Source organism: Tasmannia lanceolata, unplaced genomic scaffold (genome assembly GCF_043159265.1).
Source record: "Tasmannia lanceolata isolate RefF3 unplaced genomic scaffold, GAP_Taslan_0.1 ptg000007l, whole genome shotgun sequence".
In the NCBI taxonomy this organism is placed as follows: domain Eukaryota; kingdom Viridiplantae; phylum Streptophyta; class Magnoliopsida; order Canellales; family Winteraceae; genus Tasmannia; species Tasmannia lanceolata.
In genome coordinates this window covers 17,348,325-17,492,503 of record NW_027518684.1, presented here as the reverse complement: position 1 = coordinate 17,492,503, position 144,179 = coordinate 17,348,325, and the positions used below count along the sequence as shown (strand labels likewise).

Below are 144,179 nucleotides of genomic sequence, written 5' to 3'. Positions count from 1 at the left end.
ACAAAAAATCTCGTTTTCGACAAACATGGTAGTGCCAATAACAGTAACCTATAAAAATCCACAAACATATAGATCAGAGGGCTAAGATCATTTTGATCACACTGAAACCAAAACCAACAGACTAGATCGACAAACCCACCTATCAGTTTAGAATCCGATGAGGAAAAGAGCAAAGATATCTCGTTTCCTACGATCTACTAGAGATGTACGGTTTGGATTAACCGAGGCTGGCCTATCTTTTGAATTCAAAAAGGAGTCGAACGTTACGATTTCTGTGCCAGGTTCGGAATCCGAACCTAAGGTTCGTAACAACCGAAGCAAAATAAATTACTAAAATATTATGTAAGGCCTTTCTTTCCCTGTATTCTCACACCAGTACAACTACTCTCAAAATTTCTCTCTTCCAAATCTGAAAGAAGAAAACCAAGAAAAAAAAAATCACCAAAGAAGAAGAACAAAAGTTCGAATTTCCATGGAAAATCTTTGTTGCAGAATCCCTCTTCATGACTCTCATTTGGCTTCAAGAAAAGCAGAAGAATCAGGTTCTTTTTCTTCTCCTTCTTTCATAGTTTTTTTTTTTTTTTTTTTTTTTTTTTTTCTGGGTTTCTTCAAATTAAAATGATTCTAGGGTTTCAATGATTCTAGGGTTTTTTTTTCATGTTCTTACAAATCCATTTCTTTTTGAAGCTTGGAGGAGATTTCAATCTGTTGCTTGGCTCGAGAGTGTTGTGGGACCGCTTGGCCTTTCGCCTCAGCCATCAGAGCTTGAATTTTTATCTTGCTTGAGAAATGGCCTTGTACTTTGCAATGCCATTAACAAGATCCGACCCGGATCCGTTCCCAAGGTATTTTTTCTGATTTTCCTTCCTTCTTCTCTATGAGTTAGTTAGGATATATGGATCTTATAGGCTAAAACCTGGGTTTGATCAGCTAAACCCTGGATTTTATAAGTTGAAACCAGGATTTTGCAATCTTGGCTCATAAAATCGAGGATTTAGCTTATAAAATCCAAGTTTAGTGTAAAAAATCAAGGTTTTAGATTGTAAAATATTGCAAAATTCTTGATTATAAAATCCATGTATCTAAAAGGTCCATATATGTTTTTAGGATTTTCTTTTATAAAACTGTATCTTCTGAGGATCCGTGGCGGAATCCTCTATCTCATTTCACCATGTAAGAAGATTGGCAAATAGTGAGGCTGATAGGCTAGTTAGGGATGGAGTAGCTAGGGGCATCATTGGAATTTATGGACTTTTATCCCCCTTTGATGGTTGATGGTTGGGCTTGATTTTTCCTTCCTCGTCTTGTTGGTCTGTTGGCTGTACTATTTTTATCATCTCGAACGCACTGTTTTGTTTTTTAAGTCAATTCTTTACCATTGAAACACAAAAGAAAACTATTTCTTCTTGTTTGTCTTCTGATTTCTTGCTTTTGGACTGTTTATTTGGATTATAAGGTTGTGGAGAGCCATTCGCCCTTGCTCACATCGGAATTTCAGCCTTTGCCCGCATTTCAGTACTTTGAGAATGTGCGGAATTTTCTTGTAGCAGTAGAGGAATTGAAGCTACCCAATTTCGAAGCATCAGATCTTGAAAGGGTAATAAAGAAAGAAATATGAAACACGTAGAACCCATTTCTTTCTTTTTCTTTTTATTGATTAGTTTGTTTGGTGTTGATTTATTTGTGTGGTTTTAATTTGTTTGTTTTAGGATACGTTGGAGGCCGGTTCGACAACTAAGATTGTTGACTGTATTCTAGCCCTAAAATCATACCATGAATGGAAGCAATGTGGTGGTGTCGGGAATGGGTCGTGGAAGTATGGGAGATCTCCAATAATTTCGCATTCATCTACAAGGACGCATTCATGTTCGCCACATCCTTGCAGGCGTTTGGACATGTCTGCTGCTGCCACCGAGAAACAACAGCCCATAGAGCTTGGAAATTCTAATGGTTATTTTTTTCATAAACTTCGTTTCGTAAAAATTGTTTTATGTTCATTTTTACAACATAGAACAAATTTTACGTCCATTTTTACGTCGAAAGAAATGGAGCCATAGTTCCATCTTTTATTTAACTAACAATGTCACATATTTATTTAGTCATCTAAGATTTGTTTTCTATTGTATTTTTTTTTCCCAGATTTGGTAGATTCCGTAGCGAAATTGCTTGCAGGCTGTTTGTATGATACAAAGGAGAATATTGATCAGAAATTGTTGGGTTCCTTCAGTCCTGGAAATCTGGTGATTTTTAATTTTGTGATACATCTTTTTTGTGAAACTCCTGTTTTAAAACTGAAAGCTGGTTCTGAGAGTATTCCAATGCAGGACTCGGTAAAGTCGTTAACTAGGATACTAGCAAGCTGCCTCAAGGAAGAACAGCTAAATAAATACCCTGAGGTGAGTTAGTTTAAAGTTAAACTCATGCTTTCTCTTAGTAAACAGATACTCAAATTATGAATTTACATTTGGTGAATATTAGTCTGATGCATTTTGTGAGTATTTTCTGAACACTGACACCCCTCACCCACCTCAAAAAAAAGAAAAAGAAAGAAAAGATGCAAGAACCATATCTTATAGAGCTCCAATTTTGCTGATTACCTTTTTGGATTCTTCTCCCCTAATTATCTACTTCAATTTCGACATTCTTTTTGTTGGAGTAGTGGTCCAATTCGTGGGCACTACAATTATTTTGCTGCTACTTTGAGGGCATAATTATAAATTTTTTTATTTATCAAAACTATATATTTTACGCATTTCACATGTAATTGTCGTGGATCAGAATCTTTGTGGCAGGACTCTTGACATTTCTATCTAAAGTGTCTTTCCTGCTTTTGAACCATCTCTTGCTTCTACCGCCAACTGCTGTTATCATGACTTCTTCAATTGGCAATATCAGTTTTAACTCAACTCATCTATAATATTTTTTCTTTTTTGAATTTTTAAAATGGATACTGTAAGTTTCTAAACCCAGTATTCTACACTCTAAATTTTGTTATAGATCCATCTTTTAAATGATATTTTCTTTATATGAATGCTTCTTTTTTGAATTTTTAAAATGGATACTGTAAGTTTCTAAACCCAGTATTCTACACTCTAAATTTTGTTATAGATCCATCTTTTAAATGATATTTTCTTTATATGAATGCTTCATAGGCCTTCTTGGTTCCTATTCCATTTCTGCTTCCTTGTTCTTGTACCCTAGTCCTCTTTTACTTTGTGCAACTTAGATCCCACTTGAGTATGTCTAGTTTATGGATTTTACCATTCTCTTTGTTTCAGGTTTTGCTAATTTTTTAGTCTATTATTTTCATGAAACCAATAGATGCTAATTAAGTTTTTCATGCAATGTAGTTAAAACCAATTTTTAAAGATCTTTTGGTGGAAGGAAGTAGCTCATTTGCAAGTTCATTGTCTGCACCAATCGAAAATTCATCTACACTTAAAAATTATAAGGTATCTTTCTCCTCGGGTGCTTTTCTTTGGATGCGCACGAAGCTGAATTGATTTCTTATTTTCTCTGACCTTTATGACTACTTAGTTATCCATAAACTGATTTTGATGCAGATGTCCTAAAAATTCTAATGGTTTTGTTGTAAACCAAATGGTTCTATTATTTTATTGCATGCAAATAAACAATGTTTGCCTATATGGTAGCATCTGCCATGATTTCTTTCTGTATGTGAGGTTCTGGTGGCACGCAATGCGTGTGTCATTTATCCATGTACATAATAAACATTGAAATTTGCCCAATAGATAAAATAATTAACCAGTATTGTGCAGTTTAAAAGTTTCTCTAATTTTCGGTTTTTAACATATCTGACATTTACCTTTGAAATCAGGGAGACATATCCATTTCCACGGCAAGGATCAAGCTTGCAACTCTGAAATATATTTTCATTTGAATACATGAAACTATCTAAAATGCATAGTTGGTTCTAGAATTTTGGAACTTTACGCGAAGTATAGGGAACATAGATACAATCAAAGAATCACATGCTACTTACCAAAATAAACGAACAAAAAATAAAGGAACTACATCGAACATAATCATATATTATGGAAATCTCAAATGTGTTTATGGTTAATTCCATAATAATAGTTTATTACAACATAAACCGACACTGTGATGACATGAATGATGTCGTACTAAAAAGCCCCCTTCCTTGGTAGTCTTAAATTTTGTGTGCTTCAAATCCTATCGTAATGGGTTGGATGGGGCACCCATTGTCGTTGGTAGTGGCCAAGAATATGAAGCTGCTCAATGCAAGCCCATGTCCCTTTTGAAAATGGTGCTTGAGATGGTGCCGACCTTTCAGTGTGAGGTGTTTAAAAGTTACAAGTACACCCTCTTTTTGCCCATAGTTGGTTCTTTTTTTTTGGTGGGGAATACCCATGGAATTACCCTTTGTTCCCTAGTATGGATTTGAACAACCAATGTCAACGATTCACTCTCATAATATCAGTTCACTCAGATTGATGTGCTTCTTGCCTGTTGCGTGAATTCATCGTTCTCTTTTTCTTCTTCTCTTCTCCTCGTGCCTCCTTTTCTTCTGTGCTTGCTTCCTTCTTTCTTGTATCCTTGGGCATTCATTTGCATCCGAAAATTATACCTCCATCTTTGCATTTTGAGTTTTCTTTTAAACGGGATGGATTGTCTTTGGAGGACCTCCGGGGTCATATTAATGGAGCAGTCTTTTAGGTTCCCGAAATCTTTGAAATTAGTTCAGTACTGAATGCTGTAATGGATGCCGTTGTGGATTGGCGTTCACGTGTGTACACACATGACACCCCCACCCCTAACCTTTCCCTTAGTTGTAGGACCATTATTTGGTTTCGTTGTGTGCATCGGCCAAATGTTGAACGGAATTCCCAAGAGTTGTGTTGAGCACAGTTTGCTTATTGTTGCCATTCATCTTTGCCTAGATGGCATCCCTTCCTAATTCAAAGATTTTAAGAGCTTAAAAGCTTATGCTCCATTAATATGAACCCGGAGGTCCTCGAAACACAATCCATCCTGTTTAAATGAAAACTCAAAATGCAAAGTTGGTGAGCTTAGTTTTCAGATGCAAATGAGTGTTCATTGATGCAAGCAAGGTGGAAAGTTCATTGTACCTCTGATTCTAAAGAAGATAGAGTGGAGGACACATATGTTATGCTTGTGGTCTTGAAGCTTCCAACTGTACTTTGGCCTTTAGAAAATTGATCATTGACGGATGGTACTGACCGTTCAATTGAGTTCATAGTTAAAAATTGCAAAAAGAAGAATACGGAGAAGAATGTAGAAAAAGGAAGGGAAGGCTTGGCGTCTCTTATATAGAAACTAAGGTCAAAGGACCTTTATTATGAAGAAAAAATGACATTTAAGGAGGAAGGAGAAAGAGATTTGAATGGACGATTTGACTAATTCTAATATCAAATTAGTCTTAAACTACCTATGATTCTAGGTTAAGGGATTCAAAACACCAAGCTAGCTCATATATACCAGAAATGATGAAAATTCAAAATTCCAAAGAGGAGTCCAAGCTCAAGGCCTAAGAAATTAATTTGTCCCAATTGGCCCACCTCCTTGCATTTGGTCCATAGTTTCAAAACTCGTCTGCGTCGTCGTGGACTCCCCCGAGTCGACTCCCTTTATCTTGGTCGCTTTCTTGTCCGAGTCCACATTTTACTATACAAAGTCAATCAAAACTCCTTTGTCTCTCCTGGGTTATGATCGCATCAACCAAGTACTAAGCCACGTCAACCGAGTACTCAACCACATCATGTGAGTCAACTAGGATATGCTTTGGCTGCGTTTCGACCTGCATTTGCGTTTTGAAACACTGGTTCGGCCTAAGCGTCCTACATCATTACATTCCAATCCAAGAATTGACTAATCTGCTCCAAGGGATCATCGTTGCATTTAGCGGTCCAAGATGGCCACTGTTGCATCCATCGGGCCAAGTTTTCCTTCATCATTCCTTTTAATGGACAAGCTAACACCATAACATAGGAGCACATTTTTGTAATTTGGCTCACTTATTCTCAACCTCTTCAAAATTAGTCCTTTCTTTTTGGATTTTCCATTTGGTTACTTTGCAATATATGATTGCTCCGAACCTATAGCAAAGAAAGGGCAATTGCAGACACCCTTCGTGATCACTCCCTTTTATCTTGCAGAATAAAAGATCCCTAATAAGAGAGCTCCATGGCCTCATGCACTTCAGTCCTTGGTGGGCCATGGCTCATGAGACTGTCCTCTTTTAATTTGCAGAATATAAGAACCCTGATGAGTGAGTTCCATGGCCCCATGCACACGGCATGCCAATCCTTGGTGGGCCATCGTTCACGAATGCATTAAGACTTAAGGTAGTGGTTCTGTTTGGTTGTAGAAAATTTAACTAATGAGTATGACCCAAGCATGTAAATGATAAAGAAATATTCTAACACCAGGGCTTAAAATAGTGGTTTTGGTACCATTTGATAGTAAAAAATTTAGCTAATGGGTAAGCTTTCTTTCCACTCTACGTAGACTAAAGGATATAGCAGAATATAAGAACCCTAATGAGTGAGTTCCATGGCCCAATGCACATGACACTCCAATCCTTGGTGGGCCACGAATGCACCATTAGGACTTAAGCTTGTGGTTCTGTTTGGCTGTAGAAAATTTAACTAATGAGCGTGACCAAAGCATGTAAATGATAAATAAAAATTATAATACTAGGGCTTAATATTGTGGTTTTGGTACTAGTTGATAGTAAAAAAATTAGCTAATGGGTAAGCTTTCTTCCACTCTACGTAGACTAAAGGACAAAGGCAAATTGGTAAATTTTAGAAAAGCCATGTAGGAACCTACATTTTCATTAATGTTTTTTAGGCAAGTAAAAGCAATAGATTTAGTCTTTATAATGTATCCACAAGAATTTATTATACTAAAACCTTCAAAATCTCTGTCTATTTGTGGATGAGTAGTTGTTATTTGAAAGATTGTTATCTTTTCATTGATTGGTTTACTATCTGAGTTGCCATCACATTTTATTGATTTAGGTTTCATGTGTAGTCAGCTATTGAGGCCTGCAGTTGATATAAGTAGTAAAATATCCATTTTGTTTGCAGTGTTTCAAATCTTGTTTGGACAAGGGTAAGTGCAACCATCATCGTCTTCTTAAAGCACAAGAAAAAGACCTTATGGTGAGATAGTTTTCTTTGTTACCCATGGCCTTCATACTTCTATGCAGTGATGATTTGAACCATGGACTTGCTACACTATTTGGATGGAAGTAGATTTAGTTGTAGATAATTTACGTAGATACGAAGTTTGACCAAAGTCTTATATTTCGACATGGAATAACAACCTACCTTGTTTGGATATGCGGGAAATAATAAAAGTTACTCAGGTTGAAGTATATTGCTTCTGAAACCCAGTTAGACTATACACATTTGATAACTTCATATCTATAAACATATACGTATATATACATGTATGTATGGATTTTTATATGTTGTCCGTGCGTTGCTGTGCATAATTAAGGTGCCACGATCAAATGACAGCCGAATTTTTACGAGGCTTTTGTTGGGCCAAATATCAAGGCGGGACTTATGTCGAACCTCATTACTCACAGTAACACGTGGACATCATATAATTTCACCGTCTATGTACATATTTTTATAGTAGAAATGGGAGAAATTATATGATCATTGGCCGTATGATATGTCCCGGGGGAGGATATATGCCACCTATTGGGCCTACAATCTGCATCACCGTAAAAACACGTAAACGTGGTACCGTAAAAACATGTAAAGGTGGTATGATAGAAGTACCACCCTTGATATTTGATCCAACAGCATCTTCTCAAAAAGTGAGCTGCTGTTGGATCAAATATCAAGGATGGGATGAGTACGTGTTTATACGGCCATTCATTATATAATTTCTCGTAGAAATGGATATTGTGAATATGGGATTAAATTACTAGTCTAAATATACTATGAAGACTAAACCAATTATGTAGAAGACTTATTTTAAAATATAAGTTTGATGGTCGAGTAACCATTATGTACAATGCCATATAGAAACCTGAAAATTTTAAGCCAATTTTCCTTTTGATCTCTATTATCTTCAAAGTAAATTATAAAGTATCTTTAGTAATGACATTTTTCACTTAGTCAACTTGTAAATAAAGCAGGGAAGTTGCTGAAGCTGTTTACTGTGCAGGAACTCAAGGCTTTGTTGTTAAGGATTAAAGAGGACTTTAAAGCTTTGCAATTTCAACTTCAGAGTGACTTAATGCAACTGGGTATGTTCCTATATGATAATGATGAATCCATAATACATGAAAGATGGACATTTACGTCACAATCTCATTGATAGCACTGACTTAGGTCACAAAACTCATCAATAGCATTGCATCTCAGGTCTCACATGCTGCAAATTCTAAATTAATACTGCACTGGACCAGACTTTTATGGTTAATCTGAATCCTGTCCTATTTACCAAGTCTGGAGTAGAAAGACGAATTTTAGATTCTAGAATAGCCTCTAAAGCATGAACCCTAAAATCATATCATTGAACCATTAGTAGTGGCCCTTCATTAACCTAGACCTTTTTTTGGAAGGCTGTTACTTCATTTGTTTTATGATGCTTGTGTGTGTGTGTGTGTATGGCATTTGCTAGGAACCATCACAAAAGGTATTTTGCGGGCCAGCTGTTGCATGAGAGAGCAGCCACCTCATGAATAAGACAAAATCTGTTGAAAAGTGAGCCTCTGTGGCTACTCTCTCATGCAAAAGCCGGCCCCCGAAATGCCTAACCTTATGCGATGGTCCCTAGCAAATCCCTATATATAGAAATTGAAAGTGAATGGTTGCTTACAGCCATGAAAAATCTCAGTGAATAAGCTTTTATTCACCCAAGTTGCATACTCATTCCTGTTTTTCTCACAATTGATCAGGAAGCCAAGTTCAAGGGCTTTCTATTGCAGCACTTGGTTATCATCGAGTAGTAAAAGAGAACAGAAATCTGTACAACACGCTTATGGATTTGAAAGGTTAGTTTATTTGGTTGTAGAAATCTTGAGAAATGTAATCTTTAAGTACATAACTTCTGATTGTCAAACAACCAATTTACTCCAAAAGCTTAGGCCGTTGGAGATGGCGTTATTTAATCTTCTATACTTTAACACTGATTATACTTTGTCTACAGGAAACATTCGAGTTTACTGTAGAGTTAGGCCCACCTTGGGAGATGGAAGTGTAATAGATTCCATTGGAGATGATGGTTCACTGATAATTGTCGATCCACTTAAGCCCCAGAACGATTCACGTAAACTTTTCCAGTTTAACAGGGTCTTTGGTCCGAATGCTACCCAAGGTAATTTTGCATTGTATTTTACTATGTGTTCTTCTGTAAATACTGGAACATATTTCATGTCTCATCTAAATTTATTAATTTTTTGCAGAGGAGGTATTTAAGGACACCCAGCCCTTAATTAGGTCTGTTATGGACGGTTACAATGTATGCATTTTTGCCTATGGTCAAACAGGTTCTGGCAAAACGCATACCATGGTAAGAATTTTATAGTTTCTCTCATATGTTTAAATTGTAATTTAGAAATACCTATTTGCTTAGGTTTCATTTGGCTTACTTTTTTTCTATTCATTTTCAGTGTGGCCCTCCTAATGCATCTGACAAGGATATGGGAATCAATTATCTGGCTCTGAATGATCTTTTCCAAATATCTTGTAACATGAAGGATGTTGTGAAATATGAGGTTCGGGTTCAAATGGTCGAAATTTATAATGAACAAGTAAGAGACCTGCTTGTAGTGGACGGATCAAACACAAAATATCCTTTCTTTGTTATTTTTTTGTTCTGCCGTGTTTTTTTTTTTTTTTTTTTGGGAAATGTTATCAGCACAACCATATTTTGATATTTGCACAAACCCAGCTGCCTTTTCTTCTTTAATTGGCTCCTGAGAGCTTTTTGGGAAATGTAATAACCTTCTTACAGCTCTTTAAATACTAAAAGACAAGATGGGGTTAGTATAGACACCCCATTTTGTATCGAAAGGGAAATGATATCAGCACAACCATATTTTGATATTTTCACAATCCATCTTGACTTTTAGTATTTAAAGGGCTGTCAGAAGGTTATCACATTTCCCAAAACACTCTCAGGAGCCAATTAAAGAAGAAATGGCAGCTGGTTTTGTGCAAATATCAAAATATGGTTTTGCTAATAACATTTCCCTGGCGAAAATATCAAAATATGGTTGTTCTAATATCATTTCCCTTTTTTTTCATAAAAGTTCAGCATTGCACAAGTTTCGTAATTCTTAACTACTAACAAATTAGAGATCCGAAATTGTATGAGCAATGGGGGTTCGAATCTTCCTGATGCCAACATGCATCTTGTGGGGTCGACCATGGATGTTATTAATCTGATGAACTTAGGCGAGAAAAACCGTGTTGTTTGCTCAACGGCAATCAACAACAGGAGCAGTCGTTCCCACAGGTTGGTATTTAATCATTTAAGCTTAACTGCTTTAGCTTCCATTGGATAGGGCGTTATTTAATCTTTTCGTACTTTAATACTCCCCCTCATGTGTGGCCCCTCTTTTTTAGTGTTGGCCTACATGTGGCCACTCTTTTGGGTCGGCCATTACATGTGGTTTTTTTTTAATATCAAAGAGTTTTGAACCCAGGGCAATTGCTCTGATAACATGTTTAAACTAAGCTTAAGCCGTTGGAGATGGCGTTATTTAATCTTTTATACTTTAATAACTTCTATGCATGTAACGATCATAATCCTAATTTTGTTATTATTATATGCAGCATCTTGACTGTACACGTGCAGGGCAAAGATACATCGGGAAGTATCCTCCGGAGCTGCCTGCATTTGGTAGACCTTGCAGGAAGTGAGAGGGTGGATAAATCAGAAGTTACGGGAGATCGTCTCAAGGAGGCTCAACATATAAATAAGTCTCTTTCATGTTTGGGAGATGTGATTACTGCCTTGGCACAGAAGAACTCGCACATACCCTACCGGAATAGCAAACTTACGCAATTGTTACAAGATTCATTAGGTTGTAATGCGTAAATCTATTGTAGTACTTAAAGTGAATTATATATTAGATTGGATTCAAATCAATTAGCCTATGCTAACTAAACTTTCTTTTTTTCTCTGAAATATTTAATTTCAGGTGGGCATGCGAAAACTTTAATGTTTGCTCATATGAGCCCTGAAGCAGATTCTTATGGGGAAACAATTAGCACTTTGAAATTTGCCCAGAGAGTCTCCACAGTTGAACTTGGCACTGCTCGTTTGAATAAAGAAAGCTCTGAAGTTCGGGAACTCAAAGAACAGGTAAAGTTATATTTATATTTCACTCTCTTTCTTTACAGAATATGCTGGTAATTAGATCACTGACCAAAATTTCCAGCTATAGATGCTGTTAGATTTTGAAAAGTATGGCTATACCTAATTATCCCTATGTTTTGATAGAATACTTGTAGCTATAGTTCTTTTCATTATATGATGAAAGGCCTTACAAACACGTACCACCCTTGATATTTGATCCAACAGCAGCTCCTCAAAAAGTGAGCTGCGGTTGGATCAAATATCAAGGATTGGATGATGGATACGTGTCTATTAGGCCCTTCATCATATATATGTACATAGAGAGATTTGGTTGAGGCCAACATATGTGTTAGCCCAATACATTCTATCAATATGTATGTCACATATGATGGATAATGTCCATGGAACATTAGTGTTAAAGCTGTATCAAATTTCCAGAACTTAACATATGAAAAACAGTTACATATTACTTGGGCATACAGTTAAGAAATTGCAGCATAGAGACTGATGAGCTAAACATCTGCAGATAGAAAGCCTCAAGAAGGCATTGGCCAGAAAAGAAAAGGAAGATAGAGTGCCATCACATAAAGTGACGGGGCCGAGATCTCCCCTTGAGAAAACGAAAATAAAGAGTGAGCGCACTCCCCCACGTCCTCGAAGGCTCAGTATTGAAAGCCCTGGTGTTGTAAAGAGTGAGCGCACTCCCCCACGTTCTCGAAGACTCAGTATTGAAAGCCCTAGTGTTGTAAAGACGGAGCAGATAATGAATCCCAGTGACAGAAAGGAGTCCAGAACCCTTCCTTCAGAATCCAAATTTAAAACGGAATATGCTCGTGCTCCAATTCATCTTCAAAGGTTGGGATTGGATGGCACTGCTTATAGAAAGATAGATCCATTGCAAAACAAAAAGTCCAAAGAGGTAAGTCCTTATCAATTGGTCTTGACTCTTGAACCATGTTCAATTAGGTCCTGTTCGTTTGCGAGTATGGCGGCCTATGGTGATTATTGGACTCAAAATTACATTAATTTTGAGTCCAATAATCACAATCGGATGCCACAATCCCAAACGAACAGGGATTTAGCTGTGGTACATTATGATGGTTATTTCTCTTGTCGCAGTTTAATATGGGTAACATCAACGAAATGACAGTAGAGTCATATGTTTCTCAGGCTGTTTGGGAAGATGGTACTGACTATGATAATTTTCGGAGTCTAGAATCTAATGCTAAGACGCAGGCTTCACCCCACTGTGTCTCTACCCCAAGCAATGCAACTTGTCAGTTCCAAATAGCTCCAATGGAGAGCAGAAAAAGAATTCCTCAAATGGAGAGCAGAACAAGAATTCCTCTGCGACCAAAATCACCCGAGGCACCAATTCTTGCTGGGCATGAGCTTCAGATTATGACGCCTAATGAGCATGGTTTGGACAATAAAACTCAGCTAACCAGCTTGTCTAGTACAAACCGGAAAGGGTCTCAAATAAAGAAATCACTTAAGACCTTTGGGAAACTCATCTCTGGCTCTGAGAGAAGGTTAAATACTCAACTAGTGACACTGGTTTGATCATGGACATTGTTACATCTGAACTAATAGTGTTTTGACTTTATAGGAATCAACCATTTGAAGCCTATTCCCCCATCTATCCCAATAATCATAATAACGGCGAGAAGACACCTATTACAGCCAATGCCAGAGTGCTTAGGAGGCAATCGCTGACCGGCGTTCAGACTTCAGGATCTCGGAGGTCTTCTCTTGGGGGAAAGTTAACTGACTCCTGTGAGTAGATGTGTAAAAAGTAGCGTATCATGTTTTTTTCCCTAGCATATATAGTATGAGAAACTTATATTAGATGTAAGTGCTTTCCAGATTCAAATGGAATTCGAAATTCAAAGACTCCTCCGCCAATTCGTCCGTCATCCAACACAGCAAAAAGATGGTTGTGAAGCTATGCTCACACTGAACAAAATCTGAGATCCTTTGTGCTTCTTCTCGAAGCCTTTCGATCTACCCAGAAGGGTAAGAAGGGATTCCAATTGGAGATACACGGCCGAACATGATAAAAAGTGAAGTGTATGGTGACGGCAAAACATGATCAAAAGTGAAGTGTATGGTGAAGGCCAAAATGGAGAAAGCAATTTTCTAACTGATTGATATTTCCATGTGGTAATTGATTAAAGCGAGGGAGTGTCTCTCATCAGCCACAGCTAACCCAACTGTGTTCTGAATTTTTTGTTTCTCAACCATGTTCCAATTTTTGTTAAGCAATCAGTAGCTTCTGAACACTTGAGAATTATGTTTCATCATCATCTTAGGCATTGAAATGCCTTCAATTATTAACAAATGGCCTGTGATCGCTGCCAATTGATTCCCATTTGCTCAAAATAAAATGGGCTAACAAAGGTGTAATATCATATGCTTGTCTTGTTTGTATATTTCCTGGTATCAGGTTACTGAGTCTATGCTATAGCAGAACAAGCATGAGGGATTCATGCAAGAAAATGTGGAAAAGGAATTTTCCATAGAAAAAACAATTCCAAGGCCTGACAGTAGTTTGAAATTTTCCTAGAAACAGAGAAAAAACTTTTGCTTTTGGAAAAAGAATTATATGGAAAATGAGTTAAAAAAAAATTCTGGAAATTATTTTCCAGAGAAAAATATTCTTAACCTTGTGTCATTTGAATCCATGCAAAAGAAAGCTATGCAAAATTTTAAATTTTGGAAAATAATTCAATGAAAAATGAGCAAAATTAAACACTGAAAAAATCATTTTCATTGGAAAATTTTTCCGATAATTTTTTTCCCTGACCCTTCATAAATGTGTTTTGAAAGAAGACAAAAACCCAACATTTCCAATGGAAATTTAATTTCCCGTAATTTTCTTTTTCCCTAGATCCAAACCCCCTTATTTTTAGAATGTCCCTCCATAAATATTTTCTATCTCAGGTACAATCTTCTAGTGCAAGTACCAATTAAATTTCTCTCACAAGTAGGCAAATACCAATTCGGTAAAACATAAAGCATATCTACATCCAAAATCCATACATATTGAAAAGGAAATTCCTTATTGGCCTTAATTCTTCAATTCTTCCATGAGAACTAATTCACATGATCATCATAGTAAATATCAGCAAGTAAAGGCATCTATCTGTTCAGATAAGGGTTGAAAAGAGAGTGTACTTATTAAAACACCACCACCAACTTCAGCAGCTCTCAGACGACTCATTCATGGCAGCATTGATGAAAGTTGCATTGGGTCATTTCCTGTCTTACAGCAATCCCTTTCCAATGATAGTCAAATGGGTTCACTCACTTAAATGCAACCTTTATTCTTGCCTGCTTTCCATGACTCATTTCATTGTCTCCTTTCAATATCTTTCTTTCTTGGGTTATTTACTGTTACATGCTGGACATTTGAAAAAATGACTGAGAAAATGTTGACTTTTGAAAAAACTCTAAGAAATGCTGTTTTATTTAAAAAAATGACTTTTTTAGGACAAAAATACCCCTAACCTTACTTTATCTTTCTCTTCTTTGTTTTAACACTTTTTTACTTTTACTTTCAAGTTTTACAGTTTCATTTCTAGGTTTTACTCCGACCCTTTTTGTGTGAAACAGCCCATTTTCCGGCGATAGAAGCCTTCTTCTTCGGCGAAACATCTTCATTTCTCCGGCATATGCTCATTTGTCTTGAGAGGTTAGAAGGAGTTCTCTAGAGACGCCCCTTTCTCATTTTCTTTTTCCTCCTCCAAATATCCAAAATCTCATTATCTTTGTAAGTATTTCCCCTTTTCTAGTGGCTGTAGCCAAAATAGGTGGTTGTAGCCAAAATCAGTTGCCCAAAGAGCTTTCACTAGGCAAAAGGGTAGTGGAAGCCAAAATGGTACTCGCACGGGTTATTCATAGCAAAAAAATAGGTTACTTAAAGCTAAAAAAATGTAACTCGAATCCAAAATCGATAGCTCAAACCCACAAAGTGATAGTCGAATCTAAAAAATGATAGTCGAAGCAAAAAAAAATGATAGTCGAAGCTAAAAAAAATTTACTTAAGCCAAAAAACTAGTCGATGCCAAAAAACAAATTACTTGAAGCCAGAAAAAGTTAGTTGAAGCAAAAAAAAAGTTAGTTGAAGCCAAAAAAAGAAGTCGAAGATAAAAAAAAATTTAGTCGGAGCCAAAACGTGTTAGTCAAAGCGAAAAAAGAAGTTTGTTGAAGTCCAAAATGTGATAGTCGAAGCCAACAAATATTTCTCGAAGCTAAAATATATTAGTTAAAGACGAAAAAAGTTCCAAATGTTACTGGAATTCAAAAGTTTTAGTCGCAGCCAAAAACATGTTAGTTGAAGCAAAAAAACCAATTATTCAAAACCTAAAAAAATTTAGTCGAAGCGAAAAACACAGCGGCGAATGTTACAGGAAACACATTTTTCACTTCGACCAAGTAATTTTTGGCTTCAACCAAGTAAATTTTGGCTTTGAATATCCTGTTTTGGCTTCGAGTACCTGTTTTTGCTTTGAGAAGAAGAGGGGGAGATCTTGAAACCCTTTTTGAGAATGATTTGACGAAGCAGAAGGCTGATGGGTCCAATTTTGTGCATTTCAAGCAAAAAAACCTTTGAATACCCTAAAAAATGAGAGAGAGAGAGAGAGAGAGAGAGAGAGAGAGAGAGATGATGTTAGATGGAGTTTTTTTAAAAAAATAGAAATATAGAGAGAGGGGGAGAATGAGATTTCAGGCTTACCTTCTTACGAATTGCCGGAGAAAAGAGTAGGTTTTGCCGGAGATGAAGCACTTCAACTAGGTTAAAAACAGGATAAAAGTAAAACTGTAAAAAGAAGAAAGGAAGCAGAATAAATGTACTGAGGGGCATTTTGGTCCTAAAATTTTGATTTTTTATAAATCAACATTTATTTGTTTTTTCTCAACAAGTGACATTTTTATATGTCAATAATGCAACTCTCTCACACGTAACAGTAAATAACCCTTCTTTGTTTTTATTCAAAGCTGTACAAGCAGTATTAAACTCTGATAGAGAGAGAGAGAGAGAGAGAGAGAGAGAGAGAGAGAGAGAGAGAGAGATTCATTGCCTCTTCTAACATCTTTGTTTCTTTTTCATCTAGCTCTGTTTGGTTGTTGGGTTTTTTTTGTTCCCAGGATTTATGTGGGTAAAGGTTTAGTGGTCACATCAGCTTTTTCTTGCTGACATCAGCAAAATCTTGTCTTGAAAAGGGTGTTCTCTCTTTCTCTCTCTACCCTCTCTCCACTCATCATAATATCTTTCTCTAATTAATGCTTGTCTCCTTTTTTGTCTCCTACCTTTACCCACAGAGTAAGCTGTACAAGGAGTAAGTATTAAACTCTGAGAGAGAGAAAGAGAGATTCATTGCCTCTTGTAACATCTTTATTTCTTTTTCCTCTAAGCTGTACAAGGAGTAAGTATTAAACTCTGAGAGAGAGAGATTCATTGCCTCTTGTAACATCTTTATTTCTTTTTCTTCAAAGCTGTACAAGGAGTATTAAACTGAGAGAGAGTTCCTCTAAGTTGTCCAAGGAGTATACACGCATAAACACACACAGAGAGAGAGAGAGAGAGAGAGAGAGAGAGAGAGAGAGAGAGAGATTCATTGCCTTTTTTAACATCTTTATTTCTTTTTTCTTCAAAGCTGTAAAGGGAGTATTAAACTGAGAGAGAAAGAGAGAGTCATAGCCTATTTCAAAATCTTTATTTGTTCCTCTTCCTCTAAGCTCTGCAAGGAGTATTAAACTGAGAGAGAGAGAGAGAGAGAGAGAGAGAGAGAGAGAGAGAGAGAGAGAGAGAGAGAGAGAGAGAGATGGAGATCGAAGTAAGAGGTGAGACAGTGAGAGAGTCTGGAGCTGCACCATTGGAGTGGAATATTTCGAATTCCGTAGCCTACTTGGTGTGGGAGGATCTGACTGTGATGTTGCCAAATTATGGTAAAGGTCCAACTAGAAGGTTACTTCATGGACTCAACGGATACTGCGAACCCGGTCGGATCCTGGCCATCATGGGTCCTTCTGGTTCTGGGAAGTCCACTCTGTTAGATTCCTTAGCAGGTAAAGATTTTAATCTTATTTCCTCTGTTTATTTATTTAGGTTTGGATGCATTGTCTAATGGGTCTGTTGCAAATTGTTAGAAATTAAGGGCCTCTTTGGATACCTGCAAAAATTATCTGCATCTAATCTTATATGCAAATGCTTTTGAAGTTGGATGTGATTATTTTTCTGGGTATGGATGAATTGGCTAATGGGTGCAAAATTTGAACTAAGGGCTTCTTTGTATACTTGCAAAACTTGTGAGTAACCAAACGCAAAATTTCAAATATTGAACTAGTTGCAGTATCAGTTTTTGTCTGGGCATCCTATTTATAGTAAAAAAGTAGAATAGCCAAGAAAGATCTTGTTTGATGCATTTTCCAATTAGGCCCTGTTTGTATTGAATTTTGGGAACCGATTATGCGTCCAAAACTGATTATTGGACTCAAAATTACATCCAAATCAAACAGGGCCTTAGTCTTTGTTCTTTCTCTAATTAAGCAAGAGTTCATTATATATCTAAACCAAATGCGAATTTAGTGTTTGGGCTACGATGAATCGAATCGATCTTTTTGTGCTATCACTCTGTGATCTATCATTAGTGGCCTAGACCTGCAATCTCTTACGCCCTGTTCATTTAAGATTATGAAACCCAATTGTGACTGCTAAACCGATTATTAAACATAATTTTGAGTCCAACAATCGATTTGGCACTCACAATATGTTGACATAATCTTAAAAGGACAGGGCCTTAAGATTATGAAAACTGATTGTGAGTGCCATATCGATTATTGGACTCAAAATTATGTTTAAATTTGAGTCCAACAATCGGTTTGGCACTCACAATCTGTTGTCAAAATCTTAAACGGACAGGGCCTTATTGAATCATCTTCAGAATTGATGTTAGATGACCGTAGGTCAGAGTGGAAGAATTTCAATCCAGGACAACTACACCTGCCATGAATTGCTAGCTCAATTCATTTCCAGTCATATTCTCTTATTCTTTAATCTTGCAACATTGAGCAGGAAGATTGGCATCGAATGTCGTCTTGACCGGGAAAATTCTCCTTAATGGGAAGAAGAGAAGGCTGGATTACGGAGTTGTGGTAACTGCATTTCTTTTCTTCTTCTGTTTTTGTTTTTTTTTTAAATAATTTTCTCTGCTCTCTTTTCAATTTCGCGAATTTGGTAATTTTTCAGGCTTATGTGACACAAGAGAACACAATGTTGGGGACTCTCACTGTTAAAGAAACCATTACTTACTCTGCTAATCTAAGGCTTCCTAGTTCCATGACTAAAAATGAGATAAATGATGTGGTGGAGAGCACAATTATAGAGATGGGTCTCCAAGATTGCAAAGACAGAACAGTAGGGAATTGGCATCTTAGGGGTATTAGTGGAGGAGAGAAGAAGCGATTGAGTATCGCCCTCGAGCTCCTTACAAAGCCTCGTCTCTTGTTTTTAGACGAACCGACGAGTGGACTTGACAGTGCGTCGGCTTTCTTTGTGATTCAGACACTAAGAACTATAGCCCACGATGGAAGGACTATTATCTCTTCAATCCACCAGCCAAGCAGTGAAGTATTTGCACTTTTTGATGATCTTTTTCTCCTCTCCGGCGGACAAACTGTTTATTTCGGAGAAGCCAAACTAGCTACACAGGTATGAATGAAAATAATGCTACAAAGATTGTTTCTATTTTAGAGTTTTCGAAAAAGTTGGATCATAATCTGATTTTATTTTGGCTATTTGGACAGTTCTTTGCTGAAGTTGGATTCCCATGCCCCAGCCGAAAAAACCCTTCAGATCACTTTCTCCGTTGCGTTAACTCTGATTTTGATCGCGTTACTGCTACAATGAATAGATCTCAAAGAATTCGAGCTTGTTGGGTAGCTTCTCTGTTTCAAATTCAACTTATCAAACCATGATATTCCAAAGAAAGAATTCATATAGTTCATTTGTTGATATGATCTCTTTTGCTTTTCTTTGTGGTTGTTCTGTTTCTTAATTCAAGGTAAGTGAAGCATCCTCAGATCCTCTATTGAAAATGGAGACTAGTGAGATTAAAGCAATGCTTGTGGAGAAATACAAGTCATCTGAGTACGCGGCAAGAGCCAGAAGAAGGATTCAAGAACTCTCCCTCATTGTATGCATATCTGAATCTCAACTCTAAATTCCAAAAAATGAAAAAATAAATCCTCTTCCATCTTTGTTTTTAAGCCAGGGACATACCACCTTACCTCAAAACGCAAAATAAAAAGGAAATTACTTACAATAGATACTAGGCATGCCCAAAGAGTCACATCTTAAAGTCCCCATAGCCCTTCTAGGAAGGTCCTTCCACTGCCAGTATGTAAGATTCTTTTTCCCTTTAGACTTTTCCCTTTAGACTCCATTTCTTTCGACGTAAAATGGGCGTAAAAGCAAAAAAAATTTACGTAAATTTTTTTGGCTTAAATTTTGTTCTTACACCCATTTTACGTCGAAAGAAATGGAGCCAGGCAAAATTAGTCAAAGAGCCAGCAGCCTGGTTAGCTTCTCTGAATTTATGTGACACTGAACTGATTGGAGGCTAGTTTTGCTTCTAAATTGAACTGATTTGATACGAATGCAGGATAGACCTCTTGTTGAATGGAACAAGGGGAGCCACGCTAGCTGGTGGAAGCAGCTCTCCACTTTGTGTAGGAGATCATTTGTGAACATGTCTAGAGACATGGGCTACTACTGGTTAAGGATCATGGTCTATATAACTGTAGCACTGTGTGTGGGGACTATGTATTTCAATATCGGAACTGACTATGCAGCGATATTAGCCCGAGCATCCTGTGGCGGATTTGTTGCCGGATTCATGACCTTTATGTCGATCGGAGGCTTCCCGTCCTTCATCGAAGAAATGAAGGTGCTTAATTAAACTCAATCCAATATAATTGTTTTGTTCTTTGTGAAACAACCAATTGTTCCAAAAGCTTAATCATTTATACTTCAACACTAACACCCCCCCCCCCCCCCCCCCCCCCCCCCCCCACCCACACACACACGTGTGGCCCTCTTTTTTGGGTTGGTACCCACACCTGAATTTTTAATATCAAGGAGTTGTTGGCTTTCGAGCCCATGACCTGATAGGACCTGTCGTGAGGCAATAGCTCTGATACCATGTGAAACAACCAATTATTCTAAAAGCTTAAGCTGTTAGAGCTGGTGTTATTTAATCATTAATACTTCAACACTCCCCCTCGGTGTGGCCCCTCTTTTGGGGGTTGATACCCACACGTGGATTTTTAATATCAAGGAATTGTTGGGTTCTGAACCCTGGACCTATGCCCTAAGGCAACAGCTCTATAGCATGTGAAACAACCAATTACTCCAGAATCTTAGGCTGTTAGAGTTGGTCTTATTTAATCATGTATACTTCAACACTCTTAACTACTGAATTTCCTTAAAATAGAGTAATTTTGCATTTTGAAGGTCTTTTATCACGAAAGGCTCAATGGGCATTACGGTGTCGGCTTGTTCATCTTATCGAACTTCATCTCATCATTTCCTTTCTTGGTTGCGGTCTCGATCTCTTCGGGAACAATAGTGTACTACACGGTGAAATTCCATCCGGGTTTCTCCCACTATGCATACTTCATTCTTAATTTGTTTGGCGCCATTGCTGTTGTAGAAAGTGTGATGATGATCATTGCGTCGTTGGTACCAAACTTCTTGATGGGAATTATAAGTGGAGCTGGAGTTCTGGTAAGTAGTCATAAAAACTTCAAATCAAATTCATTTCTCCAATTTCCTACTATTAATTCTTCCTTTTCTTTCTCATGGTTTCCTTTTCAGGCAATAATGATGATGACCGCGGGCTTCTTCCGATTGCTTCCTGATCTTCCGAAGCCCATTTGGCGCTATCCGATTTCATATATCAGCTATGGAGCATGGTCATTACAGGTACTTTGTTTTCCAAACCTTTTTGTTTTAACTAAGTAGGTGTGTGTGCGCGCGCGCGAGAGAGAGAGAGAGAGAGAGAGAGAGAGAGAGAGAGAGAGAGAGAGAGAGAGAGTTAAGTGTTGGACAATAGTACAAAAGCCACCTGGTATTCGGGCGAGTCTTTGACCCAGTCATTAACTGGGTCACGGGTCCAGACAAGAAAAATCCTTTGGGGTTTTCCTGAGTCAACTTGTTTGGTTCCACAAGCGCTCAACATTCAATGGCACTAATGTCCACTCCACTCATCTTCCATCCAAATTCTACCAAAATGTTAAATTTTTGATAGAAGAATAGTAGAAAAGATCTTATCTTTTCTCTCTTTCTCTATATTCCCTATCTCTCTTCACACTTTTCTTTTTGTTATGACACTCTTTTTCCACTACTCTTCGAGAGGACTGCCGCGCAACCAAGTGCTATTTACCACTATTCCATTATTCTTCTGGACAAATCAAATGCTTGTCTCCTCCTTTTTGACTTCTTATTCTACTACTCTATGAGTCACCCGCAGAACCAAACATAGCGTAATTGTGAGTAGTTACAAATTCAGAGGTTGATTATTCAAGTGTTGGACATGGAAGAAAACATTTTGAAAAAAACAAATTTTGGGGTGTCATTTTTGATATTCCGGAATGAAAATAATCATACGATAAATACGAGTAGGATAAGCTTACTGGTCAACCTTGCTCCAACATATGACTGGAGTACAACAATTTAACATTAATATCCCATAACACAGGAAAAGGACAGGTCGATAGATATCAATATCCCATTAATAACCCATAAGACTGGAAAAAGACAAGTAGATAGGTAAGGGAAGGGACCATACCATTAATGTATGCCTTTATTGAAAATGAAGTCATTTTTAGGAGAGACACATGAAAAGGGGGTGAAAATGCTAAATGACCCATTTGGGTGCATTTGGATTGCTGAAATCAGGTACTAGAATCGGCATCCTATTCTGATTCCACTCAATTCTGGTATTTGGCTCAAAACAAGTAACGGAATCACGGGAAAGAAATGACACGGGACAGAATCAAAGTTGAAAAAATGCTAGAGGTTTTGACTTTTGATTTCCTTCCCGTCGGAATGAAACTTTTATTTGATTTTTTTAATTAAATTTTTTATTTTTACTTTTTTTCATTTCATCTGCAAAAGAATCAGAATCAGAATAGAAGGATCCGCAATCCAAATGAAAACTTTCTGAGTTTTTCTATATAAAATGAAGTCGATTTTAAGAGAAGATTGCTGTTTTAAATATTTACTGATGTATCAATAAATATTAGTATTATATGGGGTTCATATGAATGAGAATTTATATGATGGGTAGCCGTGAAAACACGTGAAGTCTAAAAAAAGTAGGTATGGCCCACTTTTTTTTATGATCCAAACCGTTCATCTGTTTGGACACAACATAAATAGGTTGTGCCCTAACGATCAGTTCCATAGGATGATCCTAACCCTCCGATCTGTAGAAGATTCCATAAATGATTTTTGGAAATCTCCATATTCAGATCAGTTCAGATTGGAGGGTTAGGATCATCCTATGGAACTGATTTTTGGGGCACAACCTATTTATGTTGTGCCCAAACAGATGAACGGTTTGAATCATAAAAAAAAGAAAAGAAAAAAGTGGGTCGTACCTACTTTTTACCCACTTTTTTAGACTTCACGTGTTTTCACGGCCACCAATCGTATAAATTCTCCATATGAAGAATATTCAGGGATATTGTAAATTATTCTCGATATATTGGAGGAAATGATTTCAACACAAACATGTTTTGATACATGACGCTCATGTTTTTTGTCTTTTATATTTAAAGAGCTGTAGAAGGGTTTTTACGGTCCCAAAAAGCACTATCTTGACAATTAAATGCTAAAAAACAAGATATATATATATATATATATATATATATATATATATATATATATATATATATATATATATGAGCGTATGTATCAAAACATAGTTGAGCTGAAATCATTTCTCATTGTATTGGAGGGGGTCCGATTTTGGGACCTTCTAACCTTGGCGAAAACGAGCAAAAGGGTATGGAAATACTGTAAAAAGTGGTGGAAATATCACTCTCATTTCTGCCAATAAAAGGTCAAATCAAGTGGGCCCCACCTTCTAGCACCCTACACATATATCAATCAAACAGTGATAAGGACCCAACAGTAGCAAAGTGCGGAGTTGCACTTGATGGTAGCGGCTGCGTGTTCGCTCAAAAATACTGTAAGGTCGTGTTCGGCAACTATCATAATAATGGATTCCGCCACTTTTTTAAGTATCGAAAATGAAAAGTGCTAAGAATCTCAAAAGGGAAGTATTAAATCCGCCCCATTTGATTACTTGGGACAGCCAGCAGCGGTGTATGTGGCAATCAGCCTCATTGAATCCTTCTGACGTGAAGTCAATCAGCCCCTCTGTAGTCATTGATACATTAAATCCTTCTGACGTGAAGTAAATCAGCCCCTCTGCAGTCATTGATACACTGCTGCTAGGTGTCCCAAGTAATAAAAGGGATGGATATATCACTTCCCATCTCAAAATTCTAATTTCAAAGTTTGTTTACAAGTCTTTTTTGTTTTGAGCGACTGAAAGATGGGATTCTAAGGAGCCACTTGAAATTCTCATCAATCCGACTCTGCCCATTTATTCAGGCCAGAATGAGAAGCCTTCCCGAGAGCGCCCTAAGTTTCCACATGATATTCAGAAATAAAAGAAACGGCAGAATGTGTTTTTGTAGAAGAACACCTCTCGTCTATATCTTTTGTTCTCTACAAAGGAAAAAACACACAAGCACTGCGGAAAAGGTTACAAAATGTAACCAAAATGTTTTGAAGCCATAATCCAAAAAAATGATTATGGGAATATATCAGTTGTGTATCGGGAGTATATACTTAGAGGAAAATGATTGTGCGCTCGAGCGCATATACCATATATGCGCTTGAGGGCACAAAACTCATGTGAGCTCACATTGTTAGATGATTCTATGGAGCTGATTTTTTGTACACACCCTATCTATGTAAGGGCCTTGCAAATGAATGGTTTGGATCACCACAAAAAATGTGAGACCCTTGAGCGCATATTAGCTTATATGCGCTCGAGCGCACAATCATTTCTCTCGTATACTTAATATCGAAAATAAATTAATAATAAAATTTAATATTCTGTACAGTAGTAACATAAAATTTAACTTACATTAGCAAAGTATCATGATAAAATGGCTATAAAATATCTATATAAAGTGATATATAGGTGATAAGACTAACAAAATAAGCCTAAAAGTGGCCTTTTTTAAAAAAAATTATCAAATTGGTCAAGCACGCCTGCACACATATTATGGTTATACATATCGTAACATATTGGCCATATTTTGGCAATTAACATTCTGATCATGATTGAAATTAATGAACAATCAATTAACTTGCAGGGGGCATACAAGAACGACATGATCGGGCTTGAATTCGACCCATTAGTTCCCGGTGATCCAAAACTGAGCGGAGAGTATGTCATCCAGACGATATTCAAGATTAGTCTGGAGCGCTCGAAGTGGTGGGATTTAGCGGCGGTGTACATCTTACTCGTTTCCTATAGATCTCTCTTCTTTCTCATACTCAAGTTCAAAGAGAAGGCTTCGCCATTGTTACGTAGACTTTATGCTAAATCAACTCTTCGAAACCTCAAGAAAAGGGCTTCGGTCAAGAAGAAGCCATCCTTCTCATCAACCACCAGGCGTGTCTCGCTCCGTTCGTTGGCACTTTCATCACAAGAGGGCCTAGCGTCACCACTCCCCTAGGAAAATTAATTGATATCACGACAATTATAATGTAGTTTTTGTATGATGAATCAAGAAATTGTAGCTCTACAATTTCATAACTAATGTCTACGCATGGAAGCACGATGGCGCCATGATGTAAGGAAGCACTTAGTTGAAGGGTACGTAATTGTAAGGAAGCACTCAACCTGACCCAACTCAAGAGGGGCAGCTGCCCCCCTTAAGCTACATGTAGCTCTGCCACTGCGTGAGAGGGAGTGTTGAAGTGTATATGATGCACATCCACATTTTGTGACCCAGGCGTTTAGATATATAGAATCATATATTCGAAAGAAAATAAAAAAATCCTGTCTATGATATTTTAATCTATGTTATGTGGTTCTTATTTGTTTTAGGGGTGCAATTTGAGTCAGGTTGAGTTGAGCTTTTGTGCTAAAAAATGAATTGGAATCAACCCAATTACCCAACCCGATTTTATTGTAAAAGCTCACCCTGAATTCCCAAAAATTCCATCCGATCTAATTGCACACCTACTTTGTTTCAGTCAATGTTTGGGTACTGTCAACTTGCATAAGAACCCGGTTCAGTTCTTTGCAAGTTTGGTTTGTTTTAGCTTACAATGTGCATGGTTGAACCATAAACGAGTATCGATGGATCAATGGTTACGATCATCGAATCAAGGTGGTAGCAGGAGGAATCACTGAAATCTGTCGCATTCACATGAGACACATGAGGCCCAAAACGCAGTTAGTATGAAAACCTATGATCCCCATTTTTTTTTTTCACAAATCTTGAATAGCAATTAATAGAAAGATAAAACTGTAAATAAATTCTCCATATTATTTCTATATCAAATGAAAAATCGATTGGGTATCATTTTGGATCCCTATAAGACATGAAAAAAACACTTTTAAAACGGGATCCCATGTGAAACAACCAATTACTCTAAAAGCTTAAGCCTATGGAGATGGCGTTATTTAATCTTTTATAATGTAACCCTCTCCCTCACGTGTGGCCCCTCTTTTTTAGGGCTGGCCTACACATGGCACATGAGGCCCCTCTTTTGGGTTGGTCATTGCATGTAAATTTTTAACATCAAGGGGTTTTGAACTCAGAACCTTTGCTCTTATACTATGTCAAAGCTAAAATTGGGTTGAATGACCCCTCGCACCGAACCTTGCAATTGCAATCCGTATCCGAGTACCATGGTAGTGATCGATTCAAGTGGGTAATGGCCAAGGTTTGCACATTCGCCATGTTGGCTAGCCCCTCCACTATTCCTTCTTCGGTTCTTCCTCTCGTAATTTTCACCTAGGTAATGTTTTGCATGTTCCTCTTATCACTCGTACTTTGCTTTCCCTACACCATTTTTGTACTGATAATATTTAATCTTTTATACTTTTAACACTCCCTTCACGTGTAGCCCCTCGTTTTAGGGTTGGCCTACACGTGGCACATAATTAAGGCCCCTCTTTTGGGTTGACCTTTGCATGCGGATTTTTAACATCAAGGATTTGCTCTGATACCATGTGAAACAACCAATTACTCCAAAAAATTAAGCCAATGGAGATGGTGTTACTTAATCATTTATACTTTAACATCCCTTATTTTCATTCTTTCTTTTTAATTTTTTCTTTTGCATTTGTGGAGATTTGTGCTGTGACTACTGTTGCCCATAGAAGGTCTCATGCTTTTTTACCAAAAAACGGATTTCCGTTTTACTATCAGCCCTCTTTTTTAATTATCTACAATATAAGATGTACAGTTAAAACTTAAAAGAACAAGAACAAAATCTGTTACTTGTGGATATTCTCTAGTTATAAGTCAGAAAGGCATTTTGCAGCCTACTGTTGCATGTGAGAGCAGCCACAAAGGCTCACTTTTGAGCAGATGTTGTCTTATTCATTCAATTTATCTGAGGTGGCTTCTCTCTCATGCAACAGCCAGCCGCAAAATGCCTTTTTGCGAAAGTCCCTAGCAAATCCCTTATAAGATATTTAATAGCAGTAATGATGAATTCTTTTTTTTATTATGACTATTAATAATTTTTTTGTTTCATTAGAATTCAATTCTTGTATTTTGGTGTCCCCCATTGTGAATTTGACTGTAATTTATATGGTGGAACCCAACCTAAGATGGGCTCTTCTGCAATCCAACTAGTTGACCCACCAGTGAAATACCATAAAAACAATGGAGATTGTAAGGATTTATCAGTTTGAACTTCCCACAAGATGGCCCATCACTGGCCTATTGGCAACGATGATCTAACAAGGGGCTTACACCATATAAAAACTCCTAAAAAGAAGCCACTGAACAATAGGAGACTTTCTCCTGAACTGATAAGAAGCCGAGAACGATCACAATTTCTCCAGTGAGAATACTGATGGTGGGGACAGAAGCTTAATGTGAAACTCACACACTTTTCTCTCACGATTCGTTGAACTATAACATGACAACGACTTGGGGGAATATCCGCAAGCACAAACTTTTTTCTTGATCTGTTAAAAGCAAGCACAAACTTTCTCCCACCTAAAGGTGTAGTGGGTGTGGGTCCCAATATTTAATAGATTAGGACACTTAGCCAAATGGGCCTCACCTTTCATAGCTAATGAGTAATGTTGATTGAATAATTCTATAGAAAAGTATGGAATGCGGACACAAGTTTCGAGGAATTATGGAATGTGGGCAGTAATGAAAAGGGCAGGTGCTTGGACGCAAAGTCTTAACTGTAACACTTTTTATAACTAGGTTTCAAAGGCTCTTACAATTCCCAAGAGGCTATCCATAGCCTATTAGGAAAAAAGTAGTTAATAAAGTGTGGATATATATAGGCTACTAATATTGGCACTACCAATATCCATTAATGTTTCTTTCCTTTCCCTGAGGGCTGAGGTGAAACTTACTATCTAGGCAGACATAATCATGTGAGAAGATTCAAATCCAAGGCTTGCACTTACAAGCAGCGTACTACATGAAGGACCTCCTGAGCATTCTATATCTGACCTAAAGCACCCAAAGTTATGTGAAAAGTGCACTCTATTGAAGTTATATGTGTAAAGTTTCTGCAAGATAGAGGTGGAGTTTAGAGACAAGTTTAGAACTAATACATGACTGCCTATCTTTGGGCTTCATAACTTCTAATAAAAACAACTACCCCTTTTTCTTCTTCTTTTGAATTACTTTGTTCATAGTTTTAAAATATTGCTCGGGATCATTCAAACTTCAGAAGAACTGATCAGGTCCAGCTCGGTTGATTGAGCTATGGCCGATCAGTGTGGTCTCCTACTAGATCAACGGCCCAGATTGTCATAATACAATAACCTAAAGAAGTGTAGCATGATGCCATGATGATTAAGTGCATTATTAAGAGAAGGGAGTGCGAATATCACTTTTGTCCTTGTATTCTAAGTGCCGTCTATTTGTCTTGCACTCTATTAATTGGTCAATTTCAAATTATTGTTGGCTTTTGTAGGTATTGGCCCCCTTTCTTTGTCTTCTTGCGGACGTGTCACGAGAGGGGCTTTTGTCCTTTTTATAGGCGGTGATAAATTCACTCCTCATTTCCAAAATGGACTTTACAGCCTACACATTAGGATGATCCAAACCGTCCATTTGATGGGCCACAATGACAATAGATTGTGCCCCAAAAATCATTTCCATAGGATGATCACAACCGTCCGATCTATAGAAGTTTCCATAATGTGTCTCCCTCTTTAGATCGGAGAGTTAGAATCATCATATAGAAATGATTCTTAAGGTACAACCTATTTTCATTGTCACCCATCAAATGGACGGTTTGGATCATCCTATGGTATGGGCTGTACAGTCCATTTTGAAAAATTCAGGGTGAATTCATCCTATAAAGGGGTGAATCTATCACTACCCTTTTTAACAAAACGGATTCCCGTCTTGATATCAACACTCATTTTATTTTCTCCCGACACGATAAGATAACCCGATAAAATACTCGTTGCACGCTTTCCTTTATTCCATCTGTTTGCGTCTGACAGCAGCCACAGAGGCTTACTTTTCAGCAGATTTTTGTCTTCATTCACGAGGTTTGGCTACTATCAGATGCAACAGACCATCTGAGAAATGTCTTCCGCGATGGACGCTAGCAAATCTCTAATAATAATGTCCAGTTGAATTGAAAGTTGGTGACTGTGGGCCCCATATCCTCTTGTTTTATTCTCTCGCCTCCACCAGAAAATCGTCTTCCAAATTCCTCACCTTCTTCTCCATCTTTCCCCCTTCTCTTCTTCTTCTTCTTCTTCGACGAAGGGAGTGCAAATATCAATTCTGTCTCGAAACAAATATGCTATTTCTTGTTTGTTCAGCCTGAGAAATTTATTTCAGGTTTCTCAGTGTCTTGAAAAAGTAAGGAAAAAATGGGTACTTCACGGAGACAGCTAAAGGCCATGCTCAGGAAAAACTGGCTTCTTAAAATTCGCCATCCATTTACTACTTGTGCTGAGGTCAGTTTTACGATTTTCACCTTCTTTTCCTTAATTTTTTTGTTTTGTTTTGTCTATTGTCTTAATTGCTTATTCTTGATAATTTTCTGGGTATTTTTTTTTTCTAGTTTTAGGCTTTGGAAGATTGATTAGTTTTTAGTGTTTCCATCTTAATTTAGTGGTAAATTGGATGCTGTTGGTGGGTTTTTGTTGTTTTCTTTATTGTATGTCAATCTATTGTCTTTGGTTTTGGATATTCAATCTGGGTTTGTTTTAGGTTTCTTGGTTTATTTGATGGAAAAATGGATATTTGGGAAGGCAAATGATGACCCCTTTTCTTCCCTGGGCCACCCGTTTGTTGTGTGAAAGGTTAGTTATGAATACACTAGAGGGGGCTGGTCCAGGGAGGAAAGGGGGCGAATATATAATTTCCCAATTGGAAATTGGCTTTGTCTAGAATGAAATTTGTTCAAGAGGCAAGCAAAATTTACCAAATTAGGGTACTCATAAATAGACTAGAGGGGGCTGGCCCAGGGAAGAAAAGGGGGCTAATATGTCACTTCCCATTTGGGAATTGGGTCTGTTTAGAATGTAATTTGTTGCAAGATTTACCAATTTGTTCTTATTTATTACAGATTTTGCTTCCCACGATTGTCATGCTGATGCTGATTGGTGTGCGAACGAGAGTTGATACGAAAATTCACCCAACGCAGTCGTATGTCATCTTATATTTTTTTTTTGGATCAAATAACACATTGTTTTTGCTGTTTTTCATTGTTTCCCAATGAGTAATGTGCCGGTTTCGTGTCATTTTTCCAGGTATATTCGAAATGGCTTGTTTGTTGAAGTGGGCAAGAGTGATATTTCTCCTAGTTTTGATAAGATTCTGGAACTGCTGATTTCCAAAGATGAGCACTTGGCATTTGCACCAGATACAGATGAGACGAGGATGATGCTCGACTTTATATCTCTAAAGTTTCCTCTTCTGAAGGTACCCCACGCCGCCCCCCAGTCTCCCACCACGTCATTTTTGTTTTTAAACTTTTTCATTTTCTTTTTATCCCTGGGCAATCCTATGGAAGTACTTCAACTTCTTACTTGATCAATTCATTTGTCCTTTTTAGTATATCAAAATTTGGTTATCCAATTGTTACATTTCTTTTCTTATTCTTTACAGGTGTCCTGTAATGCTTTTTTTTTTTTTTGAATGGTAGCAAATTTCATTCAAACGGAAATGACCAAGATAGTCATTCCCAAAAGTACAAGAAGGGAAGAAACAACCAGCCAAAAACAAAATACAATAAAAAACAAAAGCCAAATTCACAGGGGCAAAAAATCAAACAACATTAAGCCTTGTTTATCTACCTCCTCCCTAGCCAAACGGTCGGCTACGCTATTAGTGTTAAGGGCGAATCTCCAAGAGCGACCAAAGATCCTCTAAGCCACCGAATAGTGTTAAGGGAGTCCTCCTCAACAATAACCCTACTCAAGTTTTCCCTCTCCAAGCTCTTTATCCCTTGATGTACCACTCGAACTTCTGTTTCCGTAGCATCAACAATGGGCCCTGAGAACGCCCACAAGACATCACGCCCCGAATCTCGGAGAACTCCCCCTATACCTGCTGTAATGCTTCTATTTTGTTTCAGTGTTTATTGATAGTTTCCAAATTGTAAAAGAATACCACCCCCAGACTATAAGAACTCGGCTTAGGGACATATTGAGTTACCCATCTACTTCCTCTTTTAATCATGGAAATTTTAATATGTTATTGCATAAAAATCATAAGCAGGGGAATATGTCAATAAGCGACAATGCTTGCAATGAGAAATATCACCTACTTGAATGAAGATACATTTTTTTTTTCTTCATAGATGACGGTTGACGCAACTCATTTTGACATATACTTGCGCAAATTAAAGCTTTGGTGAATGGAGAAATTGTTCGAAATATTGGTATTCCAAACTACAGCCCGAAATATATGTGTTCAGAATTAATCTTTGGGAGTATTCATTACAAAGTTACTACAACTCGCAGTGAGAATTCAGTAGAATATGCAACCCAATAATTTTGACTGCACATAATTTATACACATGAAATAACATCATGAATAGATGATAAATCAGTGTGGATAATATTAAGGTTTCAAGTGAATATATATATTATGGTTCCAAGAGAGATCGTTAAATGTACTCTTAAAAGTCAATGGAATCAGCTTAAAGAGGATTTTCTATAGAATGTGGAGGAACTCTTCCCCCTCACAGGCACACGCGATATTAAGGATATATGCTTGCCGGTTTATAAACTTCGCTTCTTCAAGAACAGTCTCGAGGACGAGAAAAGGGAGCGTTGTCTCAGTTGAGGGGCCAACTAATGGCTTTGCGTCTGGAAGTTAGAGAAACTAATTGCCATCAATTCGGACCTGATGGAAGAAGTACCTGTACCGGAGTTTGCTATCGTGTTCTTTCCTAAAGAAAAGGAGCTGCAAGCCGGGATTGATTATCTTCTGTTTGAGTTAAGGAAGTGCTCTTAGGTTTGGAGGTGTCTTTCTGTTTAGCATAGACACGATTAGCTTCTTTTTGGAAAATACCTAGTCTTGGGAGTTTTAGAAACCTATGAAGTTATGTTACACAGGCGAAACTAAAGATCATCTGAAGGGGATTCTTAGCTTATTGGTGGACGTCTGAGTCTCGTTTCAATTCTGAAGGTTGTCAAGATCTTCGTGGAAGGTCGCATAAAAAGCTAGCTTTAATTTTGAAGGGTTACTCAAGATCTTCATTTGAAGATCGCAAAGATGTTGTGTTGTTTTAATAGTGTACTTGCAAGAATGATCTTCTAGGAAGATTATAGGTTTAAATTATTAGCATCCTTTGGTGTAGATGTACAGAGGTATGTAAAAAGGAGAATCCTGGAATTGTCCATGGTTCTGAAATTATCTCCTAGGACCTTATATGATGGTTCATGGGGGACTCCTGGTCTCTTCATCATGTAATCTTCGTATGATTATCAATACATTTTGTCAACTTTCAAAAAAAAAAAGTGAATATATATTGTGATGGTATGAGAGGAGAAGGGAGAATGATTCAATGCCAACTTGGCTGTCATGTCATGCCTAGTGGTGTGGGTGGATTACCCAAGGTTTTTGAAATGAATGCTTGATGACTTTTTCTAAAACTACCTCATTTATTAGTCCTTTTTTTGAAAACTTACTAGACTTTTCCTAATGAGTTGTATGTCATTAAGTACGTCTAGTAAGTTGAGTTTCATTAACTAGTGTTTAATAAGTTGTATTTTATTAACTAAGTCTAGTAAATTGTGTCTAGTAAGTTGTGTTTCTTTTAGTCTAGTAAGTTGTGGTGTTGAAAATTGTAGTAGTTGATGTTGTGGTGAGATTTCTACGAGAGGGTTCTATAAAATGTGTTGTATGAGATCGAGTTGGAGGATTTTGACAAACTTATATTATAGATAATATATCAATTTGGTTGGGCATTGGTACTGTTTCCTTCTCTTGGTTGTGTTCTTGTGTTCAACTTTCTTCTCTTCCATATTAATCACCTGCAACATCTGGTATCAGAGCCAACATTACTCTCTCGGGCTAGCTTCACTTTGCTTTCTTTTTCATGGCCGCACGAAGAGGTTGAGGAAGAGGTGGTAACCAAATGATGGAAGATTTGAGAGATTAAAGAGATGAATTTCAAGCATTTCGAAGACAAGTTGAGCAACTTACTACGCGATTTAATCGTCAAGAAGCTCGTAGTGAGCATGGTGGATCAAGCCGTAGAAATTCTAGTGACGAGTCGGTTATGGACCCCTTCTTCAATATTTATGAGGAGCTAGGTTGGGCAGGTCTACATCTTAGCCCTGCTAATATATCATTGATTGGCATACATATGGCATCTATCGACTTTTCGACAAGTGGGCCCACTATGTCGGCGCCACTAGCATATAACTTTTCGGCTATTGGACCATCTATGTAGGCTGCACTAGTATATTACTAATTACTCTACATGTAGGTCTCATTATTTTTTGGGCAACGAACTATACATCTTAAGCTTGCTAGTGGATTATTGATCAGCATACATGTAGGGTCCATTGTCTTTTCAGCCATTTGGCCTTCTACGTAGGCTCCACTAGTATACAACTCATTACTTTATAAGTGGGTCCCATAGGTTTTTGGATGTTGGCCATACAACTCATTACATGCAGGGTTTATTACTGTTTTTTGCCGTTAGGCCCTTTGTGTAGGCTCTCCACTAATATCAAACTCATTAGCATATATGTGGGCCCCATTAACCACAGTATATCACTAAATGTAAATGAAGTATTCATTTTTTTAGGTTACAATCATCCAGACACGAGGGCCTATTTTTGTAGGAAAAAGTTCTCATTTTTCATATTTATTGAATCAAACGATCAAAATATTTTAAAGTAATGGAAAGGATAAGGCTTTCCGAGGAAATCCCTTTCTATACGGACATACCTTTCCTTCCGACCAAACAGGCCTGTAAAGTGGGACTTTACTAAATATGCAAACTACCCTTAAGTACATAAAAGCATCTTTAATACCCCTTATTTTAATTTTGCTTTGAGCTGTAGTGCATGGATGCTAGTGGGCCCCTATTGTAGTTTTGCTTCAGACTATGGTGCATGGATGCCATTGGATCCCCCACCCTGTTTTAGTTTGGTTTGGTGACAAATTACTCCTCAAGCTTGAATACATTGGACGTGGTACCATTTTTTCTCAAACTGAAAATGGATTGCAGCTAGTTGATATGGGTGCTTAAGAGGGAAGAAGAAGAAGTAGAACACAAGAACACAACCAAGGGAAGAAGAAGGAAACGGGAGCAAGGCCCAACCAACTTTATATATGATCAATAATCTAAGTTTGTCCAAAATCCCCCACTCCTCATCACCACATTTTATAGAACTCTTACATAGAAATCTCTACACAACATTAATTACACATAGGAATCTCTATACATCATTAACTCTACAATTCTCAACACCGCAACTTATTAGACTTTCTTAAACAAACACAACTTACTCGACACAACTTACTAGACTTAGTTAATGAAATACAACTCACTAGACACTAGTTAACGAAGCACAAGTTACTAAACCAATTAATGAAATACAACTTACTATGACTAATAAATGCGGTAATTGCAGAAAAAGTCTTCCAAAGCATTCGTTATGGAACAACTTTGGATACTCCACCCAGGCCACCTGAGAGTGACATGGCTATCAAGTTGGCACGACATTATCATCTCCGGGTGAGAAAGAACTCGCCCACGAGTTGGCACTACATTATCATCTCTGGGTGAGAAAGAACTCACCCACAAGTTCTCATCAACCTCTCCATGATATGATGTCAAGTATTGAACATTGAAAGTTGGGTGAGTGTTGACATTTGGAGTGAGCTTAATCTTGTACGCATTATCGTTGATCTTCTTGAGAATTAAATATGGACCAATCTTCTTCTCCCAGAGCTTGTTATAGGAACAAGAGGGATATCGTTCTTTCTTCAAATAAACCCACGCAATCACCTTTATTGAAGATTTTGTTCGGCGATGAGTATTGGCTGCTTTCTTGTAGTTCTCGATACTTTCTTCAAGAATCTTCACTACTTGTTCATGAATTCTTGTCATGGTCGGGTAGCAAAATCTTCAGCCATTTTTGACAATGATGGATTAGAATGGGTGCAAGATCAAGATAGTGTTTTGGATCTTTTCCATCGATCACCTCAAACAGGCTCTTTCTGCTGGAATAATTCACCCCATAATTATAAGAGAACTCCGCTTGAGGAAGCACCATGTCCCATTGCTTGGATCTATTTGCCGTCAAACTCCAAAGCAAATTACCCAAGGTTCGATTTATCACCTCGGTTTGTCCATCCGCTTGAGTGTGATAGGCACTACTATAGAGTAAGCTAGTACCAATCCGTTTCCACAAACACCTCCAAAAATGACTAAAGAATTTAGTATCCCTATCAGGAAAATGAACTTAGGAATACTATGATGCTTAACCACATCCTTGAAATAAAGATTAGTAACATAAGAAGCATTTAGTCTTCTTGCAAGGAATAAAATGAGCTATTTCAAAGAAGCGATCAACAACGGCAAAAATAGAATCATTACCTCTTTGTGTTCTTGCAAGCCAACCACAAAATCCATACTAACATCTTCTCATGGAGCATCATGAAATGGTAGTGGACCGTAGGAACCGATGTGGCGATGTTTTGAGTATGTCCCTTGAAAGTTTGGCATATTCGGCACCTCTTTACGTAACGGGTCACATCTTGGTAAACAGTAGGTCAAAAATATTTTTCTTGCGCTAAAACAGTTTTGTCTCTTCTAAAATGCCATCCTAAACCTCCTGAATGTAGCTCTTTAGTAATATATTCTCTAAGTGAACATTTGGAATGCACAAGCAAATCCCCTAAAAGAGAAAATCATTTTGGAGAAGATAATCTTCATGTTGCTATTCTATGGAAAGTTTCCTAATTTTAGCAAAGTCTTCATCATTGGCATACATGTCTCTAATGGCATCAAACCCTTCAAGTTCCACACTCATGGCATTAAGAAGAGCATTGGCCACTTGGTTGCATTTTCCACTCTCATTCGTTAACACAAAAGTGCATTCTTGTAAGAAAGCAACCCACTTTGCATGTCTTCGGTTTTGGCTTTCTTGATTGTTGATGTGCTTGAGAGCTTCATGATCGGAATTCAAAATACTCCCTGGATAAGATAAGACTGCCAGTGCCGAAGCGCTTGAACAATGTAATGAAATTAAAAAAAATAAAAAATGTAATGAAATTCAAATTCCATATCATAGGTAGAATACTTCTTTGAGTCATTGAGTTTCTCTGTAAAGAAAGCAATTTCCATTCATCAGGCTAGTATCCAGACCTGCTACATTCTCTCTTTGTCGAGCTATTATCCAGATCTGCGAGATTCTCCATTAGTCCGGCTGTTATCCATACCTGTGGTGTTCACCATCCCGAAGTTTGTATTTCTTGCACATTTGCGAAGGACAATATTCTTTTAGTTTTGGATGGTGGGGTAATAAAACTGGCTCTTTTCCACCATTTTATTGTTGTTAATTTTTGGTTTGTTATTGCTTAGCCCTTGGTAAATGTAGGGCATTTCACATTTAGCCAACTTTGGTGCTTCTTTTATCGGTGTATTTTTCTAGCATTTTATGCCTTATGTCTAGTTTTTCAGGATTTTTTGGGTCATTTTGATAGTGGGGGCTTGCAATTTGTTTTATATATTGTGTTTTGCCTTTTGGGTTTAATAAAAATTTCTCTATCACTTGTTAAAACAATTGATATCAAGGCTAGTTGTTCCCTCAGGGTGGTGAATGATATGCGTCATGGTTTTCTTATATTTGTTTCCTGGAAAAATGTGGAAATATTGCACAAAATTGGAAAATTAATTTTAATTAGATTAAAGGAAAATTATTTAGAATTAGATTAAAGTGTTAATTGGTTATCTACCTGTAGTTAATTTGCGATTGAGTTATTCCTGATAATTATTAAATAAAATATACATTTATCCCCTAGAAACAGCATAAAATCATTGATGGGGAGGGAGAACGATGAAACAATTAAATGAAAGGGTCTAGTTGAGTTGAGCACATATTGCCTCAGCGTGACTTCCATAGAATGTGAAAAGCACACTTTCTAGGTTGTGGTCTCATGTGTCACTGTACAACTTTGATAGTCCAATGTTAAGTAATACTCTCTTAATGATGAAAAATGATGTCTTTATTCCAGCATGAATTCTTGCAAACTTCCATGCACTGTTCTCCATTTCTGTTTTTGATATGCACTAATGCTGTTTATTTTTTGAATGATTATATTATTATGCAGTAATGGTGTTTATTATTATATTACTTTTAATGGGTGCACTTATTTTTGTACTATTCATAGGTGGTGCGTAGAATTTACAAAGATGAGCTAGAGCTAGAAACTTACATACGCTCAGATCTTTATGGTGTTATTGATCACACCTCGTAAGTGACCGCTTCATTTACATGTAGAGAGATCTATAGAGGTTGTATGTGGAACCGGCATCATATACATTTCTTCTTCTATATTTTTTTTTGTAATTCAACATCTTTTATATACATTTATGGAGATCTGAATGGCACAATTTCCTCTTAAACCAGGAATTGTTCAAACCCCAAAATCAAAGGAGCAATAATATTTCATGAACAAGGTCCTCGGTTATTTGACTACAGCATACGCCTCAATCACTCATGGGCTTTCTCAGGATTTCCTGATGTCAAAACCATCATGGACACGTGTGGCCCTTATCTCAATGACTTGGACTTGGGTGTTACGAGTGTACCAACTCTACAATATGGCATGAGCGGATTTATGACCGTAAGAATTCGATACTTTCTCTCTCTCTCTCTACACTTTAGTACACTCTAGTTTATTGATAAATAAGCATTTTCATTGTATCCCTAAAAAAAAGCATTTTTTTGTTTAATGATGCTTTTAAAGCAATCCTGTTGTCGGTCACTCACATTCTTTATGTTGGTTTTCAACACCTTTTGTGATTCAAAGTTTGTTCATTTGTTATTAAGCTCATGCAAATCAACTTCTCTATGTAATCATTTACAATTTTTGATCTTCTCACAATTTACCTAAATTCAATTCAAGGACGCTGATGGGCTTTGGTATTCTATATGGCTCATGGAAAATGGTATGCTATATGGAAGAATTAAATAAACCATAAACAGTGGTTTTGATTGGCTGGTTAAATTCTTTAGCTGGTTCTTGATCCTTTTCCCATTTTGTACCCACTCCTGCCTGGTTAAAATTCCAAGTTGTTAGCAGAAGTGGAGCAACATGGAGTTTTGCAATAGTTTGTAGTTGAAGTGAGTTCGATTGGCTTTCATTTTTCACATGATATGGTGCTGATAGTTATACGATTGGCTATTTAAATTTTGAATTCTATGATGGCGATAGTTACTTAAAAAATGGGTTTCTTGTCATTTCATTCTTATTGCAGTTGCAGCAGGTGATGGATTCATTCATAATATTTGCCTCTCAACAAAATGAAGCTAAGGTTGCCACTGAAGATAGAAAATTATCTTCATTCGAAACACTCGGAACTCCATCTCTTCTCAAGCTTCCCTGGACACAGTTTAGCCCATCAAACATAAGGATAGCTCCATTTCCAACTCGTGAATACACTGATGATGAGTTTCAGTCCATCATAAAGAAAGTCATGGGAGTACTGTATGTGTCTTTTAAATAACTCATTCCTGTCTTGAACTTCTGCGCCTTTCTGATTTTTCATCTGTCTTTGTGTTTCTAATCGAGAAGCTTGATGTTTCTTTATTTTAACTGTTTGAACATAAACAAATAGTTCCTTATTGTGTAGAGGGTAGATTGTTGATGTGCTGATCAGTGGTTTTACTTACTTATCCATTTGATTTAAGGTTAATCTTCATTCATTTTATTTAACGTTAATTTTCTCCATTAATATCTTCGTTGCTTCCCTTTAAGTATATACTCTAGAAGCTTGATGTTTCTGTAATTCAACTTCAAACATAAACAAGTATATCTTTATCTTGTAGGTTGTAGACATGGTTTTAAATTTCGACCGAAATCAGAAATTTCGGGATTTGGCCGAGACCGAAACCGAAACAGGGAATACCCGAAAGCCGAAACGGTCTTTTATTTCGGTCGAAAATTTGAAATTTCAGAGTAATTTCTGCCGAAATTCTAGACAAGAAAAAATAGCCGCCAATTTGATTTTGGGGGATTTCGGCAGAAATAATGGACCGAAACGCATTCCGAAACCAAAATTTGAAACCATGGTTGTAGATTATTGATATGTCAATCAGTGCTTTACTTGGTTATCCATTTGATTTATGGTCCCTCTTCTCCATTGTCATCCTCTTCTCTGCTTGTATTGGTTATCAATCTTGGTTGGTTTGCCATGGTTGCAAACTTGCAATCATGGTTAGTTACGAAATTTGGCATTTATTTGGAATGAATTAATGAAATTTTCAGAAAAAAAATTTCATTTTCATGAAAACTTCACAAAATATTGAAACCCACTTATTTAAAAAAAATCATGAATTTAACGAATAAAAAATTGTTGTTAATAAAAAACGAATAGAAAATTTAGAACTAACCATGGTAGGAATTAAACCCTTGACCTAGGCTACAATCCGAGCAAAACTACTCAACCATTACATGGTGCAGTCCACTTGTGCTGTGTTATGCACTTATGCATATATCTACATCTACATCTATATGTTGATGGTGATGATGCATAGGAAAACGTGAGAGAAAGAGATGGGGGAAAGTGAGAGTCGATAATCTGACCTCATCCATAATATACATATATATATATATATATATATATATATATATATATATATATATATAGAGAGAGAGAGAGAGAGAGAGAGAGAGAGAGAGAGAGAGAGAGAGAGAGAGAGAACATTTCCTACACACTTGTGTAGGTAAGTTACCTACACACTAGCTTAAAATACAGTGGGGGCCCACATTGTTTGGGTGATCCAAACCATTCATTTGAATGGTCCTCACATAGATAGGGTGTCCACAAAAAATCAGATCCATAGGATCATCCCAACCATTCAAACTATGGAGGCAAAAAATGGACTAATTTGTGAAGGTAGGATCATCCCAACCATTAAAAAAATCAGATCCATATGAGAAAACATTTCCTACACACTTGTGTAGGTAAGTTACCTACACACTAGCTTAAAATACAGTGGGGGCCCACATTGTTTGGGTGATCCAAACCATTCATTTGAATGGTCCTCACATAGATAGGGTGTCCACAAAAAATCAGATCCATAGGATCATCCCAACCCTACGATTTGTGGAGGTAAAATGGACGTGTATAAACCTTCACAAATTAGTCCATTTTTTGCCTCCATAGTTTGAATGGTTGGGATGATCCTATGGATCTGATTTTTTGTGGACACCCTATCTACGTGAGGACCATTCAAATGAATGGTTTGGATCACCCAAACAATGTGGGCCCCCACTGTATTTTAAGCTAGTGTGTAGGTAACTTACCTACACTAGTGTGTAGGAAATGTTTTCTCATATATATATACACACATATTTTTATATCATTAGGGTTACATAAGATTATAAAGACTAAAATACCCTTCGAACCCCTCATGCTGGAGTGTATGTCATACAACTCCAACTTGTTACAAATATCACTCAACTTAGACCTTCCCAATGGTTTGGTGAACACATTAATCACTTGATCGATGAAATGACGATCCACTTCAATATGCTTTGTGATGCAGGACAATACCTAATCTAGGGAAAATCCTACACTCCTAATGGGATAATGGTTTCAGGAAAGGCTTAGGGTTAACTTGAAAGACTCAAAACTTCTAAAGGGAGTAACCTAGGGCTGATTTAATGAAGGTTTGATTAATGGGCAGCAGCAATATCGAGGCTTAGAATGCATTCAATAATTAGAAGAAACATAATTAGCATGAAATAAACCTTATACAAATCAACCAATAGGTAAGGCTCTTTCTGGTGAATTGTTAATGACAAAATTAAGCCTAAACTATGTTTTATGCATGCAACCAATTAAAATAACTAAAAGCTAATGTAAGTACCAATGAAATAGATGTAACACAAGCATGAAAATAATAATATCCAATGAAGAAAAACAAAAAAAAAAGTCCAACAGCAGTAAAAGGCTCAAAACGGTCCAGTTTTAGACTGTAAGGGTATTTTGGTAATTTTGCAGATTTGGGATTTTGGTTTAATACTGCTGTCCAAATCTTAGGTTAAGGTTTAGAAAGTAAAAGAAAAGTTAATCTAGGGTTTAGGCTCTGATTTGATGGTAGGTTTAGGCTATGGATCACTAAAACTAATTTTAGGGCTTGAAAATTGGTGAAAATTGCAATAAAGCTAAAAAGGGGTTTAAAGTTAGGGTTCTTGGGTGTTTAGGCTGAGGTTTAATCATAAAAACAATCCCTCAAAATCTCGTAATAAGATCTTGGAGAACAAGGGAGATCTATGGATTTTGGGTTTTCTAGTTTTAAGGTTCAAGAACAAAGGAAAGAGAAAATCTGATTTATTAACCTTGTTTGTGTTGATTTGATTGAAGAAATAGAAGATAATAGATGCGAGGAGATGAGAGGAGATGAGAGAAGAATGGCTCCAAGCCACCAAGAGGAGAAGAGAAGAAGAAGTCCAAGCCACAATAGCTCTCACAAAAAATTCTCAATTCTATTCAATATTCCAAAGTCTTTTACATTGCTTACATAAGATGTATTTATAAGAAAAGAAACCCTAGAAGATAACCTAAAGTTAAAAACTAATCTCAACCATTCATCTAATCTAAAGCAAAGCTAATTAAAGATAAAAACTTACATAAAACAGTCATCCTGTAATAGACCTATAGCACTTCTAAAGACAGTCATAACTTGCTCAAAAGACATCTAAATCATGTGATCTTAGGCCCGTTAGATAGGTAATTGAAGAACATTTCTAATAATACCAAAAATAAGCCAAACAAATGAGATTTGATGTCTAAAAAGTAGGCTACAAATAAAATGACGAAAATAGAAAGTACATAATAAAAAAAAAGACGACAATGTCTGTGACCCATGCTAGAGTCCCCGCCATCAGTCTCGTCCCCGCCTACGCTTGTAAACCTTGAATCCATGCCCATTGTTGATGTCCCCATCACTTTGTCTTCTCATGAAAGACTAGATTTATTGCGATATGAATAGCTGCTCTATTGTCATAGTACAAGGATACTGGAGATGAGGAAGGAACACCAATCTTAGACAAAAGTGACCTCAACCAGGTCAACTCTCCACATGTGTAAGCCATAGCCCGATACTCCCTTTGCACTAGATCTAGCCACCACTTCTTGTTCCTCACTCCGCCACGATACCAAATTTCCTCCAACAAAGGTACAATACTCTGTGGTCAACCTCCTATCTGCTGGAGATCCCGCTCAATCCACATTAGTGAATCGTTCTAACTTCACATGATTATGTTTTCCGAAGAGCAAGCCTTTCCTAGGCGCTCTCTTCAAGTACTTAACTATTTGAAGAACTACTCCCCAATGGGAGTTGCGTGGAGAGCTCGTAAACTGACTAAACACTCCCATTGTGTAGGAAATATCAAGACTAGTCACAATCAAGTAGATCAATTTCCCAACTAGTCTCTTATACCTACCTAGGCCTTCCAAGTATCAACAACTCTCCTTGATCTAGACAGGGATTCACATTAGGATCCATAAGAACCTCAGCAGGCTTCATTCCTAAGGATCCTATCTCTCCTAATATATCCATCACATACTTCCTCTGAGACAAGGAAAAACCACCCCGAGAATACACTACCTCCACTCCCAGAAAGTACCTGAGACGCCCTAGGTTTTGGTGCAAAATGAGCTTTTGTATGCCCATCCTGTAATTTCCAATAATGATGTCGTCCGCTTACACTATCAAGAAGATATACCCAACATTAGAATGGGAATTGAACACGGAGTGATCAACAACACACTGCTTCATAGCAAAGCACATAGCAGCCTCACTAAATCTCCAAAGCCAACGCTCGAGGAGACTACTTCAGTCCATAAAGGGCCTTATGAAGACGGCACATTGACCCCATCCCCCGGAGCAACATACCCAAGAGGTTGCTCCATATAAATCTCCTCGGTGAGTTCACCATGTAAAAATGGATTTTTCACGTCCAACTGATACAATGACCAGCCCCAGTACCGCCAAAGAGAAATAGTGAAGCCGTTACTTGGGTGGAGGTGGATCTGAGGTAGATGCATCATGATAAAGCTTTATAATCCTGCGAGGGCCTCGAGTAGAAACCTGTAGCTAAGAAGGTGCGACATCTAATGATGAAGAAGGAATGGGAGGAGGCAGTCCATGTCACGAACAAAATCAGTCGTAGAGTTAGAAAAGTACATAATAGTCTCAAAGAAGATAACATCAGCAGCAACCAAAAAATTTGCGCAAAGTGGGACTGTAACACTTATCCCCCCTTTGTGTTCGGGAATAACACTTATCCCCCCACATTTCTCTGAGCGAGCATCTAACTTATCTAATCTGAGAGATAACTTGTGTACAAAACATAGACAACCAAATACTCGTGGGAGCAAAGGAAAGGGATTGCTAGAGGGATGCACTTCGAATGGAGTTTGATTATCCAACATAGAGTGGATATGATTACTAAGGAAACAAGCAGTAGGCACAACATCACCCCAAGCGGGCCATATCAAGAAGATAGCGAAGTTTCCTCTCAGCCATGCCATTTGATGGGAGCATGGTTTCAAATTTTGGTTTCGGTCCTCACCGAAACCGAAATTTCGGCCGAAATCCGACGAAATCAATTTACCGCCTATTTTATCTCACAGAATTTAGACCGAAATTACCGAAATTTCTGTAATTTGGCCCAAAATTTCGGGAAAATATTAAATAATTATCTAGAATCAATTTTTTTGCGTGAAATCCCATTTCGACTGAAATAAATGACTATTTCGGGTATTACTGATTTTGAATGGAGTTTGATTATCCAACATAGAAGAGTGGATACGATTACTAAGGAAACAAGCAGTAGGCACAACATCACCCCAAGCGGGCCATATCAAGAAGATAACGAAGTTTCCTCTCAGCCATGCCATTTGATGAGAGCATGGTTTCAAATTTTGGTTTCGGTCCTCACCAAAACCGAAATTTCGGCTGAAATCCGATGAAATCAATTTATCGCCTATTTTATCTCACAGAATTTAGACCGAAATTACCGAAATTTCTGTAATTTGGCCCAAAATTTTGGGAAAATATTAAATAATTATCTAGAATCAATTTTTTTGGGTGAAATCCCATTTCGACCGAAATAAATGACTATTTCGGGTATTACTGATTTCAACGTCGGTCTCGACTGAAACCCGAAATTTTGGTCCAAAATTTCGGATTTCGATCGAAATTTAAAACCATGGTTGGGAGGTACAGGCACAATGATGGAAGGCAACCTAGAAGTGAAAGTGGTTGTTTTGGTGAGGATAGGATGAGGGTTTAAGAAGGGAAAATAAATGGTGGTTTAAGGAGGTATTGTAAAGGATTTGGGTTTGGTGAGGGCTAGGTACAGAGATGATAGTAGTGAGAAGCGAAGTAGAAAATTTTGGTTTGGAAAAGGGAGAAGGAACTAAAGGCTTGGTTGGAATTTTCAAGAGGGAGAAGATGAAGGACAAGGGTGGGAGTTGCTGCTAACTTGGAGATGGTATTGAGGTGGTGGAATGATGTTGAAGCAGAGAAGTGGCTGCTTCTTGGAGGATACTCTTGCATAGAACAAGATTGAAAAACTGAAGCAGGTGGAGAAGCTACACCATGGAAGCTTTCAGTTCCTTCCTTCAAAGCAAAGAAGATAAAGAGGAGAACACTTCTCCAAACAAGGAATTCTAACTCAAAGTGGGATGCTCTTCAATGAGATTTATGGTCCTTTTAGAGAGGTGGAACCTCTTTACAACAATAAATGAGCCTACAGACAAGCCCACAGACAAAAAAAAAGTTTTCTTACATTCACACACACAAGTCTTACATAATAAATAGCCTACAGACAAAAAGAGATATTTTCCAACTTTCACACATACAAGTCTTACCTAACTTTGGTTATTCACATTGGAACTAATTTCCTTATTTCCATCTTTCACCGTTAAAACACTTCATGTTCACAGTTGAACACCTTGGGTGTTCACACTGGAAATCCCTTGGGTGTTCACACTGGAAACCCCTTGGGTTTTCACACTGGAAACCCGTCATTTGGCCAAGATCGTTGAGGACCGTTGATCTGATAGGCGCTTCAGACGATCTTTGGATTATTAATCTTCTGATAATGTTTGTTAGCAATATCCTCAACCCGATTGTCAATCTCAACCGTCTGATCATTGATCGGGAGGCCTCCGATAGGCCGATCATTGATCTGGGGATTTTAGTCGCCATTATGGAGAATACCATGAGACTCTATAAAGGATTGAAAATGATCACTTTCAAGACCGACTTGGGGAAGCTACTATAATAGCCTATCACGTAAAGAGGTCCGCAAACGGCGTAGCGGATAAACTAGCCCGAGATGGGGTACTCCGGGCAAGCGTGGAGCAATATGATTTTTTACCGCCGTGATTGATCTTTTGTACTTTGTATTATTTCCGCTCTATATCTATTGTTGTGACCTTCTCGGTCTCTTCCTCTTTATATTAATGATATTCACCACTAAAAAATAAATAAAAAATCAGTACGTAAACATCGATTGGAACATTGATATTTACAAATCTCAGAGTAAAAGGTATGAGATGGTTCATTCATTAAAAACAACCGTGTCATTCATGAATAATTATCAACAAAAGTAATGAAGTACTTAAAACCAAGTACAGATGAAGTTTGACAAGGGCCCCATACATCAGAATGAAACGAGAAACATGACTGACTACTTTGGAGTGAAAGGACATCCTCTGGTGTTTTCCCAATTCACAGGACACACTGAAAAGATCTAACTGGACTCGACACTAAGACGGACTTCCGAAGCTTTTCAACTGAATTGTGGCCCAAGCGGCAGTGCCACTGAAAAGAATCAATCGAGCTTCATAAAGCGGAACTCTCCCTCGTTCGATCAAGGTAATAAAGGCCGTCCACCTCACGACCGAATCAATCTTCCTCCCAGTCTTCAGATCTAGAAAACAAAATAAGGGAAGCAAGAAATAGAACAATTTAGATGTTTAGTTAACTGACTAACAGAAAGTAAATTAAAGGGAAATTTAGGAACACAAAGAGTAGAAGATAATGAAAGGCCCGAGTGAGGGAAGGTACACCTCTAAGATATGAGAGGTAGTCCCATCTGCCAAAGTAACACTATGACTCAATAAAGAAGACGATTGAAAACAATTATATCAGATTTGCCTGTCATATGGTTGGATGCTCCCGAATCAATAAGCTAGAACCCAGAAGCAGAAAGAAAATTAGAGAAATTGCTACCTTTTTGGGATTAGGTGGCAATTGATTGCTTCCCTTTATCCTTAGATCTCAAAAACTCATCATACCCAACCTGAGAAATCACTAAGGAATCACCTTGCTTAGCCTGCCCAGATGATGGATGTACGGAGGTCTCAGACGCAGCATATGAAGCATAACTAACATATCTAGGAGGCTGCAACTCTGGATGCAGATCATAGCGAGTGCTCAACTTAGTAGCTAGGGCTGATCGCCCAGCCGAATGCTCAGTCGAACCCTCAATCCGCATAGATCTTTGTATGCGAGAAAACACCTCATCAATGGAGGGAAAGGATCCTAGACCCTCAATCTGCTGACATACAGGGAGAAACTCTGGCCTTAAGGCATCCAAAAACTGCACTACGTGCAAATCCTATTGACGCTTGGCCAGAATAGTGGCGTCAGTAGTGAATGAATGCCAGTTACATGTCAAGCTGCTTGGATAGTTACAAACTGGGAGTAGAGTTCTGAAACTGACCTGTCCCCACGCTTCAGATTCGGGAGCTTTGAGTACACATCATAGATCCTAGTCAAGTTGTTCACTACTGAATACAAGGTTTCAGCCCATTTCGAAATGTCCTTGGATGACTTTAGATACATCATGGGACCAACAACATTGGGTCCCATGCTGTTCCACAGATGGGTCTTGATCACATCATCCTCCTGCCTCCGCTTTCCATATGACTTATCATCACTGTTGGGGGTGCCCTGTTCAACATACTTAACCTTTCCTCTGGCCAGGAGAAAGGTTTCCACTGTCATATGCCATGGAGGATAATTAGATCCATCCAACTTGATGGACGTCATCTGTATGTTCGGAATCTCCATCGTGTAAGAACCAGTGGAGGCAGACATAAAAACACCATCTTCAGATAATTACAAACACTTATCACAACCAAGGATAACCACAAGGAGAGCACCACTCACTTCATAGAACTAATGCGAGAATGGATCCCAAGTCTCCGAATCATGCAAACTCCAACGAACAACACCATTCAAAAGGATCAACACACCAAACCATTCCTATATTCGGACTTATAAGGCTAAATGACGGGCAAACAAGTAACTCAGAGACTTACGGCATCAACATAAGTGACGGTGAAGGATTACATCATCACACCAATGAAGACTAGCAACAGCAGGAACGAAAACCGAGGGTGGAGGATGCTGGGCACGGAGAAGGCGAAGACAAAGACGAAGGCGGGCAACAAAAGCCGTGCGACACAAAAGCGGCGGCTTACATCATCACACCAATGAAGACGAGCAACAGCAGGAACAAAACCGGGGGTGGAGGCTGCAGGGCACGGAGAAGACGAAGGAGGGCAACAAAAGCCGTGCGACACAGCAGCGGCGGCAGCGAGCGTGCCCCATGACGGCGGGTCACGGGGGCCGGCAACGACATTGACGGCCGGCCCTAGGGGCATCCGTCTAGCATCCTAGCGTTTGCTGTATACTTCTCTTTCCTCCTTTTTTTCTTCTTTTTTGTGTGAGAAGATGAAGTGGGGAAGAAAAGGGATGAACAATCCTAAAGCTCTGATATCATGTTGATGGTGATGATGTATAAGAAATTGTGAGACAAAGAGATGGGGAAAAGTGACAGTCGATAATCCGATCTCTCACATAATATGCTTTATATATCTATATATGGTTAGGGTTACATCAGATTACTGCTGTGTAAACTAACCTTCAAAATAAAGCTTATCTGAGCAGCTGCTCACAAACCATTTCCTCTCTCTCTCTCTCTCTCTATATATATATATATATATATATATATATATATATATATATATATATATATATATATATATATATATATATAATATTGATGACATATTATGTGAACGCCTAATCACTTTACATCGGATTATAAAGTGTCCCCACCCCATTTTAGGGCGGGACTAATCCCTGTGGATGCACGCAATCACCCGTAAACCACGTGCATCGGGCGCGCGCACACACACACACACACACACATATATATATATATATATATGTATATATATATATATATAGGGCTCACTGTTCGTGAGCTCGAGCTCATAGAAGCTTATATGAGCTCGAGTTCCCAAACACCTGGGTCCCACATTTTTTGTGGTGATCTGAACCATTCATTTGCAAGGACTTTACATAGATAGGGTGTGTACCAAAAATCAGGTCCATTGGATCATCCCAACCCCTCCAAAAGTGGAGGGCAAAAATGGGCAGATTTGTCGACAAACAGTGTCTGTCCATTTTTCCCTCCACTTTTGAATGGGTTAGGATGATCCTATGGACCTGTTTTTTGGTACGCACTCTATCTATGTAAAGGCCTTCCAAATGAATGCTTTGAATCACCCCAAAAAATATGGGACCCATGTGTTTGTGGCACTCGAGCTCATATAAGCTATATGAGCTCGAGCTCACAAACAGTTATATATATATATATATATATATATATATATATATATATATATATATATATATATATATATATATATATATATATAGGATTTGCTAGGCAATATCGCGGGAAGCCATTTCGTGGCCAACTTTTGTATGAGAACAGCCACAAATTCCATAAGTCAGCTGCGAAGTGGCTTTCCGTAAAATTGCCTAGCAATTTTGTACACGCACGCACACACACACACACACACACACACACACATATATATATATATATATATATATATATATATATATATATATATATATAGTATGAGAAAATAAAAAGGACCTCCATATGGTTTTCATTGATTTGGAGAAAGCGTATGATAGGGTTCCTTGAAAGCAAAAAAGTGCCTACTAAATATGTTGATATGATTAAGGATATGTTCGATGGAGCAGGAACTAGTGTCAGAAGTATGGATGGCACATCTAGTGAGTTTTAATTACAATAGGATTGCACCAAGGATCAGCTCTAAGCCCTCATCTTTTTACTCTAGTTATGGATGAACTTACGGAGGGTATCTAGGACGAGGTGTCGTGGTGTATGTTATTTGCAGAGGAAACCAAAGATTAAACCAAAGCAGTAGTTAATGCTAAGTTAGAGTTATGGAGAACAAGTTTGGAATCCAAAGGTTTTAGACTTAGCAGGACTAAGACAGAGTATATGGAGTGCAACTTTAGTAATGTAAGAAGAGGGATATCTTTCGCTATCTTGGTTCAATCCCACATAAAGGAGAGAATGAAGAGGATGTTAACCACAGAATAAGAGTAGGTTGGTTGAAGTGCAAGCAGCTTTAGGAGTTCTGTGCGATCGTAAAATACCTACCAAGTTGAAGGAAAAGTTTTATAAGACAGCTGTGAGGCCAGCCATGCTGTACGACGCAGAATGTTGGGCCACCAAGAAGCAACATGTGCATAAGATGAGTGTAGCGGAGATGCTAATGCTTATATGGATGTGCGGCCACACAAGGTTAGATTGAATTAAAAATGAAGACATTCGTAAAAAGGTGGGGGTGACACCAATTGAGGAGAAGATGAGAGAGCACCGCTTAAGATGGTTTGGGCATATCCAACATAGGCCTTTGGATGCTCTAGTGAGAAGAAGTGATTCGTGCCAAGTTGATGGAGTAAAAAAAGAGGTAGGGGCAAACCGAAAACAACTTGGGTAGAACAGTGAGGAAAGACTTGAGTGCTAGGAACATAACAGAGAACGTGACCTTGGATAGGAGAGAATGGTAGAAAATGATCCATGTAGACAAACCCAACTAGTGTTAGGATTAGACCTAGTCAATTTGAGCCGGTTAGATCCTTTCACCTTCTTCATGAAAATTTTCTAAAGGATTCATTAGCCGACCCCAACTAGTTTGGGACAAAGGCTTAGTTGAGTTGAGTTGAGTATAACGTATGAATTTTAAATAGAAAAGCACTCGTGTTTATATTTAGTTTGTGTTACTCACTCAAGTTGACTCAACTCCTTTTCAAATTTAATTTTCCCGATTTTCATAAATCTTAAAACATTTACCATGTTAAATTATCCCCAGATGCGGACTTGGCAACTATGTTTGTAATAATTGCACACATAATTGTTCTCTTTGGGTATGTGTCCTATTTTATTGCTGAGGTTCGGTTCCATTGTTCATGAATTTATGGATTGTTTAGCTTTGCCTTTCTACTAAAATAGTCCCACCAGATTCTAGTTTCTGACAAGCTATTCTAATTTAACTGATTTGGGAGGAACAGGTATCTATTGGGATTTCTTTATCCGGTTTCTCGTTTGATCAGCTACTCAGTTTTTGAAAAGGTATGGAAACGTGCATGGCATAACATTTAGGCATTCCTTCTGAGAATTTTCTATCTTATTTAAATCTTTCATAAAAAAACAGCGCAATCTCTCTTGCCAGGCCCCAATTTTTGGACTCAAGTACATTTATTGTTTATTTTGATATTCCAGGAACAAAAAATAAAAGAAGGACTGCACATGATGGGCCTTAGAGATGAGATATTCTATCTTTCTTGGTTCATAACATACACTGCACAGGTAGAGTTATTGCATGTCCTGTCTATCTTTTGTGGTTTTTGCTGCCTGGAGACATTGCCTGTATGTCTATTATTTCACTTTATCAGTTTTTTCTTGGATGACATGAAATCTTGTAAATGTGATATTTGGTACATTGGCAAACTTTTTTATAACATCAAGGTATCTGAGGGGAATTTCTGGATTGTAGACTTACAAGTTGTTTCGAGTTCTACAGCAAGCCTCATGTCCACCATATAAATTTATTGCTCTTTTATTTGAGTTATACATTTCATAAATAAGTGAAACTCCTTTTTTTGTTCTAATGATGTGATGCTCACACACGTTTTGGTTTTTATTTATTGCAGTTTGAAAATATAATTTTAGATTACATGCTGCTGATACCAATTAGTAACATCTTCCGAGTTGTCTGGAAGTTTGTAGCATTTTTTTTTTCAATGGTGGAAGTTCGTAACATGTTATGCATAAAGAATGTCGTATTCAAATGTGTCAGAAGAAACAAGGAACTCTTCAAAGTTTTCTCAACCTTTGATCGTCGACCCATATCATCTGAAGCTAGATCTGATGGTCCGATTTGATCCAATCATGGCTTTGAAGATCTCTTCCTTTGAACGGTTGGGATGCACTTGCATCAAGTTTCCTCCAAATGTTATTTTCTCGCAATACAATCGTTTTATCGTGATGTTCTGGCACAACTCCACCATCATCCCGTGCTGGATCTTTTGATCTAGAGGGAGCTAAAGTAATGGATGATCTTAGAATAGGCCCAAATTCATTGGAAATCTATGATTTGACCGACACTTCGAATTTAATGCCTACTCATGTGTCTAGCCGTGTTCGACATGACATGCGTGTCCGACATGACACGCGTGTCCACATGTGTCGAAAGCTTTGGACACTTTTACTTGTATTGCTGGAAGTGTTAGACTTAATGTGGGTGTATGGACATGTTTTTGTACCGTGTCAAGTGTGAAATTCTGTTTTTTATTGAATATTGTGTTTACCTCATTTACACAACTCGTATCCTTGTTGAAACTGGACACACGAATCCATATCCACAAATCATGATTACTTATACTTTCTATTTAGCCATGTCCCTGTTTCTATAGTTTGGGGGTTTGCCGTGTCCGACACTTCGTGTCCGTATCCGTGTCCACAAATCATAGCTAGAAATTTACTGAGAAAACCATGAGAAATAACAAAAGAAAATAGTACGTCTTCAAATCACTTTGAGGGCAGCAATATAGTTGTCCGTAGTTCTAGATCAGTGTTGTATAAGAAATCGAAAAAGAAATCTCAAAAAGAAAAAGAAAAATCACAAAAAATCGAAATAGGGGTTTTCGATGCATTTCAAACCTCCAATCAGAGGGTTGTAGTACCTGAAATGACCCAAAAATCACAATTTTCTATCCCAAATGATAAGAAATGTGTGAAGTTCTAGAATCATGCCATTTTAGACATCTGAAATGGATTATAGAGTCCATACAACTCAGCTCAACTCAACTCAGCTATCCCAAACTAGTTGGGGTCGGCTAATGAATCCTTTAGAAAATTTTCATGAAGAAGGTGAAAGGATCTACCTGGCTCAAATTGACTAGGTCTAATCCTGACACTAGTTGTGTTCGTCTACATGCATCATTTTCTTCCATTCTATCCTATCCAAGGTCATGTTCTCTGTTATGTTCCTAGCCCTCAAGTCTTTCCTCACTGTTTCTACCCAAGGTGTTTTCCATCTGCCCCTACCTCTTTTTTACTCCATCAACTTGGCACGAGTCACTTCTTCTCACTGGAGCATCTAAAGGCCTGTGTTGGATATGCCCAAACCGTCTTAAGCGGTGTTGTCTCATCTTCTCCTCAATTGGTGCCACCCCCACCTTTTAAGGGATGCCTTCATTTTTAATTCGATCTACCCTTGTGTGGCCGCACATCCATCTAAGCATTCACATCTCTGCTACACTGATCTTATGCACATGCTGCTTCTTGGTGGCCCAACATTATGAGCCGTACAACATGGCTGGCCTCATAGCTGTCTTATACAACTTTCCCTTCAACTTGGTAGGTATTTTACGATCGCACAGAACTCCTGAAGCATGCTTCCACTTCAACCAACCTGCTCATATTTTGTGGTTAGCATCCTCTTCAATCTCTCCTTCCTTATGTAGGATTGAACCAAGATAGCGAAAGATATCCCTCTTAGGTACTTCTTGTCCAGTCATATTTACTACATCCTCGCCTTGCCTCCTTACATTACTAAAGTGCACTTCATATACTCTGTCCTAGTCCTGCACAGTCTAAAACCTTTCTTCATAAACTCCATAACTCTTTTTTAGTATTAACTCCTGCTTTGGTTTCTTCAATTAATACTAATTAATACTATGTCATCTGCAAATAACATATACCATGGCACGTCGTCCTGCATTATAGAGTCCATAATCTTCGGAATTTCGACTATATTGTCTTCTTCAGATTTCTTTTCCGAAACTGTTTCTAGGACGAGAAGTTTCGGAGAGCCTTTCCGGAACAGAATGGAATTAATAACTATGCCCTATGATACGTGGATACTTGTTTAGGTTCTGCATATCTTGTCCGACACGGTACAATACCAATACTCATACTCAAATACTTCATGGATACTTATGTCAGTCATAATAACTATAATCCTGGAAACTTATGTGAATCTCCTTGAAATAACTATCGATCTTCTTGCTTGATTATGTCACACATTCTCAATTATAATTTTGAGTATTTGAGTCCTATGGATGCTATTTTAAATTTTCTGTTATTTCCATCTTCTAAGTTAAGCTAGCTATATTTGACATTATTTTATTTACACATGTCTTGTGCAACTCATGGTATGGAACCACTGTATCAATTTCCTAGAATTTGGAAATGATGATTCGTATGTCCTTATCCGTATCCATATCTTCTTATCGTAGAGTATGCTAAGCTACCATCGAGCTATTGACTTTCATTAGAAACGACAAGTTTTAAGTGTCTCAATAGTCATGCCTAACATTCTTATACGCTATCATTCAAAAAAAATAAAAAAAAATCACACATGCTCTTTTTTTAAAATGTCTACATCCTCATATTCTGAGAGCTTATTTAACCATTTTTCTCTGTGGAACTGGTTTCCTACTTTTTTATTTTTTGATCTTTTCTTAACTACAGAAAGTGTTCTAATGGAATACTCATTTGTCTAATATTTGGTTATTTGTGCAGTTTGCAATTACTTCTGGAATCATTACGGCCTGCACAATGAGCAGCCTTTTCATATATAGCGATAAATCGGTGGTGTTTACGTACTTCTTTTTATTTGGTCTCAGTGCAATCATGCTTTCCTTTTTGATCTCAACATTCTTTTCACGAGCTAAAACAGCTGTTGCCGTGGGCACTCTTTCGTTTATTGGAGCCTTCTTCCCTTATTATACAGTAAACGATCCTGCCGTCCCCATGTTAGTAGTGGTTTTTTTTTTCTTTTTTTTTGAATGGTGTTAAAGTATAAAAGATAAATAACGCCTTTCTCCAAAAGCTTAAGCTCAGCTTTTGGAGAAGTTGGTAAGTTAACATGGTATCAGAGCCAAAGGTCTCGAGTTCAAACCTCCTGGATAGCAAAAATCCACATGCGATGGTCGGCCCAAAGAGGGACCACATGTGTCAAGTGTTTGCCAAGTGGGCCACACGTGCGGGGGAGTGTTAAAGTATAAAAGACAAATAACGCCTTTCTCCAACAGCTTAAGCTTTTGGAGAAGTTGGTAATGATGCTGTTGTGCTTTTCTAAATGAACCCTTCTAGGAGAAAATTTTGTTTCTTAAATCGCAATGCAAACTCAGTTAAATGTGTTTATCATTAGGATATTGAAAGTCTTAGCTTCTTTGCTTTCTCCCACGGCCTTTGCTCTTGGGACAGTAAACTTTGCCGATTATGAGCGCGCTCATGTTGGAGTCCGTTGGAGCAATATATGGCAGGTATGTTCTGTATGTAAAACCTCTAGTATGATTTTACGTTTTATCCTTCGTCTTTTCCATTCAATGAAATTTCAAACCAAATACTTGTAGGCTTCCTCCGGAGTGAACTTTCTGGTGTGCATCCTTATGATGATTCTTGACACAGTGTTGTACTGTGGCATTGGGCTGTACCTGGATAAGGTATTTCTTCTAAATTCCATCCTTTCTTCATAAACTGTTTAAAAAACCAAGCCTCCAAGAGGCAACCGGAGGAGGAAAAAATATCTAATCCGAATATACATAATGCTTATTGGTCACAACTAATGGCTCTTCTGCTGCAAGGAAGCTCAAAGTCCAATAAAATTCATTCAACAGGGAGAGATGCAAGCATGGTTGGCAAGGGAAGCAGCAACCCAATTCCCCTCTCTGTATAAATGAGATATCATGACGTGTGATTCCGATAGGATAACAACTTTGATGATAGCCTGAGGATTATCTGTGCCTTTGATGAGGTTAACCAAAACTTGACTATCAGACTATCCAAATATCATTCAAACCCAGGTTTTTAGAATATCTTAAGCCGTCCAACAGAGCTCTTGTTTTCAGTCATATTGGTTCCTAAACCATAGAAGTGTGATAAAGCAATGATAACTCGAGCTTGGCTATGTCTTATGCCTTCTCCACCTATATTACCTGGATTATCTTTCGAATGCTCATCCTTGTGAACCTACAATGAATTTTTGCCGCTCTCGAAGAGGCTCTGTGATGTGAAACAGCCCCCACTTGAGAGGCCGTTTTTTTTCTTTCGATAATATTAGACATTCTAGATTAGTGGTTTATTTTTAGTTTTAGCTAGGTTTATTTATATTTTCGGACATTTTATTATCCTAGTTGTGGGGACTGTCCACGTTACCTAGGGCTCAAAAATCACCAAAGGGGATCCTGCAAATTTCGTGGGCCTAGAGTCCATATTATACTACGAGTCCTGAGGGGAAAGACAAGTTATGAGTTTGGATCACCTAGGGAATTAAAACTTCAGCTTGCAGTTCACTTGCAGTCCTACTGCAACTGTCACTTGTAGTTCTACTGCAAGTATGCAACTAGGAGTCCTACTGTCCCCAGTAATCCTACTGCAACTGACACTTGCAGTTCTTGGGTAATTGACCCTCTACAGGATGTTACTCATTAGTGCTAAATTCAAAATTTTTAGTATGCCCTTCCCCATATTTTGTGTAATGATCCCTCCATTTTATATTTACTGGGGTTGCCATTATTAGCACAGACATGGAATAGCCCATGGTTATGCCACAAAATTGATATGTGCACCCATCCCTCAACTGGGCACATGTGTGCATGCTATATATGTAGAATCAAGCTTGTTGATCAAGAAGCTTAAGACCCTTTTCTTACATTATGTTTATTCTTGACATGCATTCCTCTCATCTCTCATTCATGAAGTAAACTCATACGGCTGAGAAAGCTTCTTTTATTTCCATAACCTCACTAAAAAGTTTTTGCTACATTGTTCAAGATTTTCATTCAGAGTTGGAACACTTCATATTCATTTGTTTCCTAGTGTGTAATGTGTCTCAATCTATTTTCATAATTCCCTAACCTTCTCTTCACCTTTCAAACACTTGCCCTCATAGTTTATGTGTTATACTATATCTTGACATTTAAATTTGAAAATTTTTGTGTTTCAATTAGGTTCTTCCAGGAGAAAATGGAGTGCATCGTCCATGGAACTTTTTATTCACTAGGTGCTTCTGGGGAAAGAAAAGCACAGTTCATCATCAATCTAGCAATCCAGAAGTTAAAATTAATGATATGCTGGGGGAAAATGAGGCGACCTTTGCTGTTAAAGATACCCGTGAACATGCTATTGAAGCAATAAGCTTGGATATGAAACAACAAGAACTTGATGGCCGGTAGAAGTTCTCAAATATTGTTTTTGTTTTATTATTAATATTACTTTGGAAGTGGTATGGATTCTAAAGTTCACTTCAATGTTACGTCGAAGGTTTGACCTATTTTCTCGTTGATGACTTGTTATTATTTTCAGATGTATCCAGATTAGGAATCTGCATAAGGTTTACAAGACTACAAAGGGGAAGTGTTCTGCTGTGAACTCACTACAACTCACCTTGTATGAAAATCAGATTCTTGCTCTTCTAGGTGTGCTTGTTCATTTCTTTTTATTTTAATTGTACGATTTGTCAAAATATTTATCTTACTTTATATATATATATATATATATTTTTTTTTTTAAATTTGAAATATTTTGTCAAGCTGTTGTCAATTGTTTCTATAATGTATAATTATTATCTGAAAATTTTTTACATAAAAATATTTGAATGATTATAGTTAGTTCTTGGCATTAAAATTAATTTTCTACTACTAGAACATTTTGTAAAAATTGATAAGGATTAGCTTTAGCTCTCAATTTCATACCACAATTGGGATTAGATATGTGATGTAGGATCGGGAAGGGAATTAGAAGAAAGAGGAGAAAGAAGAAGAAGAAGAGAAGATTAGAAGTAGAAGAGAAGAATTCAGCGAGAAGTAGAAGAAGAATAGGGGAAGAGAAGAAGAGAGGGACTAATAGAAGAAGAGAAGTCGAAGAAGAGAGGAAGAAAGAAATCTGTACAGGGGAGAAATATCAATTCAATTCAATAATCCTCAAAGTTATCATTCCTAATAAAATGAGGCCTATACATAGGCAATGCGATGGAAATAAACTTCCATGGAAAATAAAATCCTAGAAACTAATAACATGGAAATAAAAATCCTAGAAACTAAATAATATGGAAATAAATCCTAATATATGCATCAAGATACTCAACTTGGGTTGAAACAATGAGGAAAGACTTGATAGCTAGGAACATAACAGAGAACATGACCTTGGATAGGATAGAATGGAAGAAAATGATCCACCTAGAAGACCCCAACTATAACCAGGATTAGAGCTGGGTAGATTCCTTTTACCTTCATGAATTTTTTCTAAAGGATTCATTTAGCCGACCCCAACTAGTTTGGGACAAAGGCTTTGTTGAGTTGAGTTGAGTTGAGTTGCGTATCTGCATCAATATGCTTTTCTTATTTTCTTCCTTTGTCGAAAAAATAGATCTGCAAAAGTTTGCAAATTTGTGGTTCGGAAGCAACTCCGTTGGATATGCTTATGTAGTCAGGTCAAACTCTGGCGCTTTTTTTAGCTTGGGATCCAAGAACAAAGGGTCTAACCATTTAGTTTAGTCACCACTCCTCTGCGAACTTCTGCACCATGTTAAGATCCCTTTTGATTGACTTTGAGTGGTTTTGGTCCTAGTGACAATTGATGACCTTTTTGACGCTTTCTTAGAATATTTTATGTGAATAAATGGGTGATTTAGTCTTTTCTTTGAAGTTGTACAAATGTATACATATAATGTCCTAGATAGGAGTAAATAGCAGTAACCCATCTGTAGATAAGATTTGCACATCTTACATGCCTAATAGAATTTGCATTCTCTATTCTATATTTGCATAAATACCTAAGACAGAATGTGATCAGTAAATATTCTCCATTATAAACCATGTATTATTATGTGTTCTACATGCTACTGAAGCCTTAGACAGGAGATTTAAACCATAGTTTCCAGTGCAGGATGCAGAAGGGATAAGCGAGGGTTCTCGGTAAGGGAGGAAGTGATAAGCATAAAGGGTTGAGGAAACATCGTAGGAAATGATGGGGAAGCATAAAATAAAGTATCAAGGAAGTGAATAGGAAGCGTAAGAATAAAAGAAATTGTCAAGGAAGTGAATAGGAAGCGTAAGAATTGAAAAATATAGCAAATAAAATAATTATAATGTGACAATTAGAAAAAAAGTTTTAATAATATATTTTTCAATGTTTGTATAGAGAATTAGTAACAATTTGAAACAAGTTTTAGTAATACATTTTTCAATGTTTGTTGAATTTAAAAGCAAATAAATTCAAGTTTCCAAATAAGTTTTAATAATCTATTTTTCAATGTATGTAAATTTTAAAACAAGTAAATTCAAGTTTCCAAGCGACATGCAAATCAAATCTAACTACCATTAATGAATCAAAATTCTAACCAACATAACCAAATTACATACAAATCCAACTCCCAACCGTTAATCAAAATATCAAATATCAAAGTTAATGCAAAATGTTCTCAAGTCTAATAAAATAGAAAGAGATGAAGTCATCTTTCTCTTTTTCTTCGGGTATGATTAATTAAAATGTCAAATATCAAAGTTAACACAACTTTTTTTTTCAAGTGTAATAAAATAGGAAGAGATTGCCATCGTTTTCTTTTCCTTTGTGTCAAAAGAACGTTCTCTTCATCCTCATCCTCTTCCTTTAGTATTCCCTTTAATTCAAATATATAATTAAGAAAAATTAATATTTACATACTAATATCTTCATAAAAATTTAGAACTTCTTGAAGTATATTATCTAAGTGTGAGATTCTACCTCTTGTAATTCTTCCACGGTCAAAGTAACTAGTAGTACGATCTTGAGTGTTTGGTAGTCGTGTGATACTAGGAGATGAGCCAACCTCTTTTCTAGAGACCTTCTATGGAGGAACATCATCAATGGCCTCTTGATCACGAATAGACACTTGAAGCAATGACTGAGATGATGTGTGAAGGGTGTAAAATTGGATCAGATCTATAGAAGGAAGAGAAGAGAAGTGGAAAAAGAAGGGGAGAAGAGAGATGGAGAAATTATGGTAGAAGAGAGAAGCATTGTCAATTTCTCACTTTCCCCCTATTATATTAAGACATGTATATTTACAAGACTACCACTCATAATTGCAAAATATGATTCTAGATTTGTAGTGTATTGGCGAGGATTGTAGTATGGTACTTTTAGGAACCTTACCTCGGGCATGCATATGCTCTCTCAGTTTATTTCATTATGGGAATTGGTCGACCTCCGTCTACAAGGGGTTAACCTTATCGGGTCAAATGGCTAGTCTGCTACTTTGTTCGTCTTGGTAGGTTGTTTTTTTAATCTATAGACTCGGAAGAATTTCTCTGTGAGTTGTAGCAAAGAGTTGTGGTTCGTCTCATTTTAGACCAGTCATCAATTCTTTCAGAAGCTCAGGCGACTTGAGAAAAATGGTACATTTTTGTTATGTATCTATGTGGATGACTCAACTGAACTTCCAATACTGTCTTAACAGAGCGATGGGAGAATTGTTTTGAGGGATTACTGGGCTTAAGCTTATTTCCTAAACTGAAAACCCTTCAAGGGGACATAAGGGAATAAAACCAGGGGACCTAAGGTACTGAATGAAATCAAATCTCTCAACTCTGAAATTGTAAACTATTGGGCATCCCCAAACTTAGGATTGTGACTCCTACAGATAGCATTACAGAGAAGCAAAAACTTGCACACTTTCCAAAGCAGTTGTGGCAGTTAGAAAGTCATAGGGAGTTAACCTAATCTTGACCATCAACTACGAGGCAAAGTCAAGGACTAAATCTAAACCCTCTTAGGCCTTTCTGAATAATCTGTTTATGATTTTCTTTTATCAGAAAACTTATTTGTGTTTTATAGGTAGTACTTCTTTTGATTGATGATACTGATATTTTCTTACTTTGTAGGACACAATGGAGCTGGTAAAAGCACAACCATTTCTATGCTTGTTGGCCTTCTTCCTCCGACTTCTGGTGATGCTTTGGTGTTTGGAAAAAGTATTAGGACAGATATGGTAAGGTTATGTCCTTTGAGCACATGAACTTGTTTCTTTTGTTTGTGATTATTTATTGTCCCATCTGTTTTTCAAGATAAAGTTCTCAAAATTCATGACCATGATTTATATGCATAGATTTGAATTCTATTCTTGTAAACTGGTGGTAAAAAACGCTTCTAGTCTTGCTAACTTCACCAAACGTCAGTAGCTTGTTGGCATGGAGCCGTAGTTTTTAATTTCGACTGAAGTACTGAAATTTCGACCGAAATTTTGACTGAAATTTAAAACCAAAACCGAAACATAAAAATTTTGCCCAAAATTGTAAGATTTTCACCGAAATTTCCACCAAAATTTCGTTTTCGACTGAGGCCGAAACCGAAACCGAAATTTCAATCCTTGCATGGAGCTTGCAAGCCACTAAAAAAGCTAATGACTAATAGGGGGGCTCAATGGATATTAGGGTGAGACTTTTAAACAACACTGATATTAGGGTGAATATGGACTGTGCCCAACAGATACGACCAGTACAATACTGATATTTTAATCCATGTACTCCACATGAAGATAGGACAAATATAATTAGGGCAGTAATGTAGGACACTAACCATTCTTCACAAATGCAATACAATCACGAATTAGGGAAACAAGGTAGCATATTCCACATGGGCAATCTACAGCTGACAAGAATGCAGTCCACACCACACTTCACAACCCAGATGAGAGCAGTCCATACGAAGGTAGGTGGCTGTCCACAAGAAGGTACAACAGCCCCACTCAAAGTTAAAACCATAGTTACCGGAAATTTCCTAGTTGGATGGGAAGCTCTCTTCCCCGTAACTTGCTTCGGAAGTGAAGTTCTTCTCGCTTCCCAAACTTAGGGGAAGCTCCCTTCCCAAACGTTTCCTACGTATTTCCTCTTAATTAAGAGTACATTTCCTATTTAGGTTGCAATATCTTCCTAAAAGATTATTTTCTCATTTTGATAATGCTGAAGGAGCGTATAAAAAAAATACTGCATTTAAAATTGAAAACTAATCTTAAATTTCAAATGAAAATTACGTCGATTTTTTTTCTAATTAGTCGTGAAGTCTTCTTTCTACTTGTAAAGTTGTAATCCTTACCTACATTAACCTACCACAACCCTATTCTTTCTATGTGCTTCTTGTTCAGTTCCAACAAGGCTTATTACATACTTAATGTTTATTTTTGATGACGCTTCCCATACATTTTTCTTTCCTTAAGAGCTTTTCGCTTCCCGCTTTTCTCTTTTCTAAACTCCTCGTTTCCTGTTTTCGCTTCCCGTATCGTTTCTCGCACTCGCCTCCCACTCTGGCAACTATGAATAAAACAGTCCACAAGATGTAAGTGGCCAACTTGGAAGCACAACAGTCCGCTCAAGAAGGCACAATGGCCAGCATGAAGGTAGAATACTGTTGTACACAAGGATGCACAACAGGCCACATGAAGGCCCACCAACCCACTCAAAGGCCCAACAGTCCACAAGGAGGGACACCAGTCTCCACATGAAGCGAGTACAGTCACATGTGGGCACACCATTCCACAAAGTAACAGCAGCTCACACACAAGCACTTCGGTACACACTTAGGGTAGTGCATACTTCACATGATTTATCATCAAAAGAAGAATATATTAACCCTACAGTTTGTTCTCACAAAAGATTCAAGAGAAACAAAGACAGAAGATAAATCTAGGGTTTTAAGAATAAAAAACAGAAATCATAATAGGGCTATGATAGATCATGGATTTGATATAATGCTAAAGTAAAAGAAAATAAGATCTCTTTGATGTGACCGCCCAAGTCATGGGAGATGAAGGCGAGAAAGAGTGGAAGAAAAGAATAAAGAACTAGAGAGGAGATGGAGTTTGTGACAGTTGAATTCCATCCCCACGATATATATATTCTATGTATATAGAATATACATAGAATAAGGTTTGGGCTGTGTGGATATCCATGTTCCTTCTCTTGCTTTATAATCTATATGGTTTGTCAGTAACAAACGGGGCTGTATGATTACATTGATACTTGGTTTAAAATTTTGGCCGAAATATTTTGTTTCAGCCGAAATATTTCGACTTTGGCTTCCTACCGAAACGAAGTCCACTTGGTTTCGGAAAAATACCAGATTTCACCCGGAATTTTGAGATTTCGTTAATGTTTAAGTCGAAATATGCAAAACATGTAACTGGATTCAATTTAGTGCTGTATTCTCCTCTCTCCCCCTCCCTCCAACCCTAATTCACAGATTATCCTTTCCTTTGTAGGTCCTTGTTGAGACTTTAATGCGATGAGGATTAAAGTTTGGGCTGTGTGGAATTGGAAACAAATTAGGATCCCCAAGTGGTGCTGAAAAGTTGTGGGTTGTGGGTTGTGGATGACTCCCTCAACACAATTTGGTGGCTTAGGAGGGATATCACCCCTTCCCCTTCCTTGGAGATTTTGATTATTGTTTAGAGAGATTTTTGATTTGTTGAGTTTTTCTGCTTCCATATTCATCGAGAACAAAACACTTCTGCCAATCGTTTGGCCAATCTTGGTGTGTCATCTTCTAGTTTGAGGATTTGGCATGAGTGATGCCTAGTTTGTATTTTTCTTTCCTTCTATTGCTTTGTTTTGGTTTTTTGTTTTGTTGCGGTCCCCTTTTTTTTTTTTTTGAAAGGTAACAGTAACAATATATTCCAAGAAACTATGATACAGGAAGAGCGACAAGATGTCCCAAAAACAAAAAAGAGTATCAAGTGGTCAACGCCACTACATAGTTAAATACAACAATATTGACCTGAAGGACCACCCCTTCTTTCGCTAAATGATCAGCCAAAGAGTTTGCCGAACGCCTTTTATGTTGTAGGGTCGGCTGTAATAGTTGCACTAGATCCCGAATCTCATCAATCTCCGGAGCAAGACACCAAGGGCCACCACGACGGTTAGATGCCCAGGCAATGACATTTGAAGAGTCCCCTTCCACTATTAAGGATCCCAAATTGTGAGTGCGAAGCCATCCAAGGCCAAATAGTAAAGCTCTAACCTCCGCCTCATTTGCATCACAAGTTCCAACCGGACCAGAGAAAGTCATAATTATCTGCCCCTCTGAATCACGAAGCACCCCTCCGATCCCTGCAGGTCCAGGATTTCCCATGGAACTGCTGCCGGCAAAATTTAATTTGAGAGTCCCCACATTGGGTGGTGCCCATCTCGGATTGATAACGCTTACACTTCTCTTCTCTGACAGAACCGTAATACCTTGACGGGCTGTGTTTGTATTTCTCAGTTTTTTAAAAAGAAAATAATTAGATTAACAAAGTAATGTAAAGACTTCTTAAACTTTCCTAACTCTTAGCACATTCAAACAATCTAAAACTGACTCTTTCAGAAATTTCAAATATAATGGAAGTAATTAATCTGTTTGGCTATTGGAGGAGTCGTAAATAGGATCTAGGATACCATTTCTTTCAAATCAACCAAATAGTAGAAGGAAAAATTTATTTTACAAAGGCCTTTCTCCCTCTTATTACCCATGGGTGACATCAGAAATTCCCAAAGTCCACCAGACAGAAAAAGATAGATATGCCTATAAGGCCATTAAAAAAGCCTAAAAGAAAAACCGGACTTGGAAGACCAAGTATACCATTAGAATTTTTGGAGGGGATTTTCCATAGGATGTTCCCAAAACTTATGCGCTGACATTTTGCAGATTATTTGTTGATTTTAGGAATTTTCAATTAAGAGCTGTCCAGAGAAAAAAGCTATAGCCATAGGAGATGGACCGAAATCCTAGATGGATGGGAATAACAAGGGAAGATTAGAAACCCTTACTTATTTACTTTGCATTGTCGTACATCTCTAATGGACACAAACTTTTCGATCAATGCCTTCAATATTTGGAGCCCATTTTCCCATCTTCGTTGTTTGTATATAGTAGATTGCTTAGTATTTAGAGAAAAGGATGTTAAGAAAATGACACTGTGGGCAGTATTATGTATTTGCCACTATTTACCGACAAAAATCCATCCAACTTTTCTTGACTTGTTAGCATTGCATGAACACACGTATGTATGTGTCGGGTATGAGTGTTAGAATATGACACAGATATCGAGTATGGGATTCGATAAACTTTAAAAATAAAGATTTATGTATTCATTAAAATACTCAAATTTTAATTTTTTTTACATAATAATATGGTTATATCAAGTAATGCATGAAAATTTAAATAGGTTAAGTAAACATAATATTTTATTTTCATATGAAAACTTACTATTAGCATGGATTAAACTCAAAACATGCGGTAGTTGTAGGTAGTATAGTACTAACTCATTTGCTTGGAAAATTTAACCCATGTCATGTAGCATCTATGACTATGGCGTATCTCGGGGAACTGGATGTTTAACTGCGTTGATGGCATATCATGGGGTTTAAATTTATAGCCGTTAGTGTATAGTACTTAAAATTTGAAGTTCTGTGGTTTTTTGTATCATATACTTAGGGCATGTTTGGCAACCATGAAAAATTTATTCCATGGAATATTCATGGGCCCACCCATTGCTCACAATTAGCCCCACAAATATTCCATGGAATATATTTTCACGGTTGCCCTCTCCACTATTTTCCTCTCAAGTTTCTCTCTCTCTCTCTCTCTCTCTCTCTCTCTCTCTCATCTTCGAGAATTGGGCCCATGAATATTCCATGGAATAATTTTTTCATGGTTGCCAAACACGATCTTAATGAACTGCATGCTCCATTGGATTAATATGGTTGTTTTATTTATCTTGTAAAAGGATTTCTTAGAATTTTCTCCTATTATTGTGTTGTCTTGTCATATTCTTTTAGTCAATTAGTGTATCAGGGAACTATAGCGCTTATGATTTTATTAATTTGATGGTCTAATAGTTTTGTTTTATCTCATACTCTCAATGGATACTTTTACCAATATAGCTGTATCCTTCTGTTTTTTCATTTGTATTTATAAACAATTGTCTCTGTTCATTAGGATGAGATACGGAAGGGACTGGGTGTCTGCCCACAAAATGATGTTCTCTTTCCAGAATTAACGGTGAGTGTAATTAGAGACAATTTGTGCTTGTTTATGTAGGTATTAAATTCATTTGTGTTTTGCTATTTTTCCAAAAGTGCTCGATAGTTACTCTTCATATGTTTTTATTTAGAAGGTACTTGTGGGTTGCTCCATTTCCAGTTCGTATTTATATGATTCTCAGGATACTTGCTGTATATTATCTTATTTTTGACGACTGCATTTTTATTTTCAAGTCCTTTTGTTAGTATTGGAATAAATAATAATCATTCTTTGAGTGGCTGGTTCTGAGATTTTGCATTGTTGAATATCCATGTTCCTTTTTCTGAATGGTTGAATATCCATGTTCCTTCTCTTGCTTTATAATCTCTATGGTTTGTCAGTAACAAGCGGGGCTGTATGATTACATTGGTACATGTTTTAAAATTTCGGCCGAAACATTTTGTTTCAGCCGAAACATTTCGACTATGGCTTGCTACCGGAACGAATTCCACTTGGTTTAGGAAAAATACCAGATTTCGCCCGGAATTGTGAGATTTCGTTAATGTTTCGGTCGAAATATGCAAAACATGCAACTTTTCAATTATAAACAAGCAAAATTTCTATTGAAATATCAACATTTCGATAGAAACCCTGACAAAAATCAACTCCGCTCGCAAACAAGATGTTAGCATAAAAAACACAACGTGATTTGTTGCACGGCTGAACTCATGGGAACCGACATCAACGAAGGACGAGGATTCAAGGTTTACAAGTGCAAGCAAGGGCGTGGACGTTTGGACTGATTTGGATTGATGCATGGGACCATGGGACGTCACATACTAGTGGGCCATGGGCCATGTGGCGTTATTTTTAGTTTAGTCGTTGTTTCTATTTTAATTAGTTAGTTTTTTTCTTTTAATTGAGACATTATTTCTTTATTTAGTGTGCTAGGTTTAGTAAGTAGGTCTCTTATATTGTGACAAGGGAAAGGATGCTAAAAATAAGGATGAACAGTGCGCGTGAACAATAACGTGAATAGTAAAAAAAAAAAATTTGAGCAACTTTGGCTTGAACTTCTTCTTCCTCTCTTCTCTTTGTGGTTTGGAATCACTAATCTTATCTCCTCTCATCTATTCTCTTCTATTTCTTCAAAAAAGAATAAGAAAAGAAAGAGTTGGATGGAGAAAAGAGGGAAAAGAATCTACAAGAAGCGATCTTTTTGGGTTTTCTTTCTTCTTCTTTTTTGAAAGAGGGATAGGCCTACAAGTGGTATTTCCAAGAAATGGTGGGGTTTATGAACTCACACGAAGGGAAGGGTTAGAGTCTAGGGTGAGCTAGGGTTAGAGAATAGGGTTTAGGGTTATGGATTTAGGGTTAGGGTTTAGGGATGCACTAAGGAGGATGAACCCAAAAAGGGTTTTGGGAAAATCAAGGACATGGGAGTCTCATCGCGTCTTCAAATGGTCGTGGGGTGGGAGGGGGGTCTCATCTTGTCGCGTCTTCAGGATACCATGTAAGAATGAGCGTAGAGAAGAGAGAGTGAGAAATGTGAATGGGAACTCTTCCTTCCTTACTTTTTAGGATCTTTGCTCTGATACCATGTTAGAATAGATAAGGATAAGGAAAGAAGAAGAAGAAGAGTGAGGGAGAAGATTAGGGATTCTCCACTAAGGAGTCCTCCCATCCCATGTAATTGATGTATATATGCCCAAAGTATGGCAACCTTGTACAAAGACTACAATACCCCTCATACTACAAGTAATGAATAAACTAGCCTCACAAACTCTTTAACAATCATCATAAAAAAGGGGGAGATTGTTAGCCTAAGGGTTCCCATGGGTTCAACTAATCATCTTATTGTTTTGATGCTAACAATCCCAAATTGATTAGTCCCTTATGGATTGAGGAGATGCCTTGAGTGTTGTGCTATAGACATGATATTCACAGATTGATTCACTCTAGCACAATCATTGTACTATGGCCAAAAGCTTGATGATGAACCAAACACATGTCAAAGGAGCTGGAACATACTTGGATCAATCATTCCTTGGAGGTACATTCAAGGTGGAGCTCAATTTCAAGCATCCCAAGCAAGTGAACATTCAAAGAACATCATTGAAGGCCAAATCTTGAGGATCAATATGCACAAAGGTCAAACGAGCTTGAACACATTGGTGGCATTATCCTTGGAAGATGTCAAAGTAAGGAGCTTGAGTGAAAGACCCCACAAGCATTCCATGAACTTAAAAGGAGATCCAATGAAGGCTAGTTAAAGAAGTTCAAGTCATTCAAGAAAAGTGCACAAAATGGTAGAATGTATTTCATTCTCTCTTGAACTTATTTTTTATCAAGGCACACTCAAAGATACCCAAAGTGTTTTCAAAAGATACCCAAAACTAAGTGGATCCAAAGCCCAAGTGCCAAAGTGAACTCAAACATGAAAAAACACCAACTTGGCACTTGCTTATTGACAACTGACCTTAATGCTATAATAATTGGTCAAAATCATTTTCAAATATTTTTAACAAATAGATCTTGTTCTCTTGTCCGTAGAGTACAAGAACTTTGAAATCCGATAAGAAACGAAGGAGATATGAATTTTACAAAAAATCACTTAAAATTGAATTGGATATTCTCTTCTTGCTAATTAGGCCTTTTATTCTTCTAATCAAGTTTGTGAATCAACTAGGTATTCAAAATCACATCATTGCTATTAAGTTTAATTAACTAAACTAACTTGATTAGGAAAGGTTAAAACTAAGTGAAATTGGAAAGGTTTCAAAAAGGTCAAATTTTTTAAGGACAACCAATTCACCCCCCTCTTGGTTGCCAAACCGGGAATTCAAACGATAAGAACAACGAGATTCCTTTAAGATAATTTTAAAGAAAATGATAAAAATAAAAAGAATAACCAGCGGCGAAGAATCTTATCTGGATTTCTGCCGTGATTTTGTATCGAATTGTTTCTATTATTTTACAAGATTTCAGCTGAAATTTCGTACCGAAACTCAATTTTTTCTGTTCCGCTGATGACCTAAACCAAAATTTAAAACCTACCGTGGATGATCTAGGTCATCTATTTGGTGGCCTCTATTGTGGATAATTGTTGGTGCATAAATCTCTATAACCATACAATTCTCGCTGCCGCATCGATGGGTTTTAGATATGTTCAAAGCAAATTTTGAATCGTTGGGTGCGAAAACTAGTTTTTTTTTATGTCTTGGAACTATCAATAATCAAATTGAGAAGACAGTTTGTAATTGAGAATAAGAAAAAAAAATACTTTGACACTATATGTTTTATTCAGAGTGATGGTAAATTGATAAATGTATTGATGCGGAAGAGGATGAAAAGAAATACTAGTGTCACTTAAGGAAGAGAGGGGACTGGGAGGGGGCTAGGGATTGGAATGAACGGTTTGCACAAGCTTAGGTAACTTTTGATGAAAAATAATATAAAAGGGCCTGGTTGTTTGAAATTTCCAAAAAAAAAAAGAGTTGAAATTTCAATCCGTATTTTTGGAGGCAATAGTAAAGTAATTGAAACGAAGGTGGCAACTGTGATATAATTGAAACTAATGTGGTATAAGTGTTGATTTGGTGATTGTGGGTGGCAAAAATGATGTTTTTTATTTTCCTTGTACTTAAATGGCTAAACTTTAACGATTTGCATGCCCATTGTTTTAGTGGATCCATAGGGCCAATATTGGCACTTCAAATCGAAAGCAAATTGAACTGAATCGGATTAGTGCATGAAGGGTTATGTAAAACCATGAACGTTGGCCATTCTGCAAGTAGGATACTACGAACTGAAAACTACGATCCCAAGGCCAAACAATATATTCCTGTGAAGTACTCACGACTGGGTCTTGTATTTTTGCAAATCATGGTGTTGCTGTTTAGGTAAAAGCCAACCTTTGTGGTTGATACCCAGGCTTTATCTTTCTTGATATTTTATCAGTCCATTTAATTTTACTAGTAACTAATTGCGTTTATCTTTCTTGATTTTTTATCACTGCATTTCATTTTTACTAGTAACTAATCATTGTTGTCCATTCAAAAAAAATAAAATCATAGTTGTATTCTTATTAATGTTTTGATGCTTTATTTTTGTAGCATTTGAGGCAATTTTTTACCAAATCGATGCTTCTTTTTTATACTACTTGCAATTTTTTACCATGTCGATGCTTATTTTTTATACAACTTGTTTACATGATGGTTCAAGATATATTTAGTACAACAATTTATTCTATCCAGGTCAAGGAACATTTGGAAATATTTGCAGTTTTGAAAGGCGTTGAGGAAGACTTGCTGGAGACTAAAGTAAATGAAATGGTCGACGAAGTGAGTTTCTAATATTACAAGTAGCTATACCTTTGCATGCAAATGGTGGTGAAGCCAGCCCATGTATATATCTCAGTCTATAACTTTGAAATTCTTGAGTTGGATATCTGACTACTAACCTCTTTAGATTACATATAACATGGATTCGTCTTGTCTTTACTGGATCTATGATTTCTTTTGAGAATTTACTATATCCTATTCTTTTTCTCTTTCGCTCCTTATATTGCATTCAGGTGCTTTTCTATTAGTTCTGAATAGAACAGGAAGTTCATCTGCCAGATATAGATTGTATAATGTTTATACTGACCTATGTCACAAATATCATTCTCGGGAAGTTTTCGGCGGTATAGATATTTTTTAATTTTTTTGGGTTTATATCGAGGAAAAAACGATAAAAATAAAATTATTTAAACAATATATAAATATATAAAATTTAAGAAAAAATATAAATAAAATTATTGTTAAAATATCGGGATAATTTCTTGATATTATCACAATTTTTTCTGATAAAAATGAAAATATCACTATATTTTTAAAATCTGGGGATTATTTTGGGATTTTGTAGTTTTATCAAATTGTCACGATAAAAAAACGATATTTTGAAATAACGGAGATATTTCTGACATAGATACTGAAGAAGTACACACTTGAATTACTAACAAAGTAATTTATGGCCTTTTAAAATGATGATGTTGAATTCAGGTGGGCTTGGCAGATAAAGTCAACACAGTTGTCAGTGCTCTGTCAGGTGGGATGAAGAGGAAGTTGTCCCTTGGGATAGCACTCATAGGAAACAGCAAGGTGCATTGAAGGCCTGACAAAGATATTATTGGTGTTATTTTTTTTTGTCTTCGCGTACCTGAGAAGAATTTCCCATTTTCTCCACACAGGTTATCATTCTTGATGAACCAACGAGTGGAATGGACCCATACTCAATGCGGTCAACATGGCAACTAATCAAAAGGATCAAGAAGAGTAGGATAATATTATTGACCACTCACTCAATGGATGAGGCCGACGAGCTAGGCGATCGCATAGCTATCATGGCAAATGGTTCTTTGAGATGCTGTGGCAGGTTGCTTTGCTATTTGAACTTTAATGAAATCTGATAATCAAGGGCCTGACGCGATGCATGACAAATACCTTTCTATTGTGATCATGGCTTTAAACTTCAGTTTCGGTTTCAATCCCTACCGAAACTGATTTTTTTTCCAATTTTCAGTCATTTCGGCCGAATTTTTTACAATTTAGGTCAAAATGACCCAATTTCGACCAAAATCCGAAAATTTCAGATTTCGGGCCCAACCGAAATCTGAAATTTTGGACCAAAATTTATGATTTCAGCCGAAATTTAAAACAATGACTGTGACATTATGTTTGTGCCAGAAAAATGATTGCAAGACACATTTTATTGTGCATCTAATCTCGCCCTTTATACGCCTTTCGTTTCCGAGGTTAATATATCGGGTTCTGCTGTATGAGTCCAATCACATTAATGATAGAATAAGATTAACCAAAAAGCATCTCTACAAGTATGGAAATTAAAAGTCCTCAAAGTTAGAATTAGGTATATGTATTCATGTTCAAACTGTTGGCTCTTGTTGCTTGCAGACAGGTATTGCTATTGGTTCTTGGATCCATTTTTCTCTTGAATTTGACTTATGCTCTCGCACAATGTTCCAAATTGAGTGGCTGACCGTCTATCTGTGATGACATTACGCACTTCGATTTTCTCATTTAGGAGCTTTGGATAACTCCTTGAAGGCCCCAAATAAAACCCGTCGTTCATAATATGATCAAAACTCCAATTTCTTTTCTTGATCATTATTGTTAGATGGACTCTTAAATGCAACAACTTGTTGACATGAGCTCGTGAATTGATCCCATATAAGTCTCATGGCTGTTATGTTGGGATCACTTGTCCCGACCGTATTTCAAAATAACTTGGTGTTGGACAGAATTTTGAAGAGGTGGGGAATTTCTCACAATAGCTTCACCTCTGATTTACCATAGATTTTTTAACTGGACATTTAAAGGGGGCATCGTTAGGCGAAGCAATAGCTATTAAAGCTTTACTTTTTAGAGGGAAAATTCTAATAATAGCTTCTCCTCTAATATACCATACTCTCTAACTGGGCGTTTAAAGGGGGCATCATTAGGTGAAGCAATAGCTACTAAAGTTTTGCTTCTCAATGAATTTAATTAATTTTCAGTCATTTTAATTAATTTTCTTCCATTACTATGTCTATTAGTTTTTCGGTAGTAATTTGGAACATTGTACGAGTGCATAAGTGAACCGTCTTTGGTCAGACAGATGCATGAAATCATTCATTTTATATTTCTAAAATAATATATTAATGTCCTGTTTCGTGGGATTATTTGACTTCATCATGTATAACTCGTAGCTGATTGTTACTTCAGAACATTGTTTTGAAACGTCGAAATTGGTTCCAGTTTTGGGACATTTATTTATTTTTTCTATTGTATCCACTCATTTTCTAATGGATTCATTTCATAGAAGAGTGGCACAGTTTTTCGGCCAGCTGCCAACCTGACACCAACCCTCCTCCTTTATCCTGGCTTGGGACATGCTGTGGAAAACACAGGCGGAGTTTGGGACAAAGTCTTTGTTCCAAACTCAATTTTGGATAACATGGATAGAAACAGTGAGGAAAGACTTGATAGCTAGGAACTTAATAGTGAACATAACCTTGGATAGGATAGAATGGAAGAAAATGATCCACGTAGAAGAACCCAACTAGAACCAGGATTAGAGACGGGTAGATCCCTTTTACCTTCTTCATGAATTTTTTTTTCTAAAGGATTCATTTAGCCGACCCCAACTAGCTTGGGACAAAGGCTTTGTTGAGTTGAGTTGAGTATTGTATCCACTCATGTTTCTATTGTAACATAACTAAGTTTTTGATTTTTTTGTTGGAGTTGTCAACCTTAGAGAACCCATTTCTGATTTAAAGTGTTTTATGTTGCCACAGTTCTCTTTTCTTAAAACACCGATATGGGGTTGGTTATACTCTTACCTTGGTGAAGGTTTGTTCCCATTGTAAACTATTTTATGAAACATAGCTTCAGCGTCTCAATTAGATAACAAATGTCATTTCTTTTCATGATTTGAAGGTCTCTTATTTTGCTACTGTTTTTTTTTTTTTTTTGACAGACTTTACCTAGTGCCTCTGTAGCCGCTGACATTGTTCGTCGCCATGTTCCATCAGCAACACGCTTAAGTGATGTATTCATCTCTCCTTACATTCTCAATTTTGCATGCAATTATCAATCCAAAATTTGATGTAGTTTTGGGATCCATTCACTTTGCTACTAATACCACATAGTTGTCAACCCGTGGAGTTGTGACTCGATTTTTTATTTGATGACTCTCGGCTCGTGGCTCAAGAGCTTTTGACATGAACAAACATTTAGTTGAAAAAAAATAAAATAAGATGAAGCATGTAAAAAATATAACCTGACAGCACATAGATAAAGTACTAAGCCAAAAATATATATAACTATATGCTTGTAACTTGCATGTACAAAAATAATTAAGTTCTATGTTCCTACTTCCAAGTTTCAACCATCAAAACAAGGAAACCCACGCCCAGCGACTCGAGGAATCTGAAAACTTCTTTAGTGTTGATTCCAGAATTATGTATTAAATTATTTATTGGTAAGGATTGTGAGGCCTTCTCTTGCCCATGCATTTAGTTTGTTGAATATTTATTACATCTTGGTTTATTGCCACTGATCCCTACATAAATGTTGTTAATTTTAAGTCAAATTTCATAATCTGAAAATCATTCGTGGCTTTCCGTTCTGCCTTTTCAGGTTGGTACAGAGGTTTCCTTCAAACTTCCTCTAGCATCATCATCGTCCTTTGAAAGTATGTTCAGGGAAATTGAAAGCTATATCAGAAAACCAGGCAATTCCTTTGAAACAAGCAGTAATGAGGATGTGGATTGTTTTGCTATCGAGAGTTATGGTATCTCTGTCACTACTTTGGAAGAGGTGTTTTTGAGAGTTGCAGGATGTGATTTTGATGAAACTGAACAGGTGGAAATTAATAATAATGCTCACATTGGACCTCACTCGGTGGTTTCTGATGTTTCTCTTCATTCAAAGGCCTCAAATTCAAAAATATATGATGGGAATTATAAGAAAGTTTTTGGATTCATTTGCTCTATTGTGAAGAGAGCTTTTAGTTTGATTTTTTCCATGGTTTTCAGTTTCGTAACCTTCTTAAACACCCAATGCTGTAGCTCTGGAGTCATTATAAGGTCTACATTTTGGCAACATTCGAGAGCACTACTCATAAAGAGGGCAATTTTTGCTCGGCGAGACAGAAGAACTATTGTTTTCCAGCTTCTTATCCCCGCCGTCTTCTTGTTTTTTGGTCTTCTTTTTCTTAAGTTGAAGCCACATCCTGATCAGCTGTCAGTGACCCTCACTACTTCACATTTTAATCCTTTGCTTGTTGGTGGTGGTGGTGGTGGGCCAATTCCATTCAATCTATCTTTGCCTATCTCACATAAGGTTCTTTGATTATTTTAAACTTGTGTTTACAAGATCTCTATAATTTTTTGTTGCATTATGTCTGTGTTGTGGGATTTTCATAGTTTTTTAGGCTTACATGCAAAAAAAAAAAAACACTTTTTCATCGTCATTTAAAAAAAACCAGCCTAACCAGTTACCTACTCCGCAGGTTGCACGGTATATTAAAGGTGGTTGGGTTCAGAGATTGGAACCAAGGACATATAAGTTTCCTTATTCAGAGAAGGCACTTGCGGAAGCTATTGATGTAGCAGGCCCAACATTGGGACCGACTCTTATTTCTATGAGTGAATTTCTTATTACTAGCTTGAATGAATCGTATGAATCAAGGTGTGTTGATTTGAACATTGCTGCACTAATTCCTTTCAGTGAAGTATTTACATTAATGCTAAAAATATTTTAGTTGAATCATGCCGAAAATTGTAAGGGTGATTCAGCTTTGTCAAAGACAGCATGAAATGTTCATTTATAAATGTTTTATCTAAGATTTGTGGACACGGACACGAGTGTTGCATGTCGACACGGACACCAAGTGTCGGACACGGCAAACCCCCAAAATTTAGAAACGGAGACACGGCTAAAATAGAAAGTATATATAATTATGATTTGTGGATACGGATTCGTGTGTCCAGTTTCGACATGGATATGACTAACATGGCAACATCTAAATATCTAAAAATGATGACACGTGCATGCATATAAAATTACTGATTAATATCATAATTTGTAACAATATAAATATGGTATTCAATTAACAAACTAATAAGTCTTAGAATTAATCTACTATAATGTAAAACAAACATGAGACGTATTTGTAAAACTACCTATTATTCCAAAAGCTTAAGCTGCTGGAGAAGATGTTCTTTAATCTTTTATACTTTAACACTCCCCCTCACGTGTGGCCCCTCTTTTTAGGGTTTGCCTACACATGGCACATGTGGCCCCTCTTTTGGGTTGGCTATTAAATGTGGATTTTTAATATCAAGGAGTTTTAAACCCGGGCAATTTGCTCTGATACCATGTGAAACTACCAATTACTCCAAACTAGTAAAAATGCACGTGCAAATGCACATGTGATCCGTTTACATAAGAAAAACAACTATGTATTATTCGGATTTTCATATCTACAAAGAGGATCAGCTGATCCTAAACGATGACAATCCGAGCTATATTTGGACTTAATCAAATGGAATGCCAGTAAAAATCATACATAAAAAACCTAATTTAGAGAGAACCATATTTGAAATCATACTTTAGTTTGATTACAATCAAGTGTTGGGAAACTGGTTAAAGACATGAGGATTCAGTACCCCAATATGACCATCTTGAGAAAGGCCAAACTCTAAGCCAGAAAGCTGCAGGTTATGTATGCTTTTTTGCTGAAAAACAAAGCGTGTTATCGGATTTTTAAGTCCAATATGATGCCATTGTTGGATTTATCAATCGATCAACTCTTAGAATCCAACACAAAGATGATTACATCATTAAGAACAATAAAGAGAGGAGCAAAGCATATTAGTGTTTGTTGATTGTGCAATGAAAACATATAAAGTCAGTCTTAACAACCTAAAGAAACTTTGGATCATAACTAAACATCAAATGAGGACTGATTTTTAACCCATTGAAGAAGGAAAAAAAGCTCCAACAGATTTCTAAAATGAATAACTACCTCATCCTCATACCAAGCAACCAAATGAAATCTATAACTTGTATGTTCTCTTATGAAAGTTCCCAACATCTGGCCAAATACAGTCACACAAGTCTAATGCTGCCACTTGCTAAAACTAACTCTAGAAGAATCATTCATATTCCTCAGAATTCTCCTAAATTAAAAAGAACCCAGATTGGAACTCATTACAATTTCCCGAAGGTGATTGAGTCCCATTGATGATGTCATGATATGATCTTCCAGCTTTCTTTTCATTTTTTTATGGAAAGGAAAAATTGTCATGAGAATTTGTTTTTATGAAAAATGTTTTCCTAACATCTAAACAGAGCCATATTGAAAATCCAATTTTATTGCAACAAAAATTTAACCAATCCTATTCAATTTTTATATAGAGGGACTTTCAGTTTATGATGATTACTCTAAATTAATCATTTTTTTTTTTTGATTGGTTTCCTTTAAATTAACCATAATCATATTATTTCTCTCTAACTTGAGGAAAGAAAAATTGTCACGAGAAATTTTTTTTCGTGAGAATTGTTTTTCCTGAAATCTAAACATATAGAGAAAATCCAATTTTATCCGAACAAGAATTTAACCAACCCTATTCAATTTTAATATAGAGGGGACTTTCAATTTATGATGAAAAGCCTTTAAATTAATCAGTCCTATTATTTCTCTGTAAATTGAGGAAAGAAATTTTTTTTCCTTCAATCCAAACAATCCAAACAGTAACATAGAGAAAATCCAATTCATCCCAACAAAAATAGTTGAAAAAAGGACAAGTCAAAGTCCACCTTTTGCAAAGCATTGTCCTCCTCCTTTTGTTAAAATTCCCTATGCGTCCTATGTATCTTTTCACAAATCTACCAGCTATGTGTGTCTATACTTCAGTTTTTTTCGTCATTTCCATTCCTCTACCCTGTTTAGATTTCAGGAAAATTGTGATGAATATGAATGATTCTTCTAGAGTTAGTTTTAGAAATTGGCATCATTAGAGACTTGTGTGGACTGTACTTGGCTAGTTATTAGAAACTTTCTTAAGAGAACATATAAGTTATAGATGTCATTTGATTGCTTGATATGAGGATGAGGTAGTTTTTCATTATAGAAATCTTTTGGAGCTGTTTTTTCCTTCTTCAATGGGTTAACAGTCAGTCCTCCTGATGTTTAGTTATGATCCAAAGTTTCTTAGGTTTGTAAGGCTGAATATATGTTTTCACTGTACAATCAACAAACATTAATATACTTTTCTGTTCTCTTTATTGTTCTTAATGATGTAATCACTTTTGTGTTAGATTCTAAGAGTTGATCGGTCGATAAATCCAACAATGGCATCATATTGGAGTTAAAGATCCGATAACACACTTTGTTTTTCAGAAAAAAAAAAGCATGCATAACCTGCAGCTTTCTGGCTTAGAGTTTGGCCTTTCTCAAGATGGTCATATTGGGGTATTGAATCCTCATGTCTTTAACCAGTTTCCCAACACTTGATTGTAATCAAACTGAAGTATGATTCCAAATATGGTTCTCTCTAAATTAGGTTTGCATATGCATGATTTTCACTGGCATTCTATTTAATTATGTCCAAATATAGCTATGGTTGTCATCATTTAGGATCAGCTGCAGTTGATCCCCTTTGTAGATATGAAAATCCGAACAATACATAGCTGTTTTTCTTATGTAAACGGATCACACGTGCATTTTTACGAGTTACTCTAGAAGCTTAAGCTGTTGGAGAAGGCGTTATTTAATCTTTTATACTTTAACAATATTCATCAATTTAATCGGGTTCTCTCACGTCTCCAATATACAACGAGAAGGGAAACCAATATGATACAATGGATATAGTATTGGGACAAGAATTTGTACCATTCAAAGAAAAAAAATTGGGATAAGGGTTTGTGTAGGGCAGGGGATATAACCGCAAATACTAGTTAAAGAAGAGTTAAAAGAAGTGTATAAAAAAAGAATTAATAATAAAAGAGGTAAACACAATATTCAATAATAAAATAGAATGTCACACTTGACATGTCCACACGCCCACATTGAGTCTAACACTTCTAGCAGTACTTTTAAAAGTGTCCAAAGGAGTGTCGACACACTTGTCGTGACAGACACAATAGGATATGTTTTTTTTTTTTTTTTGATAGGTAAGCTGGGGTTACGCAGATCTCTACCAGATAATTAGATAAAAGAGAAGAATACATGAAGCTCAAAGCAACCCCTCAAACATGAAGGGGGAACAACAACAAGAAAAGAAAACAGCTGCAAAACTGAAAAAGAAAAGGCGATCAAACGCCAGCCAAACAAACCGCAGGAGCGAAAATAAAGAACTTCCAAATCCAAAAAATACCCACCATTCCTACCTCCAATGATATCCAATTTTCAGCGGCCGCTTGGATAAGAAAGGAAGAATGCAGGAGGGGGAAGGACGGAGGAGAAGGGGAAGAGATTTCCCTTTCTTGTCTTTCTTGTTTTGGACCGTTTGCCATTGATCTTCCTCATTTAGATTGCCCAAATTATCCAAAGCCGCAACATTATCTCAACAGGATACGTTTGTCAGCAATAAATTCAAAGTGTCGACTAAATCATAAGTGTTTTATGAAAACGTCATTGACCTTTTTTTTAAAAATGGAAAAACGTCATTGACCTTCTCGGAAGAAATGACAAAATTTCTTTAAAATTTTGTGCTCCCACTTTTATCTTTAATGGAAGATTCTTCAAAGTATCCCATTCCCTAATTGGCGATTCACAGATTGCTATTATAAAAAAAAGAGCTCAGTTTTTTATGGTTTTGTTTGATTTGCATTGCTCTAGTGGGAATACCTGCCACAATTCTGGGATAAGTATTTGACTAATGCCCTGGCAAGCCATTTTGGTTAGCCTGCTGTTTTTTTTTCTTGGTTAGAATACTGATTACCTCAGCTAACCAGGCACTGGTGCTTTAAGATATCGTATCAAAGTCGTACGCGGTCCAAATTGAATATTCCTTTTCTTTTCACTTCCTACTCAATTTCATTGCTTGCATTCACAAACCTTTGGGTTATACACCTTCCAGGAATCTCTGATTCATTGAAGTCTCATAATGTCCAGCAAAATTAAGTGATAAAATTACATTTACGATGATGATAGCTTTTGTTTGGATTAGGTGTGTAAAACCTTTGTAAATCTGTGTCTCTGGAGATCGGTTCCTATAGTAATCTTAGACTGATTTATTGTGTAAAGCCTTTCCCACTTGTGCTTCAAATTAGGTATCTTTCAACAAGTGAGCATGATGCTTACTTTTCACGATGGCTTAAGGGAAGCTTCCAATAGACAAATAGATGTCAGAACAATTAAGCCTATGAGTGCAACCTGGGTCTTTCTATTTACCTCATGGACCTACATCTTTTGTGCAATATTTAGTGTGAAGTACTTTCTAGCATATCAAACAACAACTCATAAATAAATGCATCTACTTTTGAGCTTTTATAGTTGACATGTGTAGTTTGTACATGAATGGTCATGACAGTTTTTGTAGCACTTATTGTAGTTTATCCATAGTTTTCAATTTCCACCAAAACTAACACATAGTTGCCAACCCATGACTCAATTTCTTAATTTTATGACTCGTGACGACCCGACTCAACTTGTGACTCGTAAGAGTTTTTGACAAGAACAGAAATTTAGTTGAAAAAAATATAATTATATATCAAAAGATGAGGCATGTAAAAAATATAACCCAACAGCACATCGATAAAGCACTAGGCCAAAAATATAAGTTACTATATGGTTGTAACTTGCATGCACAAAAACAAATAAGTTCTAAGTTCCAACTTCCAAGTTTTTAACCATCAAAACAAGAAAGCCCAGGCCCAACTACTCAATTCGACTTGTAAGAGTCTTATTTTTTGAGTCGACTCCCAGTGACTCATTCGTGTCACTAGACTACTCGGAAGTCTTCATCAGAGGCGAGTCACCCATGCGACTTGCCTTGAAAGCCCAGCGACCCGACTCAAGAGTTGACACTTACAATTCATAAGAGTTTCGCAACTATTCTAACACAAAACGACCAAAATTTTTCTGTTTCCATCCCCACCAAAACTTCTACTGAAATCGAAACGCAGAGTGAAACCAATTAATGCAGGTATTCGATGTTTCTTTTCACTAGGTGTTCAATGATATTAAACCAATATGGGTTTTTTTTTTGCCTATATGATTGTTTTTTGCTACTGATATTTGCACTTCCATGTTTTTATAATGAAACAAACTCTCCTTATCTTTTACTTTTCAATTAGTTGTCGAGAGCTTTTTGGGAATTGTAAGCTTTTGATTGCTGGTTAAATAATAAAAGACAGTGAATTTTTCTCATTATCAAAACATAGTTGTGGGAATATTAGTAGCCTTGTTTTTTAGTGATTATTTGTGCTTATTTTAGCACTTCATGAATTTCATCTTAAATGTCCATCATTTGCATATGTTATCATACGTTTCCATAATTTTACAGGATTTTCACCAAAAATTACACTGAAAAGCGACCTCTTTCCATTTCAATCATGACCAAAATGCATACTGAAACTCAAACCTGAAACCTTGAGTCTATCTTTTGAGTCTTTCCTATTCTATGTTAACCTGTCAGACATTTTTTTGGCTAGTGACATTGTATGATGAACATCCATAATGCTTAACCCTCTATTATTCTAATATATTCCACTCCTTTTGCATTCCCAGTATCAACATCTTTCAATTGTTTTGAAGGTACGGTGCAATTATAATGGATGACCAGAGTGATAATGGAAGCCTGGGATACACTGTCCTTCACAATAGTACTTGTCAGCACGCAGCTCCAACCTATATTAATGTGATGAACAATGCTATTCTGAGGCTTGCAACTGGTAACGATGATATGATAATTCATACTCGTAATCACCCATTGCCAATGACAAGAACCCAACACTCACAACATCATGTATGTTACTTTCTTCTCCTTATGATGGACATTTTCCTTTCATTTAGATCATTTGCTTCAGAGAATGGGTCAAACTGTTCTGCATTTGTTTGACCACTGTAACAAGTTATCGCTACTTATCAAGATATTAAAGGGTGGTCATTTCTCTTAAATTTGTTGGTTATATTTTGGCAAAACTAAGAATAGTAAAAAAAATTAAAATAAAACCATTATTATTTGTTACATAACTGAAGATAAAACCTATATTATTTTGTTATTTAGATTGCTTTATGATGAAAAGTACCCATGCCTTTCCTTTTATAAATTACTTAAAAAGTGTTAGCAGATCATCACATTTCAAAAAAAATTACAGAATTATTTAACACCCATCGCCATGGCTATAAATTACTTATCTCCTTGTTCATTTAGTATTCTTTTAAAAAATGTAAGCCTCCATCCATGTTCATATTTTACTTATTGTGAACTGTTTTGTAGGATTTGGATGCTTTCTCTGCTGCAATAATTGTTAGTATTTCATTCTCCTTCATCCCTGCATCATTTGCCGTCGCAATTGTTAAGGTAGGTTTTCTTTTCTTTATTCTCAAACTTTCATATGTAAGCCATGTTTTCGTGATGTTTCTTAGTACATTGAAAAGATTTTGTTCGGTTACTAGCATGGATTTTACATTTCTCAGGATCCCCATAGTTTTCATTCTACTGTTGAAATCTAATAATACACATGCTGGCATTTTTTTTTTAATATTGCAACTAAAGATTAAGACTTATGTAGTTTTATTATTTTTTTCCTGTTAAGAAATCAGTAGGATAATGCCTACTAACTAGGAAAAGTTCTCGTGAAACCTTATTTCAAGTGAAGTGTAACAAAACCGAAGTACTGCCACATGGTCATCGGAATACCATACATGGTGCTTGCACTGTACCAGGATAATAGCAAAAAGAAAAATGTTTTGATTTTGATATAGGTGCCTTCAATATCTCTAATGGACCTCTTAACTTGATGTCTCTACTTCAACATTTATTTCAATGTGTTATGGACTTTATGCTTATTCTATCCTTTGTTTTTTGGACTATCAAATGCTCTGCACCAATTGTTGCGGAAAATTATCACCTCCAGAATTCATTTTTTTTATCTTACATAATATTTATGATTAAACATTCACAATCAATTAATTATGTGCAAATATGAAAATCAAATTTTGTTATTAATTTGTAGTGAGTTTATGGTGGCCAAAGGAAAATCATTAATCTCTTTTAGCTTTCTCGACCATGGTTTTATATTTCCACCAAAACCGACACGAAACGACTGATTTTTTATTTTTTTTGATCCACATTAAAACGATAACGAAACCAAAACCATATGTGTATTAGTGGTAGTATGTATTACATTATTGTATTTATATAAATTGCACATGAAATATGGTGTATGTAGTATGGATAGATATTTATATGAATTACATGTGAAATATGGTACATGTCACTAGGTGTTGGATGTTGTTAAACCATTATGGATGTTTTTCTTTCTAATTTCATGGTTTCTAAGTTTGTATTTGTGCTTATTCTAGCATTTCCTTAACTTTCATCTTATAATTCTATCATTTGCATATGCTTCCATACATTTTTGTGATTTATTTAGGATTTTCAATGAAATTTTCAACCAAAACCTACACGTTACTGTTTTCGTGTGGCAATAGAAACCGAAACCGAAATTTATAACTGTCAACTTAATCAAATAGTTACGTGGAAATGGGAAAATCAAAACCTGCTATTAATTTGCAGCGAGTTTACGGTTGCCAAAGAAAAAATCATTAATCTCTTTTAGCTCTCATAAGCAAAGTATGTTTCAGATAGTGTGGTAGATTATGCTCGTTATTTTCATTTATCTTTGATTACTCTGTCGTCATTCTCCGTAGAAAATCTATTTCTGAAAAGAAATTCAAGGTTGATTATTAGTTCTGTGAAACAACCAGTTACTCCAAAAGCTTTAGCTGTTGGAGAAGGCATTCTTTATTCTTTTATACTTTAACACTCCCCCTCACGTGTGGCCCCTCATTCTTTGGGTTGGCCTACACTTGGCACATGTGGCCCCTCTTTTGGTTGACTATTGCATGTGGATTTTTGACATCAAGGAGGTTTGAACTCAGGACCTTTGCTCTGATACCATGTGAAACAACCAGTTACTCCAAAAGCTTAAGCTGTTGGAGAAGGCGTTCTTTATTCTTTTATACTTTAACAAGTTCAAATTAATCATGCATTCATGTTAGTTGATATATATTTAATGGACACGGAACTTTGTGTGTACCAGAGTCCATTTTTTATGCTTTGAGAGTTCAGGTTTTTTGAATATTCTAATTTTGAACTTTCCAGATCTGGGCTCTCTTAGTTCTTTGTATTAGGAAAACGATGACACACATTTAGGCTGAAATATTTGTTTTTACAATCCACAAAAAAAAAATGAAGTGGTTTACTCGAGACTAAACTACACAAAAACTCTAACCTTCTTGACATGGATCCATATAAAATGTTGCATAAAATAAATGCGAGTATTTTTTTTGTAGGCTTCTAAACGTGAATCATAATTAGAAACAAACTGCTTGACTATGAATTCCAGAGTCTATTTATTCAGATCGAATCAGCAACCTCTCAAAACTGCCAATATGAACTTCTCAAGGTTCAGATTCAAAATTCCATCAACATGTCTTTTTCCACCCTCATGGCAACTCTAAGCATCTTTGATCTTGCGGTTGATTTTATGAGTCTCTAACACCCTAATTATAATCTATTTCTAGATTCAAATTTATCAGCAAGTAATTTTCATAATGGGATCAACTTTTCACAAGCGTGTGTGGCTTTGTCAAAATCGACTGTGCTGAGTTGTTTGAATTCTACTAGGGAAGAATGATCTCTTGCTGGGAAGTACATGGGTAGGTGGAGGTACTTTTTATTTTATCATGGATATCTGTAAATATGAGTCCGCAAACTGATTCCCACATATCGAATTGCTGATAATCATAAATAATTTTCCAAACTTAACAACTAGGAGCATTACTACTTCCCTTTTTCTTTTGTACAGCTATTCATTGATAAAAGCGAAGGATATTTAGAAGCCTCCAGAAAAACAGTTAAAAGAAAAAGAAACCTAATTTAGGCTAAAACTACAAAATTGGCATTGATGCCAAATCCTTCAAGTCTCCACATGCACATTTTTATATTCCCCCCTTTTCTAACAATAGGAATCAAGGTGATGGATGAAGTAAGATTTAAAAGCCTTAGCGGACTGGTGGTAGCAGTAAAATCACTTCGGCCCTATTCATTTCAGATTGTGGCAACCGATTAAAGAGGGCCTCCATAAACTTCATTATGTCAGCCTGAGTGTTGTTTACCCAAATTTCATAAAAAAGTTAAAAGGAAAAACTATCAGTGCCATCCACTTCATCTTTATGCAAGGCTGAGCTCTTCTAACGTTGTCCTTGGATAAATGGGGCTTGAGGGTATCTCTATCCTCCATTAGATAACGAAAATCGTCATAAATTTATGAAGGGTTATTCCAGTCAGGCGAAAATATAGACGAGAAATGACTAATGTACCATCTTCTAACCTGTGTATGGCTTCCAAGACAACCGTCATAGGTTTATAGCATCTATATTTTTTTCATAGGTTAACTATAACCTTAGATTGTTTCTTTAATATCTTGTAGAAATCAAGTAGCAAAGATTTTAACTAATATAATCATCTTTCTCCGAAGAGCCCTACAAAAGAAAACAACAACATGGTACACCAAGACAATTCCCAAAGCTTTATCAATGTCAAAAAAATTACCCCAAAGCGGGTTTACATTGGTATTATAACCCCTTCACACTGACGCTCATTTCCTTAATCCTAATGAAAATAAAGGACTTAAATTGCCTACATAAACATTTTTAAATAGAGACGCGAACAGTGCATGAATAATGCGTGAATGTGCGTGAATAGTGAAGTGGTCCCTCTTTTATTTAAAAGTCACTTAATTTACTACTTCCTAATTACTTAAAGGAAATAAGAGATAATAGCCCCATCCCAACCTGTAACATAAAAGATATAAAAGACTTCTGTCGTATCAACTTACCTTAAAACAACTCGAACAAACTACAATGAAATAAGAGATTAGGCCGCAATTTCTTGAGACATGGGTTCCCTTTCCTTTCAGTAGTAGCCTTTGTTATTTCACTCCTCTTTCTCTCATGCCTTGCTTCTTCTCTTGGGTCTTCAATGCATACAAGAGGATATACTGCATCACATTCTTTTGTTAAGATAGTTATAGAACCTCTTACTCGAGATAAAGGAGCACAATCATCTTTTCTATCAAGGACATCAATTTTTTAGCCGAGCTTTTCTGATCATTGGGTCACTAACGGGCTGTTTGGATGCGTTGATTTTAGAATCTAGGTTTTAGTTTGAAAGCTGTGTAAAAGGGGCAAAAAACGATGAACATCCTTCTTCTCTCATCTTCCATCTCGGATTTTGAGTGAGAAATCCAGGTTTTAGAAATCTCTCCCCCATCCTAAGATTTCTAAAACCTTGAAACACGTCAATCTCCTCCTCTCTTGCTCGACGGAAGATGGGATAGAAATCAGAAAAAAACTGATGGTCTTCTTCTTCTTTCTTCTTCCATCCAAAATTTTGATGAAATCCAAGATTCTAAAATCCACATCTCCTAACGGCCCGTAAACTTTAGCTTTTTCTATTTATATAGTGCCAACCTAAGGGCTTTTAAGTGTACAAAATAGTCTGTCTGCCCATTGATCTGCTTTTAAACTTCTGAGTGTCGATTTCAACCAATATGTGTCGACTTATTCAAAAGGTGACCCTTTTGATTATGTCGTGACGCTTTGGTTAGGCCGACTACTCTACGACTACTATAGGCTACTTTGACTTCTAGCTTCTATAGTGGCCCTTCCGCTCAGCTGACAGCGAGTGAGCCTTCACCCTTACTTGGGGATTTCAATGATTCAGAATCCAACCCCCAGAGCCGAGGTAAGGCGATTCCAAATTCATATCCATTCTCGTTCCTCAATGTATCGGCTATTCACGGAACGTGAGAAGCAGAGGAATAATCATCTGCTTCCAGAAGAAATCAACGAATTTCTTGGGAATCCTACAAGATCAATTCGTTCTTTTCTCTCTGACAAGGGGTCATAACTTAATCTGGGTTCGAATCCTACTGAGAGGTCCACTAGAGATCAGAAATTGTTGAAGAAACAACAAGATGTTTCTTTTATCTGATCCAGGCGATCGGAAAATAAAGAAACGGTTGATATATTCAAGATAATTACGTATTTACAAAATACCGTCTCAATTCATCCTATTTCATTAGATCCAGGATGTGCTATGCTTCCGAAGGATGAACCGGATATGGACAGTTCCAATAAGATTTCATTCTTGAACAAAAATCCATTTTTTGATTTATTTCATCTATTCCATGACCGGAACAAAGGGGGATACACGTTACACCACGATTTTTAATCAGAAGAGAGATTTCAAGAAATAACGGATCTATTCACTCTATCAATAATCGAGCCGGATCTGGTGTATCATAAGGGATTTGCCTTTTCTACTGATTCCTACGGATTGGATCAAAAAAAAAATTCTTGAATGAGGTATTCAACTCCAGGGATGAATCGAAAAAGAAATATTTATTGGTTCTGCCTCCTGTTTTTATGAAGAGAATGAATCTTTTATCGAAGGATCGGAAAAAAATCGGTCCGGATCTCCTGCGAGAATGATTTGGAAGACCCAAAACCCAAAATAGTGGTATTTGCTAGCAACAACATAATGGACGCGGTCAATCAATATAGATTGATCCGAAATTTGATTCAAATCCAATATAGCACCTATGGGTACATAAGAACTGTAATGAATCGATTCTTTTTAATGAATAGATCCGATCGCAACTTTGAATATGGAATTCAAAGGGATCAAATAGGAAATGATACTCTGAATCATCTAACTATAATCAAATATATGATCAACCAACATTTATCGAATTTGAAAAAGAGTCAAAAGAAATGGTTCGATCCTCTTATTTCTCAAACCTAGAGATCCATGAATCGGGATCCTGATGCATATAGATAGAAATGGTTCAATGGGAGCAAGAACTTCCAGGAACATTTCGTTTCTGAACAGAAGCACCATTTTCAAGTAGTCTTTGATCGATTACATATTAATCAATTTTCGATTGATTGTTCTGAGGTTATCGACCAACAAGATTTGTCCAAGTCACTTCGTTTCTTTTTGTCCAAGTCACTTCTCTTTTTGTCTAAGTTGCTTCCTTTTTTTATGTGGAACAATAAAAAAAGGATATTCACGTCCTCGTGGATGATTCAATCATTTCAACAAAGGATTCCATAGGAATGGTTTGGATAAATAGGATTCATGGTATCCTCCCCAATCTTTCTGATTACCAAGAATTTGAAGATAAAATGGATGCATTTAATGAAGAATTAGTATCGCCAGACATTGATCATTCCTTGAACTCATCAGTGAAAAAAAAATGGGATGGGCCGTTCAGTGTATGCCCGTTCCGTCCCGCTCCACTCATATTCATATTGGGGTAAGTTAGTCACTTATAGAAACTTTATGCCCGTCTATTCTATTTTGTAAAGTGTGTGTTTTCTTCATCGAATAGCGCCCTACCTTACCAGGCAGTAGAGGAGCGTCACTCGACGAACCGAGAGCCATCTAGTCCTAGGGTTCTGACCTGCTGTGACCGTACCAGCGTTTTGCAGTTTGGTCATAAGATCTCTCCTGTCTCACAGCCGGGCACCCCACACCCAGTCCCATCGGAAGCAGAACTTTGTTGGATCTTATTAAAGAGGAGTCCAATCATCTTCTTGATGAATGCCTAAGAAATCTCCTTGGCTTCATCCACATATGCAGCCGGAAATGCAGAAGCCACCTCTTTGATAGCCCGCAGACAAAGGGGCTCGAACTGAGCATCCCCCCTTGTCGGAGAAGGCAACATGTCATTCCATTAATGAGATGAGTAAGTTAAAAAGTAAAAAAACGGTACGATCATCAACTTTAAAAACATTTGAAATATCTATCTTTAGAATGAACCTTATTATTCCGGACATGCGCGACAACACAGGTCACTAGGTGTTTGAACTTGTTAATTTGTTATAGATGGTTGGCTTGCTTTTGTGCTGATTTTTAGCTGCATTTGTGTTTATTCTAGTATTTTCCAGGTTAATTTTAAATTTTTATTGTTTCTATGAACTTCCATGATTTTTACAGGATTTCCTTAGATTTCCATAGACTTCTTTAAGTAATTCCATTTCTTTCGGGACCAAAGTCCATACCGAAACCAAAATTAGAAACCTTGACCCCTTAAGACCTATCATTAGAGTGACATCCACTTGGTATAACCAATGTTTTAAATTTCAGTTTCGGTCGCCACAGAAATGGAAACGTTTTGGTTTTAGTTGGAAATTTCGGTGGGAATCCTATAAAATCAGAGACATAGAAACATATGCAAATGATAGAATTTAAAGATAAAACTTCAAGAAATGCTAGAATAAGCACAAATACACACTTATAAACCATCTCATAAGCAAGACTCATTCATAATGGTTTAAAAACATCTAACACCTAGTGGCATTCACTGTAGCGTATGTCTGATTTTGGTGGAAAATATTAAACCCATGGTTTCACTGTGATTGCAAGGTAGATTTTGCATGGATAAGACGTTATCCTTGGTTGCGTTCTATTTTAGGATAGGTTGTTTGAATAAGTTCTATCCCATTTGATTTATATGCCTATAAAATACTATCTAAAAAAATTAGACTGACTGGAATTCCAGCTTTTGGTTGGAACTACACTTATCCTCTCGTTTTGAAGATAAAGTATTTCCCTAGGATAGATCTTATCGTGGATGGTTGTGCTGCAAACAATAGATAACTTGTGTTTTGGATTAAATATTATGCTATTATCAAATAGCCTCTTGAAGTCCTTGTGAGTTCACCAAACGTGCTCAAACTTGAAACAATGGGCTTCTTAAGTCAAACAATATAAGCAGAGTGGCTTGAAATCGAATGTAGAGGGATCCTACATATTGGGTGGAATGTTGGGTATAAGTTATAACTGTTATCAGCCAAGAAAGTAGTTAATGCGCAAATTTCTTGATGTGGAATGTTGGGTATAAGTTATAACTAATAAATAATTAGACTCCAGCTTAGGGATCTATGGTACTATGGATTCTAGATACCTCATACCTCTATCAAGAACCCCATAAGGGAAAATTAAAGCTTTGGTGCTATCTAGAAAAGTTTATAGTTTCTAATGAGACATGCTTCATTTTGGTTTTCATGGAGAACTATATCCCTTAATAGATTTGATTAGTTCTCCTACGAAGCTCTTTCTATTAGGATTGTACAAGCCTCTAATTTTGACATAAAGATTTGGAGGTTAAAGAGATTCAGTTGAGTCTCAGGAAAGGTGGGTGCCCTCTTAACTCTAGTGTGTTTGTCATGATTCACAATGGACAGCAACTTTGCTAGCTTTTTATACACTTTGAATCTTTTGGAATTTTCGAGTTAAACTAGAAGATATTTGTGATAGATTTCTCAATAAAACTGCTGAGCGAGTATACATGTTTTAGCTTAGAAGCCCACATTCATACCGGATATTTGTGCATGGATATTTTTTTTGTTTCGGACAAGTGCTTCATTAAAGCAAACCTAAAGGCAGCAAGGCCGTTAAAAAAGAGAAAGTACAACTCTGGCACTTCATACGATGCTACAACATCTCTACGATGAACTCCATAGTTCCCTAAACGTCTTGCCTTGCATTTTCCTTCTCCGAGAATGTGGGGTGTGAATTACCAAAATCAATCCCCTCAAAATTGGGCTATTTTTTTTATTTTTTTGAATTGTGTGGGCTATTCTGGCAACAATATTCAGAAAATTACTCTAGTGGTTTACAAAGTTATCTTCTTCCTACTTTTTTTGGGTGTGAGTATGTGATTATTAACCATAGGAATCTACCAATCACACTCACAATTCTTGACTATCCAATGACTTATGTTGATATGGGATACAAAGTATCCTAAAAAGACATTTCACTTTTGCTATTTAAAAAGGTATTAGTTTATGATGACATCACAATGACAGTTCTACCCTGTTGTCTTCTTATGTAAATAAGTGGTTTGGTGTCCTCATGTTCTGACTTGCTGAATTCATAGTTACAAAAAGCTTCCTTGTTTGGCTAGAAAATAAGTTCTTGCATCCCAAATTTAGAGGAAGCGTGCTTCTAGCAAACTTCCACTTAATGAAGATTTAAGAATAGGCTTCCTATTTTGGTGATTATTTTTTCCTAAATGAATGTTTTCTCCTCCTGTTACTGTCAACAGAGTGTATTTTAAAATGAAATGTATATAGTTTCAAATAATACTAATGTGATTTTTTTTTTCAAAAACATGACATTTAAATCAAAATGAATGAAACATCACGCTTGTAAAAATATAAATCCCCAAAAATTGTAACTCTAATAAGTCGTGAACTCCTGTTAACTTTCTTTGACCTGATTTCATTCAAAACGCTTCTCATCCGCTTCTAATGAGTATTATTACACACTTCATGTTCACTTCCCATGATGCTCCGTACACATTTCCTCTTTACTTTCTTTCTTGGTTCCTTGTGCTTTTCACTTCCTGACCCACATTGCTTCTTGCATTTGTTCCCACTCTAATAGTTATGGTATAGTAATCAAAATGAATAACTGACCGAGAAAATTGAGAAACACTGCAATAAGGTTTTTAAAGTATCATATTTAATGGCAGATATTTTTTGGAATTCTGAGAATTTGATGTTAAAACATGTATTTCAATTGGTAATCATTTGTACTCTTGACTTTACTTTTTATTTTGATATAATAACTGACTTGGCACGATGATGAGATTTAAATGGTAATTGGTAATCACTTTTACTCTTTAGTCTGAGTTAACTTTTTATTTTGATCTAACAACTGACTCGGCACGATGATGGGATTTAACTGGTAGAAATATGTCTTCTTCATTGATGCAGGAGCGGGAAGTCAAAGCAAAACACCAACAGCTGATTAGTGGGGTATCGTTTTCTCATTTCTGAATTTTAGTTGTAAAATATGTGTTGTCCTTCATATTCTGTCAGTTTTTTCGAGGCTAATGATTCACCTTTTACTTAGGTGTCGATACTGTCTTATTGGCTTTCCACATACATATGGGATTTTATCAGCTTCTTATTTCCTACATCGTTTGCAATAATTCTCTTTTATATCTTCGGTATGTATTAAAAGTGTACTCTTCCAGAAAATTCATGTTTGTCTCAGATCATTTTTCAAACTTTGATTTGTTTCTTAATGGTCGAAGATGTTTCTGTCATCGTCTATTTTTATGTGTCATTAGTGTTGTTTTGAATCCAATTTTTCCTGTTTTGCTTACATTTATAATAGAGTTCACAGAATTAGTTTTGGTTTTGTAGGTCTCGATCAGTTTATTGGAAGCGATTGTTTCTTGCCGACAATTGCCATGTTTTTGGAATATGGATTGGCAAGTGCAGCATCAACATATTGCCTGACTTTTTTCTTTTCTGACCACTCAATTGCACAGGTAAGGCTTCTTTCTCCGTCTTTCTTCGTACTTTGTCTCACCAACTTGTCAATGTTTTGTGAGTTTTTCAGTTGCCAATAATCTATTAATTGATGCAGAATGTGGTTCTCTTGGTACACTTTTTTACTGGACTTATTCTTATGGTCATGTCATTTATTATGGGGCTTATACAAGCGACTAAGAGTGCAAATTCTTTTCTTAAGGTGAGTTTTTACTTCATTCATCCATGAAATTCTGTCTGGAGTTTGATATAGTACTAATTGTGTTGGTTGTTTTACAATTCTTTAGCTGATATTTAGATGAGTCCTGATTATGATGATGTCTTTTAGGGAAGAATTCTTTAAATCCTTTCAGATCTGTTCAGGATCTGAAATTTTATGATCAGACCAGATATTTCTTGAAAATGTGAAGAAAATTCAGAAAAATGTGAAAAGATGAAAAGATTGATAGAAATAGCAATTATATTGAATCTGAAAACGAAATATAGCAAGAAAAGAAGCTAAGCTCAGCTGCAATCACAAACTGAGAATAAAGGCCTTACAAATCTGGTTTTCCTTCTCTATTTTCTATCAAAGTTCTTCTCTGATAAGATAACCAGGGAATTTTCCCGCTTCCATGCATTTTCTCCATCTTAAAGGATTACAAAACCAAAAAGCAGTAAAAATTAACAATTACAGTCCAAAACAGGATATGAAGAATATCATGCTGAAAATGAGCTGAGCTATGAAGCACGGGTACGGGTACGGGGTGCGGGTACGACACGACACGGGTACGTGGGTACGTGATTTGCCAAAAAAACCGGGTGCGGGTACGTTCGTGTACGCCGAATATAATAATATATTTTAATATTTTATTATATATTTATAAAAATTAAAAAAAAACTGTAGAGCAATTAAATAACAATAACATCACCAAAATGGAAAATTCTAATATTACCCTTCATTCCATAAGTGATTAAGTTCCATATTTCATAACATGAGGCATCAATACATCATTCATTAGAAAAAAAGTCTGTCACCAGTGTGTTGACAAGTGCCTGACAAGATGAATAATTTTTAGAGAATAAATTATGAGATTTTTTTTACCGGACTTTTGGGATTTAATAATGTTTGGACAAAATAGATTTTATGAATTTTTAAAATTTGAAAAATACCCCACCGTTTGGAAGTTAAGAAAGTTAAAATTTTGACCCGACCCTTTTTCTTTGAATTTTGTACTAGAACTGAAGAGTTGACTTTTTTTCCTTTTAGATTTGGGTGTTGAAACTATTTTTAATAAATCCAAAAGGGGGGTATTCCGTTATTTACATGTAAATCTTAAGTAAATGGACATTTACTTAAATGGTTTACATGTAAATACCGAGTACAGGAAACTAAAGAGAAGCAGCAGGAAGAAGCAGGACGTGTCGGGTACGCGTGGTGCGCACCCAACACGCACCCGACACGCAAAACAAGTTGTTTTTTTTACAAAAAACTGGGGTACGTACCCCGGACGTACCCGGAGCGTACCCGGACGTACCCGCACCCCATACGTGTCGGGTGCGGGTGCGGGAGCCCCGGGAGAGTACCCGTGCTTCCTAGGAGCTGAGAATTGATGAAAACAACAAGAAAAATGATTAAGAAATAAGAAAAAAAGATAATAGATCGAAACTGAGATGAATGGAAAGAAACTAGATTTTTATTGAATTTTTTTATAGAGAAACAACAAGAACTACTTAGCTAAAAGCAATGAATTCATGCCAAGAAGGAAGAAGAGATGAAAGTCCTTCAATGTGCCAGAATTCTTCTCTAACATCACACTTACAACCTTCAACTTCTCCCTCCCCAAGCTAGGGTTACAAATCCTTTTCAAAATTTAGCCAAAAATCATCAAAGCCCCCTCAAAATTCAAAAGACCCCTGTTGGGAAAGTGTCTTGGTGAGAAACCAAAAGAGGCAACTACTTTTAGGTTGTATGGAAAAACTTAGGTATACATAAAACATGTAAGAGGTTTTTTTTCTCTTTGGGTTGAGAGAGAGAGAGAGGAGAAGAAGAGGAAATTTTTTTTTTTTTTCTTGGGGTTTTCTCTTGGGGTTTTTCTGTTGGGTTTTTCTCGGGTTACACTCGGCGTACGATCTTGGTTGAGAAGCAAGGTTGTGGGTTTGTGGGTTTTGTGTTTGATCCATTGTAATCCTCCTTGTAGATTGTTTCTCTCGTAGTGGAAGATTGTGTCTCTCGCTCGCGGATGTAGGCATCCTGTCACACCATGTAAAATCCTGGTGTTCATCCTGTGGGTTGTCTTTATTTTTACTTTTCCGTTTATTTGTGCACGATCAGATCAGATTTGCCCTGTGGATTTTCTCAACACCTCCCATATCTAGTGGGTGTCCAGCTCTATTCCCTCCCAATTACAAAAGCTCTCACTACAAGGCCCCTCAAATACTCACTAATTACAAGTATACCCTACATACAAATACAACCTAGTAAAAGAAGAAACTAGAACTAATACCACTTAAGGCTAATTACATTTGTGTCCCTACACTACGCCTACTAGAGTTGGTCCTTGTCATCCTCCGGTCCCCCCTTAGAAAAGAGCTTGACCCCAAGCTTGGCTCCATCCTGATAGAAGCCATGCATCACTCTCCAGATTTGTCTCTCAACCTACTTTGGGATCCTTGTTATCTGTTTTCTCTTTCTTCAGATAAGTATCTAGGGGTATTACGTGTCTTCGAATATAAGGATGGATACTCTTTTCAGGAGTAATGGTTGAGATTTGATCGTTCTAGATATGGCAGTTGTTTTTGGTAAGTTAAATATTGACTAATTGGGAGTGAAGAGGTGTTCAGAAAGGATGCCATATAGGAGGTATATGTAGTGATATAGAGATAGGGATAGAAAAAATGTTCAAATAGGAGAAATGGAGTATAGGGAATACAACGGGATGATAATGACTAGGAAGATGAAAGGGAAAGATATAGTAACGGATTGGAAGGAAAACATGTGGCTTGCGATAATAAAAGGGTGGATTTTAGTTTCTATGATGGGTGAAGGGTTCAGACTTTAGATGGGGTTTTGAGTACAAAGATAGGGAAGCGAAATTTTTAGAGAGGTAATATACAAAGTTATAGGGTTGGATGAGAACATTTGCAAAGAGGTGAAAGAGATTGTGGAAATCCCTGAAGAGATGAAGATAGGGTTTTGGGTTTGTGAAGGGGTTATGAAGATGGAAAGTGATGGTTTGGGATGCAGAAGAGAGGAAAGAGGAGATTTGAAAGGCCGAGGGAAGGGGTTAGGGTTTTCTAATGGGAGAAGGGAGAGGCTAGGTCCTCAAATTTAGATAAGCTATTTAATATTTTTTCCAACCTACCATAGAAACCAAATTCAGCCTTTGCATATTTGTTGCACTGTTATGCAATCATTTGACGAGTATCTAATTTGCTTATAGAATCTTATGCTTAACTTGGTTTTGTAATTCCAACATTACTTGAAGTCCTTAAATACAGTACATTATTGAAGCATTTAGCTAGAGATTTACATAATTTATATTCAGCTGTAATTATTCCTTGTTTACATTTTCTACTTCTGTTCTTTTTTGAACTGGTAAACATCTCTACTTATTTGTTTTCTTCAAAAAGTTGGTTGCTCACTTAATAGTAAAGTGTACACTACAAAACCCTTTTTCCTGACATATTTTAATATTTTATCCAGAATATTTTTAGATTATCACCAGGATTTTGCTTTGCGGATGGACTTGCATCACTAGCTCTTCGACGACAAGGTGTGAAACATGCATTTGGCAATGGAACTCTTGACTGGAATGTAACTGGTGGCTCTATCTGTTACTTAGGAGTTGAGGTGCTGTTCTGGTCTCATGCCTCTGCATTTATGTTCTCATGTTCCCTTTTGTATATTATACTTTGGGTACATGCCATAACATCATGTATACATCTTTCATGATCCTTGGGAATTTACAAGCGCATTTTCTGTTAGGAATAATTTTTCTTATTTAGATGCTTTCCTTATTTATGTTATTGCTATCTTATATTAGGTTTCCTTATTTTCTTTTTCATATTCTGCTAATATATGTTTCCTTATTTTGCTTTCCCTAATTTCTATATAATGTAGATGCCGTATGGCTTTTGGGCAATGAATAATCAAATATTAGTGCAGTTTGCATATTGGAGGTCGAGTTTCCTCGAATTAACTCATTGGAGGCCTGAGTTTCCTCAAATTAACTCATTCTATCCATTTTTTCTATCATCTTCTTCCCTATTTTCTTTTCTGATAGAATGGTGTTCTATCATTTTCATAAAAAAGGAAATCATGCCATCTAACATAAAGGTTTGGATTTCATTGGCTCTATATCGTGAACCCAATTATTGGCCTTTATTTTTATTTTACCCTTTTCTTTTTTATTTTCTCTTTGTTTCTTCCAGTTGGATTTTCCCATCTTTAATTCATTAACCTATTCAAATGAAAAACAGTGTTCTTTAGCCGCTAAGATTGATCTTTAGAAAGAGGTTTGGTGGTGATGTTATCTAATTGCTTTTTTGCCCGAACAAAATCACTGCATATTTCTACTTAAACTTTATACTGTACAAATTGGTAGTCAGTTTGTGATGTCTGGCGATAATAATCAACAGCCCAGCAAACCATAGGCAAGTGTATCCTGCTATAATAATTAATAACCAAATTAAAAAGTGTCCCACAATAATAACCTACAGCCCGGGAACCAAAAGCGAGTGTGTCTGGCAGCCACAGAAAAAGTTATATCACAGCCACAGGTTAAATAAATAGCAAGGCCATTCTCCAATTCAACCATAGAAATGGATAAATCTGAACTGTTATCACCTCCAGAAGTTTATTACCTACATCATTCTCCACAACAACAATTATCTCCATCTATTGTGCAACAAATAATAGAACAAGAGAGAAAATACATAGCTAGTACCAAACTCGATCCATCATGACAATAACATCTTATGGAATTCATAAAAAATAAGATAAGAAACTGCCCTGAAGTCCATATATAAGCCTATGGTACTCCCACTGCTTCCCAAAGGTGATTAGCTACACTATTTGATGCATGGAATGTAGGGCGGCAACACCAAAATGGAGATCGACACAAGAAGCGACTAAAATAATCTCGTGGGGCTTGAAAACCCATGCCACGGTTTGGAGGAAAGCTCCAATATAACGAGTGAAAGGAGCGAAGCTCCTTCACCCACGTGAAGAGCCAATGCTCTCTTCACAAGAGATGTCCAAAAATAAATTTATTCAATCTATTTTTCTTTCCTCATGCCATTACATAATATAGAGAGTTAAAATCTAAGAATAGCAACCCTAAATACTTGCGTACCAATTATTCTCCATCTTCTATATAAAGCAACAAAAATAAAAGGAAGAAATATCTCTAAGATAATCCTAAAATATTAATCCCGTATTAGACCCTTACCATATCCTAAAACTGCCTATAACTTACTCAAATCAAGTCCAAATAGCGTAATCTTGGTCTCTTTGGATAGGTAATCGAAAAACCTTCCTAAAAATACCAAAATAAAGCTAAATAGACAAGTTTTGATGCTCTAAAAAAATACTAAAAATAAAATGACGAAAATAGAAAATAAAAAAATAAAAGATTTGATCCACACCGCACGTTCTGCATCACTATTTGTCTAAAACTCCACAAAGAAGACAATATTCCGAAAGTTATGATCTTCTTCTACTCCAAGGTACTTATTCTTGAAACCCACTGAACCCCCAAACATCAAAACGAAATCATAATGAGGCCCATCACGATCCCAAGTTGGGCAAGGAAATTGTTATCACTTGTTACCCCTCATATCACTTAGGAAATGAAGAGTGAGCCATCCTATTATTTTTCATCTCTAACAGCCTGCTCTTTTATTTATATGATTCCTAGCAAGTGTGGACTTGATTTGGCATGATATCAGGACTTGAAAACATTTGGGGTTCCTAGTAGGATTACACAAACCTCTGTTCCAAAGCTTTGTTCGTTTCACTTTCACTATTTAAAGGAAGTAAATACCATTATGTTCATATCTTGAAGAGCTCAAACTTTTACTACTTGACGTTATTAATACAAAAGCAATGGTCTGTCTACTTATATGCTCTTATGGGTATCTTTATGTGGGAATTAATGTATGTGATTTCATATAGAGAATGTGCTAACCCTGCTCCTACCACAATTTTTTTTATGACAGTGTATCGTTTACTTCCTTTTTACGATTGGACTTGAACTCGTACCTCCCCAGAAACTCAACTTAGTAACTATCAAGGAGTGGTGGGGGAGTTTCAGAATGTTTCACCGTGGCAGTTCTGACAATTTCTTGGAGCCTCTTTTGAAATCATTCTCTGAAACTTCTTCTTTTGATGTTGAGGATATGGATGTGCGGGCAGAACGGCAGAGGGTAGATTCAGGTTCCGCTGATAGGGCCATAATTTACTTGCGTAATCTCCGCAAGGTACTCATTCAATGGTTTGTTTAGATTTAGCTTATAATCGAAGTGCAAGTTTTTTCATTTGAATATAATGTCATTCCAGATCTTATATGTGATCTTTCAGGGTTTTTTTTTTCTTTTTGGCAAAATCAGGTGTATTCTGGAGGAATGAATCATGCTGCAAAAGTTGCAGTTCATTCCTTAACGTTTTCTGTTCAAGAAGGAGAATGTTTTGGTTTTCTAGGACCAAATGGAGCAGGGAAGACTACGACTTTGTCGATGTTATCTGGTATACAAATGTTTCTTTGTATTAATAATTCTGCCTTTTATCTTTGGGACACGTTGGATAATATTTTTCATGCCATTGATTCTTAAATGATGCATGCACATATTCTCCAGGTCGAAATGCTAGCGGGCCCACTTATTCAATGATCCATACCATTTGTGGCTGTTAATACTGACTTTTGATTATTTGTTTTTGTGCTGTCCATTTAACAGAAACAATTTGAAGGTTAGAATTGTCCGATGGGAGTGGGTTTTCATGCATGGACCATCCATAGTAAGCCCTAACAGAAGCGGTTTGGATCATTGTACAAATGGGCTCATCTATAGCAAACCCTAACAATTTACTTTCTGGTTGTATGCATGCATGTATCTGCGTGTATATGTGATATATCTACATAAAATATTTATGAATGCACTTATGTACATTTATAAATATGTAGGTATGTGCATACATATATGTATGTGTATAAATCTCTCTCTTTTATATGTATACTTGTATCTATAGAGAGAGAGAGAGAGAGAGAGAGAGAGAGAGAGAGAGAGAGAGAGAGAGATTTGTATGGAGACTATTGAATGCATATTACTCCATTTCTTTTGTATGCAGTTCTGCTAATTATTGTGAGAATGTGTACGGTGTACAACTGTATTTTGAAGAACATAGAACTTTTGGAATATTTTGAAGGCATGTTATTATATAAACATGTATAACATCAGTCTAGTTATAGTGTAGCTCTTCTTTTTACATTTATTGGGAATTGAATTCCACACAGAGTCTCTTCACCAAATAACAAGAGTGGAGGAACACTTACAGTTGCTTGAAAAAAATCCAGAAAATGGCCACAATGTCAGTGAGAGTATTTTCGAAAATCAAAGTCAGTGAAGAGTTCTGTAACCTTTTCTTTAAGTGTTCTTTGTTGAGGATTCGATTCCTTCAGTTTCTCAATGGGAATACTCTCAAATCAAAAACTTGTGACTTCCATAATAAAAAACAAAATCATCACCATGAAGATAATCGGGATTTGGCTAAATTTCTAATTCCTTAAACTCCTAATCCTCTCCATATGCAATGGAGGGTTTCATAAAGTATTGAAATAATATCCTTCAAGATGAGTTCTCATCCAACGCTGAGCTGTTTATTCAGAATTGTGAGAAGGAAAATAGGTGGAGAAACTGTAGGCCTCAAAACTTATTTTAGTATCTCTTGCTTCTTTTATACACAGAAGTTCTCTAATTCGTAGATTATAGTGATATGATTCATTTTTAATGATATTTTTAACATTGTTATACAGGAGAAGAATGTCCTTCTGATGGAACCGCGTATATTTTTGGCAATGATATATGCTCACGCCCCAAGGCTGCTCGTCGGCATGTAATTTTTGAAATGTTTGCACAAGTTTTTCACTGTAAAGGTTGTGTGCTTTTTGTCCATAATATACTGTTATCACCAATATAATCATTTTAATTTGCCTGTTCCCCCATACAGATTGGTTATTGCCCACAGTTTGATGCTTTGCTTGACCTTCTGACTGTCAAAGAGCATCTTGAACTTTATGCAAGAATCAAAGGAGTCCCTGAAATAAGGATGAAAGATGTAGGAAGCACCTTAGCATCTTGCTTTGTTATTTGTTATATTTGAAATGCTTACTTTTGTCAGTATTTCATTTGTATCTTGCACTTGGCTTTCATGTGATGCTTATAAGTACACTCACAGGTTGTCGAGGAAAAGTTGGTAGAGTTCGACTTATTGAAGCATGCTAGTAAACCATCATATTCTCTTAGTGGGGGAAACAAGCGCAAATTGTCTGTAGCCATTGCAATGATCGGCGATCCTCCTATTGTGATTCTTGATGAGCCATCTACAGGTTGCTTCTTGATCACTGGTTATGTTTAATGTAATATATTTGAATGCCTCTAAAAATAATTTCTCTGTTTCAATTTATCAATGTGTCTGTTGTGCTATACACGAAACAGCTTTTATGAGCACATGACAGTTGTTGAAAAAAATAGCAAGATACCCAAATGGAAATGGATTGCATCCCATGCTGAGAAGTATATTAAACTCAAGCCTTTGGAACCTTACGACATAATGAACAAGTAATTTTTTTTATTTTTTTTTTGTGAAGGTAAATAATGAACAAGTAATTGAAGTTACATTATTGTATAGACAACATCACAGTTAGAACGACACAACTTATGATTCCACACAATGGATTTCCCATGATTATCCTAGAAGGTCTAGTAGATGGAACACCAAAAGAAAGGTTACATGACATAAACGTATGTGATTAGTGGCATCTGTGTCTGCAGTCCAAGATGGGGCTGATGGAAAGCAAAGAGATAAATGATGATCTTGCACTAATATGGTGAGATTTATCTGCTGATAATTCACATTAAACCCATTTAGTTGACAACCACTATTTTGAATTGTGGAGGAGCATCACAATTGCATTTGTTGATGAAAGCAGACAATGAACAGGGGCTTGAGGATTAGGACAAGGCCTGATGAAATGGCCACCTGTCCAATATTCTATTCTCTATGTAGTCAGGAACCAATAAGTGAAATTTATTGTGTGAATATGATAGGCCTCATCTTGTGACCATGACTTCCACCTCTTCCATGCCCAAAAGTGAGTCAGTCAGAATAGACAACTTCATTCTGATCAAATCACTATTAGTGTCATGCTTTAGTTGCAGTGAAGGAATGAACATTCTTTTGCCTGTTTAAAAGAACAGGTCACTCACTCACTCAGAATGTGGGAGAATTAGATCGGATCATGGCGAGCATAACTAATTCCTTAAAGTCATCTCCAAGGTCCTCTATTATGTATTGGACCTTATCTTTGTGATCAAGAGAGTGTTGAATCGTTGCAAACTGATTTATACATATTTTAGACTATTGTGAAATTCCTGTGCAAATGAATTTCCCATCATGTAGTTTTGTATTCAATGGAAGACGTATTTCTTTGGATTCGAACTATTGTCCCTTATAGGTATAACAAAGAGAATTCTACAGATGCCAAGCTACGGGCATGTCTAACAAAAAGACTTCGCTAAATATAAAATGTCACGGCCTAGAAAGGACTTGATGCTTCTTCCATGTGCAAATTTCATGGAGATTGCATAAACTTGAGGAATGTAAGGTACCTTAGAATATGATGGAATGCTACCGTGTTTAAGGTACTTAGAGATTGCATAAACTGACTAATGGCACTAACGACATAGGTGAGATAAGGAAGAGTGATACTTGAGAGTTGAGAGTCAAGTATATCAGCTTACCGAAAATCTCCTAATATATACCTAGATTCTCAAGAGGCTGATCAGCATCTTCAAATAGCTTGTGATTAAGCTCCATGGGTATCTCAAATAGGTTTTACACCCAATTACAAGAATCTGTCAGAAGAGCTAGTGTATACTTTTTCTGTGACAGGAAGACTCCACGACAAAAACCATAGAAATTATCATAGAAGACCAATGTCTTTATTATCAAAGACCTTCTGCAGATAGTCCTTCACCTGTTTTATCCCTTATCATCTCTTGTAAGTATGATGTCATCCACTTGCGAAATAAAGGCAGTGATGGTGTCTTGCCTTTGTTTTACAAATGAAGTGTAATTCGCATAATGTCTCTTGAACCCAATTTGCATTAGAGCACGGTTGAACTAGGCAATCCACTCCATACATCTGATTACATCCTTTGAAAACCATGCAACCTTTATACCTTTTCACTTTCCCATTAGGCTTGTACTTTACGATGCAAATCCATCTTCAACATATAGGTTGTTTTCCTTTAGGTAACATGAACATGTCTCAAGTCTGAGGCTTTGATTATCTCGAAGGAAAAATTCAGACATTAAAAACTACAATATGAAAATATTGTCAAGGCTGTTTAAAAGGTGAAAAAAAACACAACATTAGTCCTAATGTATGCTACTCAATTCCTGACATCACAGGAAATTATGGGTATAATAGCAAGAAGCCCCGCAAAAAAAAAATCTCATATAAAAATATAGGAAAAACATTCACAAGTGTATAGCTTACTGGACAAAGCAGTTCAAGGGAAAGAAACCACTAAAACCTGAAGGCTCTGTTCACTTGCTTTCTTTCGGTTGTAACCTAGAGAATCTGATGGGGCAGAAAAGAAAAGAAAAGAAAAGCAAAACAAATAAAAAAATAAAATAAATGAAAAAAGTTAATATAAAATTTTGAAGACATTCGTATCCCTTTCCATTATAACAAATTTATGAAAGACATTCTTATCCCTGCCCCCTTCACCTTCACCGTCGATCGTTCCGTCCTAAACCGCCTCCTAGCTCATTTTTCTTCTTCTGAATTGTAGCTCCACCATCGATCGCCCCATCTCCAAACCGCAACCCAACATTTCAAACTGCAATCCAGTTCCGGTCTAGGGCTGTGGCCGGCGGCTAGTATAGGGGCTCGGAGGGATTGAGCTTTTACTCAGTCGATTCGTCCGGGATGGGCAAGTTTCACCTGGAAAAATGGAAGGATGACCGGATCGGATGAGTCGATTTGCGCGGGATGGACAAGTTTCGCCGGAAAAAATTGAAGGATGACCGGATCAGATGCTGCCGGTTTGGGGTTGCAGCAGCAGGTAGTTGATCTAGTGCGTCACTGGAGTTCTTGCCAGAAAGAATTAGGGCATGTTGATCGCCAGAAAATATGGAAGGGCTTAACGGTTTTGAGAAATTTGCAAGAAGGATGAGACTGCCGTAACGAAGGAGGAGTTTCTGTCAGGAGAAAAGGACCCTTTTCCGTTGCTGAGAAGCGGAAAAGGATCCACCGAAAACTTGAGAAACTAGGTACACTGGATATTCACGATTTCCACGTCATGAATAATGATAATAAAACGTTTCCGCAGAAACTTAGTGAACACCCAAATAACGCATTTTCACGGAAATCTCAGGGGGTTTTCCTTTTCCTTTCCGCTTCTCGGAAAGCAAGTGAACAGAGCCGAAGGTATCTTAGGAGAAACCCCTCCCAAGACAACCTTTTCCAATGGGGAAACCACTTTAAGATGAAGCTCATATAAGCCAAGATGGGCATTGTTTGTGAACCAGAATTGGACCAGCGACTTGGGTCAAAGAAGGGAAAAGATATTTGTTCTTAAAACAAGTTTTGACGTTGAGGCACATACTTAGTACCGAAGTTACTTTTATTTTTGTTATAAGGTTTTAAATCATAGTGGTATAATAGGTATATGTTTAAAGTTTCACTTATGTCTTTTAAGTGAATTAGAATAAAAGAGGGGCCCCGACATTATTCACATCACTGTTTACGACACTATTCAAGTCACTATTCACAACCATATTCACGTCACCATTTGCAGTTTTTTGTAGGGAACTTTAGGTGAGTATATTTTTCGAAAGTGGAGGGTTTTTAGTTTAAGGTTTAGAGCTTTCTTGGTTCTTTTCTGTTCACGCCCGCCCGCCCGTTTATGTATTTGCAATGTGTTTTGGAGAGAATTCTTACATCTTCTGGAATAAGGAAGGAGTTAGGGTTTTGTTGCCTAGTTCATGTTCGTGGAATTTTCATGTAGAAAATCCACTGTTGCAAAGATTTCTCCAGCAACTTCTGGTTTATTTTTGTGGGTTTGATCTACGGTTGTGATCAACCTAGAGTGGATCCATTTTCTGCTGCAATTTTCATTCTTTTGGATTGGTTATCAGTTGAAGCTTAGTTACTCATATTTTCTGCTGTAATTTAACTTCTTAGTTAATTCCAGATTTGAAGTATCTTGTTGATATCTGTAACCAAGAGCTTCCCATTGACTCTTGAATTTTTTTTTCTGTTACAAGTTGCATCATAAATTGATGTCGGGGAGTCAATCGTAGGTTCTACATAATTTAGTATGAGTGTCAATCATAAATTTGTTCGACATTAATATTGTGATGGCTTTTGTAACCTCCATCCATGAAAGATGTGTGTAGTTCAAAGTACTAGTCACTGATGTCTATCAAGTTTGCTTTTAATAATATACATTTGGTTCAACGTATTTGTTTCGCAAGACCTGCACTTTATTAATTAAATGTTTTCCATATATAAATTCATAATTAGGTATGGATCCTATTGCCAAAAGATTCATGTGGGAAGTTATATCCCGCCTATCAACCAGAAGAGGAAAGACAGCTGTCATTCTAACAACTCATAGTATGAATGAAGCTCAAGCACTCTGTACAAGGATTGGGATAATGGTACCTTTTACAGTGTATACTTCTTCTACATACAAGATTGGAAACCAGTATATCTTAAATACTAATAGAACCATACTGTCTTCATTTTTTTCGTGGAACATCAAGGTCGGAGGCCGGCTAAGATGCATTGGAAGCCCCCAGCATCTGAAAACACGTTTCGGAAATCATCTAGAACTAGAGGTATTTCATTATTATATAATCAAATATTATCAAGATTTAAAATTTCAGTTTTGGTTTCGGACATAGCCGAAACCGAAATTTCGGCCGAAAAAAAAAACAAATTTCATTGTTGTGTTGAAATTTTGGTAATTTCAGCCGAAGTTTTTGAAAAAAAAAATTTCAGAAAAAATATTTAAAATATTACATTTTCCCGATTTTGGCCTAAATTTTGGATTTATACTTTCAGTGTCGATCTCAACCGAAATCCAAAATTTCGGATGGCCGAAATTTAAAATCATGAATATGTTTTGCTTTAATAGATTTCACAGCATGTTCTGATTGTTCTCAGGTAAAACCTACAGAGGTGAGCACCACTGAGTTGGATCAATTGTGCAGAAGAATTCAAGAAACACTCTTTGACCTTCCATGTCATCCACGGAGCATACTTAGTGACCTTGAAATTTGCATAGGAGGAAGTGATTCCATCACGTCAGAAAATGTAGCAGAGATAAGTTTGTCACTGGAAATGATAACTGCTATTGGACGCTGGCTTGGCAATGAAGAAAGAATAAGGACACTTATTTCCTCAATGCCTGTTACTGATGGTGTGTTTGGGGAACAATTATCAGAGCAACTAACTCGTGATGGTATGACTAAACACCAAACACTATTTCAATTGCTTTTGTAATTACCAAAGTTTTAAATTTCAACCGAAATACCGAAATTTCGGATTTCAGTTGGGACCGAAACCTAAATGCACAAAACCCGAAAGGGAGATGATATTTTCACCCCCTCTGCCAGTACGCATTCGCCCCCCTTATAACGTGAACAGTGGGCAACTTTAACGCTTTTTTATGTCAAATCACGTTAAAAGGGGGGGGGGGGGGGGGGGGGGCGGGGCGTGAATGCGTACTGCAGTGGGGGTGAAAATATCATAGCCCAACGACCGAAATTTTGGAAAAATGATTTATTTTATTTTATTTTATTGCTCTTAATCCGAAATTTTGACCGAAATTTCAGCCTAAAATTCGGATTAAAAATGAAATTCAATTTTTTTTCCGAAATTCGGCCGAAATTTCAATTTCGTCCTAAACCGAAACCGGAATTTAAGTCCATGTTTGTAATTATCATGTTCTTATTCTGACCACAGAATCTATTTTCTCTCTCACCGAGTCTCTTCAATGTATATGAATAACAAACATGCACTAGGACTATAACTTCTGCTGCTGCTCTCATTATCTGCCGCTTTTATCAACTTGATATTTATGGGTGATTAAAAAAGAATATACAGATTACATTTGAAATCTGTAAAGACTGTAATTAATACATTTTCCTAGGTGGTATGAAAGAGAAGGTTAAATAAATCTGAGCTGTTAAAGTTGGGATTAGTAGTTCCTTTTAATCAAGGAAATCTATGTAACTTGTACACATGTGCCAGTGTTGGTCATGGACATGAAGTATCTGATAAAAACCTAACATTAAGACATACCCATACACAATTATAATTTTACTGAGCAATATAACTTTATTTTATGTTGTAGGCATGTCTAGATATCTCAATGATCATTGGAATTATATATGTATGTAAGTAATGCTAAAATGCAAGAAAAATGATTAATTAGCTGTGCCAGCATGTGTTCAACATGTCTGATACAGGTGTCAGACAAAGAATTTTGTAAGATGGGTGATTTTCTAGTGTGGAATGAGATGAATTCCTGGACAATCTGTCAAGTGTAAGATAGAAGGCTTGCATTCAGACCAAGGCCCTGTTCGTTTGAGATTATGGCAACTGATGGTGAGCCCCCAAACTGATTATTGGACTCAAGTTACATTAATTTTGAGCCCAGTAATCAGTTTTGGGGCTCCATCGGTTGTCATATCTCAAATGAACAGGGCCCAAGTGTTTGGCATTCCTAAATTTTACTGACTTTTACCCTGAAACTTCAATTTGTAATTCAGATTAAGCCCTGTTTAGAGCGAGTTTCACATGCACTTGTGTTGCACAAACCTTTTAATATCGTTCGTTTTCTCTTTGTTCGAATATACAACTACATTCTCTATCTGACTCTGGTAGGTACCATCACCGCCAAGTCTCAAATCCAGTAGCCACCATTTCTGACTCCATCCGCTATCTGATCTATTATTATTGTTTCCTATGTATCTTTGTAGTTATCTTCCTCTGATAAGTGAACCTTATCAAAGTCCCAAAGTCTAAGATAGTTGTGGTGTCTGGCCTTGTTACGAAATAATAAAATGAGCCCACTCGCCTTCCACTTACAAAAAAAACTAGGAAATCCCAATTTTTTGATCTGATCTTTTTAGAGTTTGTGATGCATCATATCATTGATGAAGTTTGCAGTTTTCATCAATATCTTACCGAGTTCATTTGTGAAACACACAAAGTTTATTCCATGTGCCTCGTGTATATTGTTACCCAAATGGTTGATTTTATGCAATAGATCAAGTGAATAATATATCCATTTGTTGAGAAACTGTGAAATAGAATCATAATGCGACTAAGAATGGAAGAAAGTACACATTAAGCAGGAATGGAGAGAATAAATCAGTAGAACGCTATCTAGGAGAATTGTACTGTGGCAGAAAGAACTAACACGGGAATTGAAATGCCAATTAATAAAACTGGTTATATTTAAATTTTAAATGAATCCTCTATTCTTTTTTTCTTTTTTTCTGAATGGCATGAATCCTCTGTTCTTACAAGTCTTATTCACTCAAACCAATTCATTCTATTTAGCACCTCGATGAAATCAGTATAGATCTACTACTTTAACCATCTGTTAACAGTCCCAATAGAGTACTTCTTCAGTTTTAATAGTAGTAGAACACTACCACCACCCCCCAAAACCCCCAGGCCCCAACCCTCAACCCCAAATATTCCTTGTGCTTGAACCATGACAGGTGAGTCGATAAACGATTTAGCAATTGTGAATCTTTAAAGGTAATGAATGCAAGTCGTCAAGCAAATACCTTGAAGGAGTGTATCTCATATTTCTGACTAGCGCTTATCTTGAGATACTTCTGGTTTTGGAGATGTAAGATCTTCAACCATAAGTAATGGGAAGCCTGTAAGAACGAGTAGGTCATTGCCTTCAAAGCTATGATACTCAAATGCTTCTAGAGGCCCAACGTACCGTGTCCGACACGCTACGATACCTGGATACTTCTATTTGTCAAATAATTGTCTTGGTTTAAACCTTTGATTCCCTATTTGAATTACCTATCATCCTTTTCGCTTGTTAGTGTTTTATATTTGCAAATATAACTTTGAATGTATGACACGAATAAAGGAAATCCAAGGAAATTGGAATCCTAAGTTTGGAGATGATCAATAACAAAAGAAAAAAAAGAAGGGGATCAAGGGATAAACAATACTAATTAAAAATCAAATAAATATTGCAAGAAGTGTTTAAAGAAGAAGAGGAATCCATTAAGTCTCAACTTCATTCAAGCTTCAGAGGATTTACAAGATTTCCTATATGAATGTCCAAAATGAACTCCACCCCCCATTTCACTCCTGCAGATAATCGAGAGGTTTTACATTGTTTAAGAGAAAAATAAATAACCCTAATGCTAAGTTCTAAACATGGGAAATTCTAAAACATTAATTTTCAAAGCATAGTCAAAACTAATATCTAAAAACCAAGGTGAACTCATGGGCAACAAAATGAAGAAAAAGAGGTAGGAAGAGGGATGGCGCCACTTTTAGGTTTGACGCCATAACGAAAGACCAAAATTCCTCTCACTTTCCACCTATTCTCAACTTACTCTACCTTTGTGATTTTTCCAACAATTCGCATTTTCTTCTTAGCAACCAATTTGAATTAGAACATCCCCTAGGATAGGGTGTCATTACCAAGGTCTTGGGTTGTATCATTCCCCTAGGTTGTTCTTCCTCTAGTTTAGTGGTTCATAAGGGTGATAGTCAAAAATATCAACAACGTTGTAAATATTTGAAGTGTCCAAACCACTTTGTAGATCAATTTTGTGTGCATTGTTGTTGATCTTCATCAAAATTTGCATGGCCCAATCTTCTTGAACTTCGGCTGGTTGTAGGAACCAAATGGGAACCATTCTTTTCATCGTTACTCCATAACTTTGCAACATTCATTGTAATTCCTGTGTTGGCAATGTTCATCAGTGTTGGCTGTGTATTAGGAATTGCTCTCTAGTTTCTTGCACACAGCCATGTATTGCTCGGATATTTTCAGCCTGTCTGTGCATCTAGATAAAAACTTGCCAAAGCTGAGATTTTAATTGCTCGTCTTCCCACCTATTTTCCCCAACTTATTACTCTGGTTTTGTCCTTGACCTGTGTATTTTAGTTTATTGTACAAGTTGGCATCTTATGTACCATTATGCTGTAGATTAATTATTAATGTCGTTAATGTTCCTGAACAGTCTTCCATGAGAATGATTTTGATTAATTCTTATTACTCATTTTTCCTATGTCCTTTGATCACTAGGTGGTATTCCATTGCGAATATTTTCAGAGTGGTGGTTGGCTAAAGAAAAGTTCTCAGTAATTGATTCATTTATTCACTCCTTGTTTCCTGGTGCTACATTCCAAGGTTGTAATGGATTGAGTGTTAAATATCAGGTAATGATCTTACCATGTGTTATTTATGTTGTCTATCCCCATATGATCCTCTTCGATATTCTAGCCTTTAGTTTTCTCATCTTGAATAAACCATTGTCAAACCAAAATGCATACATATTTGCACACATTATTGTTCCCCCCCTATTTCTTGATACTGGTAAAATTAGTCCGCGTCCACTAATTTCTACGTTCACTTTCTTACACCTTATTATCAAAACATCCCAAGGTTTTTAAACTCTGAAAACATATTCCAGATGATCTCTTAATAAAGGATAAGCCTAAACATGCATACCACTTTAAAAAGGCAACCATTCTTCACATGCTTTCCTATAACTATTAGTTCAAAGAATCGTGCAGTCTTCACGGCCATTCTTAAGGAGAATGTTATTTGAGTCCATCACCATCCAATACATGATCTGTCAGTGATAGGATGTAAAACCGGTGTTAGTTTTTAATGCATAAATATCATGTTATCCCCGTGAGGAATATATGTGGCAATGTTGGCCACATCAGTCCTCTAATGAGAGACTAACCTAACAACCCATTCATACAATCCCCTTCTAAATGATAAACCTAAGCTGGGCTCACATTCGCTGACAGTCGTATCATGTATCGTTCATTGATATACAGTAACACACCATTGTTTTGATGGGGAAATCAAATATTTGATCATTTACCCATTGGTGAAGGCAAAACTTTTCTATAAAGGCATGGTTTGACTTTATATATGAAGTTTCAATGTGTTCAATCTGGGTTGGAATGAAAGATTCAGCAGCTACGTATGGTTTCACCACAATAGTAATTGTTAATCTCAGCCCTTTAACCTTTCATCTTGATTAAATCTAGATAATCAAAAATTGAATTCTCAATCCCTAGCACACTAGAACAGCCAAAACGTATTAACAACCTTGTCGACTCAAAAACACATTCTAGCTCTCAGATGCTATAGTCATGTACAGATTATCAAACCTTATATTGCTATCAATGAAGAGATTGGGAATATGGTTCAGTTCACATTTGTCTTTGGATGCACTTATTTGATATGGGGTTTGCTTTCAGTTACCATACAGAGAAGGCTCCTCGCTTGCAGACATCTTTGGACACTTAGAGCGAAACAGGTGAATTAATTTGAAATTTAGCCCTTTCCACATTTATTAATGCTCCTTTTGTGTGTTTTTCTTGTTTGTCTCATTTTTTATCATGTCAGAGAAAAAATAGAAAAGCAATATTTCAAGTTAACAGGACTCAATTCTTCAGGGGCAAACTTGGAGTGGCAGAATACAGCATCAGTCAGTCCACATTGGAAACCATTTTTAATCACTTTGCCGCAAACCCATAAGCACAGTAACACAGGATTTTACTATCTCCAGTGAAAAGAATCAGCGCCGACTACATTCATTTTTCTAGTGGATCAGATCACACTCTCAGACAGAAACAAGATCATCCATCTTAATTTTGTATGCCTCCTGTAAATATAGAAGGCCCCAAGTCACAAAAATTTTCATGGTGGTTCATTCATAGCAACTGTAATTATTATTGCTTTTTACCTCATCATCGAATTTAGTTTTGTATATTAAAAAAGTCACAGACATGCTATTTGAACTATCACGTGCAGTATTGCCTCAAAATGGTGATGGATTTGTATCTATTTGCATTGGGTTTTTGTAATCATGTCACATTGGTTTTACTTTGTAACAGGTTCAGGTTTCTGTTTACCTGAACTAACTTAATACCAAAAGGGTAAAAGGGAGTGAAATTGAGATAAGGATTGTAGGGTACCTAGTCTAATTACTTGCTTGAATGCCTCATGGTCTACGCATAATCTTCCAACAATTTGGATTAAAATGATGGTTTTGTAGAAGGCTATGTACATTTTTAATCAAGAAATATTTTACTTGGGGGGTAACAAAGTTTTGTGTAAATTTAGGCCCTCTTTGAATACCTCTAAAAGTCATTTGCTTATAATCTTATATGGAAATGGTTTTGAAGTGAAATGTGATTGTTTGCAAATAATGTTAGAAATGATAAAGTTAATGGCTTCCAAAGAGGCCTTAATGTCTGATTTGCAAATAAGATTAAATTAAGATAATCTTATTTGCAAATAAGGAACCAACCTTAGGGCGCATTCGGATTGGCAATATCACGGTCACGGTCACGCTTCCTGTCTCTCATCTCTGTCTCTCATCGCTATAAATCGCAGCAGGGGGGGTTTGCTTTAGTCATCCTTCTCCACCATCTGATAGTGTGTTGGTATGAAAATGGCTTCTAAGTCTATTTTTGTTTTGGGTATTTTCTTTGCTGCTTTTCTGCTCATCTCCTCGGAGGTGGCAAGTAGAGAACTTGCTGAGGAAACTATGGCAGTGAAAAGGGGTAGGTTTATAGTGTTTTTTTCTCACAAAACTGTGCTTGATTTTTTATTATTTGTAGCGTGGTTTCGGAAAATTGTATAAATTTGTCTACTAAACTACTTGGATAGCTGATTTATCTTTCCAAAACACAATTTGAATATCAATGGGAGTGAATTTCGACCATTTGATAGTTGTTCTTAGAAATTCTATGTTTTTGGATGTGTGTTACAGTCGTGCTTGCAGAAACAGATGGCGTGAAGGATACAAAGAGTCAATATCATCGAGATCAGATTTGCAGTTGCTGCGGCGGTAGTTGCAATTGCTGCTAGGCAGTCCGGTCGACCGAGGAAACCGAAGGAAGCCAAGCCTCACAACTATCTTGGTGTCTTGCCTCACAACTGTCTTGGTGTCGTCCAATAACTTGCTGGTTTGAACGTTTAAAAATAATGTAATGGTTTTCTTCATATAAATCTCTCTCTCTCTCTCTCTCTCTCTCTAACCATGGAAATTAGAAGATGTTATCCAAACAGCCTATTTTAAAACCTTACATTTAATAATCAAGCTTTCTTCAATCCTAGATTTTGGAAAAATCCAAGATTTATGTTATCCAATTGATTTGGGGGGTGAAAACCTAGTGGTGGAAATGCCAAGTTGCAAGGGGTCATGGTTTGAAAGAGATGTGTCTTTGGTCATGGAGTGTGTATGTTGTCATGCCCCAAACCGTGATCAATGCTAGGCATGTGACAACACCGCATACCCATGGGGTCAAATTCCTTGCATTAACATATAGAGCAATCTAACTTTCCACAAATAAGTAAATAAATCCACTAGACATTAAATTCTCAATGTAACTCCAAATCCTAATAGCCTAAGCCACAGTCATTTCCACAGCCCCACTGACAGGTAAATGTGATCAGTCTAATGCGGTCCAGACCAGTGCCACAACCCCAATAGCAGGTAGGCTATCATAGGGTACCAAATGATGCACCTACTAATAAACACACCCACATGACCGCTCTACGTGCCAGTATCATAGCCTCACTGGCAGGTATCCCGTGTAGTTCTAGTGCCACAGCCCCCCAGGCAGGCAGGTTACCCTGATACATGACTAGGCTAATGGTATGCAAGATCAAATCACTCCACATCTAACCCAACTGGGTCACAACAATTCCATAGAATCTCATTATGCAATTGAAAATCAATAAACTATCACAGCAGGATTCACACCTGCTTTAACCATGATTTTACAAAATAAAACATGCAGGAAGAATACATCAGGTCATGGCTCATGTAAAGAGATACACATATTTTCTAGAACATGTTCATGGTTTGCAAGAATACTCATATAAATCCAATGGTATAGTTATGAGAGCAATGTATAAAAAAGCAATGCATGCACACGAAGCATTTCAAATCACCCACTATTAAGAAAACGCTGCTATAGGAAATCGGTTTCTTACTTCAGCTTGAAATTCCTAAAATCATGAATCAGAAAAAGGAAGAAGGTTCTTCTCAAGTAAGAAAGACCGTCTCACTAGTGAGGAGGTCCAAAGTAGCGATGGTAATAATAGTCTTTTATTGTCGACGTGAAAAATATATTTTTTTCACTATTTTTTTTTAAACTTAAAAAAATAGTCGGCGATGGTAATAACTGACGCTATATCTTATAACTGGCGATGGTTATATATTCGACGCCATATCCGTCGCTAAAATCCTTTAGCGATGAAAATATTGTCGACGTGAAAAATATTTAGAGACGGTTATATAACAATTGGTGACGGATGTGAGCTGTCGCCAAAGGGCTTATTTCTTGTAGCACTTGAACTTCTATCAAAATGAAAGTGTATCCAATGAAAGCATATCCATCCATATTCAGACAAATCAATAAGGAAAGTTCAAAGCAAAGAGAGAGGTGACTATCAACTATCAAGTAAACGAGGTGCGAATATAATCTCCAATGGTAAAATTGATGCTGACATTGCCCATTGGATGCATGTCACCAAAGTAATGTAAAAGAATATTAAATGCACGCACTTTGGTGATATGCATCCAATGGGGGCCTCATTTCATCTGTGTTTTTGGAAGGGAGTTTAGCATTCCTCAAATTATAAACCAGAGAAGTGGTGGGGGACTTTTCAAAGACTGCAGATATTTTGGGTCCTCAATTTCTGTTGTGAGCACTGACTACTCTAAATGACGTAAGGTTGGGGTGGAGGCTACATGCAAATATATATGTGTGCCCCACTCTTATTTTTGCCTCCAATATTTTTCCTTTGTTTATTGCATCGAAACTAGGGCTGCAACAGGTCGAGTTGGGTCGGGTTTTTCAAAACCCTAACCCAACCCTGGATCCCATTTTCTTGGCCCTGGCCCGCCCTGACCCTGAGTCAGGGCTGAAAAACCTCAACCCATGGCCCGCCCTACAGGGCTCAGTACTGGCCTTGGCCCGCCCTGATTGGCCCTGATTGGGCAGGGCCGGGCCAGGCCGGCCCTAATTGACCCTAGTGTAAATACCTGTTAAGAGTGCCAAAAATAAAGCAACCACTTATCATATAGAACAAAATGATCAATAAACAGAGAAAGGGAACAAAATAAGACAATATGAATTCAACAACATGACAGGCCACAGAGACAATTAATAATAATAATCTAAAGAAACATCAATCCAAGATCATAGAAAACATTAGCAAAAGAAACATGCATAGATGGTTTAATTCTATAATAGAAAACTTAGGGTCGGGCCCGGTCAGGGTACCAGAGGCATTAACCCAGAACCCGACCCGAGCTGAGTCAGGGTCTAAAAAAATGAACCCTGACCCGCCCTCAGGGTTGGAAAATCCAGCCCTGACCCTGTTTGGGCTCAGGGCGGTTTAGGGCCGACAGGGCCAAACTTGCACCCCTAATCCAAACATAGGGGTGTAACTATCAAAATCCAATAGTTGTGAGGGAGTAGAGGCTCTTCCAATCTCTTACTAAGCACTAATAGGGGAGTGTTTCCTGGTCTTTCACCCATGTACTGCTTTAAACGACTAGTGTTGTGAATAATGCAATACCAACAAAGAGATAAGATTTGGTGAATCGGCACTAGCAACCCACTACATGGTGGGTTACACATATTATGCATTTAATATTGCACATCCCCACACTCATAGCTATAAATCACAGTAAGGGAGTTTAGCATTCCATCCGTGTTTTTGGAAGGGAGTTTAGCATTCCTCAAATTATAAACCAGAGAAGTGGTGGGGGACTTTTCAAAGACTGCAGATATTTTGGGTCCTCAATTTCTGTTGTGAGCACTGACTACTCTAAATGACGTAAGGTTGGGGTGGAGGCTACATGCAAATATATATGTGTGCCCCACTCTTATTTTTGCCTCCAATATTTTTCCTTTGTTTATTGCATCCAAACTAGGGCTGCAACAGGTCGAGTTGGGTCGGGTTTTTCAAAACCCTAGCCCAACCCTGGATCCCATTTTCTTGGCCCTGGCCCGCCCTGCCCTGAGTCAGGGCTGAAAAACCTCAACCCATGGCCCGCCCTACAGGGCTCAGTACTGGCCTTGGCCCGCCCTGATTGGCCCTGATTGGGCAGGGCCGGGCCAGGCCGGCCCTAATTGACCCTAGTGTAAATACCTGTTAAGAGTGCCAAAAATAAAGCAACCACTTATCATATAGAACAAAATGATCAATAAACAGAGAAAGGGAACAAAATAAGACAATATGAATTCAACAACATGACGGGCCACAGAGACAATTAATAATAATAATCTAAAGAAACATCAATCCAAGATCATAAAAAACATTAGCAAAAGAAACATGCATAGATGGTTTAATTCTATAATAGAAAACTTAGGGTCGGGCCCGGTCAGGGTACCAGGGGCATTAACCCAGAACCCGACCCGAGCTGAGTCAGGGTCTAAAAAAATGAACCCTGACCCGCCCTCAGGGTTGGAAAATCCAGCCCTGACCCTGTTTGGGCTCAGGGCGGTTTAGGGCCGACAGGGCCAAACTTGCACCCCTAATCCAAACATAGGGGTGTAACTATCAAAATCCAATAGTTGTGAGGGAGTAGAGGGTCTTCCAATCTCTTACTAAGCACTAATAGGGGAGTGTTTCCTGGTCTTTCACCCATGTACTGCTTTAAACGACTAGTGTTGTGAATAATGCAATACCAACAAAGAGATAAGATTTGGTGAATCGGCACTAGCAACCCACTACATGGTGGGTTACACATATTATGCATTTAATATTGCACATCCCCACACTCATAGCTATAAATCACAGTAAGGGAGTTTAGCATTCCATCTGTGTTTTTGGAAGGGAGTTTAGCATTCCTCAAATTATAAACCAGAGAAGTGGTGGGGGACTTTTCAAAGACTGCAGATATTTTGGGTCCTCAATTTCTGTTGTGAGCACTGACTACTCTAAATGACGTAAGGTTGGGGTGGAGGCGACATGCAAATATATATGTGTGCCCCACTCTTATTTTTGCCTCCAATATTTTTCCTTTGTTTATTGCATCCAAACTAGGGCTGCAACAGGTCGAGTTGGGTCGGGTTTTTCAAAACCCTAGCCCAACCCTGGATCCCATTTTCTTGGCCCTGGCCCGCCCTGACCCTGAGTCAGGGCTGAAAAACCTCAACCCATGGCCCGCCCTACAGGGCTCAGTACTGGCCTTGGCCCGCCCTGATTGGCCCTGATTGGGCAGGGCCGGGCCAGGCCGGCCCTAATTGACCCTAGTGTAAATACCTGTTAAGAGTGCCAAAAATAAAGCAACCACTTATCATATAGAACAAAATGATCAATAAACAGAGAAAGGGAACAAAATAAGACAATATGAATTCAACAACATGACGGGCCACAGAGACAATTAATAATAATAATCTAAAGAAACATCAATCCAAGATCATAGAAAACATTAGCAAAAGAAACATGCATAGATGGTTTAATTCTATAATAGAAAACTTAGGGTCGGGCCCGGTAAGGGTACCAGGGGCATTAACCCAGAACCCGACCCGAGCTGAGTCAGGGTCTAAAAAAATGAACCCTGACCCGCCCTCAGGGTTGGAAAATCCAGCCCTGACCCTGTTTGGGCTCAGGGCCGACAGGGCCAAACTTGCACCCCTAATCCAAACATAGGGGTGTAACTATCAAAATCCAATAGTTGTGAGGGAGTAGAGGCTCTTCCAATCTCTTACTAAGCACTAATAGGGGAGTGTTTCCTGGTCTTTCACCCATGTACTGCTTTAAACGACTAGTGTTGTGAATAATGCAATACCAACAAAGAGATAAGATTTGGTGAATCGGCACTAGCAACCCACTACATGGTGGGTTACACAAATTATGCATTTAATATTGCACATCCCCACACTCATAGCTATAAATCACAGTAAGGGAGTTTAGCATTCCATCTGTGTTTTTGGAAGGGAGTTTAGCATTCCTCAAATTATAAACCAGAGAAGTGGTAGGGGACTTTTCAAAGACTGCAGATATTTTGGGTCCTCAATTTCTGTTGTGAGCACTGACTACTCTAAATGACGTAAGGTTGGGGTGGAGGCTACATGCAAATATATATGTGTGCCCCACTCTTATTTTTGCCTCCAATATTTTTCCTTTGTTTATTGCATCCAAACTAGGGCTGCAACAGGTCGAGTTGGGTCGGGTTTTTCAAAACCCTAGCCCAACCCTGGATCCCATTTTCTTGGCCCTGGCCCGCCCTGACCCTGAGTCAGGGCTGAAAAACCTCAACCCATGGCCCGCCCTACAGGGCTCAGTACTGGCCTTGGCCCGCCCTGATTGGCCCTGATTGGGCAGGGCCGGGCGAGGTCGGCCCTAATTGGCCCTAGCGTAAATACCTGTTAAGAGTGCCAAAAATAAAGCAATCACTTATCATATAGAACAAAATGATCAATAAACACATAAAGGGGACAAACTAAGACAATATGAATTCAACAACATGACGGGCCACAGAGACAATTAATAATAATAATCTAAAGAAACATCAATCCAAGATCATAGAAAACATTAGCAAAAGAAACATGCATAGATGGTTTAATTCTATAATAGAAAACTTAGGGTCGGGCCCGGTCAGGGTACCCGGGGCATTAACCCAGAACCCGACCCGAGCTGAGTCAGGGTCTAAAAAAATGAACCCTGACCCGCCCTCAGGGTTGGAAAATCCAGCCCTGACCCTGTTTGGGCTCAGGGCGGTTTAGGGCCGACAGGGCCAAACTTGCACCCCTAATCCAAACATAGGGGTGTAACTATCAAAATCCAATAGTTGTGAGGGAGTAGAGGCTCTTCCAATCTCTTACTAAGCACTAATAGGGGAGTGTTTCCTGGTCTTTCACCCATGTACTGCTTTAAACGACTAGTGTTGTGAATAATGCAATACCAACAAAGAGATAAGATTTGGTGAATCGGCACTAGCAACCCACTACATGGTGGGTTACACATATTATGCATTTAATATTGCACATCCCCACACTCATAGCTATAAATCACAGTAAGGGAGTTTAGCATTCCATCTGTGTTTTTGGAAGGGAGTTTAGCATTCCTCAAATTATAAACCAGAGAAGTGGTGGGGGACTTTTCAAAGACTGCAGATATTTTGGGTCCTCAATTTCTGTTGTGAGCACTGACTACTCTAAATGACGTAAGGTTGGGGTGGAGGCGACATGCAAATATATATGTGTGCCCCACTCTTATTTTTGCCTCCAATATTTTTCCTTTGTTTATTGCATCCAAACTAGGGCTGCAACAGGTCGAGTTGGGTCGGGTTTTTCAAAACCCTAGCCCAACCCTGGAACCCATTTTCTTGGCCCTGGCCCGCCCTGACCCTGAGTCAGGGCTGAAAAACCTCAACCCATGGCCCGCCCTACAGGGCTCAGTACTGGCCTTGGCCCGCCCTGATTGGGCAGGGCCGGGCCAGGCCGGCCCTAATTGACCCTAGTGTAAATACCTGTTAAGAGTGCCAAAAATAAAGCAACCACTTATCATATAGAACAAAATGATCAATAAACAGAGAAAGGGAACAAAATAAGACAATATGAATTCAACAACATGACGGGCCACAGAGACAATTAATAATAATAATCTAAAGAAACATCAATCCAAGATCATAGAAAACATTAGCAAAAGAAACATGCATAGATGGTTTAATTCTATAATAGAAAACTTAGGGTCGGGCCCGGTAAGGGTACCAGGGGCATTAACCCAGAACCCGACCCGAGCTGAGTCAGGGTCTAAAAAAATGAACCCTGACCCGCCCTCAGGGTTGGAAAATCCAGCCCTGACCCTGTTTGGGCTCAGGGCCGACAGGGCCAAACTTGCACCCCTAATCCAAACATAGGGGTGTAACTATCAAAATCCAATAGTTGTGAGGGAGTAGAGGCTCTTCCAATCTCTTACTAAGCACTAATAGGGGAGTGTTTCCTGGTCTTTCACCCATGTACTGCTTTAAACGACTAGTGTTGTGAATAATGCAATACCAACAAAGAGATAAGATTTGGTGAATCGGCACTAGCAACCCACTACATGGTGGGTTACACATATTATGCATTTAATATTGCACATCCCCACACTCATAGCTATAAATCACAGTAAGGGAGTTTAGCATTCCATCTGTGTTTTTGGAAGGGAGTTTAGCATTCCTCAAATTATAAACCAGAGAAGTGGTAGGGGACTTTTCAAAGACTGCAGATATTTTGGGTCCTCAATTTCTGTTGTGAGCACTGACTACTCTAAATGACGTAAGGTTGGGGTGGAGGCTACATGCAAATATATATGTGTGCCCCACTCTTATTTTTGCCTCCAATATTTTTCCTTTGTTTATTGCATCCAAACTAGGGCTGCAACAGGTCGAGTTGGGTCGGGTTTTTCAAAACCCTAGCCCAACCCTGGATCCCATTTTCTTGGCCCTGGCCCGCCCTGACCCTGAGTCAGGGCTGAAAAACCTCAACCCATGGCCCGCCCTACAGGGCTCAGTACTGGCCTTGGCCCGCCCTGATTGGCCCTGATTGGGCAGGGCCGGGCCAGGTCGGCCCTAATTGGCCCTAGCGTAAATACCTGTTAAGAGTGCCAAAAATAAAGCAATCACTTATCATATAGAACAAAATGATCAATAAACACATAAAGGGGACAAACTAAGACAATATGAATTCAACAACATGACGGGCCACAGAGACAATTAATAATAATAATCTAAAGAAACATCAATCCAAGATCATAGAAAACATTAGCAAAAGAAACATGCATAGATGGTTTAATTCTATAATAGAAAACTTAGGGTCGGGCCCGGTCAGGGTACCCGGGGCATTAACCCAGAACCCGACCCGAGCTGAGTCAGGGTCTAAAAAAATGAACCCTGACCCGCCCTCAGGGTTGGAAAATCCAGCCCTGACCCTGTTTGGGCTCAGGGCGGTTTAGGGCCGACAGGGCCAAACTTGCACCCCTAATCCAAACATAGAGGTGTAACTATCAAAATCCAATAGTTGTGAGGGAGTAGAGGCTCTTCCAATCTCTTACTAAGCACTAATAGGGGAGTGTTTCCTGGTCTTTCACCCATGTACTGCTTTAAACGACTAGTGTTGTGAATAATGCAATACCAACAAAGAGATAAGATTTGGTGAATCGGCACTAGCAACCCACTACATGGTGGGTTACACATATTATGCATTTAATATTGCACATCCCCACACTCATAGCTATAAATCACAGTAAGGGAGTTTAGCATTCCATCTGTGTTTTTGGAAGGGAGTTTAGCATTCCTCAAATTATAAACCAGAGAAGTGGTGGGGGACTTTTCAAAGACTGCATATATTTTGGGTCCTCAATTTCTGTTGTGAGCACTGACTACTCTAAATGACGTAAGGTTGGGGTGGAGGGTACATGCAAATATATATGTGTGCCCCACTCTTATTTTTGCCTCCAATATTTTTCCTTTGTTTATTGCATCCAAACTAGGGCTGCAACAGGTCGAGTTGGGTCGGGTTTTTCAAAACCCTAGCCCAACCCTGGATCCCATTTTCTTGGCCCTGGCCCGCCCTGACCCTGAGTCAGGGCTGAAAAACCTCAACCCATGGCCCGCCCTACAGGGCTCAGTACTGGCCTTGGCCCGCCCTGATTGGCCCTGATTGGGCAGGGCCGGGCCAGGCCGGCCCTAATTGACCCTAGTGTAAATACCTGTTAAGAGTGCCAAAAATAAAGCAACCACTTATCATATAGAACAAAATGATCAATAAACAGAGAAAGGGGACAAAATAAGACAATATGAATTCAACAACATGACGGGCCACAGAGACAATTAATAATAATAATCTAAAGAAACATCAATCCAAGATCATAGAAAACATTAGCAAAAGAAACATGCATAGATGGTTTAATTCTATAATAGAAAACTTAGGGTCGGGCCCGGTCAGGGTACCCGGGGAATTAACCCAGAACCCGACCCGAGCTGAGTCAGGGTCTAAAAAAATGAACCCTGACCCGCCCTCAGGGTTGGAAAATCCAGCCCTGACCCTGTTTGGGCTCAGGGCGGTTTAGGGCCGACAGGGCCAAACTTGCACCCCTAATCCAAACATAGGGGTGTAACTATCAAAATCCAATAGTTGTGAGGGAGTAGAGGGTCTTCCAATCTCTTACTAAGCACTAATAGGGGAGTGTTTCCTGGTCTTTCACCCATGTACTGCTTTAAACGACTAGTGTTGTGAATAATGCAATACCAACAAAGAGATAAGATTTGGTGAATCGGCACTAGCAACCCACTACATGGTGGGTTACACATATTATGCATTTAATATTGCACATCCCCACACTCATAGCTATAAATCACAGTAAGGGAGTTTAGCATTCCATCTGTGTTTTTGGAAGGGAGTTTAGCATTCCTCAAATTATAAACCAGAGAAGTGGTGGGGGACTTTTCAAAGACTGCAGATATTTTGGGTCCTCAATTTCTGTTGTGAGCACTGACTACTCTAAATGACGTAAGGTTGGGGTGGAGGCTACATGCAAATATATATGTGTGCCCCACTCTTATTTTTGCCTCCAATATTTTTCCTTTGTTTATTGCATCCAAACTAGGGCTGCAACAGGTCGAGTTGGGTCGGGTTTTTCAAAACCCTAGCCCAACCCTGGATCCCATTTTCTTGGCCCTGGCCCGCCCTGACCCTGAGTCAGGGCTGAAAAACCTCAACCCATGGCCCGCCCTACAGGGCTCAGTACTGGCCTTGGCCCGCCCTGATTGGCCCTGATTGGGCAGGGCCGGGCCAGGCCGGCCCTAATTGGCCCTAGCGTAAATACCTGTTAAGAGTGCCAAAAATAAAGCAATCACTTATCATATAGAACAAAATGATCAATAAACACATAAAGGGGACAAACTAAGACAATATGAATTCAACAACATGACGGGCCACAGAGACAATTAATAATAATAATCTAAAGAAACATCAATCCAAGATCATAGAAAACATTAGCAAAAGAAACATGCATAGATGGTTTAATTCTATAATAGAAAACTTAGGGTCGGGCCCGGTCAGGGTACCCGGGGCATTAACCCAGAACCCGACCCGAGCTGAGTCAGGGTCTAAAAAAATGAACCCTGACCCGCCCTCAGGGTTGGAAAATCCAGCCCTGACCCTGTTTGGGCTCAGGGCGGTTTAGGGCCGACAGGGCCAAACTTGCACCCCTAATCCAAACATAGAGGTGTAACTATCAAAATCCAATAGTTGTGAGGGAGTAGAGGCTCTTCCAATCTCTTACTAAGCACTAATAGGGGAGTGTTTCCTGGTCTTTCACCCATGTACTGCTTTAAACGACTAGTGTTGTGAATAATGCAATACCAACAAAGAGATAAGATTTGGTGAATCGGCACTAGCAACCCACTACATGGTGGGTTACACATATTATGCATTTAATATTGCACATCCCCACACTCATAGCTATAAATCACAGTAAGGGAGTTTAGCATTCCATCTGTGTTTTTGGAAGGGAGTTTAGCATTCCTCAAATTATAAACCAGAGAAGTGGTGGGGGACTTTTCAAAGACTGCATATATTTTGGGTCCTCAATTTCTGTTGTGAGCACTGACTACTCTAAATGACGTAAGGTTGGGGTGGAGGCTACATGCAAATATATATGTGTGCCCCACTCTTATTTTTGCCTCCAATATTTTTCCTTTGTTTATTGCATCCAAACTAGGGCTGCAACAGGTCGAGTTGGGTCGGGTTTTTCAAAACCCTAGCCCAACCCTGGATCCCATTTTCTTGGCCCTGGCCCGCCCTGACCCTGAGTCAGGGCTGAAAAACCTCAACCCATGGCCCGCCCTACAGGGCTCAGTACTGGCCTTGGCCCGCCCTGATTGGCCCTGATTGGGCAGGGCCGGGCCAGGCCGGCCCTAATTGACCCTAGTGTAAATACCTGTTAAGAGTGCCAAAAATAAAGCAACCACTTATCATATAGAACAAAATGATCAATAAACAGAGAAAGGGGACAAAATAAGACAATATGAATTCAACAACATGACGGGCCACAGAGACAATTAATAATAATAATCTAAAGAAACATCAATCCAAGATCATAGAAAACATTAGCAAAAGAAACATGCATAGATGGTTTAATTCTATAATAGAAAACTTAGGGTCGGGCCCGGTCAGGGTACCCGGGGAATTAACCCAGAACCCGACCCGAGCTGAGTCAGGGTCTAAAAAAATGAACCCTGACCCGCCCTCAGGGTTGGAAAATCCAGCCCTGACCCTGTTTGGGCTCAGGGCGGTTTAGGGCCGACAGGGCCAAACTTGCACCCCTAATCCAAACATAGGGGTGTAACTATCAAAATCCAATAGTTGTGAGGGAGTAGAGGCTCTTCCAATCTCTTACTAAGCACTAATAGGGGAGTGTTTCCTGGTCTTTCACCCATGTACTGCTTTAAACGACTAGTGTTGTGAATAATGCAATACCAACAAAGAGATAAGATTTGGTGAATCGGCACTAGCAACCCACTACATGGTGGGTTACACATATTATGCATTTAATATTGCACATCCCCACACTCATAGCTATAAATCACAGTAAGGGAGTTTAGCATTCCATCTGTGTTTTTGGAAGGGAGTTTAGCATTCCTCAAATTATAAACCAGAGAAGTGGTGGGGGACTTTTCAAAGACTGCAGATATTTTGGGTCCTCAATTTCTGTTGTGAGCACTGACTACTCTAAATGACGTAAGGTTGGGGTGGAGGCTACATGCAAATATATATGTGTGCCCCACTATTATTTTTGCCTCCAATATTTTTCCTTTGTTTATTGAATCCAAACTAGGGCTGCAACAGGTCGAGTTGGGTCTGGTTTTTCAAAACCCTAGCCCAACCCTGGATCCCATTTTCTTGGCCCTGGCCCGCCCTGACCCTGAGTCAGGGCTGAAAAACCTCAACCCATGGCCCGCCCTACAGGGCTCAGTACTGGCCTTGGCCCGCCCTGATTGGCCCTGATTGAGCAGGGCCGGGCCAGGCCGGCCCTAATTGACCCTAGCGTAAATACCTGTTAAGAGTGCCAAAAATAAAGCAACCACTTATCATATAGAACAAAATGATCAATAAACAGAGAAAGGGGACAAAATAAGACAATATGAATTCAACAACATGACGGGCCACAGAGACAATTAATAATAATAATCTAAAGAAACATCAATCCAAGATCATAGAAAACATTAGCAAAAGAAACATGCATAGATGGTTTAATTCTATAATAGAAAACTTAGGGTCGGGCCCGGTCAGGGTACCCGGGGCATTAACCCAGAACCCGACCCGAGCTGAGTCAGGGTCTAAAAAAATGAACCCTGACCCGCCCTCAGGGTTGGAAAATCCAGCCCTGACCCTGTTTGGGCTCAGGGCGGTTTAGGGCCGACAGGGCCAAACTTGCACCCCTAATCCAAACATAGGGGTGTAACTATCAAAATCCAATAGTTGTGAGGGAGTAGAGGCTCTTCCAATCTCTTACTAAGCACTAATAGGGGAGTGTTTCCTGGTCTTTCACCCATGTACTGCTTTAAACGACTAGTGTTGTGAATAATGCAATACCAACAAAGAGATAAGATTTGGTGAATCGGCACTAGCAACCCACTACATGGTGGGTTACACATATTATGCATTTAATATTGCACATCCCCACACTCATAGCTATAAATCCCAGTAAGGGAGTTTTGCTGTAGTCATCCTTCTTCACCTTCTGATAGTGTGTTTGTAAGAAAATGGCTTCAAAGACTATTTTTGTTTTGGCTATTTTCTCGATTGCTTTTTTGCTCATCTCCTCAGAGGTGGCAAGTGGAGAAGTTGCTGAGGAAACTACGGGATTAAAAAAGGGTAGGTTTATACATCTTGCCCTCTCTTTCCCTCTTGAATTTTTAGACTCTTTGTCATTGATTTAATTAATTTCAAGTCCATCCCAAAAAAAATTCTACTTGGTATAATTTTATTCTCTTTTCAAAATCATAAACAGTTTCTTCTTTAGAGAAACACGTGAAGTAATTGGAATTTTTAGGATCATTGGATGTGCGTTATAGTACCGGTGCATTCTTGCAGAAACAGATGGAGTAGATGTTAGAGTGATTCCACCTGCACGTCCACGTGTGCATTATCCGCCACCTCGGAGTACTTGCCCTGGTTACATTGGCTGCTAGGCAGTCCGACCAAGGACTATCTTGGTGTCTTGCCTCACAACTAGTTTGAACGTCTAATAATAATGTAATGGGTTTTCTTCAGTACATTAGTGCTCTCTCTCTCTCTCTCTCCAAGTGGTGATGAATAGAAATAGATATATGTGTTATAAAAATAATAAAGATGACTTTCTCTTAACCAAATTGTGGAAAAGCCAAGTTGCAAGGGGTCATGGTTGAAACAGACTCGTCATTGGTCACGGATTGTGTACGTACATATGTATTTTAGAAAGAAAAAAAAGGTTAATGATTTAACACAAACATTTTTTATACCTGACGTTCATGTTTCTTGTCTTTTAGTATTTAAAGAGCTGTAAAAGGGTTTTATGGTTCCCAAAAAGCACTTACATGACAGTTAAATACTTAAAAACAAGAAACATGAGCTTCTTGTATCAAAACATAGTTGTGCTAAAGTCATTTCCCAAAATAAGCATGTAATTGATTCAATAGATGAAAGGAGGATGGATGCATGTGTTAGAATTTCTAATTCAAACGAAACTAGTGAAAAGAGCACACCCCAAGTCGAACTCACCTCTTTTCAAACTGTGAGAAAGCTTCTTTTCTTATTCTTATCTTTTTAGTTTTTTCTTATCCCTTAATGTAATTGTCACACCCCAAACCGGAATCTGAGCCGGCGTGCAACAGCGCCGCACTCCCGTGACTCAAACGCGCGGGCCCGCCAGGCTAAACAGTCAGGGTCACCTTTAACTATTGTATGCAGAGCTACTAATATCATCATAACATCCATGAGTCGCAAATAAAATCTCATTTTTTATTAAGATACTAACATCATGTATCATTTTGATTATCAACATACTAAAATCTCATTTTTATTGATCCACTTTGATGTGTCTAACAGAAAATGAGTTTAGCAGTCACAATAATTATGTTATATTAACCTAAAGTCTATCCAAGAGCCCACAAATCAAAATAAGGTTCACAAGGAATTGAACTCTCAACCACAGGGCTACATCTCCGGACTTAATCTAATTGAGGGATAAGAGGCTATATATATAAAAAAAACAGCAACAAATAATAGGATTTCAAACCCTAAATATCCATCTTTATTTTCCCTTTTTTTTTTGGGGGGGGGGGGGGCAGAGAGAGAGAGAATGCTCCTCCATGCCTACCACCCACCGTGTCCAGAAGTTGTTGAGCAGATGCCCAGATCAGCCGCTGCAATAGCCTCTTAGAGTAGCAGCCACTGCAGTGGTTGATTTGAGCGGAAGTGCGACGAGCAGTCTGTAAATCATGTCCCTTTTAATTTTTATTATTTTGAGTGTAATACTCTAACTCAAGTCAACTAAGCACTGAGATGGGGATAAGGAGTCAGGATTGAAACCCTCTACCATTTGAGATGAGAGCTTGCTTGCTTGAATTGAAAAAAGCTTTTAGTTTCGTAAATGCCTCTATCTTGCTATTAGGCATGGTTTTAAATTTCGGTTTCGGCTAAAATTTCGGACTCATCCGAAACCGAAATTTTGAGCAAAATTCCATACAGCTAACGAAATGCCTTTTTTTTGTGACGAAATTTCGATAATTTCATTTGAAATACTTTAAGGGAATAAAATATTATTTTATTACGAATTTTGAAGAAATTTCCAAAATCTCGAACGAAATTTGATAAATTTTGAGAATTTCGGTTTCGGTCCTCAATGAAATCCGAAATTTCGGTCGAAATTTAAAACCATGCTATTATGTAGGAGTAGCTTTACTTCAGATCTATATATTTCCTTTGGTGCTTTCCCAGGTGGCTAGCTTGCCTTTTCAGTCCATTATTCTACTATATTTTTCAGTTGAAGAACTGTTTTGTTTGGTAGACCGACCTTGTCATTCCAATGGAGGGCTAAACCATCCAATTCATATTAGTTTCCGGAGGAACACAAATCATGCACTCCGCAATAGTGTCTCCATTGGCATCCTCAGGACCAAAGAGGTTGACCCAGGATCATTATACCTTCGTTTTCCGTCAACATTGGTTGTGCAATGATAATATGTGCATTAGATTTTCTATGAACCAACATCAAGTTTGAACTCTTGTCCAATACCCAATCATACGACTTATTTTGTTCCTGTATTGAGAATCTAATTAAAGACCTTTCTTTAATTTAGTTGTTCGAGAAAAAGTTGGATCCGTCATGATTGATTGTCCCGAACAATCTGTTAAAGATGTAGATTTAAAGAAGTGTTAAGTAATTCGTTTATTCGTCTTTTTTAAAAATGTGTTCATTCATACGATCGAATTCCCAAACTAGTTGTGGTCGGCCCTTGAATAGATCCATGTCATTAAGTGCAACCGAATTCAGTTTCTCACCCGATTTTTAAAATGATGTATATCTATTCAAGAGCCCTTCTTCAGTCCTTGCATAAAGAGGGCCCTTGCATCTATCATTCCTCATTCCTCAGCCCTAAAACAATGGAATAAGATAAGAAGATAAAATAATATTAGCCGATGAGATTTTAACAAAATATGAGATTTTAAAAGGTCATGTAACTAACATACTTATGGAGAGAAGACGGATAAAAATATTTGGTAGATGTTAGATCACCCATCCTTGCTAAACCACCTCTGGTTAGTCACGCATGGACGTATATGCGATTCAAGGGGCAAAGAAATATGAGCAGCAGATGGCTCAATTGAAGAGCAGCATATGGCTCTTTTGGGAGAGATTTCCCTCGGCAACAAAGGCAACAACTTTAAGAGGCATCCAAATTTTATTCATAAAAGCTTGAAGAAACGTTACAAGTTGCCTATATTTATAGGTTTGTATGGACGTTCCTACATCTACTCTAAGTAGGAAACGAAAAAAAGAAAGAAAAGAATCCTATGAATTCTCTACAATTCGTTTACCCATAAAATTCGTAAAAATCCTCTAACTAAATCTATATATAAAAGTGAAACTATTAACTAAATCCTTTTCTTGGACGTCACATCTAAAGAAAATTGTTAAAATTAGTTAAAGCAATTCTTAAATAAAATCAAACTAAAATAGGACTCTCTTGAAGAGTAGTAATCAACGTGGACCGTTGATTTGAGCGCCGCATAATATCTTATGATTAGAGGGATTCTAACGGTCCGATCAAGTTTCTAATGATCATGACCGTTGATCTCTTGATGTTGCGAGATGCACCTGCATCAGTTAGTCATTATACCATTACCAGTTTTGTTGTTCAATCATTTCTCTGGATAACTCAAATTTATATCATTTTTCTGGAAGAATTCAAAGAAATTTTTTGGTTTTAAATAGTCACATAAGAACTTAACTCTAAAACATTCAAAGCTCGTAAGGCTCTGTTTTTTTCAACATAAAAATGGATGTAAATTATGTTTTACGTCGAAAGAAATGGAGCCTAATGTATTTTTAGGCCATGTCAGCCAGGGTTTTTTTTTGGGAAATGATAAATGCGCCCCTTTTCATCACTTGGGACACCCAGCTGCATTGTACGTGGCAATCAGGTCCTTTAATTCCTTCAAATGTGAAGTACATCAGCCCCTTTGCAGTCATAGATACACCGTAGCCGGGTGTTCCAAGTGATGAAAAAGGGGTGCATTTATCATTTCCCTTTTCTTTCCCATGATAAATTAGTGTCTCCAAGTGGTGGGAGAGGCGTAGGGCAAGCGGGAGAAGGAGAGGCTCGAGAGATATTTGAGAGGGCACAATTGAAATGAAGGTGAAAAGTGACTAAAATTCAGGAAAAAAGTTGATCCTATTTTGAGTAGAGTTTTTTATTTGCTGATATTTAGCCACTTATTACGACTTTTAGACACAGGTTTCCCGATTTTTTGTTTTGTGAAAAAAAGAAAAAGAAAAAGCATAGGACCCAAACGTCCCTACTCTTTAATACAGATCTCAACAAAATTTGGTAAATTTCGAGAATTTCGGTCTCGATGGGTTTCGGTCCTCACCGAAATCTGACCAAAATCCGAAATTTCGGACCGCCCGTAATTTATGGGCCTGAATTAGTGAGCCGTTGAAATTTAACCCGTCAAAACTGGGCCTGGCTGGGTGAACCCGCGGGTGCCCATAAAATGCCCAAATGATTGAGATTTTATATGGTGTAAGCCCTTACAGTCCGTATTTTTCATAAAGTATTGTACAGACCACATCATAGGATGATCTAAACCCTCCATGTGATGGAACACAACGTAAATAGATTGTGCCCCAAAAATCATTTCCATAGGATGATCCTAGCCCTCCTATCTATAGAGGTTTCCATAAATAGTAATATGCAATTCCTCTATAGATCATAAAGCTAGGATCATCCTATGGAAATGATTTTTTGGGTACAACCTATTTACATTATGGCCCATCACAAGGACGGTTTGGATTACCCTATAGTGTGGGAATAAAAACAGCAAAAAAAAAACTTGGAGACCTACGGGGCCACCCGGCCCATACTGGTGGGATCTGGGTTCACAAAATATTGACCTGTGAGATTTTGGGTCATTTGTGACCCGATCCGTACCACCAGGAATGGGTTGGGTGAAACCCGGCCCGGCCCACCCGTTTGCCACGTCTAGTCACCAAAGTGCATTTAAAGAATATTAATTGGGGCCTCTTTTCATCCAATGAGGGCCTCCTTTCATCGGTTTTTGCAAGGGAGTATAGCTAGGGGTGTAAATGGATCGAATTCAAAGCAGATAAGGCTATATCCGAAGTCGGTTACAGTATACACTATCCGAATTCGGATTCAGATTCGAATTCGACAGATATTTAATTTAATATCTATTACGGAATTCGATTCTGACGGATATTGTCCGAATTCGGATATTATCCGTATCCATTTATCCGGTAAATTTGAACATTTTACTGCAGCACTTTATCTTTCTTCTCCTTCTTACTCGAATGAATTTTCCAAACCCTAAAACCAGACCTCTACCTTCTCTACTCAAAATTAACTCTCAAACCCTAAAATATATGAGATCCTCTTCTTCCTTTTAAAACAATGGCAGAGAGAGAGGCGGGGATGGATGATGGTGTTGGTAGTGGTCTTTGGATTTTTTTTCTTTTTTTGGTGTATATGATGGAATGGGTTTGGGCTATTTTGAACAAGAAAAGTGGGAGTGCTGATGGTGGAAGATGAAGAGAAATGGGAATGGAGATGGGGTTTGGGTTAGAGATGGACGTTAATGGCGGTGATGGAGGTGGCCGTAAGAAGGTGGAGAGGGGCGACAGTGGATTTTGGCGGAGGTTGGGGGCACCAAGGAATGCCGGAGATGGTGTCTCGGCCTCCTCCTTTCTTCTCTCACTTACTTCTCCTTGCAAACCTTAGAAGTCGCCTCTTTTAATTGCATTTTGAGTTTTTATATAATCTTAAGTTGGAAAATTTATCCGAGCCGTCCATTTACCATCAAATGACCTAGATGGCCTTTTTGCTTTAGATTTCTCTAGACGCTATGCCATCATCTTTCAATCGCCATCATCCATTTGTCTCTTTCATCATACAGCCCATATTTGTCGCTTCATAAAGAAGCCTTGTCAAACTCCAAGAATGCCCCTAAAATGAGAGATAACTCCATTTCCAACCGAATACACCTTTTGTTTTTTTTTTTTCTAAAAAGAAAATTCAAAACAAAATTCACTTTTCTTTTAGAAACAAAAGATAGTGTCTCATTACTAAAAAAAAATATTAATGATATTATTAATAATAAATAAAAAGGATGTACTTCTCGGATTCGGATGTTGAACGGATCGGATATACCATTTACCAGATTCGCATCCGCTAAGAGCCGGATATCTCATAAACGGATTCGGATAATATTCCCTTGAAACAGATTCGGATGCAGATGGTATTCGAATTTTCGAATATCCATTTACACCCGTAAGTATAGCATTCTTCAAATTAAAAACCAGAGAACAGGTAGGTGACTTTTCAAAGAATATAAAATGCATGTAGCATTCTTCAAATTAAAAACCAGAGAACAGGTAGGTGACTTTTCAAAGAATATTATATGCACTTTGGTGACATGCATCCAATGGGGGCATCCTTCATCGGTTTTTTGCATGGGAGTTTGGCATAAGAGAAAAGTACGGAATGTGGGCCGATGTTTGGAGAAATTACGGATTGCGGACACCTTTTTAAATATGAACCAAAAAGGGGCTAATCTTCAAAATCGAGTGGAAAAAAGACCCTAATACCCTTCTGACATCAACTGAAACGTCATTCAGCTTACTTTTTCCTTACTGCCCATTAAATGGCGCGTTACACGAGGCTTCTTTTGGCTCGTCTGAATGTGTATTTGAACCTACAGAACCTTGGGTTCATTTCTATCTTGGCCGGCAGAAATAACTAGAGATGGACGGATGCTTGACATGTGTTGGAAAACATTTTGGAACACTGACAACCCAAAGTCAATCATTATCTTTTCTCACTTCTCTTTTAGTTTAGGATGGTAACGTTATTGAATACGTCTCTTTTGGCTTAGAAACTTTTCACTTCTCTTCTGGTCCTCACTTCTCTTTTGGCTTATAACGGTAACGTTATTGAATACGTCTCTTTTGGTTTAGAACGGCGATGTTACACATCTCTTTTGGCTGAGGAAGACCACACTGAGACAGTAGTCTCCTGAAGGTTGACCGGGACACATAGTGATTGGCTTTTTCACGAGAAAACTCATTTTCTAAATTTTATGGTTTTGGGAGGTTTCAAACTTAGTCTATACACATAAAAATCAACCATGGTTGGATTCGATGGACTCCGTGTTGTGCCACAAAAATCATTTCCATAGGTTGATCCTAACCATCCAATCTATAGAGGAAAACTCATAAAAGCTGTATCTATAGGCTTTGTAAAGAAAGCCCTAATCGCAATTTATCTCCAAGATAAAAATGCCCCTCACTTTTCTTTTTCTTTTTTGGGGGGTTCGGGGGTGGGGGGATTTGCAATAGGTGTATTTTGGGTATGTCACAAAGATTATAGCAATGGAATAATTCCGTCGCTGAAGAAGTGATTTTTTATTTTATTTTAAACTTAAAAAAATAGTCTTTTATTTTTTTTAAACTTAAAAAAATAGTCGGCGATGGTAATAACTGACGCTATATCTATAACTGGCGATGGTTATATATTCGACGCCATATCCGTCGCTAAAATCCTTTAGCGATGAAAATATTGTCGACGTGAAAAATATTTAGAGACGGTTATATAACAATTGGTGACGGATGTGAGCTGTCGCCAAAGGGCTTATTTCTTGTAGCACTTGAACTTCTATCAAAATGAAAGTGTATCCAATGAAAGCATATCCATCCATATTCAGACAAATCAATAAGGAAAGTTCAAAGCAAAGAGAGAGGTGACTATCAACTATCAAGTAAACGAGGTGCGAATATAATCTCCAATGGTAAAATTGATGCTGACATTGCCCATTGGATGCATGTCACCAAAGTAATGTAAAAGAATATTAAATGCACGCACTTTGGTGATATGCATCCAATGGGGGCCTCATTTCATCTGTGTTTTTGGAAGGGAGTTTAGCATTCCTCAAATTATAAACCAGAGAAGTGGTGGGGGACTTTTCAAAGACTGCAGATATTTTGGGTCCTCAATTTCTGTTGTGAGCACTGACTACTCTAAATGACGTAAGGTTGGGGTGGAGGCTACATGCAAATATATATGTGTGCCCCACTCTTATTTTTGCCTCCAATATTTTTCCTTTGTTTATTGCATCGAAACTAGGGCTGCAACAGGTCGAGTTGGGTCGGGTTTTTCAAAACCCTAACCCAACCCTGGATCCCATTTTCTTGGCCCTGGCCCGCCCTGACCCTGAGTCAGGGCTGAAAAACCTCAACCCATGGCCCGCCCTACAGGGCTCAGTACTGGCCTTGGCCCGCCCTGATTGGCCCTGATTGGGCAGGGCCGGGCCAGGCCGGCCCTAATTGACCCTAGTGTAAATACCTGTTAAGAGTGCCAAAAATAAAGCAACCACTTATCATATAGAACAAAATGATCAATAAACAGAGAAAGGGAACAAAATAAGACAATATGAATTCAACAACATGACAGGCCACAGAGACAATTAATAATAATAATCTAAAGAAACATCAATCCAAGATCATAGAAAACATTAGCAAAAGAAACATGCATAGATGGTTTAATTCTATAATAGAAAACTTAGGGTCGGGCCCGGTCAGGGTACCAGAGGCATTAACCCAGAACCCGACCCGAGCTGAGTCAGGGTCTAAAAAAATGAACCCTGACCCGCCCTCAGGGTTGGAAAATCCAGCCCTGACCCTGTTTGGGCTCAGGGCGGTTTAGGGCCGACAGGGCCAAACTTGCACCCCTAATCCAAACATAGGGGTGTAACTATCAAAATCCAATAGTTGTGAGGGAGTAGAGGGTCTTCCAATCTCTTACTAAGCACTAATAGGGGAGTGTTTCCTGGTCTTTCACCCATGTACTGCTTTAAACGACTAGTGTTGTGAATAATGCAATACCAACAAAGAGATAAGATTTGGTGAATCGGCACTAGCAACCCACTACATGGTGGGTTACACATATTATGCATTTAATATTGCACATCCCCACACTCATAGCAATAAATCACAGTAAGGGAGTTTAGCATTCCATCCGTGTTTTTGGAAGGGAGTTTAGCATTCCTCAAATTATAAACCAGAGAAGTGGTGGGGGACTTTTCAAAGACTGCAGATATTTTGGGTCCTCAATTTCTGTTGTGAGCACTGACTACTCTAAATGACGTAAGGTTGGGGTGGAGGCTACATGCAAATATATATGTGTGCCCCACTCTTATTTTTGCCTCCAATATTTTTCCTTTGTTTATTGCATCCAAACTAGGGCTGCAACAGGTCGAGTTGGGTCGGGTTTTTCAAAACCCTAGCCCAACCCTGGATCCCATTTTCTTGGCCCTGGCCCGCCCTGACCCTGAGTCAGGGCTGAAAAACCTCAACCCATGGCCCGCCCTACAGGGCTCAGTACTGGCCTTGGCCCGCCCTGATTGGCCCTGATTGGGCAGGGCCGGGCCAGGCCGGCCCTAATTGACCCTAGTGTAAATACCTGTTAAGAGTGCCAAAAATAAAGCAACCACTTATCATATAGAACAAAATGATCAATAAACAGAGAAAGGGAACAAAATAAGACAATATGAATTCAACAACATGACGGGCCACAGAGACAATTAATAATAATAATCTAAAGAAACATCAATCCAAGATCATAAAAAACATTAGCAAAAGAAACATGCATAGATGGTTTAATTCTATAATAGAAAACTTAGGGTCGGGCCCGGTCAGGGTACCAGGGGCATTAACCCAGAACCCGACCCGAGCTGAGTCAGGGTCTAAAAAAATGAACCCTGACCCGCCCTCAGGGTTGGAAAATCCAGCCCTGACCCTGTTTGGGCTCAGGGCGGTTTAGGGCCGACAGGGCCAAACTTGCACCCCTAATCCAAACATAGGGGTGTAACTATCAAAATCCAATAGTTGTGAGGGAGTAGAGGGTCTTCCAATCTCTTACTAAGCACTAATAGGGGAGTGTTTCCTGGTCTTTCACCCATGTACTGCTTTAAACGACTAGTGTTGTGAATAATGCAATACCAACAAAGAGATAAGATTTGGTGAATCGGCACTAGCAACCCACTACATGGTGGGTTACACATATTATGCATTTAATATTGCACATCCCCACACTCATAGCTATAAATCACAGTAAGGGAGTTTAGCATTCCATCTGTGTTTTTGGAAGGGAGTTTAGCATTCCTCAAATTATAAACCAGAGAAGTGGTGGGGGACTTTTCAAAGACTGCAGATATTTTGGGTCCTCAATTTCTGTTGTGAGCACTGACTACTCTAAATGACGTAAGGTTGGGGTGGAGGCGACATGCAAATATATATGTGTGCCCCACTCTTATTTTTGCCTCCAATATTTTTCCTTTGTTTATTGCATCCAAACTAGGGCTGCAACAGGTCGAGTTGGGTCGGGTTTTTCAAAACCCTAGCCCAACCCTGGATCCCATTTTCTTGGCCCTGGCCCGCCCTGACCCTGAGTCAGGGCTGAAAAACCTCAACCCATGGCCCGCCCTACAGGGCTCAGTACTGGCCTTGGCCCGCCCTGATTGGCCCTGATTGGGCAGGGCCGGGCCAGGCCGGCCCTAATTGACCCTAGTGTAAATACCTGTTAAGAGTGCCAAAAATAAAGCAACCACTTATCATATAGAACAAAATGATCAATAAACAGAGAAAGGGAACAAAATAAGACAATATGAATTCAACAACATGACGGGCCACAGAGACAATTAATAATAATAATCTAAAGAAACATCAATCCAAGATCATAGAAAACATTAGCAAAAGAAACATGCATAGATGGTTTAATTCTATAATAGAAAACTTAGGGTCGGGCCCGGTAAGGGTACCAGGGGCATTAACCCAGAACCCGACCCGAGCTGAGTCAGGGTCTAAAAAAATGAACCCTGACCCGCCCTCAGGGTTGGAAAATCCAGCCCTGACCCTGTTTGGGCTCAGGGCCGACAGGGCCAAACTTGCACCCCTAATCCAAACATAGGGGTGTAACTATCAAAATCCAATAGTTGTGAGGGAGTAGAGGCTCTTCCAATCTCTTACTAAGCACTAATAGGGGAGTGTTTCCTGGTCTTTCACCCATGTACTGCTTTAAACGACTAGTGTTGTGAATAATGCAATACCAACAAAGAGATAAGATTTGGTGAATCGGCACTAGCAACCCACTACATGGTGGGTTACACATATTATGCATTTAATATTGCACATCCCCACACTCATAGCTATAAATCACAGTAAGGGAGTTTAGCATTCCATCTGTGTTTTTGGAAGGGAGTTTAGCATTCCTCAAATTATAAACCAGAGAAGTGGTAGGGGACTTTTCAAAGACTGCAGATATTTTGGGTCCTCAATTTCTGTTGTGAGCACTGACTACTCTAAATGACGTAAGGTTGGGGTGGAGGCTACATGCAAATATATATGTGTGCCCCACTCTTATTTTTGCCTCCAATATTTTTCCTTTGTTTATTGCATCCAAACTAGGGCTGCAACAGGTCGAGTTGGGTCGGGTTTTTCAAAACCCTAGCCCAACCCTGGATCCCATTTTCTTGGCCCTGGCCCGCCCTGACCCTGAGTCAGGGCTGAAAAACCTCAACCCATGGCCCGCCCTACAGGGCTCAGTACTGGCCTTGGCCCGCCCTGATTGGCCCTGATTGGGCAGGGCCGGGCCAGGTCGGCCCTAATTGACCCTAGCGTAAATACCTGTTAAGAGTGCCAAAAATAAAGCAATCACTTATCATATAGAACAAAATGATCAATAAACACATAAAGGGGACAAACTAAGTCAATATGAATTCAACAACATGACGGGCCACAGAGACAATTAATAATAATAATCTAAAGAAACATCAATCCAAGATCATAGAAAACATTAGCAAAAGAAACATGCATAGATGGTTTAATTCTATAATAGAAAACTTAGGGTCGGGCCCGGTCAGGGTACCCGGGGCATTAACCCAGAACCCGACCCGAGCTGAGTCAGGGTCTAAAAAAATGAACCCTGACCCGCCCTCAGGGTTGGAAAATCCAGCCCTGACCCTGTTTGGGCTCAGGGCGGTTTAGGGCCGACAGGGCCAAACTTGCACCCCTAATCCAAACATAGAGGTGTAACTATCAAAATCCAATAGTTGTGAGGGAGTAGAGGCTCTTCCAATCTCTTACTAAGCACTAATAGGGGAGTGTTTCCTGGTCTTTCACCCATGTACTGCTTTAAACGACTAGTGTTGTGAATAATGCAATACCAACAAAGAGATAAGATTTGGTGAATCGGCACTAGCAACCCACTACATGGTGGGTTACACATATTATGCATTTAATATTGCACATCCCCACACTCATAGCTATAAATCACAGTAAGGGAGTTTAGCATTCCATCTGTGTTTTTGGAAGGGAGTTTAGCATTCCTCAAATTATAAACCAGAGAAGTGGTGGGGGACTTTTCAAAGACTGCATATATTTTGGGTCCTCAATTTCTGTTGTGAGCACTGACTACTCTAAATGACGTAAGGTTGGGGTGGAGGGTACATGCAAATATATATGTGTGCCCCACTCTTATTTTTGCCTCCAATATTTTTCCTTTGTTTATTGCATCCAAACTAGGGCTGCAACAGGTCGAGTTGGGTCGGGTTTTTCAAAACCCTAGCCCAACCCTGGATCCCATTTTCTTGGCCCTGGCCCGCCCTGACCCTGAGTCAGGGCTGAAAAACCTCAACCCATGGCCCGCCCTACAGGGCTCAGTACTGGCCTTGGCCCGCCCTGATTGGCCCTGATTGGGCAGGGCCGGGCCAGGCCGGCCCTAATTGACCCTAGTGTAAATACCTGTTAAGAGTGCCAAAAATAAAGCAACCACTTATCATATAGAACAAAATGATCAATAAACAGAGAAAGGGGACAAAATAAGACAATATGAATTCAACAACATGACGGGCCACAGAGACAATTAATAATAATAATCTAAAGAAACATCAATCCAAGATCATAGAAAACATTAGCAAAAGAAACATGCATAGATGGTTTAATTCTATAATAGAAAACTTAGGGTCGGGCCCGGTCAGGGTACCCGGGGAATTAACCCAGAACCCGACCCGAGCTGAGTCAGGGTCTAAAAAAATGAACCCTGACCCGCCCTCAGGGTTGGAAAATCCAGCCCTGACCCTGTTTGGGCTCAGGGCGGTTTAGGGCCGACAGGGCCAAACTTGCACCCCTAATCCAAACATAGGGGTGTAACTATCAAAATCCAATAGTTGTGAGGGAGTAGAGGGTCTTCCAATCTCTTACTAAGCACTAATAGGGGAGTGTTTCCTGGTCTTTCACCCATGTACTGCTTTAAACGACTAGTGTTGTGAATAATGCAATACCAACAAAGAGATAAGATTTGGTGAATCGGCACTAGCAACCCACTACATGGTGGGTTACACATATTATGCATTTAATATTGCACATCCCCACACTCATAGCTATAAATCACAGTAAGGGAGTTTAGCATTCCATCTGTGTTTTTGGAAGGGAGTTTAGCATTCCTCAAATTATAAACCAGAGAAGTGGTGGGGGACTTTTCAAAGACTGCAGATATTTTGGGTCCTCAATTTCTGTTGTGAGCACTGACTACTCTAAATGACGTAAGGTTGGGGTGGAGGCTACATGCAAATATATATGTGTGCCCCACTCTTATTTTTGCCTCCAATATTTTTCCTTTGTTTATTGCATCCAAACTAGGGCTGCAACAGGTCGAGTTGGGTCGGGTTTTTCAAAACCCTAGCCCAACCCTGGATCCCATTTTCTTGGCCCTGGCCCGCCCTGACCCTGAGTCAGGGCTGAAAAACCTCAACCCATGGCCCGCCCTACAGGGCTCAGTACTGGCCTTGGCCCGCCCTGATTGGCCCTGATTGGGCAGGGCCGGGCCAGGCCGGCCCTAATTGGCCCTAGCGTAAATACCTGTTAAGAGTGCCAAAAATAAAGCAATCACTTATCATATAGAACAAAATGATCAATTAACACATAAAGGGGACAAACTAAGACAATATGAATTCAACAACATGACGGGCCACAGAGACAATTAATAATAATAATCTAAAGAAACATCAATCCAAGATCATAGAAAACATTAGCAAAAGAAACATGCATAGATGGTTTAATTCTATAATAGAAAACTTAGGGTCGGGCCCGGTCAGGGTACCCGGGGCATTAACCCAGAACCCGACCCGAGCTGAGTCAGGGTCTAAAAAAATGAACCCTGACCCGCCCTCAGGGTTGGAAAATCCAGCCCTGACCCTGTTTGGGCTCAGGGCGGTTTAGGGCCGACAGGGCCAAACTTGCACCCCTAATCCAAACATAGAGGTGTAACTATCAAAATCCAATAGTTGTGAGGGAGTAGAGGCTCTTCCAATCTCTTACTAAGCACTAATAGGGGAGTGTTTCCTGGTCTTTCACCCATGTACTGCTTTAAACGACTAGTGTTGTGAATAATGCAATACCAACAAAGAGATAAGATTTGGTGAATCGGCACTAGCAACCCACTACATGGTGGGTTACACATATTATGCATTTAATATTGCACATCCCCACACTCATAGCTATAAATCACAGTAAGGGAGTTTAGCATTCCATCTGTGTTTTTGGAAGGGAGTTTAGCATTCCTCAAATTATAAACCAGAGAAGTGGTGGGGGACTTTTCAAAGACTGCATATATTTTGGGTCCTCAATTTCTGTTGTGAGCACTGACTACTCTAAATGACGTAAGGTTGGGGTGGAGGCTACATGCAAATATATATGTGTGCCCCACTCTTATTTTTGCCTCCAATATTTTTCCTTTGTTTATTGCATCCAAACTAGGGCTGCAACAGGTCGAGTTGGGTCGGGTTTTTCAAAACCCTAGCCCAACCCTGGATCCCATTTTCTTGGCCCTGGCCCGCCCTGACCCTGAGTCAGGGCTGAAAAACCTCAACCCATGGCCCGCCCTACAGGGCTCAGTACTGGCCTTGGCCCGCCCTGATTGGCCCTGATTGGGCAGGGCCGGGCCAGGCCGGCCCTAATTGACCCTAGTGTAAATACCTGTTAAGAGTGCCAAAAATAAAGCAACCACTTATCATATAGAACAAAATGATCAATAAACAGAGAAAGGGGACAAAATAAGACAATATGAATTCAACAACATGACGGGCCACAGAGACAATTAATAATAATAATCTAAAGAAACATCAATCCAAGATCATAGAAAACATTAGCAAAAGAAACATGCATAGATGGTTTAATTCTATAATAGAAAACTTAGGGTCGGGCCCGGTCAGGGTACCCGGGGAATTAACCCAGAACCCGACCCGAGCTGAGTCAGGGTCTAAAAAAATGAACCCTGACCCGCCCTCAGGGTTGGAAAATCCAGCCCTGACCCTGTTTGGGCTCAGGGCGGTTTAGGGCCGACAGGGCCAAACTTGCACCCCTAATCCAAACATAGGGGTGTAACTATCAAAATCCAATAGTTGTGAGGGAGTAGAGGCTCTTCCAATCTCTTACTAAGCACTAATAGGGGAGTGTTTCCTGGTCTTTCACCCATGTACTGCTTTAAACGACTAGTGTTGTGAATAATGCAATACCAACAAAGAGATAAGATTTGGTGAATCGGCACTAGCAACCCACTACATGGTGGGTTACACATATTATGCATTTAATATTGCACATCCCCACACTCATAGCTATAAATCACAGTAAGGGAGTTTAGCATTCCATCTGTGTTTTTGGAAGGGAGTTTAGCATTCCTCAAATTATAAACCAGAGAAGTGGTGGGGGACTTTTCAAAGACTGCAGATATTTTGGGTCCTCAATTTCTGTTGTGAGCACTGACTACTCTAAATGACGTAAGGTTGGGGTGGAGGCTACATGCAAATATATATGTGTGCCCCACTCTTATTTTTGCCTCCAATATTTTTCCTTTGTTTATTGAATCCAAACTAGGGCTGCAACAGGTCGAGTTGGGTCGGGTTTTTCAAAACCCTAGCCCAACCCTGGATCCCATTTTCTTGGCCCTGGCCCGCCCTGACCCTGAGTCAGGGCTGGAAAACCTCAACCCATGGCCCGCCCTACAGGGCTCAGTACTGGCCTTGGCCCGCCCTGATTGGCCCTGATTGAGCAGGGCCGGGCCAGGCCGGCCCTAATTGACCCTAGCGTAAATACCTGTTAAGAGTGCCAAAAATAAAGCAACCACTTATCATATAGAACAAAATGATCAATAAACAGAGAAAGGGGACAAAATAAGACAATATGAATTCAACAACATGACGGGCCACAGAGACAATTAATAATAATAATCTAAAGAAACATCAATCCAAGATCATAGAAAACATTAGCAAAAGAAACATGCATAGATGGTTTAATTCTATAATAGAAAACTTAGGGTCGGGCCCGGTCAGGGTACCCGGGGCATTAACCCAGAACCCGACCCGAGCTGAGTCAGGGTCTAAAAAAATGAACCCTGACCCGCCCTCAGGGTTGGAAAATCCAGCCCTGACCCTGTTTGGGCTCAGGGCGGTTTAGGGCCGACAGGGCCAAACTTGCACCCCTAATCCAAACATAGGGGTGTAACTATCAAAATCCAATAGTTGTGAGGGAGTAGAGGCTCTTCCAATCTCTTACTAAGCACTAATAGGGGAGTGTTTCCTGGTCTTTCACCCATGTACTGCTTTAAACGACTAGTGTTGTGAATAATGCAATACCAACAAAGAGATAAGATTTGGTGAATCGGCACTAGCAACCCACTACATGGTGGGTTACACATATTATGCATTTAATATTGCACATCCCCACACTCATAGCTATAAATCCCAGTAAGGGAGTTTTGCTGTAGTCATCCTTCTTCACCTTCTGATAGTGTGTTTGTAAGAAAATGGCTTCAAAGACTATTTTTGTTTTGGCTATTTTCTCGATTGCTTTTTTGCTCATCTCCTCAGAGGTGGCAAGTGGAGAAGTTGCTGAGGAAACTACGGGATTAAAAAAGGGTAGGTTTATACATCTTGCCCTCTCTTTCCCTCTTGAATTTTTAGACTCTTTGTCATTGATTTAATTAATTTCAAGTCCATCCCAAAAAAAATTCTACTTGGTATAATTTTATTCTCTTTTCAAAATCATAAACAGTTTCTTCTTTAGAGAAACACGTGAAGTAATTGGAATTTTTAGGATCATTGGATGTGCGTTATAGTACCGGTGCATTCTTGCAGAAACAGATGGAGTAGATGTTAGAGTGATTCCACCTGCACGTCCACGTGTGCATTATCCGCCACCTCGGAGTACTTGCCCTGGTTACATTGGCTGCTAGGCAGTCCGACCAAGGACTATCTTGGTGTCTTGCCTCACAACTAGTTTGAACGTCTAATAATAATGTAATGGGTTTTCTTCAGTACATTAGTGCTCTCTCTCTCTCTCTCTCCAAGTGGTGATGAATAGAAATAGATATATGTGTTATAAAAATAATAAAGATGACTTTCTCTTAACCAAATTGTGGAAAAGCCAAGTTGCAAGGGGTCATGGTTGAAACAGACTCGTCATTGGTCACGGATTGTGTACGTACATATGTATTTTAGAAAGAAAAAAAAGGTTAATGATTTAACACAAACATTTTTTATACCTGACGTTCATGTTTCTTGTCTTTTAGTATTTAAAGAGCTGTAAAAGGGTTTTATGGTTCCCAAAAAGCACTTACATGACAGTTAAATACTTAAAAACAAGAAACATGAGCTTCTTGTATCAAAACATAGTTGTGCTAAAGTCATTTCCCAAAATAAGCATGTAATTGATTCAATAGATGAAAGGAGGATGGATGCATGTGTTAGAATTTCTAATTCAAACGAAACTAGTGAAAAGAGCACACCCCAAGTCGAACTCACCTCTTTTCAAACTGTGAGAAAGCTTCTTTTCTTATTCTTATCTTTTTAGTTTTTTCTTATCCCTTAATGTAATTGTCACACCCCAAACCGGAATCTGAGCCGGCGTGCAACAGCGCCGCACTCCCGTGACTCAAACGCGCGGGCCCGCCAGGCTAAACAGTCAGGGTCACCTTTAACTATTGTATGCAGAGCTACTAATATCATCATAACATCCATGAGTCGCAAATAAAATCTCATTTTTTATTAAGATACTAACATCATGTATCATTTTGATTATCAACATACTAAAATCTCATTTTTATTGATCCACTTTGATGTGTCTAACAGAAAATGAGTTTAGCAGTCACAATAATTATGTTATATTAACCTAAAGTCTATCCAAGAGCCCACAAATCAAAATAAGGTTCACAAGGAATTGAACTCTCAACCACAGGGCTACATCTCCGGACTTAATCTAATTGAGGGATAAGAGGCTATATATATAAAAAAAACAGCAACAAATAATAGGATTTCAAACCCTAAATATCCATCTTTATTTTCCCTTTTTTTTTGGGGGGGGGGGGGGGGCAGAGAGAGAGAGAATGCTCCTCCATGCCTACCACCCACCGTGTCCAGAAGTTGTTGAGCAGATGCCCAGATCAGCCGCTGCAATAGCCTCTTAGAGTAGCAGCCACTGCAGTGGTTGATTTGAGCGGAAGTGCGACGAGCAGTCTGTAAATCATGTCCCTTTTAATTTTTATTATTTTGAGTGTAATACTCTAACTCAAGTCAACTAAGCACTGAGATGGGGATAAGGAGTCAGGATTGAAACCCTCTACCATTTGAGATGAGAGCTTGCTTGCTTGAATTGAAAAAAGCTTTTAGTTTCGTAAATGCCTCTATCTTGCTATTAGGCATGGTTTTAAATTTCGGTTTCGGCTAAAATTTCGGACTCATCCGAAACCGAAATTTTGAGCAAAATTCCATACAGCTAACGAAATGCCTTTTTTTTGTGACGAAATTTCGATAATTTCATTTGAAATACTTTAAGGGAATAAAATATTATTTTATTACGAATTTTGAAGAAATTTCCAAAATCTCGAACGAAATTTGATAAATTTTGAGAATTTCGGT

The 144,179-nt window shown here is 38.0% G+C and overlaps 3 protein-coding genes and 2 long non-coding RNA genes across 9 annotated transcripts; all 5 read left to right on the top strand.

Annotated features, from left to right (window-relative positions):
• Positions 1–382: 382 nt before the first annotated feature.
• On the top strand, positions 383–13,695 carry LOC143882139 (P-loop nucleoside triphosphate hydrolases superfamily protein with CH (Calponin Homology) domain-containing protein). 2 transcript variants are annotated; one of them, XM_077385577.1, is made up of 20 exons: positions 383–542; positions 688–845; positions 1,457–1,597; positions 1,710–1,950; positions 2,140–2,240; positions 2,325–2,396; positions 3,351–3,452; positions 7,095–7,169; positions 8,191–8,272; positions 8,927–9,022; positions 9,178–9,345; positions 9,434–9,540; positions 9,641–9,821; positions 10,326–10,488; positions 10,809–11,059; positions 11,177–11,340; positions 11,861–12,253; positions 12,505–12,866; positions 12,944–13,110; positions 13,201–13,695. In XM_077385577.1, exons 1-20 carry the CDS (start codon positions 473–475, stop codon positions 13,275–13,277), a joined length of 3,171 nt encoding a protein of 1,056 aa, XP_077241692.1. In that variant the 5' UTR covers positions 383–472; the 3' UTR covers positions 13,278–13,695. The 2 variants fall into 2 exon arrangements, with proteins under 2 accessions (XP_077241692.1, XP_077241691.1); XM_077385576.1 differs by having other exon boundaries at positions 12,454–12,866.
• Positions 13,696–16,687: 2,992 nt separating this feature from the next.
• Positions 16,688–25,543, top strand: LOC143882140 (ABC transporter G family member 15-like). Its single transcript, XM_077385578.1, has 9 exons — positions 16,688–17,406; positions 18,413–18,492; positions 18,587–19,048; positions 19,144–19,275; positions 19,401–19,532; positions 20,001–20,285; positions 20,852–21,124; positions 21,215–21,322; positions 24,796–25,543. The coding sequence occupies exons 1-9, from the start codon at positions 17,163–17,165 to the stop codon at positions 25,159–25,161; spliced, it is 2,082 nt and encodes a 693-aa protein (XP_077241693.1). The 5' UTR covers positions 16,688–17,162; the 3' UTR covers positions 25,162–25,543.
• Positions 25,544–29,340: 3,797 nt separating this feature from the next.
• Positions 29,341–111,398, top strand: ABCA1 (ATP-binding cassette A1). Of its 4 annotated transcripts, XM_077385574.1 has the most exons (40): positions 29,342–29,615; positions 30,230–30,309; positions 30,414–30,585; positions 37,525–37,607; positions 37,764–37,980; positions 38,615–38,844; positions 50,793–50,853; positions 51,004–51,090; positions 54,310–54,542; positions 54,941–55,055; positions 55,146–55,235; positions 56,742–56,962; positions 57,097–57,209; positions 60,654–60,760; positions 65,746–65,808; positions 70,026–70,112; positions 70,815–70,913; positions 71,003–71,187; positions 73,106–73,160; positions 73,288–73,359; positions 73,950–74,654; positions 74,824–75,002; positions 81,079–81,289; positions 81,764–81,847; positions 91,345–91,386; positions 91,484–91,580; positions 91,780–91,907; positions 92,006–92,110; positions 95,594–95,740; positions 98,110–98,370; positions 98,500–98,635; positions 99,921–100,000; positions 100,115–100,222; positions 100,343–100,493; positions 104,703–104,839; positions 104,945–105,019; positions 105,348–105,645; positions 109,483–109,616; positions 110,676–110,734; positions 110,874–111,398. In XM_077385574.1, exons 1-40 carry the CDS (start codon positions 29,529–29,531, stop codon positions 110,953–110,955), a joined length of 5,676 nt encoding a protein of 1,891 aa, XP_077241689.1. In that variant the 5' UTR covers positions 29,342–29,528; the 3' UTR covers positions 110,956–111,398. The 4 variants fall into 4 exon arrangements, 2 of the variants coding, with proteins under 2 accessions (XP_077241689.1, XP_077241690.1); XM_077385575.1 differs by lacking the exons at positions 29,342–29,615; positions 30,230–30,309; positions 30,414–30,585; ... (1 more) ...; positions 37,764–37,980; positions 38,615–38,844 and adding an exon at positions 39,029–39,047; XR_013252118.1 differs by lacking the exons at positions 104,703–104,839; positions 104,945–105,019; positions 105,348–105,645; ... (1 more) ...; positions 110,676–110,734; positions 110,874–111,398 and having other exon boundaries at positions 29,341–29,615; positions 99,921–100,040; positions 100,343–100,482.
• A 13,753-nt stretch (positions 111,399–125,151) lies between these two features.
• LOC143881092 (uncharacterized) lies at positions 125,152–125,809 on the top strand. The gene is made up of 2 exons (XR_013251854.1): positions 125,152–125,312; positions 125,532–125,809. It is a non-coding gene; the product is annotated as an uncharacterized LOC143881092 (long non-coding RNA).
• Positions 125,810–142,020: 16,211 nt separating this feature from the next.
• On the top strand, positions 142,021–142,678 carry LOC143881091 (uncharacterized). Its single transcript, XR_013251853.1, has 2 exons — positions 142,021–142,181; positions 142,401–142,678. It is a non-coding gene; the product is annotated as an uncharacterized LOC143881091 (long non-coding RNA).
• The last annotated feature ends 1,501 nt before the right edge of the window (positions 142,679–144,179 follow it).

Bases quoted from the DNA above. Each gene is read 5' to 3' on its own strand.
- LOC143882139 (XM_077385576.1), top strand. From the start codon at position 473: ATGGAAAATCTTTGTTGCAGAATCCCTCTTCATGACTCTCATTTGGCT. The intron at 9,822-10,325 runs ATCCTTTCTTTG...CTACTAACAAAT, and splicing joins GGACGGATCAAACACAAAAT to TAGAGATCCGAAATTGTATG. The intron at 11,341-11,860 runs GTAAAGTTATAT...AAACATCTGCAG, and splicing joins TTCGGGAACTCAAAGAACAG to ATAGAAAGCCTCAAGAAGGC.
- LOC143882140 (XM_077385578.1), top strand. From the start codon at position 17,163: ATGGAGATCGAAGTAAGAGGTGAGACAGTGAGAGAGTCTGGAGCTGCA. The intron at 17,407-18,412 runs GTAAAGATTTTA...AACATTGAGCAG, and splicing joins TCTGTTAGATTCCTTAGCAG to GAAGATTGGCATCGAATGTC. The intron at 19,533-20,000 runs GTATGCATATCT...ATACGAATGCAG, and splicing joins TTCAAGAACTCTCCCTCATT to GATAGACCTCTTGTTGAATG.
- ABCA1 (XM_077385574.1), top strand. From the start codon at position 29,529: ATGGGTACTTCACGGAGACAGCTAAAGGCCATGCTCAGGAAAAACTGG. The intron at 70,914-71,002 runs GTGCATTGAAGG...TTCTCCACACAG, and splicing joins CACTCATAGGAAACAGCAAG to GTTATCATTCTTGATGAACC. The intron at 74,655-74,823 runs GTTCTTTGATTA...CCTACTCCGCAG, and splicing joins CTTTGCCTATCTCACATAAG to GTTGCACGGTATATTAAAGG.